This window comes from Pongo pygmaeus, chromosome 1, assembly GCF_028885625.2.
Source record: "Pongo pygmaeus isolate AG05252 chromosome 1, NHGRI_mPonPyg2-v2.0_pri, whole genome shotgun sequence".
Classification (NCBI taxonomy): Eukaryota; Metazoa; Chordata; class Mammalia; order Primates; family Hominidae; genus Pongo; species Pongo pygmaeus.
In genome coordinates, this window is record NC_072373.2 from 116,709,159 (window position 1) to 116,852,575 (window position 143,417).

At 42.5% G+C, this 143,417-nt stretch overlaps 2 protein-coding genes, 1 long non-coding RNA gene and 1 pseudogene across 4 annotated transcripts; 2 read left to right on the forward strand and 2 right to left on the reverse strand.

Moving 5' to 3' along the window:
• Nucleotides 1–56,062: 56,062 nt before the first annotated feature.
• On the reverse strand, nt 56,063–76,497 carry LOC129010012 (uncharacterized). Its single transcript, XR_010123773.1, has 2 exons — nt 75,869–76,497; nt 56,063–64,465 (listed from the first exon to the last, which is right to left on the reverse strand). It is a non-coding gene; the product is annotated as an uncharacterized LOC129010012 (long non-coding RNA).
• SLC16A1 (solute carrier family 16 member 1) lies at nt 76,197–119,741 on the forward strand. Of its 2 annotated transcripts, none has more exons than XM_054443452.2 (5): nt 76,197–76,791; nt 102,726–102,986; nt 110,000–110,143; nt 114,052–114,918; nt 117,928–119,741. In XM_054443452.2, exons 2-5 carry the CDS (start codon nt 102,770–102,772, stop codon nt 118,200–118,202), a joined length of 1,503 nt encoding a protein of 500 aa, XP_054299427.1. In that variant the 5' UTR covers nt 76,197–76,791; nt 102,726–102,769; the 3' UTR covers nt 118,203–119,741. The 2 variants fall into 2 exon arrangements, with proteins under 2 accessions (XP_054299427.1, XP_054299478.1); XM_054443503.2 differs by having other exon boundaries at nt 76,371–77,025.
• LOC129009961 (aflatoxin B1 aldehyde reductase member 3-like) lies at nt 107,609–108,732 on the reverse strand (annotated as a pseudogene).
• Nucleotides 119,742–139,256: 19,515 nt separating the features above from the next.
• LOC129010093 (large ribosomal subunit protein eL39-like) lies at nt 139,257–139,451 on the forward strand. The gene has a single exon (XM_054443894.2). It carries the CDS (start codon nt 139,274–139,276, stop codon nt 139,427–139,429), a length of 156 nt encoding a protein of 51 aa, XP_054299869.1. The 5' UTR covers nt 139,257–139,273; the 3' UTR covers nt 139,430–139,451.
• The last annotated feature ends 3,966 nt before the right edge of the window (nt 139,452–143,417 follow it).

Consider the following 143,417-nt stretch of genomic DNA (forward strand, 5'->3'; position numbering starts at 1 on the left):
CTGCTTTCTGCTTCACAGTTTATAAAGCACTATGAAAGGCAGGAGATCTGCATAATAGGTAGTTCACTGTTCTTATTTTATAAAGTAAAAGCAAACCAACAAAAACAGCCCAGAAAGAAACAGGTGAAGAGAAAGGAGAAGACACTAATATGGCTTAAGCACTCATGTGTCCTAGGCATCTTAGATCCCTCATCCCACTTCCAAAACCTCCCTGGAAGGAAGTGTTATCCCTATTTTATAGAAACGGAAGCTTACAGGCCAAGCAGTGTGTCCAAGGTCACACAGCAACAAAGTGGCAGAGCCAGAAGTTGAAGTACATCCTTTGACCTCTATCTAGTAAATTGAGTGCACCTTCTACAGCCCCACATGAGGAAACCCAATCCCAGAGCGGTAACATGCCCTGCAGAAGGTCACGTAGCTAGTAAATAGCAGGGCTGGAATCTGACTGTAATTCTCATATGAAGCTTGAAGTGGACAGTCTCTGTTTTAACAAGATGTTTTGTTTGCTGGTGGGAAACAGAGCTTATGGAAGAAAATGAAATGTCACGCATAAATTGATCTGTTTAGGTTAGATTTGATAACTTCGGTTGGGGGTATCACTTGCAGGGAGAGGTCCCTGAACTAAAACTCCACAGTACAAAATCACAAAGCGGATGAACAAGTTGGGTAAGAAAAGAAATAAATACTGGAGGCTATGCTGGCCAAAAAACTAAATCTTAAATTTCACTACTCAGCCTTAATTGAGTCTTTAAAGTAACAACTTACTGTTTCAATAAATGACACATGATCATAATACAAAATTTAAAAGATATAACAGATATGATGTGAAAAGTCCCTTTCCTTCCCTCCCTAACCGTTTACCCAGACTGACCATTATAGAGTATCCAGAAATCTTGATTTGGCCTAAATAAAGAGTGTTCTATGTATTGGAAGAGGGTACTCTTTACATAGTGTGATCTGAGAAGTGTGGAAAGATCCAATGCTTTGTAAAAATACATCCCCACTGGCTTGCTTCTACCTTCCCTTTCTACCTAGCAAGAAATTCTGCCAGTGAGAGGTAATCCTTTCTGCTAAACTAAGAGGAGGACATTACTTCCAGAACTACATAGGAAAAGCATAATTTTGCCTAAGGGCCTTTCTGTTCATCAACCTAATCATTATTTTCCCTTGTCTTTTTTTTTTTTTGAGATGGAGTCTCGCTCTGTCACCCAGGCTGGAGTGCAATGGTGCAATCTTGGTTCACGGCAACCTCCACCTCCACGGATCAAGCAATTCTTGTGCCTCAGCCTCCCAAGCAGCTGGGATTACAGGTGCATGCCACCATGCCCGGCTAATTTTTGTATTTTTAGTAGAGACAGGGTTTTACCACGTTGGCCAGGATGGTCTTGAACTCCTGACCTCAGGTGATCCACCCGTCTTGGCCTCCCAAAATGCTAGGATTACAGGCATGAGCCCCGTGCCCAGCCCCCTTGTCATTTTTGTTCTCTCTACTTTCTTCCTGAAAACATACGCCCATCTGGGGAGGCCCTAAGGGACCCTCACTAAGGCTTAACTGATTTCAGGATTTTATTTTATTTATTTATTTTATTTTGAGATGGAGTCTCATTCTTGTTGCCCAGGCTGGAGTGCAAAGGCGCAATCTCAGCTCACTGCAACCTCTGCCTCCAGGGTTCAAGCGATTCTCCTGCCTCAGCCTCTCAAATAGCTGGGATTACAGGCATGTGCCACCACACTCAGCCTTTTTGTTTTGATACGGAGTTTCCCTCTTGTTGCCCAGGCTAGAGTGCAATGGCGTGATCTCGGCTCACTGCAACCTCTGCCTCCCAGGTTCAAGTGATTCTCCTGCCTCAGCTTCCCGAGCAGCTAGGATGACAGGCATGCGCCACCATGCCCAGCAGATTTTTGTATTTTTAGTACAGATGAGGTTTCTTCATGCTGGTCAGGCTGGTCTCGAACTCCCGAACTCAGGTGATCCACCTGCTTTGGCTTCCCAAAGCGCTGGGATTACAGGCATGAGCCACCGCGCCCAGCCCAATTTTGTATTTTTAATAGAGACAGGGTTTCACTATGTTGGTCAGGCTGGTCTCAAACTCCTAACCTCAGGTGATCCACCTACCTGGGCGTGAACCACTGCGCTCGGCCTGATTTCAGGATTTTAAATATAATACATTTCCCCACCAGCCCCACATTTTCCAGAAGAGCTAGCTTAACACAAACTAGATTTTGCTCATGGGTGAAATGTGAAGAATTTTTTTTTTTTTCCAGATGGAGTCTCACTCTGTCGCCCAGGCTGGAGTACAGTGGCACGATCACGGCTCACTGCCACCTCTGCCTCCCAGGTTAAGCAATTCTCCTGCCTCAGCCTTCCGAGTAGCTGGGATTACCAGGTGCACGCCACCATGCCTAAGTTTTTGTATTTTAAGTAGAGACAGGGTTTCACCATGCTGGCCAGGCTGAGCCACCGCACCCAGCCGCTAGTGTCCTATAAATATAACTTTTTGGCCAGGTGCGGTGGCTCATGCCTGTAATCCTAGCACTTTGGGAAGCCGAGGAAGGCAGATCACCTGAGGTCAGGAGTTTGAGACCAGCCTGACCAAGTTGGAGAAACCCTGTCTCTACTAAAAGTACAAAATTAGCCAGGCATGGTGGCACATGCCTGTAATCCCAGGTATTCAGGAGGCTGAGGCAGGAGAATCACTTGAACCCAGCAGATGGAGGTTGTGGTGAGCAGAGATTGCGCCACTGCACTCCAGCCTGGGCAACAAGAACAAAACTCTGTCTCAAAAACAACAACAACAACAAAAACTTTAAAAAAATGTTTACTTTCGGATGGGTAGTGACATTGTGGGTGACTTTTTCTGTCTTTTATCTAGAGCTGTATTAATGTTGCTATACTGTTCATGTAATTTTCTTTAATTATAAAGAGAAGAAAAACCATTCCTTAATAGAGTGGTTTGCAATAACAAACTCAATAGGGAACTCAGTAAAGACTGAGAAGAGGCATTTTAATGTGTCTATTCAGGAGTAGATAATGGCCCTTAATTATATTTCAATAGAGACTAAAACCAAATTATTTGTTATTTGACAGTAAGAGGTGACGATAGCTGTGCAGATAATTTGCTAGAGGAGTTTGCCAAAAAAGAGTAGAAATAGGACAGAATCATTAGAAAGCAGTAAAGTTGAGTAAAGGTTTTGTTCAGTATTAGAAAGATAGACAAAGTAGGTGTGAGCTCTGCCTCCTTAGCTATTTCTGTTGTAAACCTAGCGAAGACCTGCTTAACAGTGGAGAATTGCTAACATCCTGAGAAAACCTCTTCACTTTCTGTTATTTCACTTTTTAAAAAACAAGTAGAGGCAAAGGGTCTTCCTAAATAATGTTCATGAGGGATCAGTGGCAGGGCATTGAGGAGGGGAGGAAGCTGCTTGATTATAAATTTTTTTTTTTTTTTTTTGAGACAGAGTTTCACTCTTGTTGCCCAGGCTGGAGTGCAATGGCATGATCTTGGCTCACCGCAACCTCCGCCTTCCTGGTTCAAGCAGTTCTCCTGCCTCAGCCTCCTGAGTAGCTGGGATTACAGGCACATGCCACCACACCCAGCTAATTTTTGTATTTTTAGTAGAGACAGGGTTTCACCATGTTGGCCAGGCTGGTCTCTATCTCCTGACCTCATGATCCGCCCGCCTCAGCCTCCCAAAGTGCCGGGATTACAGGCGTGAGCCACTGCACCCGGCTGATTATAAATTCTTTACATTTTACCCATGAGCAAAATTTAGTTTGTGTCAAGCTAGCTCTTCCGGAAAATGTAGGGCTTCTGGGGAAACATATCACATTTAAAATTCTGAAATCAGGCCGAGCATGTTGGCTCACACTTGTAATCCCAGCACTTTGGGAGGCCGAGGCCGGTGGATTACTTGAGGTCAGGAATTCGAGACCAGCCTGGCCAACATGGTGAAAACCCTGTCTCAACATGGGAACACTTACCTGTAGTCTCAAGAGGCTGATGCAGGAGTATCCCTTGAGCCTAGGAGGCTGAGGCTACGAATGTGCCACTACACTCCAGCCTGGGCAACAGGGCAAGACCCTGTCTCAAAAAAAAGAAAAGAAAAGAAATGGAACACCATTGAGGTGAGATGGTAAGAGATATTCTGCTACTTTTTTAAAAATTAAAATTTCGGCTAGGTGTGGTGGCTCATGCCTATAATCCCAGTACTTTGGGAGACCAGGAGTTTCAGACCAGCCTGGGTAACATGGAGAGGCACCATCTCTACCAAAAAAAAAAAAAAAAAAAAAAAAAGAAAAAGAAAAAATAAGAAATAAATTTTTAAAAAGTAAAATATCTAGTCCCCAATACTAAAAGATACTGAAAGAAATTGCCAATGTGGTTGCAGACCACAAATGGAAATACTGTTGAAATTATTGACAGTGGGGAAAGGGTCAGAGGGTAAAATGTCTTTGATTTTTTAAGTATGAAAAGGAACTCTTTTAAAGATAGAGATTGACCAAACCTGCTTAGCTTAAGTAGTTGCATATCTAGAGAGTAAGACTGTGGAATAGAGTAGGGTTTTGTTGTTGTTATAAATATTGGTATTACCTTAAAATTACATCCATATAGGCTGGGTGCGGTGGCTCACGCCTGTAATCCTAGCACTTTGGGAGGCTGAGCTGGGTGGATCACCTGAGGTCAGGAATTTGAGACCAGCCTGACCAACATGGTGAAACCCCATCTCTACTAAAAATTCGAAAATTAGCTGGGCGTGGTGGTGGGCACCTGAAATCACAGCTACTCGGGAGGCTGAGGCAGGAGAATCCCTTGAACCAGGAAGGTGGAGGTTGCAATGAGCCAGGATCATGCCACTGTACTCCAGCCTGGGTGGCGGCAAAAGCAAGACTCCATCTCAAAAAAAAAAAAAAATATATATATATATATGTATATATATATATATCTCCATACAATACAATAATCAAACTTTATTTTAAAAAATGTTCTCAGGCTGGGCACGGTGGCTCACACCTGTAATCCCAGCACTTTGGGAGGCCAAGGCGGGTGGATCAGGAGGTCAGGAGTTCGAGACCAGCCTGGCCAACATGGTGAAACCCCCCATCTCTACTAAAAATACAAAAAATTAGCCGGGCCTGGTGGCGGGTGCCTGTAGACCCACCTACTTGGGAGGCTGAGGCAGGAGAACTGCTTGAACCCGGGAGGCGGAGGTTGCAGTGAGCCAAGATCGTGACACTGCACTCTAGCCTGGGCAATAGAGTGAGACTCCGTGAGAGATTTTTTGCATTTTTAGTAGAGACGCGGTGGAGGCTCCACCTTACAAAAAAAAAAAAAAAAAAGTTCCCCATGTGGAAAAAAATTACATTCTGAAAACTAGTAGGAAAATTTTCAATGATCTCTAGAACATTTTGGCATGGATTATCAAAAGATGTTTTAAGAGCATGTAAAGAAATTGACTCTAGGCACTAACATGGGTCCACTACGGGCAAGTTCTTTCATTCAGCAAATATTTGTTGCGCAAATTCTGGGTTACAGTTACTGTGCAAGACACAAGGGATGAAGCAGAAAACAAAACAGGCACATTCCTGCCCCTTGTGGAACTCTGGTGAGGAAGACAAATAATAAAACGTATGGTATAATTACAGCTTGTGATAAGTGCCAAAAAAGAAAACCCAGGGATTTATGTGAGCCCATAATTACAGGAACTAGCTTCACTGGGAGAGGAGGCAGTGCTAGAGAAATCCTCTGTGAGGACACAGTATTTAAACTGCTACCTGAGGGATGAATAGAATTTAGGTGGACAATGCGTGCGGAGTGCTACAGAGAAAATCTGTAAACACCATGTGAAAGAGTCATGAGGCAGGAGTAAGCTTGCCATGCTAGAGGAACAGAGAAAAAGCTGAGGTGGCTGGAACAGTAAACAGGAGGGAGAGTGCAGATAAGCAGGGGCCACATCACACAGGCAGTAACTAATGCTATTTTCTTTTTTAAAATGATTACTGGACAGGTAGATGAAAGAAATAAAAACACTCTGTTGGAGAGAAAACATCATTTCTTTTTTTACCCTTTTTAGGTTCTTAGTTGAGACACTTGAAAACAAGCGTCAGATTAACAAAAGAAAAACAAGTTTATTAACATGCTGTACCCATCAAGTGGGAGAGGCCTCAGTTCAAAAGTATTTATCTCTCCAGGCAGTGGCTTAGGGACCTTGTTTAAATAGTATTTTAACAAAGAACCATGAATTTTTTTTTTTTTTTTTTTTTTTTTGAGACAGAGTCTTGCTCTGTCGCCCAGGCTGGAGTGCAGTGGCATGATCTCGGCTCACTGCAACCTTGCCTCCTGGGTTCATGTGATTCTTGTGCCTCAGCCTCCGGAGTAGCTGGGGTTACAGGCGTGTGCCACCATGCCCGGCTGATTTTTGTATTTTTAGTAGAGACAGGGTAATGCATGTTGGCCAGGCTGGTTTCGAGCTCCTGGCCTCAAGCAATCCACCTGCCTAGGCCTCCCAAAGTGCTGGGATTACAGGCGTGAGCCACCGCACTCGGCCAGAGCCATGAATCTTACCTAGTGCTGAAACAAAGAAGAGTATCTTTAGGCTTCCAAAAGGCAGGAAAATGTGGGAAGGTAAATTAATGGGAAGAGTAAAGTCTGCTCCTGGATCCTCTAGCACCGCTGAGCTGTTTCTGAGTGGATGAAGGCAGAGTTAGGAAGGGCAGCGTGCCCATGTGTTTTTAGCTTTAACTTTAACTAAAATCCCCAGTATTTTAGGGAGAAATATTTTGGTTTCCTTCAACACACTAAATTTGTTTTCTGCAAGGTAACTGATCAAAATGGTTGGGATGAACCAGTTATCACTTCTTTTTTTTTTTTTTTTTTTTGAGACGGAGTCTTGCTCTGTCACCCAGGCTGGAGTGCAGTGGCGCGATCTCGGCTCACTGCAAGCTCCACCTCCTGGGTTCACGCCATTCTCCTGCCTCAGCCTCCCGAGTAGCTGGGACTACAGGCGCCCGCCATCACGCCTGGCTAATTTTTCGTATTTTTAGTAGAGACGGGGTTTCACCATGTTAGCCAGGATGGTCTCGATCTCCTGACCTCGTGATCTGCCTGCCTCGGCCTCCCAAAGTGCTGGGATTACAGGCATGAGCCACCGCGCAGTTATCACTTCTACAACCAAATTATATCCCAAATCCATCCACTTCCCACTTTCTCCTCCCTAGATCAAATCACCACCATCTCCCCTGGGCTACTGCTACTGGTCTTGTTTTCACTTTTACTTCCCACAGTTCATCCTCTATACAGCAGCTAGAGTGATCTAAAATGTAAATCAGGCCATTTGAATTCTTTGCTTAAAAATTCTTCAATGGCAGTGGGCGCGGTGGCTCACGCCTGTAATCCCAGCACTTTGGGAGGCCAAGGCAGGCGGATCACCTGAGGTCAGGAGTTCGGGACCAGCCTGACCAACATGGAGAAACCTGTCTCTACTAAAAATACAAAGTTAGCCGGGCATAGTGGCACATGCCTATAATCTCAGCTACTAGGGAGGCTGAGGCAGGAGAATCACTTGAACCTGGGAGGCGGAGGTTGCAGTGAGCCGAGATCGAGATCGTGCCATTGCACTCCAGCCTGGGCAACAAGAGTGAAACTCTGTCTCAACAAAAAAAAAAAAAAAAAAAAAAAAAAAAAAATTATTCAATGGCTTCCCAGCTTCCCGTTTGTCACAGATGCAGAGGTGGAGTTTGGGATTCAACATGTTATTAAGGTTTAACATCTGTGACAAGGAAGAAGGAGAAATCTGAGTTGGACTGAGGAAGAAATCAGGGATGCAGACCAAAAATAGCCTTGGCCAACCTATCAAGGAGCTCTGAAAAACGAGTATTATCCGTCATAATTGTTAGGTTAAAATAGCTGGGGCTTTATAACCCTGCTCACTTAGTCTCTAGAAGTGGTCTGCTCTAAGAAGGGTATATCCTTAAGCAGTGAGGCTCTCTGTGTCTGGGGCAGCTCCTGAAAGGGCTGTTTGGTGACTACACTCTTCACATCTGGGCATCAAGTCCTTCCTTAAAGGAGGATATGGATGGTACATCTCTTGTCCATCTCACCACTGCATTTAGAATAAAAGGCCTTGCCAGGCACATTGTGTGAGTCTGTAGTCTCAGGTGTTGGGAAGCTGAGGGGTGAGGATTGTTTGAGCTTCAGAGTTCCAGGCTGCAGCGTGCTATGATTGCTCCTGTGAATAGCCACTGTACCCTAGCCCAGGTGACACAGGGAGACCACATCTCTAAAAACATAAGTGAGTAAATAAAAGAATTTTCAAGACCTTACATAATCTAGTTTCTGTCTACCTTTCCTCTACTTGCCTTTGTTCACATTTTGCTCTAGGTACACTGCCCTCCTTGTTTCTTTAAGCCCATCCCTTCCTCAAGGACTTTGTACTTTCTGTTCCCCTTGCCTGGAATGGTATACTCCCTGTCTTCACATGGCTAGTGCCTACTGAAGTTGTGTGCCTTTCTCCTCATTATTCTGTTTAGTGTTGCTCCATTTCACTTTCCTTGTAAAATTATCTGAATTTTTATTTACATCTATCTCATCAACTAGAATGTAAATTTCATGAGAGTCTCGGTGTGGTCTGTTTTTTCCACTTCTCTAACCCCACTCAGTACCTAGAACACAGTGGACCTCCACACATATTTATGGTTCTTTTGCTTTTTTTTTTTTTTGAGGCAGAGTCTCACTCTGTCACCCAGGCTGGAGTGCAGTGGTGTGATCTTGGCTCACTGCAAGCTCCGCCTCCTGGGTTCATGCCATTCTCCTGCCTCAGCCTCCCAAGTAGCTGGGATTACAGGCGACCGCCACCACACCCGGCTAATTTTTTGTATTTTTAGTAGAGACAGGTTTTCACTGTGTTAGCCAGGGTGGTCTCGATCTCCTGACCTCATGATCCGCCCGCCTCAGCCTCCCAAAATGCTGGGATTACAGGCGTGAGCCACGCACCCGGCCTTTTTTTGCTTTTTTTTTTTTTTTTTTTTTGAGATGGAGTCTTGCTCTGTCACCCAGGCTGGGGTGCAGTGGCACGATCTCAGCTCACTGCAACCTCTGCCCCCCATGTTCAAGCAATTTTCCTGCCTCACCCTCCCGAGTAGCTGGGATTACAGCCATGTACCACCACGACCGGCTAATTTTTTTTTGTATTTTTAGTAGAGACAGGGTTTCACCATATTGGCCAGGCTGGTCTCAAATTCCTGAACTTGTGATCTCTCTGTCTCGGCCTCCCAAAGTGCTGGGATTACAGGCATGAGCCACTGTGCCCAGCCTGTTTTTTTTTTTTTTAAAGATGCGATCTTGCTCTGTTGCCCAGGCTGGAATGTGGAGGTGTGATCATAGCTCACTGTAGCCTCAAACTCCTGGGCTCAAGTGATTCTCCTGCCACAGCCTCCCAAATAGCTAAGACTACAGGCATGTACCACAACACCTGGCTAATTTTTAAAATTTTTTGTGGAGATGAGGTCTCACTAGGTTGTCCAGGCTGGTCTCAAACTCCTGGCTTCAAGTGATTCTCCTATCTCGGCCTCTGAAATGCAGAAAGGTACATTGAATGATACTACAGATAGCTACAGTTTTAGCTAACTGAATTTTGTCCAAATAATATTTATTAGTATTAAGGTTAACCTGAAGGGAGATCGCTAGTTGGCTGATACAAGTCTGTCTGGTCCTGTCAAACAGTTAAAAGTCAATGATTTGTATCAGAAATGTTGTGATCATCCAAATTTCTGATGACACAAAGCTGGGAGTATTGATGGCTAAAATATTGGATGACGGGTTTCAGATTCAGAAGGACCTGAAAGTTCATCAACAACAGAATGGACAATGAATTGTGGTATATTATTCAAGCAATAAACTATTGTACAGCAATGAAAGTGAGTGAACTACTGCTATCAGAAACATGAAGAAACTTCACAAAGAAAATGTTGAAAGAAATAAACCAAACACACACAAAAGAGTATAGATTGCATGATGCCACATGTATGCATGTTTCCAATCCAGGCAAAACTATTCAGTGGTGTTAAAAGTCAGGACTGGTTCTCTATAGGAAGGAGGAAGGGGACATGAGTTAGGCTTCTGAAGTGCTGGTAATAACTTTCTTGACCTATGTGGTAGTTATATAAATATGTTTAGTTTGCAAAAATTCATTGATCATTGATGTGTGCACTTAGGATTTGTGCACATTTTATATGTGTATTATGTTAATTAATTTATTATTATTTTTTTGAGATAGAGTTTTGCTCTTATTGCCCAGGCTGGAGTGCCATGGTGTGATCTCAGCTCACTGCAACCTCCACCTCCCAGGTTCAAGTGATTCTTTTGCCTCAGCCTCCCAAGTAGCTGTGATTACAGGCATGCGCCACCACACCCGGCTAATTTTGTATTTTTAGCAGAGACGAGGTTTCACCATGTTGGCCAGGCTGGTCTCGAACTCCTGACCTCAGGTGATCTGCCCGCCTAGGCCTCCCAAAGTGCTGGGATTACAGGCGTAAACCATGGTGCCTGGCCCATTATATGTTAATTTTAAAGTTAAGAGTGAAATAGACTTGGGAGATTATTTAACTAAAAGTTCCTGTGTAGTTCCTGATTTTGAATAAAAGAATTTTAACATTTTGCCAGTTAGTATCACAGTTGCTTTTCATTTAGGGTAAATAGTTTTTATTATGTTGAAGTAGTTTCTTTTGATTTTCTTTCACAGTTTTTATTAGAATGGGTACTGAATACACTATAGCCGGGCGCGGTGGCTCATGCCTGTAATCCCAGCACTTTGGGAGGCCGAGGCGGGCGGATCACGAGGTCAGGAGATGGAGACCATCCTGGCTAACAGGGTGAAACCCCGTCTCTAATAAAAATACAAAAAATTAGCCGGGCGAGGTAGCGGGCGCCTGTAGTCCCAGCTACTCGGGAGGCTGAGGCAGAATGGTGTGAACCCCGGGGGGCAGAGCCTGCAGTGAGCCGAGATCCTGCCACCTCACTCCAGCCTGGGCAACAGCGAAGCTCAGTCTCAAAAAAAAAACAAAAAAAACACTATAACACCTGTTGCTGCAGGGATGGGGGCAAGGGGTATTTTCATGTGCTGCTACTGAAATATGAAGTGTTATAGCCTTTTTGGAAAGCAGTCTGGTAACAGCTATTATTTTAAATATACCCTTTGGCCAGGCGCGGCGGCTCCCGCCTGTAATCTTAGCACTTTGGGAGGCCAAGGAGGGCGGATCACCTGAGGTCAGGAGTTTGAGACCAGCCTGGCCAACATGGTGAAACCCTGTCTCTACTAAAAATACAAAAATTAGCCGGCATGATAGCGCATGCCTGTAATCCTAGCTACTCAGGAGGCTGAGGCAGGAGAATCACTTGAACCTGGGAGGCAGAGGTTGCAGTGAGCCAAGATTGTGCAATTGCACTCCAGCCTTGGGCGATAGAGTGAGACCTGGTCTCAAAAAATAAAATAAAATAAAAAATAAAAAAATATATATATACTGTTTGACCGAGCAATTACAGTCCTGGGAATCTATCCTCTGGAAAAAAACCATTCATTTCAATAAAACTATTGGAGTAAAAACACTATAGGACATATGTACAAGGACATTTGTTGCAGCATTTTAAGTGGCAACACACACACACACACACACACACAAATTATAAATACTATGGATGTCCATCAATAGAGTGATGGTTGTAAACATTATAGTACATTCACATTTTAGCATATCCATGAAAAGGAATGAATTTGTACTCTACCAGTTGACTTAGAGGGATTTTACACACAAAAATGTTTTGAGTAAAAGGCAAAAAAGTAGTCACTTTTTAAATGACAAAAAAAAATGCATTGAATATGTGTGCATTTGTGTTTGTCTATATGTGATTATATGAGCACAGAGAAAAATATTAACAACTAGGCTGATAAATTGATTATGGGGGTGGAGGGGACAGCTGATGGGGTAGTAGATGAGGACAGGGGATGGTAGAGTCAAGGGAGAAAGAAAAAGTAAAATAAGAACCAGAGGATTTTTTGTAATCTCTATATGAGCCGGTAATCTTGTATTACAGGTAAAAAATCAAATGCAGTCTTAGGGGCGTTGATATATTATACTGTCACCAAATCAAAGGACATAATAATCCCAGTGTGCTTTATGCTGTTCACATCAAATCTAGCATATTGTATTAATTTCTGGACACCACACTAAAAACAAAACAAAATAAATAACGCCCTACTTGTTGCTGCCAAATAAATAAATTGTTTTTCTTATAAGAGGAATGGTCAGCCAGGCACGGTGGCTCACACCTTAGGAAGCTGGCTCCAACACTTTGGGAGGCTGGCCAGGCACGATGGCTCCAACACTTTGGGAGGCTGAAGTGGGAGGATCCTTTGAGCCCAGGAGTTTGATAGCAGCCTGGGCAACATAGGGAGACCCCATCTCTAACAGAGAAAAAAAGATTAGCTGGGTATGGTGGCTCGTGCCTGTGGTCCCATCTGCTTGGGAAGCTGAAGTGGGAGGACTACTTGAGCCCAGGAGATCTAGGCTGCAGTGAGCAGTAATCACACCACTGCACTCCAGCCTGGGTGAGGAAGTGAGACCTTGTCTCAAAGAAAAAAAAAAAGAGGAATACTTAAAAATCAGGTAAACCTGGGTTCCAATATTATATCAGCCACTTACTTAGCTGTGCGGCCTTGGGAAATTACTGAATCCCTCTGTGCCCCAGTTTCCTCATCTGTACAATGGGGATAATTATAGTGCCTATCCCTCAGGGTTATCGTAGAGTAATTAAAACAAACCATCTATTTGTTTCCTTTTTTAAAAGGAAGTGGCATCTAGAATAAACTCAATAAAAATGTTCTTCTTCTTCTTCTTCTTATTATTATTTTGAGATGGAGTCTCGCTCTGTTGCCCAGGCTGGAGTGTAGTGGCATGATCTCGGCTCACTGCAACCTCTGCCTCCCGGGTTTAAGAGATTCTCCTGCCTCAGCCTCCCAAGTAGCCGGGACTACAGGCACCCACCACCACGCTTGGCTAATTTTCATATTTTTAGTAGAAACAGGGTTTTGCCTTGTTGGCCAGGGTGGTCTCGAACCCCTGGCCTGGTGATCTGCCCGCCTTGGCTTCCCAAAATGCTGGGATTACAGGTGTGAGCCACCATGCCCGGCCAAATGTTTTCACTATTAAAGTAAATATTTATTGTGAAACTTAGAATTTACATATAAACAAGAAAGTAAAAACATAACCATAATCTTACCTTCTAGAGTTAAACATTAACTTTTGGATGTTCATGCGTTACCCAATGTGATCTGAAAAATCATTATGAGACCTGGTGATAGCTTAATTGGCACAAATTAGCAGCTACCAGTGTGTGAAGGGTTGTCATATGGAAGAGAGGCAGATATATTCTGTGAGGCTCCAGAGAACCACAGGAAGAAGCAAGGGTTATGATGAGAGCTGTCCAGCAATAGATTGAGCTGCCCAACACCATATGGAGCTCCTTGTTATAACAACTGAGTTTTTGGCTTGCAACCATTTGACAAAAAAAATTATGGAAAAGACGTCAAGTTGAATGACCTCTAAAACTCTTCCTAACTCTAACTTTTTTTTTTTAGACAGAATTTCGCCCTATCACCCAGGCTGTAGTGCTGTGGTGTAATCTCGGCTCACCACAACCTCTGCCTCCTAGGTTCAAGCCATTCTCCTGCTTCAGCTTCCTGAGTAGCTGTGACTACAGGCGTGCACCACCACACCTGGCTAATTTTTGTATTTTTAGTAGAGACGGGGTTTCACCACATTGGCCAGGCTGGTCTTGAACTCCTGACCTCAAGTGATTCACTCGCCTGGGCCTTCCAAAGTGCTGGGATTACAGGCGTGAGCCACTGTGCCCGACCATAACTCTAACATTTTATCATCAAGAAATGCTTGCTATATGTATACATACATTAGATTCACAGCCTGCATAAGAGTTTGTGTGATTTCTTACTTAGTAAATACTGAGTGGTAAGGACAATTCCAAATTCATCCCATGAAAGTTAATAGGGAATTCCTAGCAGGTCACAGGTCAGATAGAAAATCTGTCCTTCATGAAACGCTGAGGACGTGCAATTCCAATTAAACCCACTCAATCTGGAGAAAGAAATCAAAGGGAGGGGGTGGGCCTGGAAAGAGTACATCTTATCTTCAGGTACTGTTTGTTTGATTTTTTTAATACTTGGGGTTTGTTTCTGGGAAGAATTCTTGACCTGGCAAAAATTCATAGTAATTACTCAGGGGAAAGGAAAAAGAAGAAACAAACAAACAAAAAATACATTAATGTGGATGGAAAAAAAATCTAAGAACATGGTGTTGGTGGGAGAGAAGACTAAAGGTTTGTGAAAGACCCACCCAAGTGCTTTTGATGTTTGACCAATTATTATCTTATTGTTCTTCCTGCTATAGATACAGCTGCAATTTATGTAACAGGATGTTTAAAAAGATTAAAGAGAATCTGTAGTAGGGTTCTGAGATGATAAGAGTCCCTAGAATATGCATTTATGGACGTTTAGAATATAAGTTCCTGTACATTCTTAGAATAAACCATCTATTTGTTTCCTTTTTTAAAAAAGAAACAAGCAAAATTTGTATTTCAGTATGGCTGCTTCCTTCCAGCAAGTGATATGGAATAACAGACAAAGACAGCAAACAAATAACAGAGCAAAGACAAGTTGGTGGTGGTTCAAACTGTGGCCCATGCTGGTTCTTAATTAGCTTTGAGCTTTGAATCTAAAATGTTTTAACTCTACATTATACACATGTTTGGAATTTATTTGGATTAAACCTGTTCATCAGAAAATGGATTATTCTATGATACAAGCAGGATCATTGTGTGAAATTTATGATTGCAATCACCCAATGTGAAGATGAAAGTTTAAACGTTTTTTTGCTAGAGGAGTTTTCAAAAAAAAAAAAAAAAAGTGTTCTATAGATGTCCCCAACATACAGAGTGACTTACTGGCATTTAAGTCTTTCTGCCATGTGGAGTGCTATCTTAAATGATAAATTGGCACTGGGCACTTGATAAAAGGGCATTGGGGCATATTCTCCAAGTTTCTGGTGTTAGTCATGAATTAATTGCTTGTTAACTTTAATTCTTCTAGCAACCTAGGCTAATATCTACTGCTTACTTGCTCTCTCTCTCTCACTGTATTTCTGTGCATGTGTATGTGTGTAATTTTCTTCTGAACTTGTTTCTGTTTGATAATAAGTTACAGACATGATGCCCCTTTCCTTTAAGCACTTCAGTGTATATTTTCTTTTCTTTGTTTTTTTTGTTTTTTTTTTTTTTTTGAGACAGAGTTTTGCTCTGTCGCCCAGGCAGGAGTGCGGTGGCATGATCTCGACTCACTGCAACCTCTGCCTCCTGGATTCCAGCTATTCTCCTGCCTCAGCCTCCGGGTAGCTGGGACTACATGTGCATGCCGCCATGCCCAGCTAATTTTGAATTTTTAGTAGAGAGAGGGTTTCACCATGTTGGCCAGGCTGGTCTCAAACTCCTGACCTCGTGATCTGCCTGCCTTGGCCTCCCAAAGTGCTGGGATTACAGGAGTGAGCCATCACGCCCTGCCAGTGTATATTTTCTAAAAACAAGGATATTCTCTTTCATAACCACAATTATAAAAGTTAAGAAATCAATATTGATTCAATAATATTTTCTAACCTACAGACCTCATTTGAATTTGCTCAAATGTTCCAATAATGTCCATTATGGTAAAATAAATTCTATATCATACATTGTGTTCACTTGTCAAGTGTCTTTAGTCTCCTTTAATCTGGAATAGAATTTTCCACACTTCGTCTTTCACAACCTTGACATATTTGAGGAGTTACAGGCCAGTTGTTTTGTAGAGTGTCCCCTAACTTGGGTTGTCTGATGTTTCTTCATGATTACATTCAGGTTATGCATTCTTAGCAGGAATAGCACAGAAGTGATGTTGTGATCCCTACATAATATTAGTTGACTTGTTCCATTACTGTTGAAGTTAACTTTGATTACTTGGTTAAGGGGATGTCTACCAGGTTTCTTCACTTTAAAAGGACTATTTTTCCTTTTTTTTTTTTTTTTTTATTTTCCTGAGGCAGAGTCTTGCTCTGTCACCCAGGCAGGAGTGCAGTAGCACGATCTCAGCTCACTGCAACCTCTGCCTCCCGGGTTCAAGCAATTCTCCCACCTCTGCCTCCCAAGTAGCTGGGATTACAGGCGCCCACCATCACACCAGCTAATTTTTTTTGTATTTTTAGTAGAGATGGGGTTTCACTATGTAGGCCAGGCTGGTCTTGAACTCCTGACCTCGTGATCTGCCTACCTCAGCCTCCCAAAGTGCTGGGATTACAGGCATAAGCCTCCGCACCCGGCCTTTACTTTTCCCTTAATAGTTAACAAATATCTTGTGAGGAGATACTCTGAGACTATGTAAATATCCTCTTCCTCCGGCCGGGTGCCATGGCTCATGCCTGTAATCCCAGCACTTTCGAAGGCCAAGGAGGGTGGATCACCTGAGGTCAGGAGTTCGAGACCAGCCTGGCCAACATGGTGAAACACTGTCTCTACTAAAAATACAAAAAAATTAGCTGGGCATGGTGGCAGGCACCTGTAATCTCAGAATCCCAGCTACTCAGGAGCCTGAGGCAGGAGAATCACTTGAACCAGGGAGGCAGAGGTTGCAGTGAGCCGAGATCACGCCACTGCACTCCAGCTTGGCAACAGAGCGAGACTCCATCTAAAAAAAAAAAAAAAAAGGGCAGGGCACGGTGGCTCATGCCTGTAATCCCAGCACTTTGGGAGGCTGAGGCAGGTGGATCACCTGAGCTCAGGAGTTTGAGACCAGCCTGGCCAACATGGTGAAACCAGTGTCTACTAAAAATACAAAAATTAGCCTGGCATGGTTGCAGGCACCTGTAATCCCAGCTACTTGGGAGGCTGAGGCAGGAGAATTGCTTGAACTCTGGAAGCGGAGGTTGCAAGCAGCCAAGATTGTGGCATTGCACTCCAGCCTGGGTTACAAGAGCAAGACTCTGTCTCAAAAAAAAAAAAAAAAAAAAAAAGCCCTGGTTCCTTTAGGGAGAATTGTATTTAGAACAATCTGGGTCCTAGGTGTATTAATTTGTACTGGAGTATCATGGCTTGTAGGCCCTTTCAGAGGACAGACTATCACACCAATACATAAATGCACACATATGCACACACACACACCCAAAAAAGTTTATAAAACTATGTGCTCATGTTGATATTTCCAATTCTGATCCAGCACTGCAGAGTTCATTCTAGCCGTCCCCCTTTCCATATTTGTTTATTTATTTATTTTGAGACGGAGTTTCACTCTTTTCGCCCCGGCTGGAGTGCTATAGCGCAATCTCAGCTCACTGCAACCTCCACCTCCTGGGTTCAAGTGATTCTCCTGCCTCAGCCTCCCAAGTAGTTGGGATTACAGGCGCCTGCCACTGCGCCCAGCTAAGTTTTTGTATTTGTAGTAGAGATGGGGTTTCACCATGTTTCACCATGTTGTCCAGGCTGGTCTCGAACTCCCGACCTCAGGCGATCCGCCTACCTCGGCCTCCCAAAGTGCTGGGATTACAGGTGTGAGCCACTGCGCCCGGCCTCTGTGGAACCACTCTTAACTACTACACCCAACGACCCATAAATGTTCCTTCTTGCCAGGCACAGTGGCTCACACCTGTAATCCCAACACTTTGGGAGGCCGAGATGGGTGGATCATGAGGTCAGGAGTTTGAGACCAGCCTGGCAAACATGGTGAAACCCTACCTCTACTAGGTGGCAGGTGCCTGTAGTCCCAGCTACTTGAGAAGCTGAGGCAGAAGAATCGCTTGAAGTCGGGAGGTGGAGGTTGCAGTGAGCCGAAATTGCACCACTGCACTTCAGCCTGGGCAACAGAGTGAGACTCCATCTCAAAAACATAAAAATAAAAATAAAAATAAAAGCAGAAGGAGAAAAAGGAAACATGTTTATGTATTATAGGGCATTAGGAAAATATCTGTTTTCCTGCTTGCAGGTTTAGATTCAGGTATCTTAAACTCCAATTATTTCAGAGGACAGGCTATACTATATATGGGTGAAGCAATTAGATATAATGGGGAGGAGTAGAGACTGTGGGGGGTGGGGAATGGAAATTGCATGCCCCCTTTTTTTTTTTTTTTTTTTTTTAAGATGGAGTCTTGTTCTTGTCACCCAGGCTTCAGCGCAATGGCGCAATCTAGGCTCACTGCAACCTCTGCCTCCTGGGTTCAAGCAATTCTCCTGCCTCAGCCTCCCAAGTAGCTGGGATTACAGGTGCCTGCCACCATGGCCAGCTAATTTTTGTATTTTTAGTAGAGATGGGGTTTCACCATGTTGGCCAGGCTGGTCTCCAACTCCTGACCTCAAGTGATCCACCCACCTCGGCCTCCCAAAGTGCTGGGATTACAGTCGTGAGTGCTGCACCCATCCGAAATTGCATGCCTCTTCTAAAGACATTAAAAATAATTTTAAGGGCCGGGCGTGGTGGCTCACGCCTGTAATCCAGCATTTTGGGAGGCCGAGGTGGGTGGATCACCTGAGGTCAGGAGTTCGAGACCAGCCTGACCAACATGGAGAAATCTCGTCTGCACTAAGAATACAAAATTAGCCAGGCATGGTGCCACATGCCTGTAATCCCAGCTACTCAGGAGGCTGCGGCAGGAGAATTGCTTGAACCCGGGAGGCAGAGGTTGTGGTGAACCGAGATCGCGCCATTGCACTCCAGCCTGGGCAACAAGAGCAAAACTCTGTCTCAAAAAAAAAAAAAAAAATTTAAAACAGCAGCAACAACAACACACGGTGCTAATCAAAGATGTCTGTGGGCTGAATTCACTTCAAAGGCAGCTCTCATTTGTGAACTTTAGCTTAGATTTTACAATTGTCTTTGTGAATTAACATTTGCCCTTGAAAGGTGTGTTTGCATGTGTGGATCTAGGTCAGTTTGTTCCAACAGTTACTGGCTGGACAATTTTAAGGATAAAGAAGCATATTTGTCACTCACAGTGGTGAGGAAACAAACACTTGGAGGGCCCATGTACCCACCTGGGCTCTTCTGTGGCCTGGAACACCAAAAGCTATGACAAGTTTGCGAGAGTTGTCTGAAGCATTTGGGGTTTTTCTTGACCAAATAACTCAGACTTGGAGAATGAACCACTGGGAAAGGCAAGAGAGAGTTCCCACGATGAGACCTACTCTGTGGGTAATGACTGGAGGTTCCCAAAGGTAGGTGGATGACCACACAGCAGAAGTTAGGAAATGGCAGGACTGTCAGACCTGTGGGTAGGGTAAAAAGATTATAAATTAGGTTTTCTACAAGGCAACCCCCTGGGAAGAAAGTAATATCTTGTTAGCTTTCCTGGAACAATCAGAAAGGTCATTTAGCAAGACCACCATTGATACACTAAAACTTGGATGTACAAAAAATCCGTAACTTGATCAATTAGTATGACTAATCTCATTTTGTTTCCCAACACCTGACTTCCTCTTATGGCGGTAGTTGCAGGGCAAGGGACTCATTTTGCTCACCTCCCTTGTAGAGCCTTTGTGGTAAAAGTTCATTAAGCTAAAACCATAGTGACATGAGAAATTTGAGAGTGGAATATAGACTTTATTCTTAAAGCAGTGAGTCTGTGTGGCCACGAGTCTAAGTTCCTAATGAATGAGATTAAGTGAAAGTATTGATGGGACTTCTAGGAAGACAGCTTAAATAGAGTTCCTACCTATCAAATGCACTATAATTGTGCAACCAGAGCAGACTGTGTTATGTTTAATTTTTCCCTCTTCCTAAAATATTATTTCCTTAAGTTACTTCAACCATTCACTAAGTCTAATAGACTTATACTATCTTATGTGGTGAAGGTGTGGAGAATAAGGGGATAAAGAATTAAAGAAAAATGTGCCTTGCCTCACATTTACTCTTTTGCTACACCCATCACAGGGAATAATATCCTACAAAAGAAAGTGTGTCCAGGAGTTTGGGGCGGTGATCTGCAATTAAGTGAGTGGGGACCCATGATGGAGCAGATGGTTGGGGGAGAGCATATGATGCACCCGGGAACAGCGTGCAATTTCCAAGTACTAGGGTGATAACTCTGAAGGGACATAAACCAATAACCCTCCACCTACACTAGAGTAAGGAAAGAGGCTAATTCTAGCAGTAGTCATGCTAAGTGGTATTCTTTTTTTTTTTTTTTGAGGCAAAGTCTCACTCTCTCGACCAGGCTGGAGTGCAGTGGCACGATCTCGGCTCACTGCAACCTCCGCCTCCCAGGTTCAAGCGATTCTCTTGCCTCAGCCTCCCGAGTAGCTGCAATTACAGGCGTGCGCCACCACGCCCAGCTAATTCTTGTATTTTTAGTAGAAATGGGGTTTCACCATGTTGCCCAGGCTGGTCTGGAACTCCTGACCTCGTGATCTGCCCGCCTTGGCCTTCCAAAGTGTTGAGATTACAGGCATGAGCCACCGTGCCCAGCCCCTTATTCTTTTAGTGTGCATTAAAACCAGATAGGGGATATGACTGTTACTACGTTGGTAAAATGTTATAAGGGGGCTGGGCACGGTGGCTCATGCCTGTAGTCCCAGCACTTTGGGAGGCCAAGACGGGTGGATCATGAGGTCAGGAGAACAAGACCATCCTGGCTAACACAGTGTAACCCCATCTCTACTAAAAATACAAAAAATTAGCCGGATGTGGTGGCGGGTGCCTGTAGTCCCAGCTACTCGGGAGGCTGAGGCAGTTGAATGGCGAGAACCCGGGAGGCAGAGCTTGCAGTGAGCTGAGATCGCCACTGCACTCTAGCTTGGGTGACAGAGCGAGATTCCGTCTCAAAAAATAATAGTAATACAAAATAATTTCAAAAAATGTTATAAGGGGATGGAAGATGACTATTTGCTCTTCAACAGCCTTTCCTTAGCCTACAACAGCTTTGTTTATCATTATTATTATTATTTTTTGAGATGGAGTCTTGCTCTGTCACCCAGGCTGGAGTGCAGTGGCAGGATGTCAGCTCACTACAACCTCTGCCTCCAGGGTTCAAGCCGTTCTCCTGCCTCTGCCTCCCAAGTAGCTGGGATTACAGGTGCATGACACCACACTCAGCTGATTTTTGTATTTTTAGTAGAGACGGGGTTTCACCATGTTGGCCAGGCTGGTCTCGAACTCCTGACCTCAGGTAATCCACCCTCCTCGGCCTCCCAAAGTGCTGAGATTACAGGTGTGAGCCTTCATGCCCAGCCATGCTTATCATTACTGTTAATAGAGCTTATGAGACTATAACTAAAATAATCATAGTTTCCAATTGAAAAATTTTTTAACTTCATGATCTGTGGAATAAAGGACTTATGAGATAAAATATGAAATCTGGACCTTTCCAGATAATTTAGGACATATCATTGCCCCAACCAAAACACATAGGCCAACTCATGGGCATGTCTTAATAATTACCTTTACACTCTTGAAATTGTAATTTTGACCTCCCTTAATTTAGAGGCTCATTAAGGAAGGATTAAGTTTATGTTGCTATCTCTTCAGTAAAGGTTCAAAAGTAAGGTTTAAATCAGAGAATGGGTCAGAATAGCTATATTCTCTTTTTCAGTTCTGGGTGGTTTCTCTTTTTTTTTTTGAGACAGAGTCTCACTCTGTCCCTCAGGCTGGAGTGCAGTGGTGATCTCAGCTCAGCTCATTTCAACCTCCGCCTCCGGGTTCAAGCGATTCTCCTGCCTCAGCCTCCCAAATAGCTGGGATTACAGGCACATGCCACCACACCCAGCTAATTTTTTGTATTTTTAGTAAAGACGGGGTTTCACTGTGTTAGCCAGAATGGTCTCGATCTCCTGACCTCTTGATCTGCCTGCCTTGGCCTCCCAAAGTGCTGGGATTACAGGCATGAACAACTGCGCCCAGCTTCTGGGTGGTTTTTATAGCAATCTGTAGCAAGATAGATACAGAGCTATGGGAGTGGAAAAATTCCTCTTACTTTTTTCCTCTTGCTTTTTATTTTTATTTATTTTTTATTTTATTTTTTTGAAACAGAGCTTCACTCTTGTTGCCCAGGCTGGAGTGCAACGGTGCGATCTCGACTCACTGCAACCTCTGCCTCCCGGGTTCAAACGATTCTCCTGCCTCAGCTTCCCGAGTAGCTGGGATTACAGGTGTGTGCCACCACGCTTGGCTAATTTTTTGTATTTTCAGTAGCGATGGGTTTCACCATGTTGGTCAGGCTGGTCTCAAATTCCTGACCATAGGTGATCCACCCGCCTCTGCCTTCCAAAGTACTGGGAATACAGGTGTGAGCCACCGCACCCAGCCTTCTTTTTTTTTGTTTTTTTGAGAGGGAGTCTCACTCTCTCACCCAGGCTGGAGTGCAATGGCGTGGCCTTAGCTCGCTGTAACCTCCACCTCCCGGGTTCAAGTGATTCTCTCGCCTCAGCCTCCCAAGTAGCTGGGACTACAAGCACATGCCACCATACCCGGCTAATTTTTGTATTTTTAGTAGAGATGGGGTTTCACTATGTTGGCCAGGCTGGTCTCCAACTCCTGACCTCGTGATCTGCCTGCCTCGGCCTCCCAAAGTGCTGGGATTACAGGCATGAGCCACCGCACCCAGCTTCCTTTTGCTTTTTAATCATTATAGATGATTTGGGAGGTTATTTGCCAAGTGAAGACCAGCCTGAAATTTTTTCCCAGTTTTCCTAGACCTAGATGGATGCCCAACTGCTTAACATATTCTCTTCGGTTGGTTCTCCTCATATCAAATATCAACTTGCAAAATATTCTGAGAAGTGAGACAAGCAGTGTCCACGTTCTCCCATGAAGGAGGCTAGCAAAAATAAACTAAGGCCCCCTGCTTTAAGGGTAAAGGTCATATTCCACTCTCCAATGTTTCTATTATTTCAGCCTAGTGAACTTTCACCCACAAAAGACTTTCTTTGAACAGTGTGATCAAAAACAAAAACAAGGTCTTTAATTTTTTTTTTTTTTTTTTTAGATTGTTTACTTACAGCTAAACCTTTAGACAGGAGGCCAACTCTCAGTGGTCACTTTCAAATAGGTTTACTTTGGACTGGTGAGATTTTTAAAAAATCCACAACTTTCAAATAGACATGTGAATGATGCCAGTATTCTTGACTTTATCTGTTTTTCTGAAGTATTTACTCTCTCTAAGGGAACACCTTAGGGGAGTACTATGGATTTGAGAATGATTTTAATGGGGACTCTGTCCCCAAAAAAAGGCCGGGTGCGGTGGCTCACGCCTATACTCCCTGCACTTTGGGAGGCTCAGGCAGGCGGATTGCCTGAGATCAGAGGTCAGAAGTTTGAGACCAGCCTGACCAACATGGAGAAACCTCCCCGTCTTACTAAAAATACAAAATTAGCCAGGCATGATGGCGCATGCCTGTAATCCCAGCTACTCAGGAGGCTGAGGCAGGAGAATCGCTTGAACCCAGGAGGCGGAGGTTGTGATGAGCCGAGATCACACCATTGCACTCCAGCCTGGGCAACAAGAGCGAAACTCCATCTCAAAAAACAAACAAAAAAGGCAAATCTATTTTTTATATTCTTTGATAAACAGCATAGGGAACTATACTTAATGTGTCTCAGGACATTTTAAATCTAGTATGTATACATTTGTTGGCATTTGAAGAGTAAGCTTCAAATATCTACAAATTTCACTCACATGGGAGAGAAAAGTTAATGCCTTCATTTATTCATATGTTGGTTCAAAGAAGGTTTGACAGGCCGGGTGCGGTGGCTCACACCTGTAATCCCAAGCACTTTGGAAGGCTGAGATGGGTGGATCACGAGGTCAGGAGATCCAGACCATCCTGGCTAGCACGGTGAAACCCCGTGCCTACTAAAAATACAAAAATTAGTTGGGCATGATAGCATGCCCGTAATCCCAGCTACTCCGGGGGCTGAGGCAGGAGAATCACTTGAACCTGGGAGGCAGAGATTGCAGTGAGTGGAGATTATGCCACTGCACTCCCGCCTGGGCAACAGAGCAAGACTCTGTCTCAAAAACAAACAAACAAAAAACAAAGAAGGTTTGACTCTCTGCATATCTTTTATGTTTGTCTCAATCATGTCTTAGTGGACCCATTTTATTTAAAATTCCCTCAGCTCAGAGGTAATCAACTCTTTTCAGTTTGCTGGGACATTCCCAATGCTAAAACTGGAATAAGTCCCACACACCAGGAAATCCCTCTGTCTGAGAGTCAAGACTGCAGCTATTTAGTCCAGACAATTAATCCCAACACTTTGAGAGGCCAAGGCGGGTGGATTACGAGGTCAAGAGTTCAAGACCAGCCTGGCCAAGATGGTGAAACCCCATCTCTACTAAAAATACAAAAATTAGCTGGGCCTGGTGGCGGGTGCCTGTACTCCCAGCTACTCAGGAGGCTGAGGCAGAGAATTGCTTGAACCCAGGAGGCGGAGGTTGCAGTGAGCAGAGATCGTGCCACTGCACTCCAGCCTGGGCGACAGAGCGAGACTCCATCTCAAAAAAAAAGAAATCTATCATGTTCCCCAATTTAAAGAAACTTAAAAAAAAAATGTAAAGACAAGGTCTTGCTATGTTGCTCAGGCTGGTTTCAAGGGATCCTCCTACCTTGGCCTCCCAAAGTACTGGGATTAATGGTATGAAGCCACAGTGCCCTGCCAATGCCATCCCTACCAGCAGTATTTTTTTTTTTAATCTTCAAACAACACTTCTTCTCTATTCAACATTTCTCATATTCTTTTATAATTGTCATTACTCTTTTCCGAATACACTTTTATTTGACCGTATTCCTCTTAAATTGTAGTTTCTAGAAATAACCAGCAGAGTAGAGTGGATGCATCCCCTCCTTTGTTCTAGAGTCTATGCTTCCTTTAATTCAGCCTAATATCTTAATATTTTTCTTGGAAGTCATTAACGTCGATTAAGTTCTCATCTACTAAAACTTAGAAGCATTTTTCTCATGTACTTCTGTTAGGCTATATTCCGTATCTTGTACTTGTGCAGTTATTTTTTCTTAGTTTGAAGTGCAGGATCTTACATTTAACTTTGTGAAACTTAGTTTTCAAACTCTCTCTGTTTTTTTAAAATCACCTATTCCCAACTTTGATTCCTAGGTTTGATGAACGCACTTTCTAGGACTTTATTCATGTCAATTACAGAATTATTAAAAGGACAAAGCCTTCTTTGGAAACTTTATGTTTATATTAATCCATTAATTAATTTTTTACTTACAACAATTTAATGCATTTCTGGTTAACCTAATTTACTAATAAAAACTCATATTTCTTTACTTCATCTAATACAAGGCTAATGTGATGGGAAAGTAAAGTCAGCAACAATAGATACTGCTTTGTGATGATAAAGTATTTTGCTACTTCCATCAAAACCATAGACTTGCTTTCTAAGCCACATGTTTTTCCACCAAAGATGGTATTTCCTATTGCTATAATTTGAATGTGTCTCCCAAATTTTATGTATTGCAAACTTTAATCCCCAATGCATATGTTGATTAGAAGTGGGGCCTTTGGGATCTAATCAGGATTAGATAATAGGTAAAGTCATCAGGGTGGGGCCTCCATGATGTGACTGGTGGGTGGCTTTAAAAGAAGACGAAGAGGGCCAGGCGTGGCGGCTCACGCCTGTAATCTCAGCACTTTGGGAGGCAAGGCAGGCGGATTATAAAGTCAGGAATTTCAGGCCGGGCGCGGTGGCTCACGCCCGTAATCCCAGCACTTTGGGAGGCCGAGGCGGGCGGATCACGAGGTCAGGAGATCCATCCTGACTAACACGGTGAAACCTCGCCTCTACTAAAAAATACAAAAAAATCGGCCGGGCGTGGTGGCGGGTGCTTGTGGTCCCAGCTACTCGGGAGGCTGAGGCAGGAAAATGGCGTGAACCCTGGAGGCGGAGTTTGCAGTGAGCCGAGATCGCGCCACTGCACTCCAGCCTGGGCGACAGAGCAAGACTCTGTCTCAAAAAAAAAAAAAAAAAAAAAAAAAAGAATAAGGTCAGGAGTTCCAGACCAGCCTGGCCAATATGGTGAAACCCCATCTCTATTAAAAATACCAAAAAATGGCCGGGCACAGTGGCTCACGCCTGTAATCCCAGCACTTTGGGAGGCCAAGGCGGGCGGATCACCTGAGGTCGAGAGTTTGGGACTAGCCTGACCAACATAGAGAAACCCCGTCTCTACTAAAAATACAAAATTAGCCAGGCACTGTGGCGCATGCCTGTAATCCCAACTACTCGGGAGGCGGAGGCAGGAGAATCGCTTGAACCCAGGAGGCAGAGGTTGCGGTGAGCTGAGATCGCGCCACAGCACTCCAGGCTGGTGACAGAGCGAGACTCCGTCTCAAAAAAAAAAAAATTAGCCGGGCGTTGGTGGTGCATGCCTGTAATCCCAGCTACTCGGGAGGCAGAGGCCGGAGAATTGCTTGAACCCGGGAGGTGGAGGTTGCAATGAGCTGAGATCGCGCCACTGCACTGCAGCCTGGGCGACAGAGTGAGACACTGTCTCAAAAAGATTAAAAAAAAAAAAAAAAAAAAAAAGAAGAGGAAGAGAGGCCTGAGCTGACATGCATGCTCTTGCCCTCTCACCATGTGATTGATGCCCTCCGCCATGCTATGATGCCAAGATGCCTCACTGAATGTTGGCACCATGCTCTTGGATTGCTCAGCCTTCAGACTGTAAAAAATAAACCTCTGTCCTTCATGAATTCTCAAGTCTCAGATATTCAGTTATAGCAACAAAAAATGGACTAAAATATCTATTGTGACTTTCCACCTTATTTACTGTGCTTGTCAATAAGCAAGTTTTGGTTATTAAGAAGATCAGATCTTAAAGAACAAAAATTTGCCCTTGTTAAGGATGTTCAAAAAATATATGAAGGATTTCTCAGGTAATTCCAAAAGAAGAGCTTCAAGTAAACTTAGGAATAAATATATATTCTTCCAAATCTATTCCTTTAAAAGACACAAAACACTTTGGAACTGCAAGTCTGCTGTATTTGTTAAACCATCAGAGACAGTTTAGCCCACTAGTCAAATACCTAAGCTTTGGCCTGGTTCAACTCCTGGTTCTACCACTTGCCAAGTGTTTGACTTTGGGCAAGTTTATCAGTGCTTAGCACAATACCTGACATCTAGTGAGAGCTATAAAAAAGGAATGTGATATTGTAATACATATATTTGGTTTTTAACCCCATTTCTTGACCTGCAACTTCTAAAAAAGCCTTACAGTTTCCACAGTGATGGGTTTTGTATGCTAGTGAGATGACTGGTGGCGAGGGGCTGGTCACCAGAAAGACCAAGGCATAATTAGAGGGGTGGGACTTTCAGCCCCAGCCCCCAGCTTCCAGGGAGGGAAGAGGGGCTGAAAGTTAAGTTGCTCACCAATACCAATGGCCAGAGGTGTAATCAATCATGCTTGCATAATGGAGTTTCCATAAAACCCCCAAAGAACTGAGTTTGGAGAACTTCTAGATAGCTGAACACATGAAGGTTCCCAGAGGGTGGCAAGCCTGGGGAGGGCATGCAAGTTCCGTGTCCTTTCCTGTACCTCCTCCTATGCATCTCTTCATCTCTTCATCTGTATCCTTTATACTATCCTTTTTTTTTTTTTTAGACAAGAGTCTCACTCTGTTGCCCAGGCTGAAGTACAGTGGCGCAATCTCAGCTCACTGCAACCTCTGCCTCCCGGGTTCAAGTGATTCTCCTGCCTCAGTCTCCCAAGTAGCTGGGACTACAGGCATAAGCCACCACGCCTGACTAATTTTGTATTTTTAGTAGAGATGGGGTTTCACCATGTTGGTCTCAAACTGCGGACCTCCAGCGATCCGCCTGCCCCGGCCTCCCGAAGTGCTGGGATTATAGGCTTCAGCCACCGCGCCAGACTATAATATCCTTTATAATAAACCAGTAAGCATAAGTAAATGTTTCCCTGAGTTCTGTGAGCTGTTCTAGTAAATTAATCGAATTCAAGGAGGGGGTCATGGAGTCTCTGATTTATAGCTGATCAGTCAGAAGCAGAGGTAAAACAACCTGTAACTTGCAATTGGCCTCAGAAGTTGGGGGGCAGTCTTAGGAACTGAGGTTTAAATCTGAAAGGCAGTCCTCAACTTGTGGTATCTGAGGCTATCTCCAGGTAGTGTCAGAATTGAATTAAATTACAGGACATCCACATTCAGCTGGTGTCTGTTGCAGAATCGCTTGCCTGCTGGGTTTGTGGGGAAAACCCCCCACAAATTGGTCACAGAACTCTTCTGTGTTGGTTGTTGTGTAAGAGAAGAGGAAAAAACAGTTTGAGTTTTTCTACTCATGGAGAAATTAGTGGTTATTGAGCATCTATTTATGTTAGGCACTACATGAAGTACTTAACATGCTGTTTCATTTTTTCTCTAATGATTCTAAGAAGTAGACATCCTTGTTATCTTCAATTCACAGATGAGAAGATTAAGGCACAGAAATATTGGACAATTTGTTTCAGGTAAAAATGGAAGGATGTACACTAAGTCTCTCTAACTCCAAACCAAAATCCCGAACATAATTTTATCCTGCTATTCCTCGAACACAGATGTAATCTTCACTAGGCCTGATAACTTTAGAAGTCTCAGTAGGAAGGATACAGACAATCAGCCAGTCAGGGAGTTTTTTTTTTTTTTTTTGAGACGGAGTCTTGCTGTCGCCCAGGTTGGAGTGCAGTGGCGCGATCTCGGCTCGCTGCAGGCTCCGTCTCCCAGGTTCACGCCATTCTCCTGCCTCAGCCTCCAGCGTAGCTGGGACTACAGGCGCCCACCACCTCGCCCGGCTAATTTTTTCTATTTTTAGTAGAGACGGGGTTTCACCGTGTTAGCCAGGATGGTCTCGATCTCCTGACCTCGTGATCTGCCCACCTCAGCCTCTCAAAGTGCTGGGATTACAGGCGTGAGCCACCGCGCCCGGCTCAGTCAGGGAGTTTTTATGGACCCCAAAAGTTCCTCTGCGGCATGGTCTTACCTTGGTGATCCACCAGGGTGAGGTTCTGGTCCACAGCCATATAGGCTTAGAAATTCAATCGGCTAACACATAGATTATGGATTTATCTTCCAAAGCAGACTCAAGCTTCCAGAGGCTGGTATTCAAAACCAGAATACCAGTTTATTCATAAAATTTTGAATAGAAATAGAAAAATATAATGGCCAAGGGTCAAAACATTCATGTCCTGTGAGCAGCACTTGGGAAGTCAGATGGTAAGAGTAGGTTGCTTACAGAGTAAACAAGGGCATCTGTTTTATTTAATTTTTTTTTTTTTTTTTTTTTTTTTTGAGACAGGGTCTCACTGTGTCACCCAGGCTAGAGTGCAGTAGTGCAATCTCGGTACACTGCAGCCTCCACCTCCAGGGTTCAAGCAATTCTCCTGCCTCAGTCTCCCAAATAGATGGGACTACAGGTGTGCACCACCACACTCAGCTAATTTTTGTGTTTTTTTCTTTTGGTAGAGATGGGGTTTCACTATGTTGGCCAGGCTGGTCTTGAACTCCTGACCTCAAGTGATCCACTCACCTTGGCTTCCAAAATGCTAGGATTACAGGCATGAGCCACCGTGCCCAGTCTATTTAATAAATATTTACAGGCCATGATAGATTCAAACCCATTCAACTCCAAAGCAGCCACTTCCAGAATGGAACAGGCTAGTGAAACCTCTTACCTACAAACACTTGGATAAACACCAACAGCATTTGCCTCTGTGACACTCTGTCTTCCTAAACTTTTTGTCTTTTTTTGAGACGGAGTTTTTGCTGTTGTTGCCCAGGCTGGAGTGCAATGGCGCGATCTTGGCTCACCGCAACCTCTGCCTCCCGGGTTCAAGCGATTCTTCTGCCTCAGCCTCCCGAATAGCTGGGATAACAGGCATGCACCACCATGCCCAGCTAATTTTGAACTTTTAGTAGAGACGGGGTTTCACCGTGTTACCTGGGCTAGTCTCGAACTCCCAACCTCAGGTGATCTGCCTACCTCAGCCTCCCGAAGTCCTGGGATTACAGGTGTGAGCCTATTTTAAGATTATAATCTTGCCTACCAGGGAGCCATTTTACCTCTTTACTAAGACTTTGAATAACTATACTTTGACCCACTGTGCATTGATCTCAAGGTTAAAATCTGAAAGGGCAACTTTAATTCCATGGTTTCATAGGGAGTCCTCTCACTGAGGCTCCAAAGTATTGATAGCAGTAATAAGAGACAAGATCCCTCTGGTAGAAGCTGCCTTCTTTCTGATGGTTTTGCTGGTTGGCTCTCCAACTTCAGAAACAGAGACTGTCGCCATCAGATTTTTGCCTGTCTACCGAAAACTAAAGGATAACAAACACTGTTTCTGTAGCTACCAAAGAGACAGACTGCTTGGAGAAAGATTTACATAGCTCTGCAGACACCCTGGTGGTGCCAGCTCCATGGGAGTCGGTGCACATGGTGTGAAGCAATTTTTTTTTCCTGGCTTTTTGCCATAGATTCAGGCAGCTACAGCAACAGCAGTGGTTCTTACTCGCATGCAGAGCTTCCAGAATGCTTGGGAGTTTCCTGATGATAAAAACTTGTGAAAGATAAAGGTAGAAGTTCTACTAGGTAGAGCAGCCAAGACTTAAAGGAGGACAGTTGCCCTCAGAACTTTTGGACCCCGGGTAACTGCCGAGCTTAAAGTCAAGGAAAGAATGCTCACTGCCTGCATGTGCGACATGACACCTTGCACAGCAGATCACAGAGAAAGAATAGTATGGACAAACTCCTCTCCTTCTGCATCTTCAAGGTACAGGGAAGAGGAAGAGGGTCCTGGGGGAACAGAGTTTTTCCAGCATTATGGAGCTGCCACACTGGGAAAACATAATGAGAACTGAAGCCCCTGCCTATCAAGGCCAACTCTTTCCAGCTCTTTTCAGCCACATGGAAAGAATCTCAGGTAGACCCAGAGCTCCTGGTACATGGACACAGAACACTGGGTACACTCAATTATACCCACAGCCTTTTCCTAGAGTGTTCTCTAGATGATGCTAGGAGAGAGGGGTAGGGCAGATCAGGGGAGCCAAACTACAGTTACTGATTTTCTTCACTGAAGGCCAACTAGGGTTCTAGACAGCCAAGCTCACTCATGAGGCCCCAAAGTACTGACAGCAGCAATAAGAGACAAGATCCCTCTGGTAGAAGGTGGTGATCAAGGTATTGTGATTTCTTTCCATATCCCACCTCTTTCCAACATTCACATATTAAAGTGAAACCTCTACCAACTCAGTATGAAGACTTGGCCCTGTTATACCTCCAGATTCTTGCAAGAGGTTTGTTTTCTAAACATTTCCCTCTGTGTACACCCCTATTGTCTTAATTGGCCCTACCCACTGAGGTGGATTCCAGATCCTTCTCCTGTATCTTTGGCTTGGCTCAAGCCTCTGGCCCCTCCACTGCAAAGTCTAAAAGCAGGGAGATGGCCAAAATAGGCAGTGAGGGAAGAACAGAAGCATTCCTATTGCATCTGCTCAGTCTCTCAGCAATCCTCTGTCAGGGAACCTCTCAGGGTTACTGCCTGGCTTAGAGTCTCCCTTTCCTCACTGCATAAGAGGAGGGTGAGACACAGAACAAAGTCTCTCAGAGGCTGTCTGCTGCGTGCTGAAAGTCAGCCACTGTTGTTGAATATGGGTGTTCTCCATAGGCTCCATTCTGGATGTAATTCCACAGAGCCGTTTTCTGGGTCTATTTCAGCAAGGGTCTGGATGAGTATTCTTGCAACATGACTCCTTGCCATATCTCTAGTTGTCATTGGCTCTCAGGGGAGTTGCTGTTCACAGTTTTCATAGGTTAACTGCTATTGTTGTTATTATTATTAGCTGGCATGCAGAGTGGCAGACTTCAACAAACCCCGGCAATAGTGACAAGCTACCACTTTAGCAAAGTTTGATTGATTGATTAAAAAAATGTTTTTGAATATTGGCATGTACATGAAACACTTGATGATGTAGATGGAAATAAAGATGAACAAGAAAATGAATTCTCTTCTCCAGGAGGTTACATTCTAATGGAGACATAGGTGCAGACATAAATCATTATAATATAAAGTCCAGATAGAAGGACAGGTCACGGCTGGGTGCGGTGGCTCACGCCTGTAATCCCAGCACTTTGGGAGGCTGAGGCGGGTGGATTACGAGGTTGGGAGATCGAGACCATCCTGGCTAACATGGTGAAACCCCGTCTCTACTAAAAATACAAAAAATGAGCCGGGCTTGGAGGCAGGCGCCTGTAGTCCCAGTTACTCAAGAGGCTGAGGCAGGAGAATGGCATGAACCCAGGAGGCAGAGCTTGCAGTGAGTCGAGATCACGCCACTGTACTCCAGCCTGGACGACAGCGCGAGACTCCGTCTCAAAAAAAAGAAAAGAAGGACAGGTCACAGTTATAATGCTCACACCTGGTAAGTTGAAGGAGAGCATTTTCAGCTAGGAGGCCACCAGGTAGACGTCTGTTGACTTCCTGGGATATCCTGATTCTGTTTTTGCTTAAGAAACCAACATCTGGCCCAGCGCAGTGGCTCGTGCCTGTGCCTGTAATCTCAGCACTTTGGAAGGCTGAGGCGGGCAGATCACTTGAGGCTAGGAGTTCAAGACCAGCCTAGGCAACATGGTGAAACCCCGTCTCTATTAAAAATGCAAAAAAATTAGCCAGGTGTGGTCCGGGCCCCTGTAATCCCAGCTACTCTGGAGGGCTGAGGTAGGAGAATCACTTAAACCTGGGAGGCGGGGTTGCAGTGAGCCGAGATCGCGCCTCTGCACTCCAGCCTGGGCAACAGAGTAAGACTCCATCTCAAAAAAAAAAAAAAAAAAAAAAGCCAACATCGAGGTTAAAAAAGGCAATTGTGGCCAGGCACGGTGGCTGACACCTGTAATCCCAATGCTTTAGGAGGCCGAGGTGGGCAGATCTCTTGAGGTCAGGAGTTCAAGACCAGCCTGGGCAACATGGCGAAACCCTATCTCTACTAAAAATACAACAAAAATTAGCCGGGCATTATGGCGGTCGCCTGTAGTCCCAACTACTCGGGAGGCTGAGGTACAAGAATCGCTTGAACCCGGGAGGCGGTAGCTGCAGTGAGCCGAGATCGTGCCACTGTACTCCAGCCTGGGCAACACAGTGAGACTCTGTCTCAAAAAAAAGAAGAAAAAAAGCCAATTGTAACATGTCAAGCACCATAAAATAAATACTTAGTAATGCCTTATGTGCATATAAGAGGAGTTTGGTATGTTATCATTTTATTTTAAATTGATCTCTTAAATTAGTCAAATAGGTTGACCTGTTAATCACTTCCCTTTTGCTTCTCTTCCCTGCTCCTTAGGGCAACTAACATGAGAACAAACAAAGTTCAGTACCAGGAATAAAGTTGACTCATACTCTTAGGCTTTCTCTCCTTTTAGAACACATTGATTGAAGACTTGGAGTGGGGTGACATTCATTCTCATAGGGAAAAAGATAAAGTCGCCAAAGCAGAAAGGTTAAGAAGGGAGCAGGGAATATGAGGTGAAGAAATAGGAGACAGTGGCTATTGGACTGTCTTTTTTTTTTTTTTGAGACAGTCTCACTCTGTTGCCCAGGCTGGAGTGCAGTGGCATGATCTCAGCTTTCTGCAGCCTCCACCTCCCGGGTTCAAGTGATTCTCCTGCTTCAGCCTCCCCAGTAGCTGGGATTACAGGCGCATGCCACCACGCCCAGCTAATTTTTTCATATATTATTTTTTAGTAGAGAGAGGGTTTCACCATGTTGACCGGACTGAATTAGACTGCTTTTGACAAAGTTTCTTCATCTCAGAAGAAAAGTCTGTTTCGTGAAGATCATATTCCAGGTAGAAAGATGAAGATGAGTAGAAATCACACATATTCTGTCCCAACATCTTAGAGGAAGAGAATAAGTTGTGACAACACAAATAGTATCTTTGTGACCTGGTACCAGTCCATGCTTTCCAAGTCTAGAAAATTTAAAAACAAAATGGATAGAGTACAGGTTCCAATACATAAAATTAGCAGTAAAGAGAGGTGGACTGAGCTGGGCGCGGTGGCTCATACCTGTAATCCCAGCACTTTGGGAGCCCAAGGCAGGCGGATCACCTGAGGTCGGGAGTTTGAGACCAGCTTGACCAATATGGAGAAACCCCATCTCTACTAAAAATACAAAATTAGCTAGGCATGGTGGCGCATGCCTATAGTCCTAGCTACTCAGGAGGCTGAGGCGGGAGAATCATTTGAATCCAAGAGGCAGAGGTTGCGGTGAGTTGAGATTGCATTATTGCACTCTAGCCTGAGCAACAAGAGTGAAACTCTGTCTCAAAAAAAAAAAAAAAAAAAAAAAAAGAGGTGGACTGTTTTCAAGGCAGAAATCTCAATGGTGCCATTGAGTAATTTCAGGTCACGAGATAAATGGCCAGACGCAGTGGCTCACCCCTTTAATCCCAGTACTTTGGGAAGACGAGGTGGCCAGGTCACTTGAGGTCAGGAGTTCAAGACCAGCCTGACCAACATGGGGAAACCCCATCTCTAATAAAAATACAAAAATTAGCCAGGCATGGTGGCGGGTGCCTGTAATCCCAGGTAGTTGGGAGGCTGAGGCAGGAGGATCGATTGAACCTGGGAAGCGGAGTTTGCAGTGAGCCGAGATAACGCCACTGCATTCCACCCTGAGCAACAGAGTGAGACTGTCTCAAAACCACCACCACAACAACAACAAAACAAGAGGGTAGAATTGATGTCTCTCCCTCCAGTGAGTCCTTATAGGCTTTTTTTTTTTTTCCTGTGTCATGCCTTTGTTTCTCTTCTATCTAAATTATCATGTAAGTCTGTATATGCTATTGAAATATTCATGTTTGTCTTCATATAAACTCTTAACTACTTAAGGGCAGCAATCATGTCTTCATACCCTCAGTGGCAACTAGCTCAGTGCCGACTCTTATTAGGTCATTAAGAAATGTCACTGGATTTGATGTTTTAGGAGAATTGGACTTCAAGGGTAAACAGCTGCAAGGTCTGGCAATCCATACGTCTGGCCAAGAATTTCCATGAGGCAAGACAACATTTGGCAATTACAAGAGCATTCCAGTGAAGTGGAGTGTCAGATTTTGCAATAGTTCTGCAAATAAAATAGACTTTCTGGAGCGGCTGGGTTCTTGGAAAAACATGTGTTGATGGCAAAAATTAATCTGGGTCCTCACCTTTATAGAGATCACGGAAGATATAATCTCTGCCAGAGTCAAATAGGAAGAGGTGATATTAATAAATTTTCTGGGCCGGGCGCAGTGGTTCATGCCTATAATCCCAGCACTTTGGGAGGCCGAGGCGGGCAGATCACAAGGTCAGGAGTTCGAGACCAGCCTGGCCAACATGGTGAAACCCCATCTCTATTAAAAATACAAAAATTAGCCAGGCGCGGTGCCACGTGCTTGTAATCCCAGTTACTCAGGAGGCTAAGGCAGGAGAATCACTTGAAGCCAGGAGGCAGATGTTGCAGTGAGCCAAGATCATGCCACTGCACTCCAGCCTGGGCAACAGAGCAAGACTCTGTTTCAAAAAATAAAAAATTAAAAAAAAATGTTCTGGGTTTTACAAGGAATTATGCTAGGTATTATAGTGCAGTTTTTTTGTTTTGTTTTGTTTTGTTTTTGAGACGGAGTCTTACTCTGTTGCCCAGGTTGGAGTGCAGTGGCATAATCTTGGCTCACTGCAACCTCCGCTTCCTGGGTTCAAGCAATTCTCCTGCCTCAGCCTCCCAAGTAGCTGGGACTACAGGTGCATGCCACCACACCTAGCTAATTTTTGTAGTTTTAGTAGAGATGTGGGTTTCACCACGTTAGCCAGGCTGATCTCGAACCCCTGACCTTAGGTGATCCACCTGCCTTGGCTTCCCAAAGTGCTGGGATTGCAGGTGTGAGCCACCATGCCCAGCCTGCAGAATTTTTTTTCTTTTTTGAGACGGAGTCTCGCTCTGTTGCCCAGGCTGGAGTGCAGTGGCGCGATCTGGGCTCACTGTAAGCTCCACCTCCCAGGTTCATGCCATTCTCCTGCCTCAGCCTCCTGAGGATCTGGGACTACAGGAGTCCGCCACCAAGCCCAGCTAATTTTTTTGTATTTTTAGTAGAGACAGGGTTTCACCGTGTTAACCAGGATAGTCTCAATCTTCTGACCTCGTGATCAGCCCGCCTCGGCCTCCGAAAAAGCTGGGATTACAGGCATGAGCCACCACGCCCAGCCCAGAATATTTTTAAAGTAAGATGTGATTACTGTCCTCAAGCTTAAAACCTTAGTGAGAAGTTAATAGAGATGTACATAAAATAATCAGAGAATGATATGAATGTTACATTGAGTTAGAAATTAAACATTACATTACTGTCCTAAGATGGTGGCCATGAGATGGGTCTTGGGACTCCTCAAATTTTTGTAGGTATTTCCCCCCCATCCTTAGGTCATTGAAACATAATAAAGTTTATTGCTTTAACACCTCCCCCACCACTCCACCTTACCACCACCTATTAATAGGTCAAGATAGCATTTCACTTGCCTGGTGCAATAATGTGCCTCATATACCGTCTAGCCTCTGAGCTAGGATCTACAACCCCAACTTATAGATTAAGATTCACTTCATTTCAATAACTCAATTCTTCCAGCTGGAAGATCATGAGGAGACTAGGTCTTTAGTTCAAAGAGTCAGTCTCAGCCCTGCTTAGTGGCTCATGCCTGTAATCCCAGCACTTTGGGAGGTGAGGTGGGAGGACTGCTTGAGGCCAGGAGTTGGAGACCAAAGTGGGTAATAAGGTGAGAACCTGTTTCTACCAATCAATCAATCAATCAATCAATAATAAATAAAAGAAACTGGGTGAGACCCTGTCTCAAAAGAAAAGTCTCAAAGGTAATCAGGACTTTGGGGATGGGAAAAGAGTTCCTGACTTATACTTCCCTAGGACTAAATTTCTTGCCAGTAACTTTTCTGCCTCTGAATAGAGTTACAGACCCCAAAATTATCTTGTCACTGGGATCTCTGGTTTCTGTGGCCGGGGGTTTTGGATGTCAACTTTCTATGCACCTGAATCCTGAATCTGTATAAATTGTCCAATGCATCTTAGATTGTTTTTGGAATTTTTTTTTTTTTTTTTTTGAGACGGAGTCTCACTCTGTCACCCAGGCTGTAGTGCAATAGCGCGATCTTGGCTCACTGCAGCCTCTGCCTCCCAGATTCAAGTGATTCTCCTGCCTCAGCCTCCCGAGTAGCTGGGATTACAAGCGCCTGCCACCACACCTAGCTAATTTTTGTATTTTTAGTAGAGACAGGGTTTCGCCATGTTGCCCAGGCTGGTCTTGAACTCCTAACCTCCAGTGGATCTGCCTGCCTCAGCCTCCTAAAGTGCTGAGATTACAGGTGTGAGCCACTGCGCCCAGCCTATTTTTGGAATTTTTATCATAGTATAAGTAAAAAATTTCTGCCAAGGTCCCAGGGGCTAGTTCTGGCAGAAGAATCACAGGGAAGATTCTACACAGCACACTGGTAGCCTAAGGGTCTCTTATTTCATCATGTGTCTTGCTACAAGGCAACAATGAGTGAGAGGCTGCAGCTTTGTGATGAGCTCATAGTCATCAACTTGTTTGTGATAGGAACAGTAACTAAAGAAGATTTCTGCTTTAAGGTTTAAGGGAATGAAAGGGTTATTTCAGGAAGAAGAAAAAAAAAACAAAAACCCACCACAGAATGGATTAGCTAGCAAGGTGACTATCCAGACATGATATGCCTTAGCATTTACATCAGATCAAATAAGATAATGCCCAAATACCCAGCTCAGTTCCTGGCACTCAACAAATATTAGTTCTCTTTTTTTTTTTTTTTTTTTGAGGCAGAACTCTCAACACTGTCACCCAGGCTGGAGTGCAGCCAGTTCTCTTCCTCTTGTATAGAGATTTTACAGTTTACAAAGTGCTTTTGCATACGTTAAATCCCCCCCACCCAAAACCTTCTGAATCAGATATTTCCCCCAGAGTAGTGACTTCACTTCCTAAAAGTATTGCAAGGCTGAAAGTCAGATACAGGTCTTTAGACACCAAAATGAGTTCTCTTTTCTCCATACCCCAAATCCTTCTATTGCTTTGTCCTAGATTTAAGATTGCAAAGGTTGGATTAGCGTGCTAAGAATGAGATGGAAAAGAAAGAATGATCTGTGAGTTCCTGTGTAGCTGAGGTTATCAGGGCCTTATTATTATATACCTTTATTTGTATTAATAAAATAACAATACCTCATTTTATCTGTCTCAAGAAATATATAGTTATATTGTAATATCTCTGAAATCAAGATGTGTCTTTTTTTTTTGAGACAGTCTTGCTCTGTTGCCTAGGCTGGAGTGCAGTGGCGCGATCTAGGGTCACTGCAACCTCTGCCTCCCAGGTTCAAGTGATTCTCCTGCCTCAGCCTCCCGAGCAGCTGGGATTACAGGTGCCCGCCACGACGCCTGCCTAATTTTTGTATTTTTAGTAGAGACAAGGTTTCACCATGTTGGCCAGGCTTGTCTTGAACTCCTGACCTCGTGATCCACCTGCCTTGACCTCCCAAAGTGCTGGGATTACAGACGTGAGCCACCGCGCCCGGCCAAGATGTGTCTTAAAACTGATGTTTTACAGTTGTTTCTTCTGCTTAGCAGTTCTGCCATAGTTGTCATTGTCTTTTTTTTTTTTTTTTTTTTTTTTTGAGACAGAGTTTCACTCTTGTTGCCCAGGCTGGAGTGCAATTGTGTGATCTCGGCTCACCGCAACCTCTGCCTCCCAGGTTCAAGCAATTCTCCTGCCTCAGCCTCCCGAGTAGCTGGGATTACAGGCATGCACCACCATGCCCGGCTCATTTTGTATTTTTAGTAGAGACAGGGTTTCTCCATGTTGAGGCTGGTCTCGAACTCCTGACCTCAGGTGATCCGCCCTCCTCGGCCGCTCAAAGTGCTAGGATTACAGGCATGAGCCACCGCGCCCGGCCATCATTGTCTATCCATGCCCAAGCTTGATTGATTGTTAATCCTGGTGGCATGACTGGAAAACTGAAACTCAGCCCTTTCAGTTTGTTCATTTAAGTATCATTTAAGCAAGTTATATGAATCCTACTTGTTGCCTGAAAACCTTCCATTGACACCTTCCTGTAAGATCAAGAAAGCATTAGCATCAAAACTTGCAGACTGGATGTCAGAGGCTTGGAAGAAAAACTCAGATAAAAATAGTCTGGCCAGGCACGGTGGCTCATGCCTGTAATCCCAGCACTTTGGGAGGCCAAGGCAGGTGGATCACCTGAGGTCAGGGGTTCGAGACCAGGCTGGCCAACATGGTGAAACTTCATCTCTACTAAAAATACAAAAAAAAAATTAGCTGGGCATGGTGGCAGGCACCTGTAATCCCAGCTGCTTAGGAGGCTGAGGCAGGAGAATTGCTTAAACCCGGGAGGTGGAGGTTGTAGTGAGCCGAGATCACGCCAGTGCACTCCAGCCTTGGTGATGGAGGGAGATTCTGTCTCAAAAACAAACAAAAAAGGTGAAGACCTGAAGACCTGCCTAAGGAATGTTACATTACCAGTGCTCTTGAGGCCACACTTGTAATATTGTATTGAAAAATACAGACATAGGCCGGGCTCGGTGGCTAATGCCTGTAATCCCAGCACTTCGGGAGGCCAACACAAGTGGATCACCTGAGGTCAAGAGTTAGAGACCAGCCTGGCCAACATGGTGAAACCCTGTCTCTACTAAAAACACAAAAAATTAGCCAGGCCTGGTGGCACATGCCTGTAATCCCAGCTACTCAGGAGGCTGAGGCAGGAGAATCACTTGAACCCAGGAGACAGAGGTTGCAGTGAGCTGAGATCACGCCATTGCATTCCAGCCTAGGCAACAAGAGCGAAACTCTGTCTGAAAAAAAAAAAGGAAGAAAATACAGACATTGATGATTCAGAGTCAAAAGTGATTCAGAGACAGACTCTGAATGTGAAGACATTTTGGACTACCTTACCTAAATAGTTTTCATTATATTTTCCTTTTATTAAAGCACAAGTGTGATATGATAAAAATCAATGTTCAGGTTCAATGAGAACAGTCATATTTGTATATATATGCCTCACAATTTATATAGTCAACTCATTTTGATCATTATAATAATGTTGTGACATTAGTAGCAAAATATTATCTCCAATTTTACCTCTAGGAAAAATAAGGCAGATTAAATACTCAACCGTAGAGTCAGGACTCATCCTAATTAAGTCTCATCCTAATTAAATCTTCTAGAATAAGCCTAAAATCCTTCTTTTCCCTCTAAAATTTCAATACTTGTATCCATTTTGGAGCCACTGTTTGTTTCTTTCTTTCTGAGAACCACTGTTTTTATTTTATTTATTTATTTTTTTGAGACTGAGTTTTGCTTTTATCACCCAGGCTGGAGTACAGTGGTGTGATCTTGGCTCACTGCAACCTCCGCCTCCTGGGTTCAAGTGATTCTCCTGCTTCAGCTTCCTGAGTAGCTGGGATTATAGGTGGCCGCCACCACACCCAGCTAATTTTTGTATTTTTAGTAGAGATGGGGTTTCACCATGTTTGCAGGCTGGTCTCGAACTCCTGACCTCAGGTGATCCACCTACCTTGGCCTCCCAAAGTGCTAGGATTACAGGCATGAGCCACCACGCCCGGCCAAGAACCACTGTTTTTAAAAAATTGAGCATATTTGGTGAGATTGATGATAATATAATTCAGAATGCATATTGAACATGACTCCTTTTTAGCAAGGGAAGTCAACTATCAGAATTGTAACAAATTACTATTACACACAGCCTAGTACTTTGCATAGCAAAGTACATAAAAGGTACTAAATAAATAATAGGAGTTGTATTACTCAGGGCAATTAACACTGACTATCCCAGCAGTCAGACCCTAAATCCTCAGTGGTTTAAACAACAAACATTTATATCTCACACATGTCATGTATCTAGCACAGGTTGGCAAGCAGTGAAAGTTCAGTGTTGCTCAACTCCTCACCTTCACTCAGTGCTATGGTTTGAATGTTTGTGTCCCCTCCAAAATTCATGTAGGAACTTAATGCCCAAAGTTATATTAACTATTAAAAGGTGGGACCTTTATGAGGTGGGTAAATCATGAGTGCTCCACCCTCATGAATGGAATTAATGCTTTACAAGGGAGGCTTTACACAGCATTTCTCTCTTTTTACCCTTCCATCCCTTCCACGATGTGAGGACGAGGAGCCATTGGAAGCACAGACATCAGACTAGAACAGACTAGACTAGATATCAGACCTATTGTTGCCTTCATTTTGGAAATCTCAGCCTCCAGAACTGTAAGAAATGCATTTCTATTATTTATACGTTACCCATTCTCAGGGTTTTTTGTTCATTTGTTTTTTGTTTTTTTGAGATAGTCTCGCTTTGTTGCTTAGGCTGGAGTACAGTGGTGCTCACTACAAGCTCCGCCTCCCAGATTCAAGCAGTTCTCCTGCCTCAGCCTTCCGAGTAGTTGGGATTACAGGTGTGTGCCACTATGCCCAGCTAATTTTTTGTATTTTTAGTAGAGACAGGGTTTTGCCATGTTGGCTAGGCTGGTCTCGAACTTCTGACCTCAGGTGATCTACCTGCCTCAGCCTCCCAAAGTGCTAGGATAACAGGCATGAACCACCGTGCCCTTTGGGAGGCCAAGATGGGTGGATAACCTACGGTCAGGAGTTCAAGACCAGCCTGGCCAATATGGTGAAACCCTATCTCTACTAAAGTACAATACTTCCTCAGATGGAAATGAGGAAAATGGTATTAGAAACTGGAGGAAAAGCCATTCTTGTGGCAAATAACTTGACTGAATTGTTTCTATGTCCTAACGTTTTATGAATGGCAGAACTTGTGAGTGATAAACTAGGATATTTGGCAGAATTATCTAAGTAAAGTGTTGAAGGTTCTGCATGGCTTCTTTTGATTGCTTATAGTAAAATGTAAGAAGGGAGAAATGAATTAAAGATAGAACTAAAAGGGAAGCAGAAGATTTGGAAACTTCTCAGCTTGGTGTTAAAGGAAAATCTGAGTCACAAGAGTTTATTTGAGTGAGATGCAATTCATGAGTTGGGGAACACCAGACTAAAAGAAGTTTAGTGTCCCAATGATGAAATGTCAGGTATTTATTGGGAAAATGGAGAAGCAAAATAAATTTGATTGGCTTCCAATTACAAAATTCCTTTTTTTAGGTACTTGTTGGCAAGCCCTTAATCACATAATCGTACTTATCATGGCTGGGGTTAAGTTTTAGTTTTGTCTAGCATGAACCATCAGAAATTACCCAACTTAAGTTTTTGCAGATTAAGCAAGATTTAGGTTATTTTTTATTTTATTATTTTATTTTTTTGAGACGGAGTCTTTCTCTGTTGCCCAGGCTTCAGTGCAGTGGTGCGATCTCAGCTCACTGCAAGCTCCACCTCCTAGGTCACACCATTCTCCTGCCTCAGGCTCCAGAGTAGCTGGGACTACAGGCACCCGCCATGATGCCCAGCTAATTTTTTTGTATTTTTAGTAGAGACGGGGTTTCACCGTGTTAGCCAGGATGGAGATTTAGGTTATTTTTAAGGCCTCTGGTTTTGTCTGCTCAAGAAGTTTTCTGGCCAAGTCTCCATTTTAATTTAAACACTGGCAGGGTTGCAAAGCATATTTCAGAAAGCATACCAAGGATGTGGCCAAGTGGCTATTTGATAAGATTAATAGGGATAGGAAGAAGCCAGATGCTATTCTCAGGACAATGGAAGAATGACCCTGAAGGCATTTCAGAGATCTCTGAGGCGGCTACTCCCATCACAGGCCCAGAGTGCTAGTGCCTTGAGGGAAGAAATGCTTCAAAGGAGGGACCCTGGGGCTCTCAATATTGCCTCAAGTCTGTTCCCTGCATTCAGGTGCAGAACTCCTTGGCTGCCCCAGCTGTGGTTCAAGTGGGCCCAGGTGAGGCTTGGGGTGCTGCTCCAGGAGGCACAAGCAGTAAACTTCAGTGGGATCCTTGTGCTGCCAGCTCTGCAGGCATGCAGAGTGCAACACTTTTGGAGGCATTGCTACTTCCACCTAGATTTCAAAGGCTCTCTCTGGAAGCCTCAGGGCCCAGGCAGAGAGCTGCCAGGGATACTGCAGAGAACCTCCACTAGGCAATGTCGAATGGAGTTGTGGGTTAAGGCCACTGTAGAGAGCCCTGTCAAGGACAGTATCTAGTGGAGCCATGGGGAAGGGTCAGCTCTACTCCCCCAACCCCTGGCAAGACCCAAAACCTAGAGAGCCACCGGTGTGCAGCATCAGTCAGGGAGAGCTGCAGCATGGGCTATGCCCAGTGATGCCATAGGATGCAGCTGTCCAGGGCTTTGGGGGCCCAACCCTCACCCCAGGGTGTCCAGAAGGTGGCACATAGAGTCAAAGATTGTTTTTCTGAAGCTTCAAGATTTGATGTTTGCCTTGCTGGATTTTGGACTTACTTGAGACCTGTTACCCATTTCTTCTTGCCTATTGCTCCCTTTTAGAACGGGAATGTCTGTCCTATGCCTGTACACCATTGTATTTTGGAAGCACATAACTTGATTTCACAGGCTCACAACTGGAGAGGAATTTGCCTCAGGATGAATTGTACCTTGGGTCACATCCAAATCTTATGAAGATGATATTCAGATGAGACTTCAGAGTCAGACTCTAAAGTTGATGCTGGAACAAGTTAAGACTTTTTATGTTATTGGGATGGAATGATTATATTTTGTAAGTAAGAAGGACATATATTTTGGGGGGCCAGGGGTGGAATTCTACGGTTTGTGTCTCCTCCAAAACTCATATTGAAATTTAATCTACAATGAAACACTCTTTAAGAGGTAGGGCCTTCAGAGGGTAGGCCCTGAGGGCTCCACTCTCACAGTGCTTTAGAAGAGGACTTGAGGGGGTGGGTTTGCCCCTTCTGTCTCTTCCTCCATGTAAGGACACAGATTTCAGACCCTCTGAAAAATGCAGCAACAAGGCATTATCTACTAGTGCCTTGATATTGGACTTTGCAGACTCCAGAACTGTGAGAAACGAATTCCTATTATTTGTAAATTATCTAGTCTTAGGTATGTTGTTATAGCAGCACAAAAGGACTATGAGACGCAGTAACCAAAATGACTCAAATTATATCTTGTGGCTGAACCATGTGGAATATTTAACCTCTGGGGTTGTGTGACAGGTAATAACAGGATTGGGGAGCACATTAGCTTATACCTTCCTCAGCCTAAAAATGATACATGTTATTTCCTTGATAGGCCATTAGCTTGCTGTAATCACATGATCCAAACCTAACTGTAAGGGATGCTGGGAAAAGCAGGAGAGCAGTGGAATATTTGATGAGTACTATTTATACAACAGCAGTTCTATAAATATTTCCTTGAGGGCAAGAATCTGTTTTATTTACTGATATTCCCAAACATCTAGAAAAGTGCCTGATATTTAGTGTTCACTAATAATTACTGAATCAATTAATTGATGAATTAATAAATGGCATGTGAAGATGGTATGAATCTATTCTGAAAAGTTGCCAGATAGAATGATATGCAAGTTCAGGTTAATATTTCAGCAACAATTAGTGTTAACAAGAAAAAGGTATTTTGGTAAGAATTTATTTGAAGTTGACTAACATTCTCAAGTGTAGTTACAGATTACATTACATCTTTTTTACAGGAGCTTAACAGTTCTTTAAATTGACTAAAATGTGAGGAAAGACAACAGTTAATTCTAAAAGCCAGTTTGGATTTTTTGTTTCATTTAAAAACAAACAGCCTGTGCCCAGGCGCGGTGGCTCACACTTGTAATCCCAGCACTTTGGGAGGCCAAGGTGGGCAGATTACAAGGTCAGGAGTTCGAGACCAGCCTGGCCAACATGGTGACACCCTATCTCTACTAAAATTACAAAAATTAGCTGGGCATGGTGGCGTGCGCCTGTAGTCCCAGCTCCTCAGGAGGCTGAGGCAGAAGAATCGCTTGAACCCAGGAGGCGGAGGTTGCAGTGAGCCGAGATCACGCCATTGCACTCCAGCCTGGGCCACACAGTGAGACCCTGTCTCAAAAAAGAAAACAAAATGAACAGCCTGCAGTCTGCCTAGAAATGACTGTTTAGGGAGTTGGGAACAGCTTGCCATGGAGAGAAGAATTTAAGATTGTCATAATAGGAAAAGGTAAGGAGTAGTGAGGCAGGGGGAACCATTCAATAAACAGCAGTCCTTTTCACTCTAATAGAAAAACCTGTTCTCAGTTTTACCAGCATATTTAGAAAGGCACAGAGAGTTCAATATTGGAGTTTTCAGAAAGGAAGCTCAAAGTGATTACGAGATGTAATCATTCATCTTTCATTCATCATCCAAATAGGTACAAAGCACAATGCCCAAGATTGTGCTAAGAATTGAGGTGCAAAAGATAGGATTTCTATGCTAATGGAACTTCTAGTCTAATCGGGAAGATAGACATTGAACAACTATTACAATAAGCGTGACATTGGTTGCAAAAAGGGAAGTGCCAGGTGCTATAAAGTGACAGACTGGGGAACTACTGGTTTTGGGCAGTAGAAAAGTAGGATCTGAAACAATCTCAAGAAATTGATGTTTCAACTTAACTCCAAAAGATAAGGAGGATTTATTTGGCAATGGAAAAGTGAGGGGAAGACAACTCCAGCTGGTGGGAATAGCCTGTCCTCACAACCCTACTATGAAGTCACACAGGATTACATGCTTAATTATATAGCTGGAGAAGTTGCAGAAGAAGAAAGTGACTTATTCAAGGGACACTGTTTAACAGGGCACTTAATTAGGACCATAGGCTGCATTCCTAACCTTTTCAGGGCAAGGCACACAATTCTCTTTCTAAGGAAGACTCTTTCCTCACCAAAATAGTAGCTGAGTCAATCACTCCTATAGCCCATCAGGCACATCAACCAAGCATGAGCTATACTGATATAAAAGATACCAATTTATAATCTGTCCCACAGCTTTCAGGATGAGAACTAAAGAGCCCTAAAGGTTTCTCATGTAGGAAGAGGGTGGTGTGTAGTGGCAGAGAGGGAAGCTCCATCAGTGAGAGCCAAGTGCTAAAAGCAGCTGCGTGTGACATTTCCGTCAGCAGTCCTTCCTCCCTCATTGTGTATGAGACACACATCAGATGCTCTGGTTTATGGTTTCAGCTTCAGAGTACATACCCTTTGAGATCCAAGCTCACATATCTCTTCCAGTGGCACGGTGCCTTTTTATTAACTGGCTTTAAAACCCATCTCAGAGTAGTAACTACCCAAATGCTGAGAATATTGGGACCCCTTTCTCCTACCCTCATGGTTTGGAAACTTGTGGACTGGTTGACTCTCAGGCCCTAGGTGCCTGCCTAGTCTCCCTGCTTGCTAGAAAGTGACAAAGCACATGCTACCAAAAAGATTCTGCACAGATGCCAGAATCATGTCAGAACACAAGGTCACATACAGTACTGTCTTCCCCATTTATATCAGCCCAGAGGACAATCTACTCTCTTACCTTTGGAAGACAAAATAGAGGCTAACTTTTGGAGGTCCTAGGTAAGCACCACTTTATTTTTCATTTTCCTTTATTTTTTTGAGACAGAGTCTCACTCTGTCACCCAGGCTGGAGTACAGTGGCACCATCTCTGCAACCTCTACCTCCTGAGTTCAAGTGATTCTCCTGCCTCAGCCTCCCAAGAGTAGCTGGGATTACAGGAGTGGGCCACATGCCTGGTTAATTTTTTTTTTTTTTTTTTTTTTAACCTTCAGGAACAATTTATTCCATTTTCTAGGAGTTACTCTCTGACTTCTGTCTTTCATTTGGCCCTGTAGTAAATGCTGTAATGTTCTGTTCAGGTGAGAACAATCCTAAGAGACAAAAAGGAGACAAATTGCAAATCAGCTTTGCCCTCCAATGGGAAATTTAAGGACAAGTATTGCTGACTCAGAGAAAAAAAATGTCTTTTTGTGCCTTAAGTGCTCATCTCCTCCCTGGTTAATATAATAACTTTTTATAAATATGACTTCAAAAATCCATTAAAGGAAATCTTAGTACCTGTAAAGAATGTAACATATTCTGATATGTGAGATTTCTTTTTTTATTATTATTATTTTACTTTCAGTTCTAGGGTACATGTGCACAACGTGCAGGTTTGTTACATACGTATACATGTGCCATGTTGGTGTGCTGCACCCATTAACCCATCATTTACATTAGGTATTTCTCCTAATGCTATCCCTCCCAATTTTTGTATTTTTAGCAGAGACAGAGTTTCGTCACGATGGCCAGGCTGGTCTCAAACTCCTGGCCTGGCCTCAAGTGATCTGCCTGCCTTGGCCTCCCAAAGTGCCAGGATTACAGGCACAAGACACTGTGGCTGGCCAGCATTTAATTAGGTAGATCAGATTAAGGAGGGTCAAGTTTTTGCCCTTTCATATTGTGTTTACTCCCCCAGGTAAATTAAAGTAGGAAAAATCCATTATTTACAGCTGGGCGTGGTGGCTCACGCCTATAATCCCAACACTTTGGGAGAATTGCTTGAACCCGGGAGGTGGAGGTTGTAGTGAGCTGAGATTGTGCCACTGCACTCCAGCCTGGGCAACAAGAACAAAACTCTGTCTCACAAAAAAAAAAAAAGAAAAATATATTTTTTACAGGGGAGATAGAGGAAAGTCCTTATAGGCTTTTGCTTCTTTGATTTGATAGCACAGATCCTGATTTCACTGAGATGGCAGCAAATGAAAAGATACAGTTGCATACTGACTTGTCTCTAAAACTTTAAAAGTTCCTGATACAGTTCCTCATTTCAAAATGTATTACTTTAGAGATTTCTGTTATGTATTTGTGTGGAAATCTGTTACTTGCTTCCAAAAGTGCTGGGTCATATAATCTCTCAGATTACTTCCCCAAATTATCCCAATACTTCTCAAATTATCTCAATGGTAATGAAAACCATTGGAAAATAAATGTCAGAGTTTTCTTTTCTTTTTTTTTTTTGAGACAGAATCTTGCTCTGTCACCCAGGTTGGAGTGCAGTGGTGTGATCTCACTGCAACTGCCTCACGAGTTCAAGTGATTCTCTTGCCTCGGCCTCCTGAGTAGCTGGGATTACAGGCATGTACGTTGATGCCCAGCTAATTTTTATATTTTTAGTAGAGATGAAGTTTTGCCATGTTGGCCAGGCTGGTCTCTAACGCCTGACTTAAGTGATCCATCCGCCTTGGCCTCCCAAAGCGTTAGGATTACAGGCATGAGCCACCGTGCCCAGCTAGAGTTTTCTTTTCTTTTTCTTGTTTTTTTTGAGATGGAGTCTCACTCTGTCGCCGAGGCTGGAGTGCAATGGCTAGATCTCCGCTCACTGCAAGCTCCGCCTCCCGGGTTCATGCCATTCTCCTGCCTCAGCCTTCCAAGTAGCTGGGACTACAGGCACCTACCACCAAGCCCGGCTAATTTTTTGTATTTTTAGTACAGATGGGGTTTCACCATGTTAGCCAGGATGGTCTCGATCTCCTGACCTCGTGATCCGCCCGCCTCGGCCTCCCAAAGTGCTGGGATTACAGGCGTGAGCCACTGCGCCCGGCCGCCAAGAGTTTTCTTTTTAATAAACAAAATTATAATAATGACAATAATCTGTTCTGAACTAAACGGCAGCAGTGTCTGAACACCAAGGCTGTTTGCTTTATCAATGGGTGGCCACATTTTGTTTTGTGTCAGGAATCTGTTCATAACCAGATATTAGACAGAATTTTGGATTATTTGAATGATGGGTTGGCTCTGGAAGGAGCATGCTAAAGTTGCGTGAGGCTATATAAGGGCTTCTTAGTCCACATTATTTCTCAAACCTCCATAAGTACATATATGTCTGGAGTAATAATGACTATTTCTTAGTTTATGGCAAGGTAACGTCTGGTAAAATCCATTCATTTAGTCTATAAATATTCAAAGAAAACCGACTATATTCATTGTACTGATGAATAAGATATGATTCCTGCCTTATATGTATAATTTCGTAAAGACTATTATATACTAGACTGAACTCCAAGGTCAGGGTTTAGGTCTGTTTCAATTTCCATTTTATATCCAGGGATAGCACAGAATCAGCCTCATGGTAGGAGCTCAATAAATAACTGGTTGAATGGGCCAAGCATGGTGGTTCACACCTGTGATCCCAGCACTTTGGGAGGCCGAGGCAGGTGGGTCACTTAAGGTCAGGAGTTGGAGAACCAGCCTGGCCAACATGATGAAACCCCGTTTCTACTAAATAAATCCAAAAATTAGCCTGGCGTGGTGGTGTTTGCCTGTAATCCCAGGACTCGGGAGGCTGAGGCAGGAGAATCTCTTGAACCTGGGAGGCGGAGGTTGCAGTGAGCCAAGATCGCGCCTTTGCACTCCAGCCTTGGCAACCAGAGTGAAACTCCATCTCAAAAAAAAAATTAGTTTAGTGTCTAAATATATGAACAAAAATGTACATGATGTTAGCTTTGTAACACAAAGATGTATACCATTTTTTGACAATGACATTTTGTTTGTTAATCAAAATTACATCAAAGATTTCTAACATCAGCCATCAATAACCCATATTTTAGCCAGCCTTGTGGGAAGTTAATTTTAATTTTTACTTTCTCTCTTTTTTTTTTTTTTTTTGAGATGGAGTCTGGCTCTGTTGCCTAGGCTGGAGTGCAGTGGCACGATCTCGGCTCACTGCAGCCTCCTCCTCCTGGGTTCAAGCAATTCTCCTGCCTCAACCTCCTGAGTAGCTGGGATTACAGACATGTGTCACCATGCCTGGCTAATTTTTGTATTTTTAGTAGGGACGGGATTTCACCATGTTGGTCAGCTGGACTCAAAGTCCTGACCTCATGATCCACCAGCCTTGGCCTCCCAAATTGCTGGGATTTACAGGCACGAGCCACCGCGCCTGGCCCAATTTTTACTTCTTGTAATCAGACTGTGGCCTTCAGGGAAATTAACACTGGGGAAAAAAGGATGATGTTTGAAAGAAAGGGATATTTAAATCAGCACTATGAAGTTTTATTTAGAGGTTTTATTTAAAACGTGCTATTCTGAAGACAACTACAAAGTGTGTGCATGTTGGGTTTTTTTTATTTTTTTATTTTATTTTATTTTTTTGGCAAATGCCAATTCAAAAATAGGAAGAGGCTGCGGGCAGAGTGGCTCCTGCCTGTAATTCCAATGTTTCAGGAGGCCGAGGCAAGAAGATTGATTGAGGTTACAAGTTCAAGACAAGCCTGGGAAACATAGTGAGTCCCCTTATCTACAAAAAATTTTAAAAATTATCTGGGCATGGTGGCGTCTTCCTGTAGTTCTAGCTCCGCAGAAGGCTGAAGTGGGAGAACTGCTTGAGCCTAGGAGTTTGAGGTTACAGTGGGGTATGATCATGCCACTGCACTCCAGCGTGAGCGACAGAGCGAGACCCTGTCTCCAAAAAAAAAAAAAAGAAAAACCATGTCACCATGCTATTTAAGATATAGCTTTTCTCTTTCTCTTTATCCTAAACATTTTTTATCTCTGTTATCTCTTTTTTCAGAGTTAAAAGAGCTCTACTTGCCAGCTCCTGCATTATACATAAGTAGAAAGGAAGAAAGATGAGCTAAAGATCCTGGATAGTAGAAAATCCAATTGTTATTCTGGATTCTAAACATTACCTGGGTGGCCTTGGATAAACTTGAATCTTTTCATATGTAAAACAAAGGAAGTTGAATTAAATTATTTCTAACCCACCCTCCAGTTGAATATTCTATGATTTCATCTGACAAACCCTCCCTCTTTTCATCCTTGTTGTGTGTGAAATGCTCCATCACTCATCACAGATGCTTAAAATAAAATAGCTCTCTCTCTCTCTAGAATGTCTGCCTTTTTTTCTCCAGATAGTCATGGCACCATGTTGACATTTTAAAAATCCAAAGGAAGAGACAAAGAAGGAAATAAATAACCCCTATAATCCTATCACGAAAGGATTTTGTTATAATCTAATATTGCCTTTGTGTTCATTTTATGCATATTTCTTTAAAAAATAAAATTGTGATCACTTTCTATTTAGTGTTTTGAAATCTGTTTTTCTTTTTGTTTTGAGACAGTGTCTTACTCTGTTGCCTATGCTGGAGTGCAGTGGTGCAATCATGGCACACTGCAGCCTCGACCTCCCCAAGCTCAGGTGACTCCCTATATCCCAAGTAGCTGGGAATACAGGCATGCACTAGCATGCCTGGCTAATTTTTGCATTTTTGTAGAGAAGGTTTCACCATGTTGCCCAGACTGGTCTTGAATTCCTGGGATCAAGCAATCTGCCTGTCTCAGCCTCCCAAAGTGCTGGGATTATAAGCGTGAGCCACTGTACCCAGGTGAAATCTTTATTTAACAATACATTGTAAACATTTCCCCATATTCACTTAAGGTATGACTGTTTTTCATGACTATATTTGTAATCCATTATTTGAAAATATTCCTTATTTACTTATATATTGTTTGCCATCTAGGTTATTTATACTCTTTATTATAAACAACACTGCAGTAAACAAACTTATATAAAAATATCTGATTATTTCCCAAGGATAAATTCTCATAGCTAAAATTAGTCCGACTAACCATGTATGAGTGCTGGTTTCCAGAAAACCTTGAGATGATGAGTTTTATAATTTAAAGAAATTGCTTTGGGAGGCTGAGGTGGGCAGATCACCTGAGGTCAGGAGTTTGAGACCAGCCTGACCAATATGGAGAAACCCCGCCTCTACTAAAAATACAAAATTAGCCGGGCATGGTGATGCATGCCTGTAAATCCCAACTACTCAGGAGGCTGAGTCAGGAGAATCACTTGAACCCAGGAGGCGGAGTTTGCAGTAAGCTGAGATGGCATCATTGCACTCCAGTCTGGGCAACAAGAGCAAAACTCCATCTCAAAAAAAAAAAAAGTGAAATTGTTGCCAGTATATCATGTGAAAAACCCATGAGGTACTGCGTTTTATAATTTAGAGAAACCCTTGTCAATATGCATGTTCAGGCCAGACACAGTGGCTCACACCTGTAATCCCAGCACTTTGGGAGGCCAAGGTGGGTAGATCACCCTGGCCAACATGGTGAAACCCTGTCTGTGCTAAAAATACAAAAAATTAGCTAGGCATGATGGCAGTTGCCTATAATCCCAGCTACTTGGGAGGCTGAGGCAGGAGAATTGCTTGAACCCAGCAGGTGGAGGTTGCAGTGAGCCTATATCTCACCACTGCATTCCAGCCTGGGCGACAGAGCAAAATTCAATCTCAAAAAACAAACAAACAAATATGCACGTTTGATATTATTGAACATTTCTTTGTATTTTGTTTTGATCATGTGGATTTTCTTTTTGTTGTCATTAAATGTCTATTCCTTTCCTTTGCCCACTTTTCCAATTCTTCCCCACTTTTCTTTTTGAGACACCTCAAATGCCTCATTATTTCTGATGAAATGCATTTCACAAGGTACCCTGCAGACTGAGGGAGATTCAAAATTCTTTTTGAAAAGCAAAATCAGGCTGGGCGCAGTGGCTCATGCTTGTAATCCCAGCACTTTGGGAGGCCGAGGCTGGTGGATCACCTGAGGTCGGGAGTTCAAGACCAGCCTGACCAACATGGATAAATCCCATCTCTAATAAAAATACAAAATTAGCCAGGCATGGTGACACTTGCCTGTAATCCCAGCTACTCAGGAGGCTGAGGGAAGAGAATCACTTGAACCCGGGAGGCGGAGATTGCGGTGAGGCAAGTTCGCTCCATTGTACTCCAGCCTGGGCAACGAGAGTGAAACTCCTTCTAAAAAAAAAAAAAAGAAAAAAAAAAGAAAAGCAAAATTACCAGGCACAGTTGCTCACGCCTGTAATCCCAGAACTTTGGGAGGCTGAGGCAGGTGGATCACTTGAGGTCAGGAGTTCGAGACCAGCCTGGCCAACATGGTGAAACCCCACCTCTACTAAAAATACAAAAAAATTAGCCAGGCGTGATGACGCATGCCTGTAGTCCCAGCTACTTGGGAGGCCAAGGCAGGAGAATCACTGGAACCCAGGAGGCAGAGGTTGCAGTGAGCTGAGATCGTGCCACTGCACTCCAGCCTGGGTGACAGAGTGAGACTCCATCTCAAAAAAAGAAAAGCAAAATCACCATAATTATGGTCCCAAACCAAAACTTTAACTAATGTCCTTTCATTGACAATTTTCTTCTGGCCTGTACATGAGTAGTTTTATGATTTTGTTTTGCTTTTCAAATCTAAAAACTACCAGTAAATCATTTTAGGGCTCTCTTCTTGAGCATCTTGTCTTTGTCTGTTTGTGTTGCTATAAAGAAATACCTGAAGTTGTATAATTTATAAAGAAATGAGGTTTATTGGCCAGGTGTGGTGGCTTATGCCAGTAATCCCAGCACTTTGGGAGGCTGAGGTGGGCGAATCATGAGGTCCAGAGATCGAGACCATCCTGGCCAACATGGTGAAACCCCGTCTCTACTGAAAATACAAAAAATTAGCCGGGCGTGGTGGCACGTGCCTGCAATCCCAGCTACTCAGGAGGCTGAGGCAGGAGAATTGCTTGAACCTGGGAGACGGAGGTTGCAGTGAGATGAGATGGCGCCACTGCACTCCAGCCTGGCGACAGAGCAAGACTCTGTCTCAAAAAAAAAAAAAAAAAAGAAAAAGAAAAGAAAAAAAAGGAAAATAGGTTTATTTGGCTCACAATTCTGCAGGTTGTACAAGAAGCACGTTACCAACATCTGCTTCTGGTGAAGGCCTCAGGCTGCTTCATAGTGAAAGGTGTAGAGCAGCCTGAGTGTGCAGAAATCACATGGAGAGCAGGGAGGAGGTGCCAGGCTCTTTTTAACAAGCCAGCTCTGAAGGAACTAATAGAGTAAAAATCTACTCAGTATCATAAGGACAGCACCAAGCCATTCATGAGAGATCCACCCCTATGACCTAAACACCTCCCATTAGGCCCTGCCTTTACATATAGGGTCAAATTTCAACATGAGGTTTGGGAGGATAAACAACGAAACTACAGCACGCCTTTTCCATCAATAATTTCACAATTTTTTTTTTTTTAATTTTTTAGATGGAATCTTGCTCTGTTGCTCAGGCCGGAGTGCAGTGGCATGATCTAAGCTCATTGCAACCTCCGCTTCCCCAGTTCCAGCTATTCTCCTGCCTCAGCCTCCCGAGTAGCTGGGATTACAGGTGCGTGCCACCACGCCCAGCTAATTTTTGTTTTTTGTTTGTTTTTTGAGACGGAGTCTTACTCTGTCGCCCAGGCTGGAGCGCAGTGGTGCGATCTCCGCTCACTGCTACCTCTACCACCCAGGTTCAAGTGATTCTCTTGCCTCAGCCTCCTGAGTAGCTGGGATTACAGGCGCGCACCACCGCGCCCGGCTAATTTTTGTATTTTTAGTAGAGACAGGTTTTCACTATGTTGGTCAGGCTGGTCTTGAACTCCTGACCTCGTGATCTGCCTGCCTTGGTCTCCCAAAGTGCTGGGATTACAGGCATGAGCACCACGCCTGGTCCAATTTTTGTATTTTTAGTAGAGACAAGGTTTTGCCATGTTGGCCAGGATCGTCTCTATCTCTGGACCTCGTGATCCGCCCACCTAGGCCTCCCAAAGTGCTTGGATTACAGGCGTGAGCCATCAGGCCCCGCTTTTTTTTTTTTTTTTTTTGAGACAAAGTCTTGCTCTTGTTGTCCAGGCTGGAGTGCAATGGCGTGATCTTGGCTCACCACAACCTCTGCCTCCTGGGTTCAAGCGATTCCCCTGCCTCAGCCTCCTGAGTAGCTGGGATTACAGGCGTGTGCCACCACGCCCGGCTAATTTTGTATTTTTAGTAGAGACGGGGTTTCTCCATGTTGGTCAGGCTGGTCTTGAACTGCTGACCTCAGGTGATCTGCCCGCCTTGGCCTCTCAAAGTGCTGGAATTACAGGCATGAGCCAACATGCCCAGCCAATAAAATATTTTTAATAAAAGATTAATACTTGGTTAATTTATTCATTGAAACATTAACAAACCTTAAACATCAGTAGAATTGGAAGAACATTAGCACATTGACAGTATTCCTTTTTTTTTGAGACGGAGTCTCACTCTGTTGCCCAGGCTGGAGTGCAGTGGCACAATCTCGGCTCAAGGCAACCTCTACCTCCTGGGTTCAAGCAATTCTTCTGCCTCAGCCTCCCAAATAGCTGAGATTACAGGCGCCTGCCACCACGTGTGGCTAATTTTTTTGTGTGTATTTTTAGTAGAGACAGTGTTTCACCATGTTGGCCAGGCTGGTCTTGAACTCCTGACCTCAAGTGATTTGCCTGCCTCGGTCTCATAAAGTGCTGGGTTTACAGGCATGAGCAACTGTGCCTGGCCAATATTATATTTTTAAATGTAAAACTACTAGGATTTGAATATCAAAACTGTGGTGGCAGAAAAAAGCATTTACATTCACTTGCATATCCCTAGAATTGGACTCATCAGATAACATTGGCTTACTAGCTAGGTAAGTAAAAGGTAAATACTTTGGAAGTGGCTACCTTCATTAGAACTTTTTAGCCCTTAGAAGAAAAACCAATCCAGAAAAACTGGAAACCTACATAACCCCCTTGCTGGGCTCTGACTTACTGGCTAAGCAGGTTATTGTTGATAGTTGACCATTCAAAAGAACAACTTGTAACATGTTAGCCATGTGTTAAATAACAATGCACATCTTCACATAATTTATTGCCCCTTTACCTTGTTTTGAGACTTTATTCTTTTCTAAGCCTGTATTTATTATAACTCTCTTTTAATTTTTTTTTTTTTTTTTGAGACAGAGTCTTACTCTGTTGCCCAGGCTGGAGTGCAGTGATCCAATCTCAGCTCACTGCAACATCTGCCTCCCGGGTTCAAGCGATTCTTCTGCCTCAGCCTCCTGAGTAGCTGGGATTACAGGCACACGCCACCATGCCCAGCTCATTTTTGTATTTTTAGTAGAGATGGGGTTTTACCATGTTGGTCAGGCTGGCCTCAAACTCCTGACCTTGTGATCTGCCCACTTGACCTCCCAAAGTACTGGGATTACAGGTGTGAGCCACCATGCCCGGCCTAATTGTTCTTTTTCTTGTTTTTTGTTTGAGGAGGTGAGATGAATGGCGGGGAACTGGGGTGCAAGATTTCCTTTTCATTGTATATTATACCTTTTGAATTTTGTCCCATGTAAAGGAATAATTTAAAAATAGAATTACAAAAATCTTACTAATTAGTAGTCCAATGTTGGATAAGATTGGAGTAACTGCACTGCACATAGTAGGTATTCAATAAAGATGGAATGAATGAATAAATGAATAGATGGATGAATTAAGTGAAATGACGAATAAGTGTCTTAAATCTATATTTTGATTACTAAAGCTTTCTGGAACTGTGAAATTTCATAACTGTATGAGACTTAATGTCTTTTTTTTTCTTTGAGATGGAGTCTCACTGTAGACGGGGTTTCACCATGTTGCCCAGACTGGTCTCGAACTCCTGACCTTGTGATTCGCCCACCTCGGCCTCCTAAAGTGCTGGGATTACAGGCGTGACCCACTGCACCTGGCTTAAATGTCTTTTTAAGAACAGAAATAGGTCTGAATTGGGAGAAAAAAACTATTGTCACTTTGTTAGATTTCTAAGTTTAAGCCATTAGTCTTTATTACATCATAAAGGATGAAGAAATATATTTTTATATAGGCCTACATTTGCTGAGGAGGCTAGTCCTGATCAATATTTTTCTGAAAGATGGTGAAAGGTAGAGCAGACTTCAAGTCAACATTTTTATTGCCTCTCCTACTTCAGTGAAGCTAACATCAAGGGCTTATACTAAGTGCAAAGTTACCTCTGGTTTTGTTTACTGGTCTATGTCCTAAGACAGGCAATGCAGCTACCTATTGTATATTCACATCAAGTCTTGGGGACTAGCATGGTTCTAAAATGTTGACAACTTCCTGGAGACAAACTGATAAAGAGAAAACACTGGAATTCTAGTTATTTTTGTTGGGAAGGTGAAGGCTGAGTTGTGGAATTTATTGCAGCATAGATTCTTAAGAGTTTTGCTAGATAAATAAAGACAACCAGATAAAAGTGGTTTTAGATTGAGCAACTCGATGTAAAATGCTTACAACAGTGCCTGGAACAGAGTATGTGCTTTAAATGTTAGCTACTATTTATTATCATCATTATTATACTGACACTCACCATTTTATACCAACAAATAATTTAACAGCCATACATATACATCTATACAAATCAATCTGTATGATACTGAGAGAAGAAATAGCTCTTTTTGTAGGAAATTTATAGTGATACATTTTGAAGAATGAAAGACAGAAAGTTAAATTGTTTCAGAAAAAAATACTCCATTTCTTTGAGGAAATGTTCTTTGCTAGTTCGGTTGGAGCTCTGCATCAAACGTTGAGAAAAGTTTATGGTCTATGGTTTTCCAAACAAGTTAAAAACAGAAATAACAATACCTAAGATAACAAACAGGCACCAATTATACAGTAATAATTTATTGCTTTTCAACAATTCTGGTGTGATAAAATTTAACTGAACCAAACTCCCCACATATTTTGAATGTGAGAATCGAGCTTCCCAGGGAAGTCAGATACTTGAGACAGGGCCTATAAAGTATCCTCCTTTTTAATTTTTTTTCCAGATGAAGGTAGAATGCCAAGAGAGGATGAGAAAAACAAATAACCAGCTGCCTACAGACCTCCCTTCATAGGAATGGCCTTTGCCTTCATCTATGTGTGTCTCCATTTCTGAATGCCTTATTTCTGGATACCTTCCAGTCTATAAAAACAAAGGGAGGATAGATAAAAAAGAACTGTACTACACTTGTACTGGACAATCAAGAGGTGAAAAACGTTCTTTAGTGAGTTAAAATTGTTTTGCAATCTCTTTGAAAGAAGTAGGCAAAAATCTTGAAAAAGTCCAAATTCTTAGTAGAGATTGTCTTAGAAAGGTTAACTATTCACGTTGGCAGGAAGTAATACCCAAACATTAACACAAAATTTAAACTTATCTCCAATATGTAGATAGAAAAATCTATCCACGGGGCATTAGGCCTTTCTTATTTACCTTAAAATATACTGTTTCCCTCCTTCCTCCTAGCATTCTCTCCTAGGAAAATGTTCTATAGCTTTTGCATTCTTTTTTTTTTTTTTAAGAGACAAGGTCTTGCTACATTGCCCAGGCTGGTCTTGAACTCCTGTCCTCAAGGGATCCTCCCACCTGAACTTTTTTTTTCAGACAGAGTCTCGCTCTGTCGTCCAGGCTGGAGTAGTGTCACGATCTTGGCTCAATGCAACCTCCACCTCCTGGGCTCAAGCGATTCTCCTTCCTCAGCCACCGAAGTAGCTGGGATTAAAGGCGCCTGCCACCACACCCAGCTAATTTTTGTATTTTTAGTACAGACAGGGTTTCACTATGTTGGCCAGGCTGGTCTTAAACTCCTAACCTCAAGTCATTTGCCTGCCTTGGCCTCCCAAGGTGCTGGGATTACAGGTGTGAGCCACCACCCCCAGCCCTGAATTCTTTTTTTGTTTGTTTTCTTGAGATAAGGTCTTGCTCTGTTGCCCAGTCTGGAGTGCAGTGGTGTGATCAAAGCTCAGTGTAACCTCAAACACATGAGCCCAAATGACTCTCCTGCCTCAGCCTCCCAAGTAGCTAGGACTATAGAAGTGTGCCACCATGCCCTGCTAATTTTTAATTTTTTTGTAGAGACAGGGTCTTGCCACTTTGCCCAGGTTGGTCTCAAACTCCTTGGCTCAAAAGATTTCCTGCTTTGTGAATCACTGAGCAGACCCCAGCATGCATTCTTCTAATTTTTTTTTAATTTATTCTTTCTTATTTTTTAAGTTTAAAGGAATGTTAAATTCCACAGATTCTTTTTTTTTTTTTTTTTTTGGAGACGGAGTCTTACTCTGTTGCCCAGGCTGGAAGGCAGTGGTGAGATCTCGGCTCACTGCAATCTCCACCTCGCAGGTTCAAGACATTCTCCTGCCTCAGCCTCCTGAGTAGCTGGGATTATAGGCACCCACCACCTGGCCCAGCTAATTTTTGTATTTTAGTAGAGATGGGGTTTCATCATGTTGGCCAGGCTGGTCTTGAACTCCTGCCTCAGCCAGCATGCATTCTTAATAGTAGACAACACATTAGGAGTTTGGAATGCCTGAATGTTTATCTATTAAAAAAATTTTTTTTTGAGACAGGGTCTTGTTCTATCACCCAGGCTGGAGTGCAGTGGCATGATCATAGCTCATTGCAGCCTCAACCTCCTGAGATCAAGCAATCTTCCCATCTGGGCCTCCCAAAGCTGATACTACAAGTGTGTGACACTACATGCAGCTAATTGCTTTTTTTTTTTTTTTTTTTAAAGAAACGGGGTCTGGCTATGTTGGCCAGACTAGTCTCAAACTCCAAGGCTTAAGCAATCATCCTGCCTTGGCCTCCCAAAGCGCTGAGACTACAGGCATGAGCCACTGCTCCTGGTTGAAATACTTTAATTTTAAAGTACAAAGATTGCATACATTTTTGCTTGAGGTTCTTAGTGCTTCAAGAGATCCACCAAAATCCTAGAGGAATCCTTTCCATGAATTGGTAAAGCTTGTGAATATGTAATGTTAAAAAGACATGAGATGTAGGTATTCCAGACAAGGTAGAGCAAGATAAAGATTTTAACTTACAAGCCAATTATTTTTTTTTTTTTCCCTAAGAGACAGTCTCGCTCTGTCACCCAGGCTGGAGTGCAGTGGCACCATCTCAGCTCACTGCGAGCTCTGCCTCCTAGGTTCAAGCGATTCTCCTGCCTCAGCCTCCTGAGTAGCTGGGACTATAGGCGTGCACCACAACGCCCAGCTAATTTTTGTATTTTTAGTAAGGATGGGGTTTTACTATGTTGGCCAGGCTGGTTTTGAACTCCTGATCTCAGGTGGATCCGCCTGCCTTGGCCTCCCAGAGTGCTGGGATTACAGGCATGAGCCACCGTACCCAGCTGCCAATGATTTTTCCAAAATAATTATGCATCCCTGGGAAGCAAATAGGAAATGAAACATTTTGTATATAATTTGGATTTGTAGGTGGCCTTTCTAAGTAATTTATTAGAAGGTAAACAATAATTATGTAGAAAGAACCTGGTTGGTAAATATAATAATTATGAAACCTTATTAATTTTTTTTTTTTGAGACAGGGTCTCACTATGTCACTCAGGCTGGAGTGCAGTGGCGCGATCTCCGCTCACTGCAAGCTCCGCCTCCCAGGTTCACGCCATTCTCCTGCCTCAGCCTCCTGAGTAGCTGGGACTACAGGCGCCTGCCACCACGCCTGGCGAATTTTTTTTGTATTTTTAGTAGAGACGGGGTTTCACCATGTTAGCCAGCATGGTCTTGATCTCTTGACCTCGTGATCCATCCGCCTCGGCCTCCCAAAGTGCTGGGATTACAGGCATGAGCCACCGTGCCCAGCAGAAACCTTACTAATTTACATTCATTAGCAGGAAAGCTGAATTAAAAAGAGGTCTGAATCATATAGTAGAATTACTAAAACTGCTCCCCCTTAATCTACCTGCCTCTCCTCCATCTCCATGTTACTCTGTACACAGTTTACCAAGTGGAAGGAAGAAGTGCTTTTTTTTTTTAAAATTTATTTATTGTTTTTGAGATGGAGTCTCGCTCTGTCACCCAGGCTAGAGTGCAGTGGCACGATCTCGGCTCACTGCAACCTCTGCCTCCCTGGTTCAAACGATTCTCCTGCCTCAGCCCCCCAAGTAGCTGGGACTGCAGGCGCACTACCACACCTGGCTAATTTTTTTGTATTTTTAGTAGAGATTGGGTTTCACCATGTTGGCCATGCTTGTCTCGAACTCCTGACCTCAAGTGACCCGCCCACCTCAGCCTCCCAAAGAGCTGGGATTATAGGCGTGAGCCACCACGCCTGGCCAAGAAGTGCTTTATATGAAGAAGAAACAGCCTGTACAAAGGTTCAGCGTTGGGACTATGAAACAGTTCTGCATTTTCCTGCCTCATCATCCTCCTCATCCCCATCTTTTCCTATAATGTCAAGATTTTGAACAAAATAAATGAATCAAAATAATCCAGCACTTAAGAACAGAAGCTAGGAATTAAGTAGACCTAGATTTAAATATCAGTTTTATAGTACTTATAAACTACAAATTACCCAATTTTGACTAAGCATAATTTAGTGATATCCCTATAAGTTCTGGCAGATGGAATAAGATTACCCTAGGTTCTTGGTGAAGGCCTTTGTTCAGAAGCATGGTTCCAGTGACTGAGAATTCCCCCACTAACTCCTGTAGTCCAGACTTCCCTCATTCCACTGGATTCTGTTAAATGGTCTTGGTAGCCTGAATTATGCACTCCACGTTATGGTTAAAGCATACTTGGGCTGTGTGTGTTTCATTCATGATATGGTCTTCCCTGGGTTGATCAAATGAGTAACTAGTGAAACAAATGAAATACATATGATAGAGTTAGAAAGCTCCCAGGTTGACTATCTTTGAATTGGAAATAGGAGCAAAATCCCATTATCTAGCCCATCTGAGCCTAATGGGAACATGAGATGAAGGCCATAGCTAATCCTCTGCTTGGATGGTCACACTGATATGTTACCCATTTGCAATATGGTTTTGTGTTTCTCACTGACCTCTTGTGTGGCATGTAACATCTCCAGATTCTAGCTCCTGCTGTGACTACATTAAATGTACATGTGACAAGGTAATGAGCTATGTGTGCAGGGGGAAATGGGGTAGTGGTGAAAACAATGGCTGCAAGCAGAATGGTGTATTCTGAGCTTGTTGAGTTACTATGCTTTTGGTTTTGGGGTAACTGAGTAGACTAGCTGTCCTGGTAGGTAGCATAGAACAAAGAGTGTTCCTCGGCCAGGCACAGTGGCTCACACTTGTAATCCCAGCACTTTGGGAGGCCGAGGCGGGCAGATAACCTGAGGTCAGGTGTTCGAGACCAGCCTGGCCAACATGGTGAAACTTCGTCTCTACTAAAAATATAAAAATTAGCCAGGCGTGTTGGCAGGTGCCTATAATCCCAGCTACTGGGGAGGCTGAGGCAGGAGACTCACTTGAACCTGAGAGGCAGAGGTTGCGGTGAACCAAGATCCCAAGATCACACCATTACACTCCAGCCTGGTGACAAGAGTGAGACTTTGTCTCAAAAAAAAAAAAGGAACAGAGAGTATTCCTACAAGATTTCCAGTTTCTTTCTTGCTATTAAATTAGAGGTGGTAAACAGTAAGAGGTATATGTATATCTCTAAGACTTTAAAGAGGACTCTCCCAAAGCAGTATAAAACTAAAGCCCTCAGACTGAGGCCATGAATTTAAGACACTAGAGAAAAAAGAACTTGTCCATTTAGTGGTGCAGTGTGGGGCTGAAGGCTGTTTAGTGCAAAGGATGAAGTGAGCCATTTCAGCCACTGTGGCCAGTGACAAAAATGGAACCATGGGTCTTGGATAGGGGGAAATTATGAGGTTGTACGGAAATCCACCAGGTCTCTTAAACTCAAATCCTCATCTGCCAAAAGTAACAACGAAAGGAGTGTCTCCAAACAGGGATGGGACTGCCAAAATGACTCTCATTCTGATATTCAACTTTTCCTTGGGGATCTTTCATAAATCACCCTTGGCACCGGGAGGAAGCATTCTGCTTTCTACCTTTTTTTTTTGAGACGGAGTCTTACCCTGTCGTTGGACTGCAGTCATGCGATCTCAACTCACTGCAACCTCTGCCTCTGGGGTTCAAGCGATTCTCCTGCCTCAGCCTCCCAAGTAGCTGCGATTACAGGTGCCTGCCACCATGCCCGACTAATTTTTGTTTTTTTTTTTTTAGCAGAGATGGGGTTTCACATGTTGGCCAGGCTAGTCTCAAACTCTTGATCTCAAGTGATCCACCGAACTCAGCCTCCTGGGATTACAGGCGTGAGCCACCACACCCGGCTCTACCTATTTCTTTGTTTTTGAGATGGAGAATTTCACTCTTGTTGCCCAGGATGGAGTGCAATGGCACGATCTGGGCTCACCACAACCTCTGCCTTCTGGGTTCAAGTGATTCTCCTGCCTCAGCCTCCCAAGTAGCTGGGATTACAGGCCTGTGCCACCATGCCTGGCTAATTTTGTATTTTTAGTAGAGACGCGGTTTCTCCATGTTGGTCAGGCTAGTCTTGAACTCCAGACCTCAGGTGATCCGCCCGCCTCGGCCTCCCAAAGTGCTGGGATTACAGGCGTGAACCACCGTGCCCGGCTGGCTCTACCTATTTCTTAAATACTGCAGCAGAGACTATGCTGAAACAGACTGGTCTGCTGGCTGCCATGTTTATTTTGCCCCACCCCACATCTGCCTGCCTAGTCCTTCTTTTCCTTTTTTTGTTTTTTGAGACAGAGTCTTGCTCTGTCGCCCAGGCTGGAGTGCCGTGGGGCAATCTCGGCTCTCTGCAAGCTCCGCCTCCCGGGTTAACGCCATTCTCCTGCCTCAGCCTCCAGAGTAGCTCGGACTACAGGTGCCCACCACCACGCCCAGCTAATTTTTTCTATTTTTTAGTAGAGACGGGGTTTCACCGTGTTAGCCAGGATGGTCTCAATCTCCTGACCTTGTGATCTGCCCACTGCAGCCTCCCAAAGTGCTGGGATTACAGGCGTGAGCCACCGTGCCCAGGCGCCTAGTCCTTATTTTCTAACGCCCACACAATTTTTTGTTGTTGTTGGTTCATCCTTTATATTAATTAAAAATAAAGTTAGGAGTTTTAAGAATTCTATTTTTCTTCTGAATTAATGAATAATGTATTATGTAGAAATGTCAAGCAAGTTTGGGCTGTTATTAGTGCTGTATAGGGTACTGCTTCATGCAGTACATTGTAAATGCTTGAATTTGGATGCCTAGAAGGGTGTAGCACTCCTTTTCCCCCATACTGCTTACCATTTCTTGTTGACTTATACTGGGCTAATTAACTTTTTCTTGGTCTTTAAATGCTTCTCAGTTTGAATCCTTGATTTAGATTAAACTTGATTGACGGAAGTTCAGGAACAGACTTACAAAATATGAGTGTTTACTTTCATTTTTGGTTCTCCTGGAGTAGGCAGCTCTGTGACAGAAGCTATTTCCCCTGATCTGTGAGAAGGGCCTTCAACAATTCTTAACTCTTCCAAGTTCAGATGTAAAAAGGCATATCCAGAAGTGCCACCTTCCATCTGTTCCATGTTCCAAGTTTTTCTGGTGAGGATTCTCTTTTTCTTTGAATGACTGATAATGAGAACACCTACTATATAGAGAGAAACCTTTATACCCTACCCACAGGGTATGGCCTTATTCCATGACTGCAAAAAAAAAAAAAAAAAAAATCTTATCAGAGCGCAGTAATAGGTATAACATCTGAACCCATGATTTGTGCAAAAGGTAAGACGGAGGGTAGGGAGGAAGGCTTCACTCTAATATGCAGCTCAGAAATAGGTTTGGTAGCTACTGGACCTCACCTTGGCACAAGTGTCACAGGTATTGTGTGGTGCAGGGATTCATGGCAGATTTGGGGTTCTCAGAGGTCACCACAAATTGAATTGTATGCTTTATTTAAGCCTCATCTTGCTCACCAGTGAAGGTCCAGGTAGAACACCCAGGTCTGGATCCCCAGGCAGATGGATACACAAAGCCAGTCACTGTGATGTTAGAGGCCTCCTTCGCTGCATGCACCCCTCGGCTGAATCACAGCAGGCTTGATGTGCAGCTGTCCAATAATTCCAACTATCTGCTGCTGCTTTGGGTGAGGGCTATAAAGTCCAGATTCTCACACTGAATGATCTTATAGCATGGAATATGGGCACCAGGACACCCAGAACTTCCTAGAAATAGGTGACCTTAAAATTAAGCTGTTAGTTGGCTGGGCATGGTGACTCACACCTGTAATTCCAGCACTTTGGGAGGCTGAGGTGGGTGGATCACCTGAGGTCAGAAGTTCAAGACTAGCCTGGCCAACATGGTGAAATCTCGTCTCTACTAAACATACAAAAATCAGCCTGGTGTGGTGGCACGCGCCTGTAATCCCAGCTAATTTGGAGGCTGACACAGGAGAACTGCTTGAACCCAGGGGGCGGAGATTGCAGTGAGCCGAGATTACGCCACTTCACTCCAGCCTGGGTGAAAGAGTGAAACTCCATCTCAAAAAATAAATAAATAAATAGATAAGCTGCTAACAAAACCATCTCCCATCATCTTTGTCCCCAACTTAGCTGACTAGAGACTGATAACTACCCCAAATTCAGATAAGCAGGGGGTAGTTCTCTGTGGTGAATCTCTGGTTTCAAAGGCACCTTTCATGGCACATGCTTTCATAATGGTTGTTTTGCTCTACTAACATAAAAGGAACCCAAAACAGGGTTTTTCTAAGTCAAGATGGCCTTAAATTCTATGGATTAGTCTCCTATGGTATTAATAGCTACAAATGACAATTTTTACTTGTGTATTTTTGGTGAAAACTAAATGATGACTACTTTTTTTTTTGTCAGGCAGAGTCTTGCTCTGTTGACAAGGCTGGAGCGCGATGGTGCGGTCTCAGCTCACTGTAAACCTTCACCTCCCAGGTTCAAGCCATTCTCCTGCCTCAGCCTCCCAAGTATCTGGGACTACAGGTGCCTGCCACCACATCTGGCTAATTTTTGTATTTTTAGTAGAGACAGGGTTTCACTATGTTGGCCAGGCTGGTCCCAAACTCCTGATCTCGTGATCCATCCGCCTTGGCCTCCCAAAGTGCTGGGATTACAGGTGTGAGCTAACATGCCCGGCCATGATGACTACTTTCTTTTTTTTTTTTTTTTTTGTTAGCTCATTTCTTTTTTATTTTATACATTTTAAAATTGTTTATTTCTAAGTGAAAATTGTATTTATGGCATACAACATAATGTTTTAAAAAAATAATTTAAAATTTTCCTTTTTTAAAAAATATATTTTTATATATTAAAGGGGTATAAGTGCAGCTTTCTTATATGCATATATTGTGTAGTGGTGAAGTCTGAATATTCTCAATTAGTAACTTTTTCCTTTATAAGCAGGTATTTACTTGTTATTTTTTAAGTTGTATCTTGAACTGTAACTTTTAAAAAGTAAATTGTGATTTTTGCCAATTTATTTTATTTTATTTATTATTATTATTATACTTTAAGTTTTAGGGTACATGTGCACAATGTTCAGGTTAGTTACATATGTATACATGTGCCATGCTGGTGTGCTGCACCCATTAACTTGTCATTTAGCATTAGGTATATCTCCTAAAGCTATCCCTCCCACCTCCCCCCACCCCACAACAGTCCCCAGAATGTGATGTTCCCCTTCCTGTGTTCATGTGTTCTCACTGTTCAATTCCCACCTATGAGTGAGAATATGCGGTGTTTGGTTTTTTGTTCTTGCGATAGTTTACTGAGAATGATGATTTTCAATTTCATCCATGTCCCTACAAAGGACATGAACTCATCATTTTTTATGGCTGCATAGTATTCCATGGTGTATATGTGCCACATTTTCTTAATCCAGCATGATGACTACTTTCTGATGACTTGAGATAATACTGATTACGTGACCTTGGGGAAGCTACTCAATCTCTCTGTATCTGTATATGTCTGTAAAATGGGGATTGTAACAGTTCCTAGTTTATAGCATTTTTGTGAGGAATTAATGAGTGTTACTACATCTAAAGTGCTTACAGCAATGCTTGGCATATGGTAAGTATCCCAGAAATCTTGGCTATCATCAATTTATTATTGTTATTACTGAACTCCCCATCCCATTTGCCTAAAATACTTTACTAGAGATGGAAGGAAGAAAGGAAGGGAGGGAGGAAAAGAGGGAGGTGGGGAAGCTACTCAGGGTTAGGACTTTTACTAGCTAGGGGTCAAGGAAGAAAACAGGTCTGGCAAATACATAGGACCATCTCTAGAAAGAATGCTTCCTAGAAAAGATCCTAAATGTAGGTTACAAAGAGCACAGGTCAAAACTATCCCCCTGGGCTAGCAAAAACAAGGAACAAGAGTCAAGCCTCATCAGACCAGAGTGGGAATTAGGATGACATAGATTGAGCCTCAGGTAATCTGGTTGAAAACAAATTTAATTTGGCTGGGTGCGGTGGCTCACGCCTGTAATCCCAGCACTTTGGGAGGCCAAGGCGGGAGGATCACGAGGTCAGGAAATCGAGCCCATCCTAGCTAGCACGGTGAAACTCCGTCTCTATGTGGTGGTGGGTGCCTGTAGTCCCAGCTACTCCGGAGGCTGAGGCAGGAGAATGGTGTGAACCCGGGAGGCGGAGCTTGCAGTGAGCCGAGATCGTGCCACTGCACTCCAGCCTGGGCGACAGAGCAAGACTCCATCTCAAAAAAAAAAAAAGGAAAACAAATTGATTTTGAAGATAAACAGGTCAAAAAGGAATATTCTCAGCTGCTTGTTTTCCATATGGATTGTTTTGCCACCTTTAAAGTTTTAAAGCAGTACTGTCAGATTATCATAATATTTTAGGTATGTTTCAAACTTTTGTGCTTTTTAATCTAAATTAATTCTTAGATGATTATTAAGAAGCAACGTAAATGTTTCATATTATCAAGCCATTGCAAATATATATATATATATTTTGAGACAAAGGCTCGCTGTCGCCCAGGCTGGAATGCAGTGGTGCCATCTCGGCTCACTACAACCTCTGCCTCCCGGGTTCAAATGATTCTCTGCCTCAGCCTCCTGAGTAGCTGGGATTACAGGCATGCGCTACCATGCCCAGCTAATTTTTGTATTTTTAGTAGAGATGGGGTTTCACCACGTTGGCCAGGCTGGTCTCGAACTCCCGACCTCGTGATCCACCTGCTTTAGCCTCCCAAAGTGCTGGGATTACAGGCGTGAGCCGCCATGCCCAGCCTGCAAATATTTAAAAAGTAGTAAATAGCGGCCAGGCGTGGTGGCTCATGCCTATAATCCCAGCAATTTGGGAGGCCGAGGCGGGTGGATCTAAGGTCAGGAGTTCAAGAACAACCTGGCCAATATGGTGAAACCCCATCTCTACTAAAAATACAAAAATCAGTCGGGCATGGTGGCGTGCCCCTGTAAGCTAGCTACTTGGGAGGCTGAGGCAGGAGAATCGCTTGAACCTGGGAGGCCGAGGTTGCAGTGAGCCGAGATCGCGCCACTGCACTCCAGCCTAGGAGACAGAGTGAGATTCCATCTCAGTGGAAAAAAACAATACGTAGCAATATGATTCCTTAAGAAACATATATATATGTGTGTGTGTATGTCTGTGTGTGCACAAAAAAATTCTCAAAGGCCCAAAGAAGCAATAAGGCAAATCCCTGGCCACCAGAATAACTAAACATACAAAAAACCAGCAGTTGGAAACAATAATTTTTGACTTATTTGTCATGTTGAAGACATTTTTATTGCAAACATTTTGTTTTCTAGCAAACTATTTTGACTGCGTCATGTCATGTCAGTAGAGTGCCAGAGAAGTAACTGATTAGGATACTAAAGTGGTGCAGGCTGGTAAGATAAGTGATAGGTCAAAACAGAGCAAGGAGAGCTGAAGAGAAATGGGGGAGGTCAGGGAGGAGCTTAGAGTGCCTCTCACGCATACCGAGTTAGTCGTTCTTTAAATAATGGCAAAATTCATCCTAGATCGACATAGGCCTTTGAAAGCAGGAGGACTACACCTGACATATAACCTGAAATTAGATGATGATATTCTGAATGAGAGGGCTCTCAACTTTAAATAAAGAATGTCTTTAGGATTGGCATTATCTTCTTTACTCCAGGTATTTGCTTAGCAAACCTTTTTTCAAACATGGTTCAAAAGCAAATCACATTTTCCATATTCCCTATTAAAGTATTATATATTATGGGGGGCGGGCAGTGTTCTTAATGACAAAATATTGTGTTTAAAAAGGATCCTTTCCTAAAAGAAATCAGGAAGATAATTCCATTTACAATAGCTACACAAAAATAAGATATTTAAGAATAAACTTAACCAAGGAGGTTAAAGATCTCTAAACTGAAAAACTATAAAACCTTGATGAAAGAATGAATGGAAAGACGTTTCATGTTCATGGGAGAATTAGTATTGTTAAAACACCCATACTACCCAAAGTGATCTACAAACTAAATATAATCTCTATCAAATACCTATAATATATTTCACAGAAATAAAAAAAGACAGCCAGGCACGGTGATTCACTCTGTAATTCCAGCACTTTGGGAGGCAGAGGAGGGCGGATCACCTGAGATCGGGAGTTTGAGACCAGCCTGATCAACATGGAGAAACCCCGTCTCTACTAAAAATACAAAATTACCCAGGCGTGGTGGCGCATGCCTGTAATCCCAGCTACTAGGGAGGGTGAGGCAGGAGAATCGCTTGAACCCGGGAGGCGGAGGCTGCGGTGAGCCGAGATTGCACCATTGCGCTCCAGCCAGGGCAACAAGAGCAAAACTCCATCTCAAAAAAAAAGACAATCATTAAATTCATATGGAACCACAAAAGACTCAAATAGGCAAATCAATCCTGAGCAAAAATAACAAAGCTGAGGCATCACAGTACTTGATTGCAAAATGTACTACAAGGCTATAGTAACCAAAACAGCATGGTATTGGCATAAACACAAACACAGAGACCAATGAAACAGAATAAAGAACCCAGAAATAAATTCATGCCTCTATGGCCAACTGTTTTTCAACAAAGGTGCCAAGAACACGCACTGGGAAAAAGACAGTTTCTTCAATAAATGGTGCTGGGAAAATTAGAAAGTCACATGCAGAAGACTAAGACTAGACCCTGTCTCCACCATATACATAAATCAACTCAAAATGGATTAAAGACTTAAATATAAAGCTTGAAACTATGAAATTACTAAAAGAAAACATAAGGGAAATGCTTTGCACAACCGGGTTGGGCAAGGGTTTTTAAAAAGAGATCTCAAAGCACAGACAACAAAAGCAAAAAATAGACCAATGGGATTACATCAAACTGAAAAGCTTTTGTACATAAAAAGGAAACAAGTAACAAAATGAAGAGACAATCTACAGAATGGGAGAAAATATAAGCAAACTATACATCTCACAAGGAGTTAATATCTGAAGAATATATAAATAACTTAATTTAACAATGAAAAACAAGTTATCTTGATTTAAAAGTGGGCAAAAGACCTTAATAGGCATTTCTCAAAAGAAGACTTACAAATGGCCAACAGGTACATGAAAAAATGCTCAACATCACTAATCATCAGGCAAATGCAAATCAAAATCACAATGAGATATCATCTCACTCTAGTTAGAATGGCTATTAACAGACAGGCTGCGTGGTGGCTCATGCCTGTAATCCCAGCACTTTGGGAGGCTGAGGCAGGTGGATCACTTGAGGTCAGGAATTCAAGGCCAGCCTGGCCAACATAGTGAAACCCTGACTCTACTAAAAATACAAAAATTAGTCAGGTATGGTGGCACATGCCTATAGTCCCAGCTACTCGGGATGCTGAGGCAGGAGAATTGCTTGAACCCATGAAGCAGAGGTTGCAATGAGCCGAGACTGCACCACTGCACTCCAGCCTGAGTGACACAGTGAGACTCTGTCTCTGTCTTAAAAAACAAAACAAAACAAAACAAAACAAAAAAACAAGTGTTGGCAAGGATGTGGAGAAAAGACAACACTCACACATTTTTGGTGGAATTACAAATTAGCACAGCAGCTATAGAAGACAGTCTTTAATCCATTTTGAATTGATTTGTGTATATGGTGGAGACAGGGTCTAGTCTTATTCTTCTGCATGTGACTTTCCAATTTTCCCAGCACCGTTTATTTAAGAGACTATCTTTTCCCCAATGTGTGGTCTTGGCACCTTTGTTGAAAATTTTTTCCTCAAAAAATTAAAAATAGAACTATTGTATGAGCCAGGAGTCCCACTAGTGGCTATATATTCAAATGAAATGAAATCAGTTACATTGAAGTGGTATCTGCCCTCCTATGTTTACTGCAGCACTATTTACAATAACCAAGATATGGAATCAACCCAAACATCTAAGAGTGAATGAATGAATAAAGAATATGTGAGGCCAGGCACGGTGGCTCATGCCTGTAATCCCAGCACTTTGGGAGACCGAGGTGGGTGGGTCACTTGAGGTCAGGAGTTCGAGACCAGCCTGAGTAATATGGTGAAACCCCGTCTCTACTAAAAATACAAAAATTAGCCAGGCGTGGTGGCAGGCGCCTGTAATCCCAGCTACTTGGGAGGCTGAGGCAGAAGAATCGCTTGAACTTGGGAGGCGGAGGTTGCAGTGAGCTGATATTGCACCACTGCACTCCAGCCTGAGGGACAGAGCGAGACTCAGTCTCAAAAAAAAAAAAAAAAAAAAAGAAAAAGAAAAAGAAAAAAAAGAGAAAATGTGGTATATATGGATAACAGAATATTATACAGCTGTAAAAAAGCATGAAATCTTGCCATTTGTGAAATACGGTTAAACCCGGAGGACATTATGTTAAGTGAAATAAGCCACACACAGAAAGATAAATACTATATGATCTGTGGAATCTAATTTTTTTTAAAGGAAGAGTTTATATCCTAGAAGCAGAGAGAACAGTGCTGAGACTAGAAAGGGGAGAGGGGAAAGGAGGATAGGGAGAGGTTGGTCAACAGGTACAAAGTGACAATTAGATTGGAAGAATAAGTTCTGGTGTTTCATTGCACAGTAGGGTTGCTGTTAACAATAAGGTATTGTATATTACAAAATAGCATGAAGTGAGAGATATGCTAAGTACCCTGATTTGATCAGTATACAACATTTGTATGTATGGAAACACCAAAACTGTAACCTACAATATGTACAATTACGATGTGTCAATTAAAAAAAGAATCCTTTCCTGTATTGTTTATTGTTCCTAAAATGGGCAAAATAGCACCTTCCTATTTACTACATCACAGAAATGGTGAAGTAACTGAAAGAATGTAAGTTAAGTAGGTGAATTCCAGAGAACACACTGTAATTTCATCTTTCTTCTTTCAGATAACGCAATAGAGCAACTTACTCAGCTTAAAGAGTACCTATATCATAATTTTTGAAGTTTGCATTTGCATTTCTTATTGCATCACTAACTTCCGAAGTTACAACTCTTAGCTTGAAATTTTCCCAAGATTTGCTCACTTAACCAGCTTGCAAACAACAGTCCGGCATTTTTCTGAGGCAGATTATCATAGCAGCATCCAGTCTATCAACCTTTAAAACAGAAAGGTGAATCCTAAGAATTTTGTGATAAAGCTAAAAGCCAGTAGAGAGTACCAGGCCTTCTCTGGTTCTGATGTAATGATTCTGAAAGACCCCCATGACAAAATATTTTATCTTAAACGTACTTGTTCTTTATATTAAAGAAACTGGAGTTTCTGATCATGCCAATCATTAGATGGGAGGCCTCAGACAAGTCTTTTAGCGTCCCTGGGCCTTAATTTCCATTTCTGTAAAAAGTCAGGAGTGCCTTAGATGATCTCCAATTTCCTCTCCACTCTGATTTCTCATCCTATGCTCCCTAGTTCATTTCTTCAATGTTGTGTGCCTCAAATCAGGAAAAAAACCCGGCAGAAGAGCAAGGATTTTACCTGTATTATTTTATTATTTTCACCAGCTCACCCACCCACCCTGTTTCTATTTTTCCAGGTAACAGCCTTGGAGTTGCTTTTAATTTTTCCCTTTTATATGCTTTAGACAAATCATGACATTAATTCATAAATACAGAACACTTTCCAAGTTTTACCAATGACTTCTGAAGATACTATCTCATTTGATTAACACAACAGTTCAGGCTAGTAGGTATTATTTTTAATTTATCTGGCGAGGAAACTAAAGCCCAGGGAAGTTGAGTGAATTAATTGCCCAGAATAACACAGATAGCAGTTATGGGACCAGATCTTTTTTTTTTTCTTTTTGCGCTCTGTCACCCAGGCTGGAGTGCAGTGGCACGATCTCGGCTTACTGCAACCTCTGCCTTCTGGGTTCAAGCGATTCTCCAACCTCAGCCTCCTAAGTAACTGGGATTACAGGTGCGTGCGCACTACCACGCCAGGCTAATTTTTGTATTTTTAGTAGAGACGGGGTTTCACCATGTTGGTCAGGTTGGTCTCAAACTCCTGACCCCGTGATCCGCCCGCCACAGCCTCCCAAAGTGCTGGGTTACAGGCATAAGCCACTGCGCCTGGCCTATTTATTTATTTATTTATTTATTGAGATGGAGTTTTGCTCTTGTTGACCAGGCTGGAGTGCAATGGCATGATTTCAGCTCACCACAACCTCCACCTCCCAGGATTACAGACATGCGCCACCACGCCCGGCTAATTTTGTATTTTCAGTAGAGACAGGGTTTCTCCATGTTGCTCAGGCTGGTCTCAAACTCCCGACCTCAGGTGATCCGCCTGCCTCAGCCTCCCAAAGTTCTGGGATTACAGGCGTGAGCCACCGTGCCTGGCCTAGGCCTATTTTTTTTTTTTTTTTCCATTTTTTAGTAGAGACAGGGTTTGGCCATTTTGGCCAGGATGATCTGGAACTCCTGACCTCAGGTGATCCACCCACTTCAGCCTCCCAGAGTACTGAGATTACAGGTGTGAACCACTGTGCCCGGCTGGGACCAGGTCTTCTGATTCCAAAGTCTTCACAACACTAAAATCTATTAAAGCAGATCCAGGTTTTGTAGGGCCTGAGGTGTCTATAATTTTGATGACTATCCATCTTCAAAGATAGGAGTACAAAACTGCAATACAACACAAAGTATGATCCTGTTGAACATACTGTTAGGGCCCCTCTCAGAGCCTCCTTAGGGTCTATTCAAGGGAAGGGCGTCTAGGGTTAATCTTTAGGGTTAGGTTTCATGTAATGTTTTCTATATGCTAGACACTGCAAAATAAATACTATTTTTTTTTTTTTTTTTTTTTTTTTTTGAGACGGAGTCTCACTCTGTTGCCTAGGCTGGACAGGCTGGAGTGTAGTGGCACCATCTCGGCTCACTGCAACCTCCACCTCCCAGGTTCAAGTGATTCTTCTGCCTCAGCCTCCCGAGTAGCTGGGACTACAGGCGCATGCTACCACACCCGGCTACTTTTTGTATTTTTAGTAGAGACAGGGTTTCACCATATTAGCCAGGCTGGTCTCGAACTCCTGACCTCGTGATCCGCCCGCCTCAGCATCCCAAAGTGCTGGGATTACAGGCATGAGCCACTGCACCCGGACCTTTTCTTTTCTTTTTTTTTTGAGGTGGAATCTCACTCTGTTGCCCAGGCTGGAGTGCGATGATGAGATCTTGGCTCACTGCAATCCCTGCATCATGGGTTCAAACAATTCTCCTGTCTCAACTTCCTGAGTAGCTGGTACTATGCACTACGCACGGCTAACTTTTGTATTTTTAGTATTGGTAGGGTTTCACCATGTTGGTCAGGCTGGTCTCAAAATCCTGGCCTCAAGTGATCCGCCCACCTCGGCCTCCCAAAGTGCTGGGATTACAGGCTTGAGCCACCACCCCGGCCTGAAATAAATACTAGTGTTATTATCATAATAACCCTGAGGTAGGTATTATCCTTGTTTTACAGAGTTGGGAGTGAGGCTTGGAAAGGTAAAATGACTTGCCTGAGGACACACAGCAGGTAAGTGCAAGAATCAAATTTGGAACTCAACAGATCTGGCTCTCAGGTCTATAGTGTGAATCTACCACCCTATGGGGCTCTATAAGCCTTCTTTTGAGGTTTCCTGGGATTCATCTTATTTAACCACTTCTCACTACATTCCATAGAACAGGCCCTTATAAATTTACTTCTGAACCAGACTCAGGATCGTGTCTCTCTAACTTAATTCTCCTTACCATCTACCCGAATGCTGCTGCCACCCTAGCACTGCTCTTATAAGTCCTAGCTGCCCCAATAACCCGAAATGCCTTCCCTTTCTCCGTGTTTATCAAATGTCAAAAGCAATTACTGTATTACTCACTAGTAGTACTTGGCCGTGGATGCAATACTGTCTTCTAATATACTGAACTGTTATTGGAAAGCACATGGGACCTCTCAGGACCTGATCCTCCAATCTCTACTCTTCTTCAATCTCAGGTTCTTCATTTGCAAAACAGAAACCATAAGGCCTACCTCCCAGGGTTGCTGTGAGAATTGAGGGGGAGGGTAAGTGAGGGGGTGAGTCCTGGAATGGAGGAAGACACGAGGGGAAGGGCAGGGTCCTGGCAAGCAGCAAGTGCTCAACAGATGTTGGTTAATTTGTGCCTAAGTCTCCCCCAAAAACTTGCAAGCTCTTTGAAGGCAGGGGCCTTGCCTCATACTTCTTAGGTATTTCTCAAAAGTCCTGGACATCAAAGACACTGCATGGTTATTTGATCACTTCAACACACATACGTTGGTTATGCGGTCACAGCGGCTATTATGTTAAAAACAGGCTCTGGAGTGTGATTTCAAATGCTGGCCGCTGACGAGCTGGGCCGTCTGGAAAGTTACTTCACCTCTCTGAGCCTCGGGTCCCTTATTTACAAAACGTTCATGGCAGTGCCCACTTCACAGGGCTGTGAGGATTACAGAGGATAATCCGGGCGAGGCGCATCAGCCCCAGCGCCGCCTGCCACAATTCTAACCGGCCCCACATATGCATCGTCCATAAGCGTCTGGCCCCTGCATTCTCGCTTTTCCACGTGGCCGACGTGCACACCCCAACCCACTGGGCCAGTCTCCCCACCCTCTTACCTGCTCTTCTTTCCCGACTCGTCTTTAATACCCATCAGGCGCCAACCGCCGCGGGCCTGGCTCTGTGGTGGCAAGTTGCATGGGTTCTCCTATCAGGACCTCCGAATGAGTCTACGAGGTCGGTTCTATTACTGTCGCCACTTCAGAGGGAGGAAACAGGCCCGGAGGGTTGGGGAACTTCCCGAGGTCACTGAACTGGTGTCAGGCCCAGATTGGAATCCAAACACATCCCAGCCCATGCCTGGCTCTACAGCGCCGGCCCCCAGCGTCTTCCCGGGTGCCAGCGGCACCCGCATCCATTCAAATGCTGCCCAGTCCCCGTTCCTCAGTCGCTTCCCGCTACTCCGCACGCACATCTCCCCCCACCCGTCAGGGTCAGGCCTCTCGGTGACTTTTCCTTTTTCTCTGGCAGAAACTGAGGGGTGAGATCGACGTTTGTGTCCCGAACGAGGGCAGGTTGCCTAGAGCTCGTCAGACAGGGACCCAGGGGAGAGTCTGACAGGGCGCGGTAGCTCCGCACGGCTCAGCACCGGCGCAGCGCGCGGGTCGGACTGGGACGCCGGTCACGTGGCGGGGAGGGGGCGCCGGCGCGCGCGGGCGAGCTAGAGGGCGCGCGCGGCTGAAAGCGTGTGGAGGCGCGGGCTGCAGTTCGGATGTCTGTGTGGCGGGGAGGGGGCGGCGGCCGGGAGAGACGACTCCGCCCCCTGTGCGCATGCTCGGGCCCCGGCGGGTTATAAGGCAGCCTCGCCGGCCGGGCCAGACAAAGTGGTGAGCTGCGACGAGACGGGCCAGCTGTGTGGGTACTGGAACAAGCAAACCAGGCAGCGAGCGAAGGACGGGAGCCGGACCCTGGGCCTCGTGGAACTCCAGCCTGCGCCACCACGTCACGCATACGCTCGGCGCTGCGATCCGCGCATATAACGGTTAGTTGGGTAACAGCCGGTGGCACGCGGCGCGGACCCCACGGTGCCCTCGCTGCCATGGGGGGTCGGAGGGGACCTCCGGGGTTGGGATACTTTGTCTCCGGCGGAGGGAGGCGGCCCAGCAGAGGGCATCGTGGTCACAGGCAGCCGCGTGGCCTCGGACTGCAGTGCTGGTGAAGGAGACCTTGAGGCGCTGGGGACAGCGCCTCTCTCAGCCGAGCCGCGGGCCCCGTGGTAAGATGCCGGTCCCTGGCCTGGCCGAGGAGTTGGGTCGTGGAGCCGGGTGACGTTGGGGAAGTCCCTTCCCCTCTAAGTCTTCAATAGGCTCCTCGAGAGATGCTTTGATCTGGAAAAGGGACAACATGAGGCTGCTGCATGTGGTACCTCCAGACTCTCCTGGCCGCTTCTGCCCCAAGGGAAGGGACTCGGGGCAGAAGTTATTTATGATTCGTGACATTGTCCGCCCCAACCTTCTTGGCCCGCGGATCCTTGCCCCACCTGGTGACTTGCGAGAGTGATGCGGACAGCCGCATTCCCCACAGCCAAGGCGTGACTGCAGGGTTCGAGTAGACTTTGCGGAGGGGATGGGGCAGCCCGCAGACTCCTGGGAGTGGTGCTGACGGGGGCTCTTTGTCATTCAACCTGTGGCTGCCAGCGTCCGCCGCAGCGCCCTTCTACTCATGGACTTAAGGCGGCCCTGTTGAGAGAAATCTGGAGGATAGCGTTACACTTGGTCCGATGCAAGTTTTTTGTTCCAAGTGCGTCTTTTTTTTTTTTTTCCAGCATGCGTTTTAACATTTTATTACTTTGTCATGACATATTTGATGGAACAAGCGGTTGCCAAAACTAGTTTGTAATTAATCTAAACCAGGAGACAAACTTGTTACTACTTTAGTCTTTCCTTGGGTTTCCAGTGGCTGATTAGAAACCGGGCTGCTACTGATAACAGTAAAATGTTTACACGCTACTTTATTTACTGTAACTTACTATAATTTGTTTTGAATTTTTTTTTCAAAAATTACTCTGGTTTCAACAATTTTTTTATCTCAACCACCAGCCCAGTGAGGTGATGCAAAGACTATGTATCTTCAGTTTTTCAGTTAGGTATTAAATAGTACCCATAAATTCAAGTCTTACACCCTGGGGCACGACTTTGCCTTCAGATTGCCATAGAAATGACCAACAATTCAAGATATTTAGCACTTAAAACACGTAGTAAGATTTATTATTTACACAGAAGTTGAATATATTTCAGTAATTCATTTTGGGCTTAGGTAGATGCTGTTGTTTCATCAGATTGCAGTTACCCTTGTTAAATATGCAAGTTAATGATCTGAGGAGCATTTTGTAAGATTTTTACAGCTGAATAGATTTGAAGGTTTAATTGTAAGCTTAACGGGATAGACTGTAATGTCCTTAAACAGATTAAAAAGGAAAAAAGTCATATCACTATAGGATGAAAGCAAATGATTAGTGTTTCACTAGTTTACATCTTTTAGCCTTTAAATATTAGGGCATATATTAGCCCTGGAAAGGATCCTAATGACCAGCTGATCAGGATCCCTTGTTTTACACATAAGGAAACTGAGGCTGGAGGGATTAAGTGATCTATACTAATCTTAGGTCTGAAAACTTGTTATGGTTTGGTGGGAACTATGTGTGTCATTGGACTCATTTTTGTTAGATTGGCACTCCTGAGCTTTCTTTAGATTGTAAATTTGGATACAAATTATCTCAGCCTGAAAATAGATTTCTCAACTCCTTATGTTCTGCATTCCCATCGTGTTTTCAATTCACTTTATAATGCTCACTCCTATGCAAGATTAAGATCTCTGTGTAAATGCCTACATAGCTGTCTTGTTTTTGTTGCAGTTGAGGACTAGGAAGATGGAACTTGGGTATGAGGAAAACAGTCCAGATTGTTGTGAATTTTATATGTTCAGCAATTAGTTATTGGCTACCAGGCACCATGAGAGACTTAGGATTCAGCAGTGAACAAATTTTACCACTTGCCCTCCTAGTGTTATAGTCTAGCTGGAAAACAGGTAAATATATAATTGCCACAGCAAATATTCTTTACAAACAAGTAGGTACTGTTATAATAGGGTAAGTACAGGTTCCTGTAGGAACAAATACTATATTGTGTAGGTGTGAGAAGACACCCAACTTAGTATAGAAGCAATTTGGCTAGACCTCTCTGAGGAAATACTGTTTAACCTGAGACTTGAAGGATGAAAGAGCTAGCCAGGCAAGGGAGTGATGATGGGTGGAAAGAACACTCCAGACATGAACACTGAAGCTACACTCAAGAGTACAGGGTGTAATGCAAGAGCTGAAAGAATTTTACCAAAGCTAAAGCATAAAAAAGTCAAAGAGAATGGGAAGAGATAGAAGTTGAAGAGATACAGTATGAGAAAATGGAGGGCCTTGTAAGCCATTTTAAGGAATCAAGGAGGGTAAAAAAATTAAAGGGATTTTTAAGGGATAAAGGAGGGTAAAAAAATTTTAAAGGAGCCCTCTTGTCTTGAAGCTGATTGAAAGCAGTTTAAGGATTTTCAAGCTGGGTGCGGTCGCTCACGCCTGTAATCCCAACACTTTGGGAGGCCGAGGCGGGTGGATCACTTGAGGTCAGGAGTTCAAGACCAGCCTGGCCAACATGGTGAAACCCTGTCTCTATTAAAAATACAAAAAATTAGCCAGGCGTGGTGGCATGCTTCTGTAATCCCAGCTACTTGGGAGGCTGATACAGGAGAACCGCTTGAACCCAGGAGGTGGAGGCTGCAATGAAAACTGAGATCACACCACTGCACTTCAGCTCAGCTCAGGCGACAGAGCAAGAATCTGTTTCACAAAAAAAAAAAAAAAAAAAAAAAAGATTTTCAGTGGGGCTGGGGATAACCTGATTGGATTTTGTGTTTTAGGAACATCACTTTGGATGCAATATGGAGAACAGGCTGAAAGGAGGCTGTTGGAGTGGTGTGAGACCACAGTGATGGATAAGACAGGATTTGGTAGAGAAACAGACAGGATTTGGTGGAGACCAGATGTGGGAGACTGGGAAAGTCAAAGATGTTAAGGATATAACCCACGTTTCTGGCTTGAACAAATACGAGTTTATTAGGTGGTATTTGTTTGTCTCCATTTAACCAATAGGGACACTAAGAAGTTGCATTACTAGACCAGGGCTGCTCAGCTTGTAAGGCTTGGAGACAAAATTCAAACTGTTGTTTTCAGTTTTTGTTGGCAACCCCTGAGAATGTTGTTTTTCTTTTTTCCCTTTTGAACAGTTAAGTATGGAAAATTTCAAAACACCAAGAGTTGAGCACATGATTTATCTCTTCCCCTATCTACTTTCCCCAGACCCTACTGGATTACTGTGAAGCAAATTCTACAAATGATTTCATTTGTTTTATTTCAATATAGATATCTGAAAGGTAACTCTCGAGAAAGTCATAACCACAATGCCATTACCCTACCTTTAAAAATTAACATCACCAAATATCCAGTCAGTATTCAAATATTCCTCAGTTGTTTTTAAATAATTGGTTGGTTTGATTTGGGGTCCAAACAAGGTAACATATTACATTTGTTTGGGATGTCTCTTAAACTTTTTCATCTATAGGTTCCCTCATCTTAATTATTTTCCTCGTAATGTATTTTCCTTGTAAGGTTGATGTAAATGTCATTGTGGTTTTTGCCATTACTTTCAATGGCAATTTAAAAACCACAATTCTGTTTGCACCAACCTAATATTTGTTGAAGGAACCAGGCCATTTTTCCTCCAGTTTCTCTCATCCTGGATGTTGATGAATATGTCCCTCAGGTATAGATTTAACATGTCCTAGTTTAATATGTCCCTCTATCCTTTGTATTTCTTGTAAATCGGTAGCTAGATTGAAGACTGAACAAATTTAGTTCAGGTTTGATTTCCGAGTGGGAGTGTGGGGGGAGAGGACAAGTATGATTCCTAGATATTGGTGTATACTTCCTTCAGGAGGCATATATTTGGTTATCCCTCTTTGTATTACATTAATAGCCTGTTTTAATTATTTCACTAGTGGTTTGCAAGTGGAAATAATTATACCTTTAATTCTACCATTTATTTTTAATTTAACTAGAATACCTCTATAAAGAGAAGTACAATTTGAATAGGAAGGACAAGTTAAAGTTTATGTTTTAATACAATATGGTATGTTATTGAGACACTGTCTTTTTCTGGAAATGTATTTAAATGTATCGAGGTATATCCTCTTAAAAGGCCACTATTTTAAGTTGTAAAAGTGTTTTTAGCACTTGATATTAACATTTCAAATGGCTTTTAGTATTTAGAATATTTAAAATTTTTGTCCTTAAATTTATGGCATTTCTTTTGGTCTTTCGTGCTCTTTCTTGGAGGACTTTGCTGTTCATACAGCTTTTAGGGAATACCAGTAGAATCACTACTAAATCCAAATCTTTAGCTATAAAAGGATTCCAGATTGTAAGTTCCTCAAGGACAGGGGTTGAACCTTCTTATTGATGATCTGCTTTTCCAGTTGCTTCTTGGGCATTTTGAACTTAATATGTCACTTGAAGCTCATTATCTCTGCCTGTTCTCAACTTTCCTTCATCCTCCAAACCTAGTTTTTTTCTTCTGATTCTACCATTCTTGAAGGTAGCTGGGCTTAAAACCTCTGAATCATCTTAATATTTCTCCTAGTAGGCCCCCCTGCCCTACCACATGCAGTTGGTGCCAATCCCTTGTCCCTTTTGTTATTTCTTGTCCAACCCCCCACTTCTCATTTGTAATACTGCTACCTAGTTTATATATTTTTCTCTTTGCAGGAAGGGTTATAGGAGGTTTTTACAATGAATGGAAGGACTAGTTTAGGTGGCATGTTTGGTTCCTAGTGTCGTCCTGAGAAGAGATTAAAATGCAATGACAATCTTTTTTTTTAAGATAGAATGTATAGAATTTATACATTCTAAATTTATAAATTATAATTTTATAAATCTATAAATTATACATTTATAAATTTATAAATTCACTCTGTCGCCCAGGCTGGAGTACAGTGAAACCATCATGGTTCACTGCAGCCTGTAACTCCTGGGCTCAAGTAGAGCCACCTCAGCCTCTTGAGTAGCTAGGACTACAGGCATGGGCCATAATGCTCAGCTAATTTATTTAAACATTATTTTAGTGATACGGTCTCACTCTGTTGCCCAGGCTGTCCTCAAACTCCTGGCCCCAAGCCATCCTCCTGCCTTGGCATCCCAAAGTGCTGGGATTACAGGTGTGAGCTACCCCACTTGTCCAGCAATAACAATTTTCTGGGATCACAGTATGCATAGTGATAAGAAGGGTTCACATCCACCACACCAGTGAGGCAGCTGCATGGGCTGAGCCATTGAAGGCTGTCACTGACCATTTGTCCTGCAGAAAAAGATCCAACTCTGTTGGTTATCTACACTATCATGTTGCTAATCACAACTCATGATATCGTTGAATCTGACTTAATTACAATGACAGCCTTTGTATAGGAGAATTTCCTCAAAATCTACTGATATTATAAGCTATATATTTGATCATTGATTGAAAAATATGTCCTCCCTCTGATTTTGCTCTTCCTACACAAACCTTTTGAAGATTATTGAATGAATGAAAGTCTATACACTGCTGTGGTGTGTTAGATTATTTTGGAGAGTAACAGGGCCTTTGTAATTTGTCTTATTGAGTTTTGGGAACCAAAACTTATGTTTTTACTTTATTGACCTGCTCTTCTGTTCCCGTATGAAAGGTTTTTATCCTGGGGTCTGCATATTGATCCCCTAAGGTCTATTGAATTCGAGGGGTCTGTGAACTTGCTTTGGGGAAAAATATTACATCTTTTCATTAACCTATAACTAAAACTTGGAATTTCATTCAAATATGAATGTAGGCAACAAACCATGGTTGTATTAGCAGTACCTGTGACTTTGTCACCAGTAGAAATCATGTACTTCATACCATAATGCAGCTGTTATAGCTATCTTGAAATTGTTTAAGCTTATCACTACCTCAAAATTACTGTGATTATTAGACCCACTGCTGGATCTTATTTTATTTTTAAAAAGCACATTGTTAATTCCAATTAAAGTATTTTGACAGTTCTATCTTTGCATTTTATTTTATGCATTTAAAAACATTATTCTGTCTGGGCACGTGGCTCACACCTGTAATCCCAGCACTTGGGAGGCTGAGGTGGGTGGATCACTTGAGCCCAGGAGTTCAAGAGCAGACTGGGCAGCATGGTGAAACCCTGTCTCTATTTGTTTAAGAAAAATAAATAAAATTATATTAAAAAAGAAAACATTCTGACAAGGGTTCCATAAGTTTTACCAAATGGCCAAAGGAATCCCCGGCACCAGAGTCTAAGGACCCCTGCTCCTAACTTCTTTACTTCTATTCCAAGGTTAGAATGAAGTTAGCCAGAACCTAGGAAGCAACACAGCACACAGATGCTGATGTCACAGGATTCTACAGAACCATGATGCCATTTCTTGGTTATTGACTTGATTTTATTTACTAATCATCATAAATTCTGACTTCACAAATGAGAGGGAACAAAATGTTTGTGTATATGCTAAGACAGAATAAAATGATTTTCACAAATTAAGGCATAATAATTTTCCTTTGAGGCCGGGCGTGGTGGCTCACGCCTGTAATCCCAGCACTTTGGGAGGCCGAGGCGAGTGGATCACCTGAGGTCGAGAGTTCGAGACCAGCTTGACCAACATGGAGAAACCCTGTCTCTACTAAAAATACAAAATTAGCTCGGCATGGTGATGCATGCCTGTAATCCCAGCTACTTGGGAGGCTGAGGCAGGAGAATCGCTTGAACCTGAGAGGCGGAGGTTGCAGTGAGCCGAGATTGCGCCACTGCACTCCAGCCTTGGCAACAAGAGCGAAACTCCGTCTCGAAAAATAAAAATAAAAATAATTTTCCTTTGTATTCAAGAAGTATATGTTTATGTTTCCAAAGGAGTTCTATCTTAAGTGCCATAAGTTAAATGAAACATTGGGTGTCTTCACAGACTTGGGGGATTTTCTTGTTCTGTTTTGGGTGTGTTCACATCCTTAAATGTACTTAAAATTGCTTCATACCTTCAAAAGCTTCAACAGCTTTTAAAATTGTCTTCAACAGCTCACTATTAGTGCAGGCCTTTATTTTGCTCATTTGGAAAAATCTTTAAAGAGGTTGATGAACCTAAAGTTTGAAATACCGGCCCTGGAAATTAGAAATGCACATCCTTACTTCAGTCTATTGTGTTGTATGATGCTGTTGTTAGTATTTACTCTTTTACCTAGAAAACTTGATGGAGTAGAAGGAAGGATAGTGGTTTAAAAATTACTGTAGTTTCCAGGGAAAATAAAACACTCATGGGCCGGGAGCAGTGGCTCACGCCTGTAATCCCAGCACTTTGGGAGTCCGAGGCAGGCGGATCACAAGGTCAGGAGATTGAGACTATCCTGGCTAACACGGTGAAACCCCGTCTCTGCTACTAAAAATACAAATATTTTACTACTAAAAATACAAAAAATTAACGGGGCATGGTCGTGGGCACCTGTAGTCCCAGCTACTCGGGAGGCTGAGGCAGGAGAATGGCGTGAACCCGGGAGGCGGAGCTTGCAGTGAATGGAGATCACGCCACTGCACTCCAGCCTGGGCAACAGAGTGAGACTCCGTCTCAAAAATAAAATAAAATAAAATAAAACACTTATTTGAAAATTGTATATTGGCTGGCGCCGTGGGCCACGCCCATAATCCCAGCACTTTGGGAGGCCCAGGCAGGCAGATCACCTGAGGTCAGGAGTTCGAGACCAGCCTGGCCAACATGATGAAACCCTGCCTCTACAAAAATACAAAAATCAGCTGGGCATGATGGCGGGTGCCTGTAATCCCAGCTACTTTGGAGGCTGAGGCAGGAGAACTGCTTGAACCCAGGAGACGGAGGTTGCAGTGAGCCCAGATCGCGCCATTGCACTCCAGCATGGGCAACTGAGCAAGACTGTCTCAAAAAAAAAAAAAATTGTATATTTTAGGCTAGACTCCATCTCAAAAAAAAATGTATTGTATATTTCTAATAAAATAACTGACAATTATCTTAATGGCAGCATAGTCTAAGATTTATATTGTTAGCAATTAAAAAGGCTATTTAATGGTGCTGTTTTGAGGTAATAATGCTGACTTTGATACATCTTTAATGTCTGCAAATATCTTCCCAAAAAGCTTTGCAAGTAAACATTTGAGAACAGTATACTCTGGTTTCTCTTCAGATCACATGAATTTTTCTCTTTTTTGTTCCCCCCCCCACCGCAAGACGGAGTTTCGCTCTCATTGCCCAAACTGGAATACAATGGCATGATGTTGGCTCACTTGCAACCTCCGCCTCCTGGATTCAAGCGATTCTCTTGCCTTAGCCTCCCAAGTAGCTGGGATTATAGGTGCATGCCACCACGCCTGGCTAATTTTTTGTATTTTTAGTAGAGATGGGGTTTCACCATGTTGGCCAAGCTGGTCTCCTGACCTCAGGTGATCCGCCCACCTCGGCCTCCCAAAGTGCTGGGATTATAAGCGTGAGCCACCGCGCCCAGCAAATTTTTCTCCTTTTACTAAAGATTTCCATGGAGAGAATGGTGAATCATGTTTTAGTGCCAAACAGTACTGAATTTTAATACTCTTTTGTGAGATTTGCCTGTTACGGTGAAGCAAACAAGAAAACAAAACAACTTAGATCTTTATTGGAGATAATGGGGGAAGTCAAAGATAGCATCATAATGAAGTTCAGACTTACTCAAGGAATTTTTAAACAGTTACTGTTATATACAAGAAGTTATTAGAAAGTTATTAGAAGGGATTAGAGATGTAAATACATATTTAAAATATGGTTTAAAAACGTTTAGAATGAGACTAAAACTTTAAAATGAAATGTTATATTACTCTGTTGTCTCTAGTCCTCAAAGATTTTGTTAATGTAAAACTAAGTAAAATGTTAATTATTTCTGTGAGTGAATAGTTCAATTTAGCTCTTTGCAAGAAAAGGAAAAGCTTTCTCTGTTGTTTATCTTTTTCTTAATGAATTATAATCCACTTATTCTCCCTATTTGGCATCTGATACTGGAAGTGAAGTAGATTATAATAGAAATACCGTCTATTATTAATGTATTCAAATACTCATTTACATTCAAAGTAACATAAGTGATATAATCCTGACAACTCACTTATTTGTAACTGTAATCCAGCCAGTACATTTCTTCTTCAAATTCTAGAACAGGGTAGGTTATGTGTTAATAAATTTAAATGGCCCACTTAGACATCGATTTGTTGAATATATTTTGGGTTGCTGTAGAAAATAGAACACATACCATTATTTATTCCAGAATATAATTTAGAATTCTGCCAAGCAAAACCTACTATTGATGGACATAACCCCCAACTTTCTTTTCTCCATGACATCTCATGTCGTTTTATAAAATGTGAAATGGGTCTATATTTGGAAACTCCTGGCCAACCAAGAAATAAATTAATATGTGAAAGGGACATAGGACTCTCAACTTAGGTAGTAGCCAGTTTTTCAGTCTGTGAGAAGAAGGCAAAAATGAAGCATTAAAAAAGGCAAAATTTGCTGGTGTAATAATAGCTCAGAAAACAAGATTGATTAATTCTTTGGGCCAAAAGTTGTACTCTATGATTTTTTTAGTCTTTAAAAAACAAAACAGCTGGGCGCGGTGGCTCACGCCTATAATCCCAGCACTTTGGGAGGCTGAGTTGGATGGATCACCTGAGGTCAGGAGTTCAAGATCAGCCTGACCAACATGGCGAAACCCCTTTCTACTAAAAATACAAAAAATAGCTGGGCGTGGTGGTGCATGCCTGTAATCCCAGCTACTTGGGAGGCTGAGGCAGGAGAATTGCTTAAGCCCGAGGGGCGGAGGTTGCAGTGAGCTGAGAGTGCCACTGCACTACAGCCTGGGCGACAGAGCAAGACACCCTCTCAAGAAAAACAAACAAACAAAACAAAACAAAAACTTTTCTGCTTCTTTGACTGTAGAGAGCACTAGATCCAGAAAGCATTACATCACTGAGAGGTTTTTTTTCTGGTTTCATATTTTTCCCTACTTCTCAAAAACTGGGAAAATTAGATTACTTGAAGTTCATCTAATGCTAATATTTGGATAACATATAGGGATTTTCACTTGAACCCAGAGGCGGAGATTGAGGTGAGCCAAGATCGCGCCACTGCACTCCAGCCTGGGTGACAGAGAGAGACTCCGTCTCAAAAAAAAAAAAAAAAAAAAAGAGGCTGGGTGCAGTGGCTCAGGTTTGTAATCCCAGCACTTTGGGAGGCCAAGATGGGCAGATCATTTGAGGTCAGGAGTTTGAGACCAGCCTAGCCAACACGGTGAAACCCCATGTCTACTAAAAATACAAAAAGTAGCCAGGCGTGGTGGCGCACACCTGTAATCCCAGCTACTCGTGGGGCTTGGGTATGAGAATGGCTTGAACCTGGGATGCAGGGGTTGCAGTGAGCCAAGACTGCACCACTGCACTCCAACCTCAGCGATAGAGCGAGACTCCATCAAAAAAAAAGGAAGTTTCTGATATTAATGGAAAATGTCTATTAAGCAGCATATACATACATATTCCATATTTATGTTTATTCATATGCATGACTGTCATAAAAGGAAGTCAGGATTTGCATCAAAATATAAATAACTTTGAATGAGGATGGTAGAATGACAGGTAAATTTTATTTTCTATTCACACATATCTTTTAATTTTTCTATAACACTCATGTATAACTTGTCATGTTTTATAACTACTACTTTGTGGGGCTTTGTTTTTCGTTTTTTGAGACAGGGTTTCACTCTGTTGCCCAGGCTGGGGTCCAGTGGCGTGATCTTGGCTCATGCAATTTCCACCTCCTGGGCTCAAGTGATCCTCAGCCTCCCATGTAGCTGGGACCACAAGCGTGTGCCCCCACTGCTGTCTAATTTTTTGTATTTTTTGTAGAGACAGGGTTTTGCCATATGGCCAAGGCTGGTCTTGAACTCCCGGACTCAGGTGATCCTCCTGCCTCTGCCTCCCAAAGTGCTGGGATTACAGGTGTGAGCCATAATACCTGGCCATATTTTCTTTACTATCAGGTAATACATGTTCATTGGAACAAGTCAGTCAACGTAGTTATATGGAAAGAGCATATTATCTCCCCTTCTCAACCTCCAGCAATATGACATTTTAAGTATGCTTATTAGAACATATTTATTTAATTAATTTGTTTACCTATTTACTTTCTTTCTTTCCCAGAATCTAAGTTCCATGAGGGCAGGGATTATGTCTGTCTCTTTTTCTCTTTTACTGCCTTTACTGTAGGCACTCAGATTTGTTGAATGAATGGCCAAAAACTTTGGTGTATATCCTGATATACTTTTTAAAAATGATAATACAATTGTATGATGTGTAATTTTTAAAATATTAGTTTGCAATCTTTTTTTTCTTTTTTTTTTTTTTGAGATGGAGTCTCACACTGTCACCCAGGCTAGAGTGCAGTGGTGTGATCTCGGCTCACCACAACCTCCGCCTCCTGGGTTCAAGTGATTCTCCTGCCTCAGCCTCCTGAGAAGCTGGGATTACAGGCGCCTGCCACCATGCCCGGCTAATTTTTGTACTTTTAGTAGAGACGAGGTTTTGCCATGTTGGCCAGGCTGGTCTCAAACTCCTGACCTCAGGTGATCCACCCGCCTCGACCTCCCAAAGTGCTGGGATTACAGGCGTGAGCCACTGCGCCCAGCCGGTTTGCAATTTTAATTGCAAAAACAATACGATGAAGTTTGATAATTTAGGACATTGATATTTGATCTTCTTTGGCTATTATCCTAAAATGTTGCCCTTCTACAAATCTTTCTTTGTTAGCTAACAAAGTGTATACCCCATTCTTCCTTTCCGCTCACTGCAGTCTCTGCCTTCCAGGTTCAAGAGAGACTCCTGAGTAGCTGGGACTCCGGGCGCACGCCACCATGCCCGGCTAATCTGTGGTATTTTTAGTAGACACTGGAAAATGCCTGTTTTCAATTTAAAATGAATGGGTCACTATCTTTTGAAAAAAGTTGTACTGGTGTGGGTACTTATCCCAAAAGTAAGTGATCCATTTTATACACCCCCCACCTTTCTTATATAATAGCCTCATTCTCCCTAAATAAAATCATGCTTATTTGGTTGAACAAATGATGTAAGTCATTTTCTTACAAGGAGAATTGAGTGTTTGCTACTAGATTCAGATTATTTAACATAACATTGGCTGAGATTGACAAAAGAGGATTAAATAAGTAAATATACACACACAAGTGTGTGCATATATGTATATATATGTTCATTACCTTTAAGTTTGCATGTTAGTTTGCCCATTTACAAATATGTTCAGCTTCATCAGTTCTCTATACTACTTTAATCCTCCTCATATCTAAAACAACTACTGTACAAGAGGATTAGGATTGGGGTCACAATAGTAGCATCATAGGGTATTGTAGAGTATTAAAGTCAAGTCAAATTAATTGGAATTATATATCAACATATGCCCAGTAAAACAGAAATACAAATGAAGATTGATTCTTACTCAGGCATATTGTATCTTAATTAAATTTAGTTGAAGTTGCAAATAGAAAGCCAACATTTTCCATTTATTTATTTTTCATTGAAATAGCTTGACTGGCTTTGTTCATGATATAGCAAAAGTAGCTCTTAATGCTAGTTAGCAGAAACGTTGATTGCCAGGAAGCTGTCTAGGAAAACTTAAACCCATTTCACCTAACAAGCCAGAAATATTTATAATACATGTTATTTGGTAGTTAAATCCCATTCTCTGGAAATTTCTTAAGGCTGGTTCTTTATGTCCACATGCCTTCATGTTACTTGAACTTTGTTTATGCCTTTTCAAAAAATTTCAGCATTGAAGCTTTGCTCAGCTGACTCAGTTGGACTAATATTTAGCAAAGATTCTTCACCAAAAGTCATTTACAAGATAGAAAAGTGTCATACTGGCCTGGCACAGTGGCTCACGCCTGTAATCCCAGCATTTTGGGAGGCTGAGGTAGGTGGATCACCTGAGGTCAGGAGTTTGAGACCAGCCTGGCCATCGTGGTAAAACCCTGTCTGTACTAAAATTAAAAAATTAGCCGGGCATGGTGGCACGCGCCTGTAATCCTAGCTACTTGGGAGGCTGGGGCAGAATTGCTTGAACCCAGAAGGTGGAGGTTGCAGTGAGCCAAGATCGCGCCATTGTACTCTAGCCTGGGCAACCAAGAGCGAAACTCCATCTCAAAAAAAAAAGGGGGTCATACTTGAACTGCAGTGGACAGAGAGAGGTGTCAGAAAGGCTGGAAATTAAGAGATATTGTTTATGCTGGAGAAACCCTCCTCTCAACCTCCTTCTGTCTTACTTTAGGTGGTGAAAGGGCCCTGAGATCTTACACTCTCCATTTCATCACGTATCACAAATTTAGCACATGCTATATTTACTTGAAACAAAACAGGGCTTTTCTAGATCACAGTAGAGATGAGGACAGTTACAAATGTTAGCTTTCATATGTTTTATGGTCCTATAGACTCCTGACAAGTGTGCATTGTGAGCTTTCTTGTTAGAAAAAACTTTGGACAAATTTCTGGTTTGGAGAATGCTCTCCAAGAATACGTATGGTATTTAGGACTACAAGAAGATGTGGGCCAGGCGCGGTGGCTGACGCCTGTAATCCCAGCACTTTGGGAGGCCAAGGCGGGCGGATCACCTTAGGTCAGGAGTTTGAGACCAGCCTGGCCAACATGGAGAAACCCCGTCTCTACTAAAAATATAAAAATTAGCCAGGCGTGGTGACGGCACGCCTGTAATCCCAGCTACTTAGGAGGCTGAGGCAGGAGAATCGCTTGAACCCAGGAGGCGGAGGTTGCAGTGAGCCAAGATCGTACCATCGCACTCCAGCCTGGGCAGCAAGAGCGAAACTCTGTCTCAAAAAGAAAGTGTGAAGAGGTCTATAGGGGATAAACTTGATAAGCCAAAGAACTCTTTTTTTATACTACATCATTATTTATTTATTTATTCAACTTTTATTTTAGATTCTGGGGTACATGTGCAGGTTTTTTACAAAGGTATATTGCATGATGGTAAGGTTTGGAGTACAATTGAACCCATCACCCAGGAAGTAAGCATAGAACCCAATAGGTAGTTTTTCAACCCTTTGCCCCTCTTCCTTTCTCCCCCGTCTTGTATTCCCCAGTATCTATTGTTCCCATCTTTATGTCCATGTGTACCCGATGTTTAGCCCACACTTATGTGAGAAAAGTATTTGGTTTACTGTGTTAGTTTGCTTAGGATAATGGCCAACATCTTCATGTTGTTGCAAAGGACATGATTTTGTCTAAAGAACTCGTAAAGGAAAGTGAATTATTCTATAATAGAATGTTCTATAATAGAATTTTTGCGTGTTCTTTTTTAACTGACTAAAAATAGTAAATTTGACATCCTTGATCAAAATTATTTTAATAAGTAAGAAGTATGTACATACTTTTTATCAAAGTATAAAATATATATTATTTAAATAGAGCCTAAATGATGTACAGTGAAAAATAGTGTATTCTGCACCATCTGTGACCATCCTTTCCAGTATACATATATATCAGCTTTTTTCTATAATTAATACATCCCTATTATACATCAGAATTTACTGTAGTGCTGAAAAAAACATTGTCTAACCTGATTCTGATTCAGTTGAATGCACTAAGATGATATGCAGTCTGAATAAACCATTAGGTGTCAATTTAGTCACTTTTGTGATCAAATTGAATTAATGATTTAAAAAAAACAACCATTCTCAAAGTGTGGTTTTTTTGGACCCTTCAAGGACCTCAAGACTCTCAAGATTGAGGTCTTTAGATTTCACTTAAACTAATCATCATGAAACTATCAGCCGGGCAGTGACTGATGCCTGTAATCCCAGCACTTTGGGAGGCTGAGGCCGGCGGATCACTTGAGCCCAGCCCAGGAGTTCAAGACCAGCCTGGGAAACATGGCAAAACTTCATCTCTACAAAACATATAAAAATTAGCTAGGCATGGTGTCTCACACCTGTAATCTCAGCTACTCGTGAGACTAAGGTGGGAGGATCACTTGAGCCCAGGAGCTACAGTGAGGCACTGCACCACTGCACTCCAGCCTGGGTGACAGAGCAAGACACTGTCTTTAAAAAAAAAAAAAAAAAAATCACCCATCAGGTTTTGGTGTAGTATCAAAAAGGAAGATCTTCAATTATCTGAAAATGCTATTAAAATACTCCCTTTTCCAAATACATTTCTTCTTAAGGTTGCCTTGGAACAAAAACTTTGAGATTTGTTGTCATTTTGTGCCAGGGGGTGGGCAAGGGCGGGGAGTGGAGTTTTTATTTAGAATGATGAAAGAAATAATACATAACTCATTTTAAAAAGCTGACAAATGCAGGGCACGGTGGCTAACGCCTGTAATCCCAACACTTTGGGAGGCCGAGGTGGGTGGATCACCTGAGGTCAGGAGTTCAAGACCAGCCTGGCTAGTATGGTGAAACCCCTTCCTACTAATAATACAAAACTTAGCCCGGCATGGTGGCACACGCTTGTAATCCCAGCTACTCAGGAGGCTGAAGCAGGAGAATCACTTGAACCTGGGAGGCAGAGGTTGCAGTGAGCCGAGATCATGCCATTGCACTCCAGCCTAGGCGACAAGAGTAATTATATGTATTTTCCACATTTTCTTAATCTGTTCCTCCGTAGATGGACATTTAGGTTGCTTCCATGTCTTGGCTATTGTGAAAAATGCTGCAAAGAACATGGGAGTGTGCAGGTAATCTCTTTGAGATCCAGATTTCAGTTCCTTTGGATACATACCCAGAAGTATGACTGCTAGATAAAATGGTAATTGTATTTTTAATTTTTTGAAGAATCTTCATATTGTTTTCCATAACAGCTACACCAGTTTATATTCCCTTTAACAGTGTACATGGGTTTCCTTTTCTCCACATCCTTACCAACTCTTATTCTTTGGAGATCTGCTATCTTAAAAAAGAAATATGTTGGCTGGGCACGGTGGCTCACGCCTGTAATCACAGCACTTTGGGAGACCGAGGCAGGTGGATTACGAGGTCAGGAGTTCGAGACCAGCCTGGCCAACATGGTAAAACCCCGTCTCTACTAAAAGTTAAAAAAAAACTGGGCATGGTGGCGTGTGCCTGTAATCCCAGCTACTGAGGAGGCTGAGGCAGGAGAACCCGGATGGCGGAGGTTGCAGGGAGCCGAGATCGCGCCATTGCACTCCAGCCTGGGCAACACGGCAAGACTCCATCTCAAAAAAAAAAAAAAAAAAAAAAGATAATAAAAAAAAGAAATGCTTTCTATTTATTGGTAGAGTGTTCTATGTAAATAATTTTAAACTGGAAATTATTAACTAAAATACTGATTTTTTTAGGGATTATAAATATGAATTAAAAGCAAGGTCTAAAATCAATTATCATAAACAGAATTCTGAAAGATAGGCCTAAAATCCTTCTTTAAGCATTCGAGTTAGCAAGTTGTTAATTTCTCTTATAAGCATAATATATTTAACTTCTTGTAATTTGGATAGGATTTTCCCAGAATGGCAGGGTGGTAGGTAAAGAGAGTTGAAAGTTTGCAGAGACAGGTTTATATTTTTTAAGATTCTTTATATGCAGTTTGATCAAAATTATGCATTTCATAATTGCTGAGTGTTTGGCTAGCCAGATCCAGTAGTTATATTCCTTCTTTGACTAGCGCTTTCTGCTTGATTTTTTCATTGTTTTGGTTTCCTCAATGTATTCGGTTTCAAAGTGGAAAAGAAACAAAAGTGAGGTTTCCTAGACTTTGAATCTTGGGAGTTAACTTGGGACAGGTGGTTCTGTAAACCATGAAGCTGGATTAGGGCTAGTTACAGAGAGCAACAGGTTATCTACTTTAGCAGCAATAGCTTCAGGAAATCAGCCTTTCTGGATTTGAATGTTTCCATGTGTTTGAAACCTAAAACTAGTTTACACTTATTAACAGATTATTTTAAAGTTATTGGTTTTAGATACTTTCTGCTTCTTTTAGATTCACAAACTGGTCGTTGTCATTTTAGGAAAAGACAGTGGCTTCGTTTTAAATGTTGATGAGGAAAGTGTACAGAACATCATGAATACTATTTTCAAGGCTTTTGTAGCTGTTCTCTTTGGGAGTGGGGCAAGACATGGCAGGTACGGAGCACAGCTTCGGCTTTCCAGATTAGTTTACTAGCACAATTCATGAGAGTTACGAGAAAAAAATATCAAAATCTAGAAGGTGATTGCCAAGAAAAGTTAGGGTTATTGTTTTCTATCATCCTTTACAAGATGAATTGATGAAGAATTTTTCTCATTACCCTATGACTTTGTTTTTTAGTCTCCCCATCACTCTTGGGCAGTAATAGCTAAACTGATAGGAAAGCTACTGTGCACATTGTAAGGATTAAAATCTTAAACTTTAGTCCCTTTTAGCCTCTGGGCTTTAGCATACAAAGAATGCATGTGCTCTGTTTTCTCAAGGGAACTCTGAGTACTCTGCAAGGGGGCCTGCCCTCATAATTTACTTTTTGAATGAGCCCTTCTGTCTATAGCTGAGATTTGCCAGTTAAAAAAGGAAATAATATGCTTAGATAATATTAACTGACTTTTTTTTTTCTCAGTTATGTACCATCAGTATTTATAAGTTAACAGGGATAGCCATTTGTCAGGTGGTGGCAGAATTGTGTTCAATCTGTGTGTGGTTTTTTGAAGTGTTCTGTTTTTCATAATGATTTTGCATGCTCTTATTTCTTATACTTTCTTATTTCCTTTTAAATTTTTCTAAAGTTTCTTGAGGCTTTAAATCTAATTTTGGCACTATGGAATAAGGTATTAACTTGATGAGGCAAGCTTTAGTGACTAAAAATTGTAACTGCCTTAATTGGGACAAATCATAGCTGGCAGCTAAACTCAAAGTTTAATCACGTCCAGCACGTATTAGCTGTTCCAGTCAGAGCTTGATGTGTTAAACAGCCCTACTGTCTGTGTGTGGGTGTTCTATGTGTGTAAATATTCTGAGATGAATTAATCTTTTTAGTGGTTCTTTGAAATTTTTTAAGTGTTCTCTTTTTTCATACTTAGAAGAAGAAAAAACTCATAAAATCAATGCCTGCAGCAGTTTTATTTAACATCATTTTAGAATTCAGGCTGTTTCTGTTAGCAGAGCTGACCTGTTAAATAGCTTTTAATCATATTCATTCCAGTAGAAATTTTAGGAAACCTTAACTTGTAAATATTTTTATCTCACCCAAATCCTAGGTAGATGAAATGCCCTAGGACAAAGACCTTCAATTTTTAAACTGGGTTATATTTTTGAGGGAATTATTCTGCACATCCTCGATTGAGAGATAACCTTAGCTAAAAATTACCTCTTGAGAATGGATGCCTGATCTCTACTTTTTCTTTTCCAACTTGAATTATCCAAAAGCCTTTTACTCCTACTACGAAAGAGAGGTGTATCTCTTATTCATCCCATTTCTTATGGTGGTTCACTGTCCTAAGCAATAAAAATCTCAAAGGAAGGGAAAATTCCAGAATGCATAGTCCTAGAGAGAGTCCCATGATAGAAATCCAAAAAGGGGTTAGGTCGGAAATATTGGAGAATATTGAAAAATTATTTCATTTGGACAACAAACTCCTGCCTTCTCCTTTTTTTTTTCTTTTTTTTTTTTGAGACGAGTCTTGCTGTGTCACCTAGACTGAGCAACCTCTGTCTCCCAGAGTCAAGCAATTCTCCTGCCTCAGCCTCCCAAGTAGCTGGGATTACAGGCGCCTGCCGCCATGCCCAGCTAATTTTTGTATTTTTAGTAGAGATGGGGTTTCATCATTTTGACCAGGCAGGTCTCGAACTCCTGTCCTCAAGTGATCCACCCGCCTTGGCCTCCCAAAGTATTGGGATTACAGGCATGAGCCACTGCCCCCGGCTGCCTTCTCTATTTTCTAAGTTAGAATTATTATTATAAAAATGAGATAGTTATCACAGAGATGTGTATCAACACATTTATTTCAATTAAAATGAAGTGTGCTTTTGTTTAATAGAAATCTCTTTTACTTGATTGGTTTGAAAATGAGGACTGGCCAGCTATTTCCTGTAAGTTACATCACCTTAATCTTTAGTTACATCACCTTAATCTTTAGTGCCAAACACAGTGAAAGTACAGAAGAAACCATCCAGAATGAAGTTCAGAGAAACAAAGGAGTGAGTGATAACATGACAACATAGAAGGGAGAGTAAGAGAATAGATAGCATGGGAAAGTCCAACCCATATCCAGTTGGAGTCTCAGAAAAGTGAAAAGAGAGAATGGGGGAGAAGCAATATTTGAAGACATAATAGGTGAGAATTTTTCAAAATTGTCAGGAAGACTGTTTTGTCAGTATGAATATTTGTTAGCTGAGTCATCTGTATTTTCTAAATAGTTGTCTTCTAAGATTTTTCTCTTTATCTTGTTTTCTCAGACTGAGGGTTTATATTGTTCATCAAGTCTATAATATCCTTAGTCATTAACCTTTAGTCATTTACCCAGACAGTTGCCTCTTCTCCATTCTCTATTCTCTTTTTCCAAAGTCCCATTAGATAAATGTCAGATCCTCCCATTCTAAAACCTTTCTTTCATAGCTTCAGAATGACACTCTCCCCTGAATTCTGACTAATCTCTTCAAACCTATTCTTAAGGTTTACTGACTCTGTATATAGCTACGTCCAATCTTCTAGTTAACCTGTTATTAATTTCATTGACTTTTTTTTTTTTTGAAACGGAGTCTTGCTCTGTCACCAGGCTGGAGTGCAGTAGTGCAATCTCAGCTCACTGCAACGTCTGCCTCCCAGATTCAAGCGATTCTCCTGCCTCAGCCTCCCAAGTAGCTGGAATTACAGGCATGTGCCACCATGCCTGGCTAATTTTTGTATTTTTAGTAGAGATGGGGTTTCACCATGTTGGCCAGGCTGTTCTCGAACTCCTGACCTCAGGTGATCCACCCTCCTCGGCCTCCCAAAGTGCTGGGATTACAGGCATGAGCCACCATGCCCGGCCAACTTTACTTTCCATTTCTAGTTCTATTTCAAATCAATTAATCTTCTTCTATGGATCTTTTTTAGAGAAAGGCATAATTTTAGAGAAAGACACAACTTTCTCTAATGTTTTAAATGCCTTGTTTTATGTCTTTAGTCATTTAAATATTCATATTCCTATGCCTATAGTTCCTGAGTGTCTAATCCAACTGTGTTGGATTGGCATTGCATTTACTCACGGTTAATTGGTTCTTGATGCATTCACAATTGTGAGCTTATGTTTGGCAGGCCTTTGTTTGTGGGAAATCTTTGCTAGCAAAATCAAATACAGTGTATCTCTGGAAGAACAACAAAGATATTCTACAGATAATCCCCTGCCAAGCATGAACTCACACTGGCCTGAGTTGTGAATTCTCAGAAGAATCTTCTGTCCTCCTCTTGTCTCCTTTTCTTTATCCTCATCTTTGTCTTCTTCCTCTTTCTTTTAACCGTCTAGATAACCAAGACAAAGAAGTTTGCCTGCCCTTTCCTTTTGCTTCTGTATTGTCTCCCTGTGCCACAGAACAAATTTTATTCCCCTTGTCACTGTCCTTGGACTTTTTTTTTGTTTTGATCAGCTTTATTGAGGTATAATTAACATAATAAAATTTACTAACTTGAATGTATACTTTGATGAGTAACTGTCACCATCATGATAATAAAGTATTTCCATTACCCTAAAAGTTATCTCATACCGCTTTGCAGTCAGTCTCCTCTCCCCAACCCCTGATGGCCACTGATCTGTTTTCTATCCCTTATCTAAAATGCTTGGGATGAAATGTGTTTTGGATTTCAGATTTTTTCAGGTTTTGGAATATTTGCAGTTACTTAAGCAGTTGAACATCCCTAATCCAAAAATCCAAAATTTGAAATGTTCCAATGAGCATTTTCTTTGAGTATCATGCTGGTGTTCAGAAAGTTTCAGATTTTGGGTTTCATATTTTCAGATTAGAGAAATGCTCAACCTGTGCTAGAATTTTGCCTTTTCTAGAATTTAATATAAATGTGACCATATAGAATACAATCTTTTGTCTAGCTTTTTTTTCCTGCTTGACAGAATGCTTTTACAATTCATCCATGTTATTGCATGCATCAGTAGTTCCTTTTTATTGCTGAGTAGTATTCTATTATATGGCTGTATCATTGTTTATCCATTCATTTGTTGATGGACATTGGGTTGTTTTCAGTTTTTGGCTATTATGCATCAAGCTGCTAGAGAATTTTTATATAAATCCTGGGTGATACCTGAGGCTGTAATGGCTGGCTCATATGTTAAATGTATCTATAACTTTACAAGGAACTGCCAAAATGTGTTCCAAGGGACTGTAACATCAGCAATATGAGAGTTCCATTGGCTTCATAACCCCACAAAGTCGTGGAATTATCTGTCTTATTTTTAGTAGGTATGTATTAGATTGTGATTTTAATTTGCATTTTTAAATAACCAACAACATTCAGCATCTTTACGTGTGCTTGTTTATCATTCATGTATCTTTGGTGAAGCATCTGTTCAGATCTTTTGCTTTTTTTTAACTTGGGTGATTTGCCTTTTTGCTATCGTTGTGCAAGTTATTTTTATGTTCTGGGTATGTCTTTTGTTGGGTATATTATTTTGCATATATTTTGAAGTCTAATTTTAAAACTTTTTTTTTTCTTTTTGAGACGCAGTCTCGCTCTGTCAGCCATGCTGGAGAGCAGTGGCGTGATCTCAGCTCGCTGCAACCTCCGCTTCCCGGGTTCAAGTGAGCGATTCTCTTGCCTCAGCCTCCCGAGTAGCTGGGACTACAGGCACGCGCCACCACACCCAGCTAATTTTTGTATTTTTAGTAGAGACTCCTCAAACTCCTGACCTCGTGATCCGCCCGCCTCAGCCTCCCAAAGTGCTGGATTACAGGCGTGAGCCACCGTGCCCGGCCAATTTTTTTTATAGTTGTTTCTTTATGTTCCTTCAGAAATCTTTGCTTGATTTAAATATTGAGTCTTTCAGTCCGAGAGGATAGGTTATCTATTTTAACTTCTCAGTATTATAGTTTGCAGTGTACATATCTCATACATCTTTTGTGAGATTTATTTCTATATAGTTTAACATTTACAATAGCATTTAAAAATGTTTTCATATTTGGATTGTTCATTGTCAGTATATAGAAATACAACTGATTTCTGTGTATTGATGTTGTATCCTAAGACCTAGTCAAATTCACTTATTTGATGTTCCTTAGGGTTTTCTTTATACATATCTGTCATCTGAATAAAAACAACTTTACTTATTATTTATTTTTTAGAGACAGGCCTTTTTTTTTTTTTTTTTTTTTTTTGAGACGGAGTCTCCCCTTGTCACCCAGGCTGGAGTGCAATGGCGCGATCTCGGCTCACTGCAACCTCTGCCTCCTGGGTTCAAGCGATTCTCCTGCTTCAGCTTCCCAAGTAGCTGGCACATACCACCATGCCTGGCTAATTTTTTGTATCTTTAGTAGAGACGGGGTTTCACCATGTTGGCCAGGCTGGTTTTGGATGCCTTACCTGGTGATCCGCCCACCTCAGCCTCCCAAAGTGCTGGGATTACAGGTGTGAGCCACTGCGCCCGGCCGAGATAAGGTCTTGCTCTGGAGTGCAGCAGCATGATCATAGGTCACTGTCTAACCTCAAACTCCTGGGCTCAAGTGATCCTCCCACCTCAGCTTCCCAAGTAGCTAGGACTACAGATGTGCACCACCACACCCAATTTTTAAACTATTTATTTAGAGGTAGGGTCTCACTGTGTTGTCCAGGCTGTTCTTGAATTTTTGTCCTCAAATGATTCTCCCACACTGGTCTTCCAAAGCGTTGGGATTATAAGTGTGAGCCACCGCACCTGGCCTATTTTATTTCTTCTTTTCCATTCTTTATGCCTTTTGTTTCTTTTTCTTGCCTGCATGCACTGGCTAGAACCTATAGTAGAATGTTGTGTATAAGTGGTGAGTATATCCTTGCTTTTCAGGAAACTTCCTGTATGGAGCTATTTTCATCATACTCCCGCAACATCCAGTGTCCTAAATTGTATTTGAAGTGTTCATAGGGGTTGGAAGGAACAGTGTTTTGGAGTTGAGTACTAATATTATGAAGAAGTGTTTGTGTTATAGACTAAAGAACATGGTAGTCAAGAGTGAACTTGTCATCTCTGACCTGTGTTCATTGCTGTAATATAGTCTGAGTGGAAGTACTTTGAAATGGACCTGCTAACATACAGGATAAGTTGTAATATAGGGTGGAAGCTGGCTTAAAGTGAAGGAGACCTTCATGAGAAAACAGGTAACCTACCACCAAACACGCTCACTCCCACCCGCCCCTTATTAAAATCTTATTAGAAAATGTAACAGAAGGTTACATTTTCTAACCATGCTATTTATTATTCACTAGTACTAAGTGAATTCAAGACAAAGGGGTTATCTTTGATTTAAAACTACTCTTTTTTTTTTTTTTTTTGAGACAGAGTATTACTCTGTCGCCCAGACTGGAGTGCAATGGCGTGATCCTGGCTCACTGCAACCTCCACTTTCCCAGTTTCAAGGATTCTCCTGTCTGAACCTCCCTAGTAGTTGGGACTACAGTCGCACGCCACCATGCCTGACTAATTTTTGCATTTTTAGTAGAAATGGGGTTTCACCATACTGGTAAGGTTGGTCTCGAACTCCTGATCTCAGGTGATCCACCCACCTCTGCCTCCCAAAGAGCTGGGATTACAGGCGTGAGCCACTGCACCTGGCCTAAAACTACCATCTTTTGACATCATATATATATTTATGATTTTAACTGTATTGGCTAGCTGTTGGTTTAGGAGTTTCTTGTCATATAATGGGGAAAAATACCTTGAATCAAAGCTATTAGATAAAAGGAAACTTTTCTGAGATCGTTCCCCAGCCTGTTAAGTGAAAATTTTCGGTGTTCAGAATTATCTTATTTTTTTGTAAATTGCTACATATCTAGTGAGTCAGGCACCCACTTCCTAGTATGTTAAGTCACCCATAAATAAGAGAATGTGAAAAGAAAGTATGGAAGAATATGTTTTGGAAAAGGTAAAAGACTTATAAAAGCTATATTAAAACCTATAGCATTGGGGCTGGGTGTGGTAGCTCATGCGTGTAATCCCAGCACTTTGGGAGGCCAAGGTGGGTGGATCACCTGAGGTCAGGAGTTCAAGACCAGCCTGGCCAACATGGCCAAACCCCGTCTCTATTAAAAATACAAAAATCAGTCAGAGGTGATTGCGTGTGCCTGTAGTCCCAGCTACTCAGGAGGCTGAGGCAGGAGAACTGCCTGGGAGGCAGAGGTTGTAGTGAGCCAAGATCTCACCATTGCACTCCAGCATGGGCGACAGAGTTGAGACTCTGTCTCAAAAAAAAAAAAAAATCTAAAGTGTTTGTAGGTTATGTATTATGTGTTATCTTAGGTTAATCAGATAAGTCAAATGGGGCATTTGGTTATCTATAGTAATTTAAGGAATTATGATGTTAACTGCTTTATTGAAAGGGGTTTATTTCAATTATGATTTCTTAAGTGGTGAGAAGCTATTTTCCTTTAAGCTGCAAAAAAATATGGGTAATACTATGACTCTAAAACTTTTTCTGATAATGTCTTTAAAAGAAGATAATGTCTATTGGAAAAGTAACATTAAAAGAAATTTATTTACTCGAGAGCTAGGTGTAAAGTTCTGAAGGAGAAAAACACTTTTTTTTCCCTCTTACACAGTCAACACTCAGCACATCACAAAACACTCTGTAACCAGATGTGTGGGGTTTTCTTTCCCCCACATATACCAAGCAATTGTAGGAGACACCAACTGGGTGTCCTGTAATTCAATTCAATTTTGACTTCAACTACCTGGAGTTAGATCACAGGTTAAGGGCTCAGTTGCACAAGACTGGGGCCCTTGCTTCACACGCCAATCATACGTAAATAGTAGGTTGTCACCTGTACTTGTGACTCACCAGCTATAAATTGGGTTACCACTACCCTCTTCTTGGGTTTGATTAATTTGCTAGGAAGGCTCACAGAACTCAGGGAAACGCTTACTAATGTTTGCTGATTTATTTATAAAGGATACTTTAAAGGATACATATGAAAGCCAGATGAAGAAGTACATAGGGCAAAGTCTGGAAGGGTCCCCAAGTACAGGAGCCTTTTCCCCCGTGGAATTGGGGTATGCTATTCTCCCTGCACAGGATGCAATGACCGACCCGGAATCTCATCAGGTCTCTTGTTTACCAATTTATTTATGTATTTATTGAGACAGGATCTTGCTCTTTCACCCAGGCTGCAGTGCAGTGGCACAATCACAGCTCACTGCAGCCACTACCTCCCAGGTTCAAGTGATCCTCCCACCTCAGCCTCCCAAGTAACTGGGACCACAGACACACACCACCATGTCTGGCTAATTTTTTAATTTTTTTGTAAAGTTGGGGTCTACTTATGTTGCCCAGGGTGGTCTCAAACTCCTGGGTACAAGTGATCCTCCTGCCCCAGCCTCTTGAGTAGCTGGGACTATAGGCATGCTCTACCATACCCAGCTAATTTTTTAAAAATTTTCTTAGACACAGGATCTGTGTTGCCCAGGCTGTCTTGAACTGCTGGCCTCAAATGATCCTCCTGCCTCAACCTCCCAAGTAGCTGGGATTACTAATAGGCATGATCCACCACGCCTGGCTATATTTCTTATTTCGCAAAAGAGTTTTATAGGTGTGCCTTATATTGACATACTATTTTAATTTTATATCTTTCAGATATTTGGATTTGACCTGCATTTTGGAATTTATCTATACTTAAAATGCCACCAGCAGTTGGAGGTCCAGTTGGATACACCCCCCCAGATGGAGGCTGGGGCTGGGCAGTGGTAATTGGAGCTTTCATTTCCATCGGCTTCTCTTATGCATTTCCCAAATCAATTACTGTCTTCTTCAAAGAGATTGAAGGTATATTCCATGCCACCACCAGCGAAGTGTCATGGATATCCTCCATAATGTTGGCTGTCATGTATGGTGGAGGTAAGTACCCATTAAGGCCTGCTCTTTTAATTTTCATGAAGCAGCCAGAGTGTCTGTATTAGGTAACTTTAAAAAGAAAAAAAGTCTTATTCAGTGAGATGTTTTGAAATGTTATTTCTTAAAGTTTGGTGTTTAGAGTCACATTTTTCATTCCTGATAACAATAGCAACTCTTGCTATATAGTATACTGTAGTATTTCAAAACAGAAATGAGAAAATTGTGAGGGACCTTGATTTGCTCCAGCTGATGTATCATTGAGCTTAAAAGACTGTTATAAAAATGATGTATGCACAACTGGTTTTTTTTGTTGTTCCCTGCTAGACTCTTGAAATGTAAACATAAATATAGATTTTTAAAAATTGATGTTGAGAGGATTAAAATAAATCAGACTAGCCTGAATGGCATGGTTCAAAGTCTCAGGTAAAATCTTTATATGATGTTAGAATTAACTGAAAAAACCTCCTCCGTATAACTTGCAATGTTACGAATCCTAAAAGTATTTCAGCTGCACCCTAAACTTAAATTTTACCATTTATTTCTCTTTTTTTTTTTTGGCATATTGTAAAGGAAATGTAGGAAGTAAGTTGCTCACTTAACATCATCTAAAATACTGTTTCTAGCCAATGTAATGATTCTGGGTTTCAACTATAAATAACGTAGCCTTAGGCTGCTAAGGTGGTGCCAGATTCAACCAATATCTGTCAAGTTCTATGAATATATTCAGCACTGGGCTAGGTGTTGTGAGTGACAGAAAACACTGATCCCTTCCTTTGAGAAGTTTATAATCCTTTTGAGACAATAATATATGATTGTGAAATAGGAATAAGCAGTTGAAGTCATAATTTCATTAAGCCTGTAATTAAATCGTCCAGAAGAAACAACTGGCTGCCATGGAGAGAGAGAAACTGGGTGACTGGGAAGAGGAGTAGGAAGACTTATGTTTCCACTGTTTATCTTTTTGTGCCTTTTACATTTTGAACATAGGCCTATTTTGTCTATCAAATTAAAGAACCTAAGTGCTGAATCGTAGTGTTTTTTTTTTAATAAGTTCAGAGAAATCAAGATGGACTTTGGGCATTAGTTTCTGAGAGCCAATAATTTTGCAGGCTTTGAACTCCATTCTGCCAGGATTTTAATCAGGTTTTGACTATGATGGCTTGAAGAAATTGGTATAAACATTACCCAGAGGTACTCCAGGTGTTCAGTGTGTTCTTAAGTTGACTACAAACCAGAAGTTTACATGTTGCTATTCTGTGCTAACAAAGAGCTAGAAAGCTACTTGTGTTTTGCATCAAAAGTAAGTGATGTCAGTTTTATTAATTGCACATGACACTTTCCTTTGGGGAAACAGTTCCTTCTTTGTCCTTACTCAATTAGTGAGATAACTAGCACATTTTTTTGAGTTTGTATTATAATAGGCCTATAAACCGTACCCCTTTCTATTTTTAATGATAGCTAATTAGGCCCATCCTTCCTGAAATAACACTAAAAGACAAAATGCCTATCATGAACCTTGTTGCAGAATTTTTACTAAATGGGTTGTTTTGTTTGGTTTGGTTTCTAAATAGTATATCCCCTAATAGTTTTCATCACTTTTACAACTGTGATAATCCTTTAACTTGTTCATTTGAACCACAATCTGAACACTAATACGTTTTGAGATATGGTTGGTTTTGTTTTATTTTTTAGTGCTTTGGGTCAGAGATATACAGTGATGGTTGTTAAAGTATATTTTGTGGGGAGGAGATCTTACCTGCCTACTTTTGGTTTGTTTATTTGTTTTTCCTTTTTTTTTTAAACATGAAAGTATAAATTTACATATTATCAGTTCCACAAGGGTCACCTTAACACTTGTGGTTTGGAATTTTAAATATTTCAAAAACTTTAACTTCTACAGTATTAACTTCTACCTCAGAGTCAACAGTGTGGTGATATTGATCTTTGTTTTGTGGGATTTTTTTTTCTTTTTTTTTGACACAGAGTCTCACTATTGACCAGGAGTACAGTGGCATGATCATGTCTTCCTGCAGCCTCAGCCACCTAGGCTCAAACCATCCTCCTGCCTCAGCCTCCCCAGTAGCAGGTGGCCCTACTACTATGCTCAGCTAATTTTTTATTTTTGTTAAGTAGAGATGGGGTCTCACTCTATGGCCCAAGCTGATCCTTTTTTATTTTTTTTTAAGTTTTTTATTATTTATTTATTTATTTATTTTGAGATATGGTTTCTCTCTCTGTCACTCAGGCTGGAGTGCAGTGGCACGATCACCACTAACTGTAGCCTTAGCCTCCCTGGGCTCAGGCGATCGATCCTCCCCCTTCACCCTGCCAAGTAGCTAGGACTACAGGCTTGCACCACCACGCTTGGCTAATTTTTGTATTTTTTGTAGAGATGGGTTGTCGCAATGTTGCCCAGGCTGGTCTTGAACTCCTAGGCTCAAACAATCTGCCCACCTTGGCCTCCCAAAGTGCTGGGATTACAGGCATGAGCCATCATGCCTAGCCTGGTATTTATCTTTGTAATTCTGACTGTACAAAGTCTTATGACTACAGTGGCATGATCTCTGCTCACTGCAACTTCTGCCTCCTGGGTTCAAGCAATTCTCCTGCCTCAGCCTCCTGAATAGCTGGGACTGCAGGCGTGTACCACTACGCCCAGCTAGTTTTTGTATTTTTAGTAGGGATGGTGTTGGCCAGGCTGGTCTTGAACTCTCCTGACCTCAGGTAATCCACCTGCCTCAGCCTCCCAAAGTGCTGGGATTACAGGCGTGAGCCACTGCGCCTGGCAAAGGCAGCCAGTTCTTGATGTAGCACCTTAGAGAGACTTGGTCCTATGAAATACATGAATAATCAAAAGCTTTAATTCCTTCTTAACATGCTTATCTTATGTATATATACATATATAACATCTATATCTATACGGATGGAGATGGAAAGAAAGCACCTTCTGTCTGTGTCATGTGAAAGCATAAATAAGCATGTGCAACAGTGTCATGATCACTGCCAGTGTTTATTGAGGACCAACTAAACCCCTCACATATATTAGTTAATTTTTTATTCTTTCAACAATCCTATAAGGTAGTTTAATAATAACCTCTGAGAAACAAAGACAAGAATATGGTGGAACCAAAACTTAAAATAGGGTGCCCTGGGGCTACAGCCTATCCTTTTAATATTAGTATACTGTACCGCAACTCTGAATAGTAAAACTAGACTTTAAGTAACTGAAGTATTTTTCATAGTATTTATGGAAATAGAATATCCAATATGTGATCATTAGTATATTCTGAATAGATGTACATTCAATATGTGTTTTTAGAAATAGACTCTATGTTTGGATAAGACTTTCTTGTAATTAAGATTTTGAAATTTGGAAAAGGCAAATTACAGATTATACCTATTTATAGCAAGTAAGAAGAGAAGGCCAGGCACGGTGGCTCACACCTATAATCCCAGCACTTTGGGAGGCCTAGGTAGGTGGATCACTTGAGTCCGGGATTACAAGACCAACCTGGGCAACATGGTAAAACCCTGTCTCTACAAAAAATACAAAAATTAGCCCGGCATGGTGGCATGCACCTGAAGTCCCAGCTACTTGGGAGGCTGGGCAGGCAGATTGAATGAGCCCCGGAGGTCGAGGCTGCAGTGAACCCTTATAGTACCACTGCGTTCCAGCCTGGGTGACAGAACGACACCTTGTCTCAAATTAAAAAAAAAAGGCCACTTGACATTTGATTCCTCTTTTCAAAAACTGATACATAGGTTAGGCATGGTGACTTACAGCTATAATCCCAGCACTTTTGGAGGCAGTGGCGGCAGTATCACTTGAGCCTAGGAGGTTGGGTCTGCAGTGAGCTGTGATTGAGCCACTACACTCCAGCCACAGAGGGAGACTGGTTGCAAAAAACTGATACATGAAATGCATAAAATATTTTCTTGTTTCTTATAATGCTTTTCATTTGGTTCCTTTTCTCACATACAAGAAATGCTGATTTTTATATGCATGTAGTTAGCTGAGGAAATGTAGTCTGGTTTTCTTGGATAATACTATTTTCTATTCTCTTGAGTTGTTACACCCAAGTTGTGTTGACTGTTATCTGATTTAATCTTATCCTGCAAGCATTTTTTTCACAATCGTACTACCATGAAACTTAATAATATAGGCATGGAACCAAGTAATTCTGAAGGATATATTTGGGTGGGTTTTTTTTGTTTTTTGTTTTTTGAGACAGAACCTCACTCTGTTGCCCAGGCATGATCTCATCTCACTGCAACTTCTGCCTCCCAGGTTCAAGTGATTCTTCGCCTCAGCCTCCCGAGTAGCTGGGACTACAGGCATGCACCACCACACCTGGCCCCTGAAAGATATATTTGGTTTAGTACCTGAATTTGGATGTAACTAAGAACTTTTTCTTTTTTAATCAAGATTACCTAACTGCAACACTACTTAAACTTGGAAAAAATGATCATGCATTTTAGACTTTTTTCTTTTTTTTGTTGTTGTTTTTGTTTGTTTGTTTGTTTTCTTTATAAATGACCCAGTCTCAGGTATTCTTTTATAGCAGTGCAAACAGACTAACACACGGCACCCTAGGAGGTTTCATTCTTCATTTGGTGGTGACTCTACTGTTAGGTTTTTGTCCAAATACTTCCATCCCTAAGAATTTACTGAGGCAGTTCTAAATTAAAGAAAGTGTGAGAAACAAAAGAGGTTACAGAAGAGCCTTGGGGGACCTGAGAAATGATGGGCCTAGCGGAAGTAGTTGGGACATTCGTGAACAACCAAATGCCAGGCTTGATTAAAGGCGTCCACAACATCTGGCTCCAGGGGCCCTTCCTCTGCCGCTGCCAAGTTCTGCTCCAACTGCTCCAGGCTGGACATGCCCAGTATGACTGCGTCCCTGTGGGCACCCTGCAGCTGTGAGTGGTGGTACATCTACCGGAGGGCAGCCAAGGTCATGCTGGGGGCGCTGGCACCATACGCGGCCTGCAGGGCCTTCTCCACCAGGGCAGTGCCATCGACGTGGTGCTTCTTCCAGAAGTGATTCCTGTAGATCTCTGCCCATTGAGTCCCAAAGAAGCGGCCCATGGGCTGTTTCCCATCCTTGTCCTCATACTTGTACTTGCCAGTCAGCAGGCCCCCAGCCAGAGGGTTGAAGGCATAGAACCTCAGTCCAAAGTGCCTGAGGCAGGGGAAGAGCTCTGTTTCCACCTGCTGGGTGGTGGCATTGTACATGCCCTGGTACACAGTGGGCAGGATCCAGCCGTTGTTCTTGCAGAGGGTACAGATCTTGGCCACTTCCCAGGCGGCATAGTTGGAGAGGCCAAGATCCAGGAACTTGCCCTCCTGGTGCAGCTGGTGGCAGGCATGCAGTGTCTCTTCCACCGAGGTGCTGTGGTCTGGCATGAGCAGGTAGAAGAGGTCCACTCAGGGACACTGCAGCCACTTCAGTGATGTCTCCAGCTGGAATTGGAGACTGTCAGGTTTCAGGGAGTTCCCAAACAATGGATTGACCTTGGTATCAATTTTCACTCTGGAGTCGCTGCCTCCCAGCCCGAGCCCCAGGCCACCCAGGATGGTCTCGGACTGGCCGTCGCTGTACACGAAGGCCATGTCTATCTCGGTGTGGCCGCGCTCCAGGAAGGCGCGGGTGACTGCGGCGCTGGTGGGCGCGTCCATGCGGTGCCCCATCTCCATGGCACCCAACACCGTGGAGGGCCGGGACATGACGGCGGCAACGGGAGACTGCGACAGCCCGGGAGCGGCGCGCAGCGGTTGGAAGCGGCGTGGCTTTAGGGACTGCTGTTTGTTTGTTTTTGAGACGGAGTTTCACTCTTGTTGCCCAGGCTGGAGGGCAATGGCTCAATCTCGGCTCACCACAACCTCCGCCTCCTGGATTCAAATGATTCTTCTGCCTCAGCCTCCTGAGTAGCTGGGATTACAGGCATGCACCACTACTCCTGGCTAATTTTGTATTTTTAGTAGTGATGAGGTTTCTCCATGTCGGTCAGGCTGGTCTCGAACTCCTGACCTCAGGTGATCCACCCACCTTGGCCTCCCAAAGTGCTGGGATTACAGTCATGAGCCACCGCGCCCACCCTGTCTTTCAGGAGGCTGAGGCAAGAGAATGGCATGAACCCGGGAGGCGGAGCTTGCAGTAAGCGAGATCGGGCCACTGCACTCCAGCCTGGGCGACAGAGTGAGACTCCGTCTCAAAAAAAAAGATACCACCACAAACCACATTTATGATAATATACAAGTACTCTAAAATCTAGATGCATTTATATGTCTCCTATCACTGTGTGTGTCTGAAATTTAAAACAGAACATACTTTCTACTAACATGTTTTTGTTTTGTTGTTTGTTTTTTGAGACAGAGTCTCACTCTATTGCCCAGGCTAGAGTGCAAGTGGTGCAATCTTGGCTCACTGCAACCTCCACCTCCCAGGTTCAAGCCATTCTCCTGCCTCAGCCTCCGGAGTAGCTGGGATTACAGGCACATGCCACCACGCCTGGCTAATTTTTGTATTTTTAGTCGAGACGGGGTTTCACCATGTTGGCCAGGCTGGTCTTGAACTCCTGGCCTCAGGTGATCCACCTAACCCAGCCTCCCAAAGTGCTGGGATTACAGGTGTGAGCTACTGCGCCCAGCCACTTTCTACATGTATGTTAATCATATCCTAGATACATCAAGAACCTTGTGAACATCCATTACCAAGGTGTTTTCAGCCTGCCCTGCCATAAGAGAGAAAGATTAAGGATACCTTCAGGTCTTTTGTATTTTAGTAAAATTCCATCCAGTATTTTTAGATTTAGAACCTGCACAATTAATTATGTTTTCTAACATCTTTATTTTAGTACACATGTGACTCAGAAGTAATTATAGAAAACAATATTCTTATCATTGCTGCTTGTTTATTTTGGAGGATTTGTCATTCATTGTCCTTCATACTTGTGTAGATGTGAGGGAGCAGTTTCCTTTATATTAGTATATTACATTTTTGGTTATCTTTTAGGTCCTATCAGCAGTATCCTGGTGAATAAATATGGAAGTCGTATAGTCATGATTATTGGTGGCTGCTTGTCAGGCTGTGGCTTGATTGCAGCTTCTTTCTGCAACACCGTACAGCAACTATACTTCTGTATTGGAGTCATTGGAGGTGAGTTACTACTGATTCATTTGGAAGCATTAGTTTATTGCTGGCTATTTTGTATTTACCTGCATTCATCTTTCAGATCTCTGGAGTGAAATTCTTTTCTTATAGAAATGACTTGATTATCATTTTGAAGAACTACAGATAAAAGTACTAGAAAAGCAAACTTTTAAAGAAATTGCCATTATATAATGGATATTTATTGTTTGTTGAATGAGTGAATGAATTGAAAGGATGATTGCATTACTTGTCCTAAGAATAGACAGTAGTGGTAGATACAATGTGTGCAGCAACTTGGTGCGAGAGTGGCTATTTGATAGAATGTCCACATAACATTTCTGAGGGGTAGAGGATACGCTTGATAATTCCTCCCCCATTTTAAAAATCACTAAATTAAGATAATGAACTGTTGATGAGCATAATGAATAAAAGTTACCCATAACCTCACAATCCAAAGAATATCATTAACATTTCTATGTATATCCTTCCATGTGTTTTTCTATGCACAGATACACCTTTTTTTAGAGCAAAAAAGGATCAAATTATGTATAATATTTTATAACCAGTTTTTTTTTGTCAGTATTAAGTTGAAAGTCCTTTGTGAACATGAATATATTCTTCGTATAAATTTGTAGAAAGGGAACTGCTGTGTGTTTGTTTTAACATATGTATGCTAAATTGTCTTCCAAAAAAGTTATACTCACTTATTGTCCCACCACAATATATCAGAGATTTCCTAGATTATCCCTTTTGTCAACAATGGGATATTGTCTTTTTTTAAAAAAAAAAATTGCCAGTTTAACAGGTGAGAACAGTATCTCTTGGTTTTAATCCTTATTTTCTTTTTTTTTTTTTGAGACGGAGTCTCGCTCTGTCTCCCAGGCTGGAGTGCAGTGGCGCGATCTCAGCTCACTGCCAGCTCCGCCTCCTGGATTCACGTCATTCTCCTGCCTCAGCCTCTGAGTACCTGGAACTGCAGGTGCCCACCGCCACGCCTGGCTAATTTTTTGTATTTTTTTTAGTAGAGACAGGGTTTCATCATGTTAGCCAGTATAGTCTTGATCTCCTGACCTTGTGATCTGCCTGCCTCGGCCTCCCAAAGTGCTGGGATTACAGGCGTGAATCACCTTGCTCGGCCTTCTGATGTTGAATTTTGTTAAAAAGTATTTTTAAAATTCAATCTTTTCCAATGTTTTCCCCTTATTAAACATATAAATTTTTATGTATTCAAAAAGTATTTTATGGTTTCCATCTTGTATAGCATCCTGAGAAAGTTGTTTTCTACTCCAAGATTATGAAAAAATTTGTCCACTTCTGTTTAGTGCACTTTAGTTTTTGTATTTTAAAAATCTGGTTTTGTTGTTTTGTTTTGTTTTGTTTTTTTGAGACACAGTTTCACTCTCACTGCCAGGCTAGACTGCTGTGGCGTGATCTCGGCTCACTGCAATCTCCGCCTCCTGGGTTCAAGCGATTCTCCTGCCTCAGCCTCCCAAGTAGCCGGGATTACAGGCGCCACTACCACATCCAGCTAATTTTTGTATTTTTAGTAGAGACGGGGTTTCACGATGTTGGCCAGGCTGGTCTCAAACTCCTGACCTCATGGTCCGCCCGCCTCTGCCTCCCAAAGTGCTGGGATTACGGGCGTGAGCCACTGCACCTGGCCAATTTTTGCGTTTTTAATAGAGACGGGGTTTCACCATGTTGGCCAGACTGGTCTCAAACTCCTGACCTCAGGTGATCCACCTGCCTCGGCCTCCCAACATGCAGGAATTACAGGCATGAGCCACCACGCCCAGCTACATTTAAAAATTCCAAATGGATGAAAACATCTGACATAAGATGAGAAAAAAGAAATATAACTCTATGTGTTCCCACATCTTTAATCAGTTGGTTATTTGCTCTTTTATTAATTTATTTATGAAATATTTATTGAGCAACAACTGTATGTGTGTTAGGAACCATTTTAGGTGCTGTAGAGAGAGCAACAAGTCAGGCAGTACACTCTTTAATAGGAGGAGACAAACAGTACAACTCATAAATATATTAATAAATAAGAAAAATATCAGGTAGTGATAAATGCTATATAAAGCCTTTAACTGAGTGTTGTGACAGGGAAGAACTGGGCAAGCAATGAAGGTAAGGGCTCACTGAAGAATCAACTTTAAGTAGAGACCTGCATAACAACAGGGAACCAGATTTGTGAAAATGTAAGGGATCATAGACCGTAGAGCTTATTAACAAATGTAAGAATGGTTTGCTATGAGGTCAGGGAGGAAGTTCTTTGAATATTTACTTTTGCTAGCACTATTTATTGAATAATTTCTCTCTATTGATTTAAAATGCTACTTTATCTTACATTAAATGTTTCTATATATTTCAACTCTGTTCCTGGACTTTCTGTAGTGTTTCTGCACTTTTACTGATGAATTTTTACCGATTCCTGAAACAGGGCCACACTGCTCTAATGATTGTAGCTTTTGTAAAGCCATTTAAATAATTTGTTCTGGTTGGTCCCACTTTTTCCTCTGCACCATCAAAAATTTCCTAGTAGCTCTGTATTTGTTCTTTAAGTATCCTTTAGAATCATTTACCTTAATTTGAAAGTAAAATTCACTGACATTTTCATTGGATTGCATTAAATTAGTACGTTCAGGCTGAGCTCGGTGGCTCACACCTGTAATCCCAGCACTTTGGGAGGCCGAGGCGGGTGGATCACAAGGTCAGGAGATCGAGACCATCCTGGCTAATATGGTGAAACCCCGTCTCTACTAAAAACACACAAAAAAAATTAGCCAGGCGTGGTGGCGGGCGCCTGTAGTCCCAGCTACTCGGGAGGCTGAGCCAGGAGAATGGCGTGAACCCAGGAGGTGGAGGTTGCAGTGAGCCGAGATCGCACCACTGCACTCCAGCCTGGGTGACAGAGCAAGACTCTGTCTCAAAAAAAAAAAAAATTAGTACATTCATTTGAGGAGTCTTGACATCTTAACAGTGTTGTGTTTTATTTTCCCAAAACTTTGTGTGTATTTTAAATTCTCTGGTCTCTCAGGAAAGTTTCACAATTGGAGCCTTAGGAATTGCCTGTTTTTAAGTTTTGGTGCTATAGTGGAAGGGATCATTTTGTACTATATGTTATTTCTTTCGTTTTTGTTTTTGAGACAGGTTCTTTCTCTGCAGCCCAGGCTGGAGTGCAGTTATGTGATCATAGCTCACTGTAGCCTCAAACTTCTAGGCTCAAGTGATACTCCAGCTTTAGCCACCCAAGTAGCTAGGATTACAGGCACACACTACCATACCCAACTAATTTTCGAATTACTTTTTGTAGAGACAGGTCTTGCTATGTTGCCCAGGGTGGTCTTGAACTCCTGGCCTTAATCAGTCCTGCCGCCTTGGCTTCCCAAAGCACTGGGATTATAGACATGAGCCACTGCACCTGGCCTTATGCATTTTCTAGTGTAAATTTGTTTTATCTCTACTGTCGACTTAATGATCTTATATGGTTATAGTAATCCTTCCGGTGATTTTGTTAGATTAGACAAAATAGACAGTTATTCACCTTCAAATAATAAAAACAACAATAATAAAAATAACATGTATTAAGTGCTTACTACATGTTGGGCACTGGGTACTAAGTGCTTAACAAGTCTTTTCTTCCTCACAACAGTGCCCTGTGCCCGTTTTACATATTAGGAAGCAGTCATAGGAGGGTATACATGTCTGAGATTATGCAACCAGTAAGCACTGATACTGAGATTTGAACCCATGTCTGTTTTAGAACTCATACTTTAAACCACTACATAACATGTCCTCTAATAATGAGGATTTATATCCTATTCCTTCCATTATTTATACCTCTTATCATTTATTTATTTATTTATTTATTTATTTATTTATTTATTTATTTTTCGTCTTCACAGGTCTTGGGCTTGCCTTCAACTTGAATCCAGCTCTGACCATGATTGGCAAGTATTTCTACAAGAGGCGACCACTGGCCAACGGACTGGCCATGGCAGGCAGCCCTGTGTTCCTCTGTACTCTGGCCCCCCTCAATCAGGTTTTCTTCGGTATCTTTGGATGGAGAGGAAGCTTTCTAATTCTTGGGGGCTTGCTACTAAACTGCTGTGTCGCTGGAGCCCTCATGCGACCAATCGGGCCCAAGCCAACCAAGGCAGGGAAAGATAAGTCTAAAGCATCCCTTGAGAAAGCTGGAAAATCTGGTGTAAAAAAAGATCTGCATGATGCAAATACAGATCTAATTGGAAGACACCCTAAACAGGAGAAACGATCAGTCTTCCAAACAATTAATCAGTTCCTGGACTTAACCCTATTCACCCACAGAGGCTTTTTGCTGTACCTCTCTGGAAATGTGATCATGTTTTTTGGACTCTTTGCACCTTTGGTGTTTCTTAGTAGTTATGGGAAGAGTCAGCATTATTCTAGTGAGAAGTCTGCCTTCCTTCTTTCCATTCTGGCTTTTGTTGACATGGTAGCCAGACCATCTATGGGACTTGTAGCCAACACAAAGCCAATAAGACCTCGAATTCAGTATTTCTTTGCGGCTTCCGTTGTTGCAAACGGAGTGTGTCATATGCTAGCACCTTTATCCACTACCTATGTTGGATTCTGTGTCTATGCGGGATTCTTTGGATTTGCCTTTGGGTGGCTCAGCTCCGTATTGTTTGAAACATTGATGGACCTTGTTGGACCCCAGAGGTTCTCCAGCGCTGTGGGATTGGTGACCATTGTGGAATGCTGTCCTGTCCTCCTGGGGCCACCACTTTTAGGTATAGTATATCTCCCTACTAATGTGGGTCTGTTACAAAACAAGCATGTAAGATGGGAATGCTGACAGAAAGCAAACATTAGTGAGCTATTTGGGTAAGAACAAATCTTTCTCATTTATGTACCCTTGATGCTGGGACAATGCTTGGCACAGCATAATCGCTCAAATATAGAATCTAATTAAATGGAACCATCAAGGCAAAAGGGGGATCAAATATTGTTATAAATGTCAGTGTTTTTTCTTTTTTTTGAGATGGAGTCTTGCCCTGTTGCCCAGGCTGGAGTGCAGTGACACCATCTCAGCTCACTGCAACCTCCGCCTCCCAGGTTCAAGCAATTCCCGTGCCTCAGCCTCCCGGTAGCTGAGATTACAGGTGCATGCCATCATGCCCAGCCAATTTTTATATTTTTAATAGAGACGGGGTTTCACCATGTTGGCCAGGCTGGTCTCTAACTCCTGACCTCAAACGATCCGCTTGTCTCGGCCTCCCAAAGTGCTGGGTAACAGGTGTGAGCCACTGCGCCTGGCCTAAAATGTGTTTTTTTCTGATCGCAAAACTCATGTGCTTAGTGAAGAAAAGTATGTAGAAAAACAACCCAATCTTTAAAGCGCTAGTGATTATTTCATTTTAAAAATGAAGTATATTTCACATAAATTTTGTTTGTTTGTTTGTTTTTAAGACGGAGTCTTGGTCTTGTTGCCCAGGCTGGAGTGCAATGGCGCGATCTCGGCTTACTGCAACCTCTGCCTCCTGGGTTCAAGCGATTCTCCTGCCTCAGCCTCCCGAGTAGCTGAGATTACAGGCGCTCACCACCATGCCCAGCTAATTTTTGTATTTTTAGTAAAGATGGTTTCACCATGTTGGCCAGGCTGGTCTCAAACTCCTAACCTCAGGTGGTCCACCCGCGTTGGCCTCCCAAAGTGCTGGGATTACAGGCATGAGCCACCGTGTCTGGCCCATAAATTTTTTAAAAACACACAAAAAGCAAAAAAAAGAAAAAAAAAGTTTATTTTAGTAGCAGTAGTATAATAATAGCTACCATGTAAGCTCACAGTGTACCAGAGACTGTCCTTATCATTCTGTATCTCCTGTTGTATCTCACAAGTCCATATGAGGTAGGACCATTTTAGTCCCCATTTTGTAAGTGAACAGAGGCTTCAAAAGGTGAAATAACTTGGCTAAAATAATACGGCTAGTAAATTAATTATAACTTGGGAACTGTTCTGAAGGTTATTGAATACTTTATCTTTCAAATTAATAGCTCAATAGATAACACGTAGTGAAAAAATAATTTGACCCTCCTTCTGGATGTGACTCACACTTTAGGAATTTTGATTTGGAGAGTGAGTGAGTATATGACAGAAGATCCATAGCTGCCTTTTGAGATCACTGTCTTCTTCCATCTCATACCCAGTGAGTTACTAAGTTCTATGAGTTTTTATGCTCTAAATCTTTGTCTCATCTGCCCATTTTTCTCCATCACAACTACTACCCTTATCCAAAGCTCCTGTCTCCTGTTTGGGCTGCTCCTAACTGTAACCTCCTAACTGGTCTACCTGTATCAGTTCTAGCTGTTCTTCAGTCTCCTTGAAGTCTCCAGTTCGGAACTCTTCAAGATTTCTTAAAACTCCAGTTGCTTCCCATTACTTTCAGGGTGAAAAGCAAATTCCCTAATGTGGCTTGCAAGGCACTGCATGGGCTGGCCCCAGCTGTCCCTCCAGCCTCATTTCTACCACTGGCCTCCTGCTCTCTGTGCCCCAGCAACCTGGCCCTTCCTTCCCCTCACACACCATGCTCTCTCCTACCATTGTGCCTTTGCACTACAGTTCTCTGCCTGGATCTAATTCCCATCTCCTTTCACCTAGATAATTCCTATCCGGCAAATCCCAGCTTAGTTGACACTTAAAGGAAAGCTTTCTTGACCCCACTTCTTTCAAACTCTCCTGGTAATACTTGTCACAGTTTGTGTAGTTACTTGATTAACATCTCTTGTCCACTGAACTGTGGATGTTAAATCCTCTGTTCACCCTCATCCTCAGGGCTTAGCTGAGCCAGTGATATGATAAAGGCTCAATAAATATTGTTGAATGAATGATGCCCTCAGTTAGAAAGCCATATGGAATCATATTTAAATTGGTTGTATTAAGTCCTGTTTAAGCATAGAGTAGAATTTTCCCAGAGATACCAGTTCAATGAGATGCTAATAAATTTTACAGTAATGAAAGTTACATGACCAAAATAAAATTTGGAAACATCAAGTTAAATAAGGGTTCTTTACTACCAGACCTCACAAAGCCTTTATGAGAAAATAATATGCCATTTACCAATTCATTTGACTTTTGAAGCATTAAAGCAGTATCCTTGTAGCACATGCTTAAGGGTGCAGACTTCCGAGTCAGACTTTCTAGGTTTAAAGCCAAGTCATTTCACTTTATTAGTTTTGTGACCATGGACAAATTAGCTAACATCTCTGTAATTTAGTTTTTAAATCTGTCCAGTGAGGATGATAATAGAATCTGCCTGTTATAAAGATTAAGCACTTAGAATGGGTGTAAGATATTGCTTTTAAATTTTTAGCACTGGACAAGCGTTTATAGGAATACTCTTTGGGAAATGCTGAGAGAGAAAGAGCATTGGCCTGGGTAAATGGGACAGCACTATGGCCTTGGACAAGACTCCCAAGCCTCTTTTAGCAACACTTATTTCTATAGTGTATTAAGAGAATTGATTCCAGGTGATCACTACGTCTCTTCCATTTCCAGTTTGCCAAGAGTTAACTATTTTCAAGTTACTAAAAATAACAGAATATGCAAAGGCCACTTAAAATCCATGAGGCATTATAAACAGAGGATCAGCTAACTTTCAGCAATTCCTTATACTAATTCATCATTTTGGGACTCTAAAGATTGGATTGACATCTTTCTGAATGGATCCTTAGGCTTTGCTTGGGGAAAAAAAAAACTGTTTACTCTTAGAAACATAACTGTTTGTGTTGTTTTACATATTTAGGTCGGCTTAATGACATGTATGGAGACTACAAATACACATACTGGGCATGTGGCGTCGTCCTAATTATTTCAGGTATCTATCTCTTCATTGGCATGGGCATCAATTATCGACTTTTGGCAAAAGAACAGAAAGCAAACGAGCAGAAAAAGGAAAATAAAGAGGAAGAGACCAGTATAGATGTTGCTGGGAAGCCAGAGGAATTTACCAAAGCAGCAGAATCTCCGGACCAGAAAGACACAGAAGGAGGGCCCAAGGAGGAGGAAAGTCCAGTCTGAATCCATGGGGCTGAAGGGTAAATTGAGCAGTTCATGACCCAAGATATCTGAAAATATTCTACTGGCCTGTAATCTACCAGTGGTGCTCAGTGCAAATAGTAGACATTTGTGTGGAAATCTTACCAGTTGTTCATTGATGGGATTTTTGTTTGACTCCTTACCAATAGCCTGAATTTGAGGAGGGAATGGTTGGTAGCAAAGGATGGGGGAAAGAAGTAGGTTTGGTTTTGTTTTGTTTTGTTTTAATCTTAGCTTTTAATAATGTCATAAAGATTATAATATGTGCCTTAAGTTTTAGTCTTTAGAACTCTAGAGAGCCTTAACTTCTTAAACCATTTTTGCTGAATTCATCTATTTCGAGTGTTGTGTTAAAAGGAAAAATAACAACTAACTTGTTTGAGGCAAATCTACAATTTAAAATTAATCTTGCTTCATTGTTACATGTAATATATTTCAGACATTTTCATTGGAAGATTTATGAACAGAAATATTGGTTGAAAGTTAGAGGTTTTACAAAATGCTGACAAAAATACTTTCCTAGCATCAGTAGATTTCTGGCATGTGTTTCTGCTAGCTATATATTTAGGAAATTCAAAGCATAAAACTTTGGCAACATCTTGGCTGTTTTAGACACAGTGTACTTGTCAACCCCTCTCAGGTACCTTTTCTTGGGATGCTTATTAGAAGCCAAGTAAAGTGCTTAAGGTTTGTTTTCATTAAATTAGCTATTTTTGCTCCCCTGTTCAAAGATGCATTTTGAGTGTTTATAGATCACTGCCCTTTTTGAAATCACCTGGTATTATTTTTCTCACTGGAAAAGTTAGTATTAAAATCTACAAAACTACATATTTGTGCCTTCTTGGTAAATACAACACATCTAATTAAATGTAGACAGATATTTCAAACATCAGCTGAATTCACTTAAGTTTTTCCAAAACCTCGGTTAAACTGTGAAGCTGTTGGAATTTTTTTTTACTGGAATTTTTCCCCTTTGATTCACAGTGGTCCCATTTATATCTGCTTCTAGCTTAGTGCTGTGTGTGAGATATGTGTGTGTTTGGTGTTTTTGTTTTTTTGTTTTGTTTTTTTTTTAATGTTTGCAAATTAAAAAGGGCCAGAAAAATTTGGCACCAAGCAAATGAATAAAGATAGGATTGGGAAATAAGTTGCTAAGTGTGCTTAGTTTTAATAAGTAATTGCTTCTCTTTTTTCAGAGAAGGCCTTACAGAAAATTGTGCTTAGAATTGTTGGATGCATTTTTACTCTCCACACAAACCTAAAAATTTTGTGACCTCTTTCACTTACCTGAAAAGTAGATAAATGGATTCAGTATAAGGATAAGGAGGGAAGGTGGACCAGAATGAAAACTGTAAATATTTTTTTAACCTAATATCACTTAAATCGAGGCAGAAAGATACAGACATTCAATGAATTATATTCAGTGCATTTAAAATACCACTGTAATTGACAGAGTAAAAGTATAGCTACAAAACCTTGTATAAGAGGCTGACTTTTCCAAATAAACATTTTTTAAGAAAATATTTCTTCTTCCAAATGTCTATTTTCTTGAGGAAAATATTGCTGTGTCTTCATTTTCATTACCAGGTTTCATTTTGGGCCTTGCTAAATTGATTGAATTAAATCCTCCAGCTTATGAACCTTGATATTTGTGTATATGATTTATTTTCATTTGAATTTCTCCTTTCCTCTTCTTTGCTGTAAGGCAAGGAGGAGGGGAATTTTAAAACCATCTTATTTGAACTGAGAGCATCCAGAGCAGTTAACCTTAAGGAAACAATGAAAAACTCCCTTTGTATGCCTGGGCATCATGGCAGATAGAGGAAGAGTGTTAGAGGAGAAAACTGCTGCTGAGAGTATTGGCAGGCTTGGCTTCAGTTTGGACTCCGTAATTTTCTTTGGACCCAAGTCTATAACCTCTGTGTACCTCTTCTTTCTTACCTTCTATAAAAATGAGGATTACTGTTGGTGAGGGAATAAGGAATGTAAGTAAAGGAAATCTGAAAAATAAAAGTAAAGCAAGTATAAATAACTTTTTCCTCATCTTTATTGTTGAAGTCATATCCACACAGCACTCTCTGTTTAATCTCTGTTCAATAGTTGAATCTTGTTAGTGGAGTGAGGGTTTTGTGATGCAGATTAACCACCACTTATCAGAAGGGTTCTGAAGTTGCTGTATTCAGAAGCAAAAGTTAGTACCACATGCTGGGCACAGTGGCTCAGGCCTGTAATCCCAACACTTTGGGAGGCTGAGGTGGGCAGATCACTTGAGGTCAGGAGTTCGAGACCAGCCCGACCAACATGGTGAAACCTCAGCTCTACTAAAAATACAAAAATCAGCCGGGTGTGGTGGTGGACACCTGTAGTCCCAGCTACTCGGGAGGCTGAGGCAGGAGAATTGCTTGAACCCAGGAGGTGGAGGTTTCAGTGAGCTGAGATCACGCCACTGCACTCCAGCCTGGCAACAGAGCAAGACTCCGTCTCAAAAAAAAAAAAAAAAAAAAAAAAATACTGGATACAGTGTAAACATAACTCATATACAATGAGAAACTAAAAAAAGATGTGTGACTTGCTTTATTGCCATGGTCTTGAACTGCACCTATAGTATCTTTAAGGTATGCCTGTAACTGGGTCAAAGCTGGAACTAAATGTTTTATTACCCATACAACCCTGACATTTTCCCGCTGAAGATATAGGCTTAAGGGATTTATTCAGAATCAATTTTGGTAACAGAGCCAACACTAAAGCTCAACATAGGCCTACTCTGAGTCTCTCCTTATTAACAATCAGCTTATCATCTCTGTGATGCAGGTCAACACTGGAAAAAAGCAACTGGGCTTTCTGATCTAGTCTGTTGTCCTTTACTCCATTTGAAGATTGACTGCATTTGAAGTTTTATTTCAGTTAACATGGTTTCAGTGGCTGCTTTGGGAAATAGATGTATGCATAAAGCACCTGCTTATCTTTTCTTCTTCTCTTTAACACAGAGAGAATATAGACAGTTCTTAGGTAGTTGCAGTGCCTGAAAAGGCATGGGACTGTTCAAGGGTACACACTCTGAAACAGACTCCTAAGTCAAAGCAGGAAAAGCATTCAAGAAACTGACAGGTTGAACAATTGCAGATCATGGTAACATAAATCATATTACCCTGTTATACCCAAATCTATAAACTGTCTTAACTAGCCAACATGAATGCATAGTTTGTACAAAACTGTGTATTGTATTAAGGAAAGGATGATGGTAAAATAAAAAGAAAAAATGGTTAAAAACCATTTAATATTTCCATATGAACAAATGGCTTATTGTATTAAATCTCAGATGGATAAACTGGATGTTGGTTGCATGTTTGTATGAAAAAACTAAATGTCTGGTTTTACCCTCCCTAGGAAATGGTTCACAGTATAAGTCTAATCATCAGCGCAGGTATGCCCCTCACCACCATCCCCTCACACATACTTTTGCTTAGAAAGATGAGGAAAGGTTAACAGTAAAGCCTACCAAAGTGCTGGGATTACAGGCATGAGCCACCGTGCCCCGCCATCATGGTGTGTTTTAATAATCAAGTCAGGCACTGCTTAGAAGACGTGAAGAAAGAGGTTAATGATAGACTTTTGTAACTGTGAACATTCTTTCAGTACATGATGGGAAATGACAACTCAAGTTTGCCTGGCTTGCCTAGATGTGAGCAATTGAGCCAAGTTGCTTCAGACTTTAAAAGAATCTGGGCGGGGAGGGGTGGCAGTTTACATACATCATTACCTGAAATGTGTTCCAGCTTTAGGGTTTTAGATTCAGTCCCTCTTTTTTCCTCCATTCAGTCTGGGTCATTGTGGCAAAGTCATTCAAATGTAAGCAGTTGGAAGCTGTAGAGCATAGAGTATCTTTCTCGTCAGCTGAAGAGCATCAGTATTATTTACTTTGTTTTTACTCTGACTTGCCCAGAGGAGATGTATAGCAAAAGGAATCACATCCTACTGGTTGGTTAACAAGGGAGGCTGCCTGGGTTCAAATTGAGGATCAGACAAATTACTTAGCCTCCCTAAGCATCAGGGTTTTTTCTAATAAAAGGTGTTAATAATAATTAGTACTCACCCCTAGGGTTGTCAAGAAGGTTAATAAGTGTATGCACTTGACTATTTAAAAAGTTCATGCTTAGGGGTAAAAAGGTTATGAGAATTCCTGAAGTGGACTCTTACTTGCAGAGGATGGTTTTGGAGTGACTCTTAAGAATATTAGCTAAACAATTAAATTCTCCTTTTTGATCAGCTTCTTTTAGTCTTCCCAATGTATTGGTCTTTTTTTGGTAAATGAAGGGATGAAACCAACACTTCACCAAATGGTTCATATATACTGGCTTTTCACGTAAGATGGATTTGAATATCAAACTCCTTAGTCTTTCTACTCTAATACCACACTCCCTCCATAGGGAAAAGATGCTGTACTTGTAGCAGATAAACTTTTTTCCCCTCAATAACTAATGATTCTATAAGAGAAGAAAAACTAGTAAATAATCTTGGCTAAAGTTCTTTATCCCTAGCAATGTATTTAAATGCAAATGGAAAAGTTGATGAAATATCTATTTTCCCTACTACATCATGACAGTTTAAATAATTACTGATTGGTGGCTGAGTAAACTGGTATAACATTTTGGGAAGGCAATATTGTAAGATGTATCAAGCATGAGGAACTCGTTTTTTCCTAAAAATTTCAGATTTTGAAATTTGTCCAAGAAAGTTTTTGCCTGTCTTTGAAATTATCAATTTCTTTGAAAAATTCTTACGTTGGGTATCAGTGGTTTTTTTGTTTTTTGGTTTTGTTGTTTTGTTTTGTTTTTGAGACAGGGTCTCACTCTGTTGCCCAGGCTGGAATGAGGTGGCACTATCAGTCACTGCTCACTGCAGCCTTAACCTTTCAGGGTCAAGCAATCCACCCACTTCAGCCTCCCAAGTAGCTGGGATTAACTATAACTTTTTTGTGTGTGTGAGATGGTGTCTTGCTCTGTCACCCAGGCTGAAGTGCAGTGGCACAATCTCGGCTCTGCCTCCCAGGTTCAAGCAATTGTCCTTTCTCAGCCTCCTAAGTACCTGGGATTACAGGCACATGCCACCACGCCCAGCTAATTTTTGTATTTTTTTGGTAGAGAAAGGATTTCACCATGTTGGCCAGGCTGATCTCGAACTCCTGACCTCATAACTATAACTTTCATAGAGACTGGATCTTACTGTGTTGCTTAGGCTGGTCGCCGACTCTTGAGTTCAAGCAATCCTCCTGCCTGGGCCTCCCAAAGTGTTGGGATTGCAGACATGAGCCACTGCACCTGGCTTCAATAAGTAGTTAGATGGATATGGTTATGAAGTCCCTTTGATACAAAAACGGCATAATATTAAGTGAAAAAACACAAACTAGACCTGATGTGGTGGCTCACGCCTATAATTCCAGCTCTTTGGGAGGCCAAGGCAGGCAGATCACCTGAGGTCGGGAATTCGAGACCAGCCTGACCAACATGGAGAAACCCTGTCTCTATAAAAATACAAAATTAGCCGGGTGTGGTGGCGCATGCCTGTAATCCCAGCTACTCAGAGGGCTAGGGCAGGAGAATCGCTTGAACCTGGGAGGTGGAGGTTGTGGTAAGCTGAGATTGTGCCATTGCACTCCAGCCTGGGCAACAAGAGTGAAACTCTGTCTCGAAAAAAAAAAGAAACTAGTATGATGTGTGTAGATATATATGCCTAATACATACATACACAAGCACAGGGAAAAAGAAAATGCACATATATACCAATCATAATTTTGTTAGTGTGGTAAAATTAGGTGACTGTTTTCTATGTTTTTTCCATATTCAGAATTTTCTTAATATGATGGTTACTTTTATACTAAAAGAATACAACGTAGCATATACTACTGGTTTACAGAAAGAAAAAACTATGCATGTGATCTAGAAGAGTTCTAGCAAGAGACACGTGATTCCTAAGAAAATCAAGCTAATGGTTATCATAAGCACATTACTTTTTCTGCTTCTCCAAGAGTTGCATTCTGGTGAAAGAGAGGTGAGTGTGACATGGAACTCAAGAGCACAATAGTCTTGCATCACTATTTTGCTGGTGCTGGACCAAAGCTGTGAAGTGTAGAGTCCACAGGCCACCTGTGCTGGCCACCTGTGCCTTCTTCTTGCAGGCAGTGCTCTTGGAGACAGCATTCCTGTGGTTCCTTTCTAATCATCATTCAGCTGCAAGTATTTACCTCAGGAAGCCAGAGTGTTCAGCTCTCAGCCACTCACCCACATCACAGTGTTGTGTTGTTCTTGAGCATTATCTTACTGAGATCAGCATCAGAAAAAAGAAAATACAAGGCCAGGCATGGTGGCTCATGTCTGTAATCCCAGCACTTTGGGAGGCCAAGGTGGGCAGATCACCCAAGATCCGGAGTTCGAGACCAGCCTGACCAACATGCAGAAACCCCATCTCTACTAAAAATACAAAATTAGTTGGGCATGGTGGCGCATGCCTATAATCCCAGCTACTAGGGAGGCTGAGGCAGGAGAATCGCTTGAACCCAGGAGGCGGAGGTTGTGGTGAGATCACGCCACTGCACTCCAGCCTGGGCAACAAGAGTGAAACTGCATCGCAAAAAAAGAAAAATATAGTGATAGCACAAAAAGAGGTGGAATTTGCTTGTCCACATGGCTATCATTTGTTCATTCCACCAACAGATATTTATTGGACACTTAGTATATCTCAGGCATTGTTCCAGGCTTTGAGAATCCAGCAGTGAATAAAACACAATAATATGTTTTCACAAGTATCTTACATTCTAGTAGGGAAAAATAGATGATGAACAGTAAGTTATTAAGAAAACAGTAGTTTTCAGAAGAGAGCAATGGATATAAAATCAGCCTTCATTCATTCACCCAAACTGTTTTTTGTAGCATCTTTTATGTTTTGTGCCTGGCTCCATTAGCTGGATAGAGGGCATAAAGCAGTGAACAAAATATAGTTCCTAGCACCCACAGCTTCTAGTGTAGTGGGGAAGATACGTAGTAACTTCTGTGGTGTGGTAACACATGGCAAAACCTAATCCAATCTTGGGAGAGCATAAAAAGATCAAAAATTATGTTTTTGAGCAAGTTAATCTATCTGATCTTTGATAAACGTGATAAAATTATTTTAAGGATTATGTATGAAAGTACACAGCACACCACTGAGCACATAGTAACATTAATATATTAAGTGCATAGTCATTGTAAAAATCTGAATCTCCTTGAACATTCTGCAATGCAGTGTAGCAAGTATCAGGTCGTCAACCAGAACAACAATGAATAAAGAACAGCTAGTGATTGTATAGCTCATCCAATTTTACAAAGGCCTTTCAAATATATTCTATCATCTGATCCTGCAAAATCCTAGGGAAGTGAGTATAATTAAAGATACCGACTCTTTATCTGGGCCTTCATCTTGGCGGTTCATCCTCCCCTGCTGTCAGGGAGCACAAAGCAGGACTGCAGACAGCTTAACTGCTAGAGCTGAAGGTTGTGCTGGATGGAAGCTTTGGAATCATACAAGAATGCAAGAGACCAAATCCTGGGTGAACCTGACGGGGAATAATGGCTAAACCAATCCCTGAGTTATGCACCAAAATGTGTAAAATGGTTTCTGTCCCCACAAATTTACAATCTGATTCTGTCCCTTGGCTTCGAAATGCATAATGTGATGTTTTTTTCACTTGTGGATTTCCTTTCCTAATATGCTTTACTGATTCCAGAATTAAAACTTTGCATTTCCTGAGCTTACTCTGGCCAGATCCCAAGAGGAAGTGGCCAGAAGCCATTAAGAGGGCCAGGAGGGGAACTGGACCGGGATTAAAAGTCACCTGGTGTGCTGACAATCTGTATGTGCGTAATTGTCAACAGAAGGTTTATAATGGTTGTAGTCTTTGTGATTTATCTTTCTTTTCCTTTCTCAACACCCTTTTTTTTCTTCCCCCCTTCTAACCACCTTGAGGCCAAAAAAAAAAAAAAGCCTGGGTACTTTGGTCAGGCTCTATTTGTATATGCTTTTTAGAATGGGTGTCGTACAAACTTGGTATCACCACTTTTCGCTTTAAATGTCAAGTACTATCTCCGTTCTTACATGCTAACAATGAGTAACCAGGCCTGCAGTAGGTTTTCTGAGCTTGGCACTTTGAGGGGGCTCTCCCTGTGCACCAGCCCCTCCTTCCCACCCTTTCCTACCCCCGACATACCACAGTTGCCAAATCCTGTAGATTCAGCTAGTTTACTGTTTCTCCTTTCCATCCCCTCCTCTTCGTTTTTCTTGCTACTGGCTTAGTTTCCAACAACTTCCCTCTTTTCTCACTCACCACTTCGGATCGAGCCTCAACGGTGCTGCCAAAATAATTTTTCTAAAAGGGCCAAATCTCTCAGTGCTTTGTTTTGTTTTGTTTTAACAACAATTTTTAAAAAGCCTATACCTCTTTTATAACTACAAACAAAAGCAATAAAGTTAAAAATAATAAAACTCAATCTAATCATGTCTTTTTTTTTCTGCTTAAAATACTGTAGTTTGAGGATAAAGTCCAAACTCCTTGGCTTCTGGCCTCACAGAGCTCTCCGTGATTTCCTTCCTCCGTGAAGGAAACTCCTGAAGTTTCCTTCAGCCTTATCTCTTACCACTCCTCGGCCCACACCCTGCTCTCCAGGCCAACTGCATTTCTTAGGGCTGACCTGTACCTGGAAGCCCCGCCCTTCTTTCCCCTCTGCACCAACACCTTATCCTCTGAAATTTGGAAGCCTTACCTGATCCCACAATTTCATTTCAATTGCCCTCTTGACTGAAGTGCAGTTACAGTGCAAGTCTTTCAAATCTCAGATAGGCCACTTACTAGCTCTGGGTCCTTAGGAAAGTTACTTAATCTCTAGGCCTTGGTTTCCATGTCTGTAAAATGGAACTAATAATAGAACTTAACTTACAGGGTCGCCATGATGATTAAATCTATAAAACCCTTAGTGCCTGACACGGAATAAATGCTCACTGTGTATTAATTTTGCTTTCTCTTTCACAGATACCACTATTAAAGAATAGTTTTCAAAATGATAAAAGCATAACACACAGAGAATGAACATACATTTATTTAAATCATGAATTAAGGAGGAAACCAGTAGGATTTTATAACTGTTTAAAATGGAATTTTACTTATAAAACTGCCTTTGCAAAATTAAAACTGAGACAGCAAAAGAGATCTAACTTAACAGACTCCATCTTGCTTCTAACCTCCAAGCTGTCCTTGTTCATTCCTGGGTATAGGCCAAACTAACTTTGGGAGAAACTTAGTTTATAGTTTAAACAAAGACAGCTCTTTCCCAAAGCAGATCTCCTTTTTGCCTGGGGACTAGATTGCCTTTGTAGGACTAACATTAGCCACAAGATTAGAAATTGTGGTTTAGGAGTCATGCAGCTGGAGGCTACAAGATTCTGACCCTTCCTAAACTGCTCCTAAGATCAGTGCTTGAGATATTTTGCAGACTCGGCACTTGATGGATCATCTAGCACCACCCAATCGAAAAACTGGCTCAACTGATCTTGTAGCCCCCACCCAGGAAGTGACTCAGTGCAAGAAGACAGTTCCGACTCCCTACGATTTCATCTCTGACAAATCAGCACTCCTGCCTCACTGGCTTTCCCCCACCCACCAAGTTAAAAATTCTGCTCCCTGAATACTTGGGGAGACTGATTTGAGTAATAATAAAACTCTGGTCTGCAGCACAGCTGGCTCTGCGTAAATTACTCTTTCTCTATTGCAATTCCCCTGTCTTGATGAATGCTCTGTCTAGGCAGCGGGCAAGGTGAACCCCTTGGGCGGTTTGTTCTGTACTGGACAAAATGTATTTATTTGCATTGCCATGAACAGAGTTGTTTGCATCCTGCATCCAGCTCTAGACAGAAAACATCTACACCATCATCAGGCCTCCCCATTAACTTTCATTTCTACAGAGTTGTAAAACAGTCCAGCACTTTTGTAGCGTAGAATTGGATAACCTGGAACTCTAAATAACACACATCATTCCATTGAAAGACACCCAGTCATTATTTGCCCATTTAAAAGTCTTTCACAATTTTTCCTAGCACTGCAGTGCATTGTACATGTTAGTTTGCTCTTCTAAATCCCTACCAAACTGTGAACTTCTTGAGATGAGAGGGAACCACACACAAAGTGAGACATACCATATGATTTTAGGGCCTGGGGAAGCTTCTGCAGGAAGTGGCATTTCAACCAGGTAGGGAAAGATAATGCTGCATTTCTCCTGGAGAAAAGCATCCAGAGAAAGCTATGTAGGAACCATGGTAGAACTGACAGCCAAGCATTGTTAAACACAGACTGTGTGCCAGGCCCTGGGCTAGGTTAAGATAAAAAGCTGAATAAAGCCTGGTCTCTATTTTTAAGAAGCTTTAAATCTGTTGGTGGCATGAAAAGGAAATCAGTGCTTACCACATAGCATGATAAGGACCCTAAAAGTCCACAGGCCAAATTTCGGAGACTCAAGTGAACAAAGGCAGAGTGTTTCCCAAGCCCAAGTCTGATGAAGGGCAGAAAACAGAGGAGATCCCAGTGGGTCTGTGGGCTACTGAATAGGAAAAGCAAATTATTTTTCTCTATACTCACACTCAACATAGAATACTCCTGTGATCAAATGTGTAGGGGATTTTTCTCCACATCAAGCAATTCTCCAATTTTCTGCAGACACCGAGAGTCTTACAACTAAACTCAATTCTGATACTATCTACCTAGGTATAGTGTCAGATCACACAGATTAAGGACTCCGTTCCAGGCCGGGCGTGGTGGCTCATGCCTGTAATCCCGGCACTTTGGAAGGCCAAGGTGGGTGGATCATCTGAGCTCAGGAGTTACAGACCAGCCTGGGCAACATGGTGAAACCCCATCTCTACTAAAAATACAAAAAATTAGTTGGGCATGGTGGCGCACGCCTGTAATCTCAAATACTTGGGAGGCTGAGGCAGGAGAGTTGCTTGAACCCAGGAGTTGGAGGTTGCAGTGAGCCAAGATTGCGCCACTCCACTCAAGCCTGGGTGACAAAGTGAGACCCTGTCTCAAAAAAAAAAAAGACTCAGTTCCACATGTTCACACTCCAACTGCAAATAGTAGACCTTCATGTTACTCACAACTTCTGTCCAACTTAGCTACAAATTAGAGGTTTGACAAATTAGACCCTTTCTTGGGTTCAATCACTTGCTAGAGTGGCTCACAGAATTAAGGGAAATGCTTTACTTACATTTACCCATTTATTATAAAGGTGTAAAATAAAACGTATGGGAAGCCATTGTTTTGGACTGAGCTCCTGCACTAGGCCCCAACAAAACAAATTAAAATGGAGTCACTTATGCTAAGTGTCATGCAATCAAGTTGAAACTTTACGGAAGCAAGAAAATTCCCCATTAGACCAATTTTTCCTAAAAACAGAAGATTCATAGCAACCAGTCAGAAGAGGCCCAGTCAGCCTGAAGTCTCCTTTAACCCTTACAAGGAAAGTAACCTGAAGTAACCTGATGTTAACAATCTGCTTTTGGTATTGTTTCCTCACTCCTGCTCTAGCTATCTTATAAAAACAAACTGTTAGGCTGAGCACGGTGGCTCACACCTGTAATCCCAGCATTTTAGGAAGCCGAGGCGGGCAGATCATGAGTCAAGAGATTGAGAGACCATCCTGGCCAACATGGTGAAACCCCATCTCTACTAAAAATACAAAAATCAGTTGGGCATGGTGGCACGTGCCTGTAATCCCAGCTACTCAGGAGGCTGAGGCAGGAGAATCGCTTGAATCCGGGAAGTGGAGGTTGCAGTGAGCCAAGATCACACCACTAACATTCCAGCCTGGCGACAGAGCAAGACTCCATCTCAAAAAAAAAAAACAAAAAACTGGTTAGCCATCCTAGCAGAGCACTTACCTATTTTTAGATGAGATGCTGTTTGATTTATGAATTGCTAATAAAAACCAACTCGATCTTTAGACTACATTTATTGAAATTTCCTAACAGTTCTGGTGACCATGAAAGGACTTGAAGAAGACTGCTGGTGACCCTGAGGCCATTGAAGGATGCAGATAAGGTGCTCCTTACTCCTTTAGAGTCCCCTGTCTTCCTCACAGTGCTCCCAATGTCAAGAGTAAGTTCCTACCAGGGCCAGTTCTTTGTATTTGAGCTCCTGATAATTTTGGCTTTTGGGTGCCAAGGGTTGTGTTGTGGCAGAGTAAATGATCTTTGGGACTTTTGGTGATTGTTGCATCGCTACCAAAGAATCACACTTTTAAAGGTAACTGACAGTGATTGCAGCAAGTGGCAGTTACTGCAGGGGGTGTTAGACACTATTTTTCAGAAATTCACAGGGATTTGGTTTCTCTCCTCTTTGTTTCTTTTTCTTGCACACTAAGGTAGGGAAAGATCATTGGCTATGTTGGCTAAGGAATCTTGGCGCCAAACCACAACTTAATTGACAGGTATGGGAAGGGCACCCAAAAGCTGTTAGACCACCTATCACCTAAATATGTAACTACTGAAAGGATAAGCTGGCCAGGCATGGTGGCTCTCATCTGTAATCCCAGCACTTCGGGAGGGCAATGTGGGCGAATCACCTGAGGTCAGGAGTTGGAGACCAGCCTGACCAACATGGAGAAACCCCGTCTCTACTAAAAATACAAAATTAGCTGGGTGTGGTGGCGCATGCCTGTAATCCCAGCTACTTGGGAGGCTGAGGCAGGAGAATCCCTTGAACCCAGGAGGCAGACGTTGTGGTGAGCCGAGATCGCGCCATTGCACTCCATCCTGAGCAACAAGAGCAAAACTCAGTCTCAAAAAAAAAAAAAAGAAAGAAAGAAAGAAAAAGAAATGATAAGGTTTAGTTTGACCCTAGGTTACCCACGAGCCTTAAGAAAATTTCCTTGCAAAAAGAAACACTGAAAACATCACATGACCCAACCTCTTGACATTTCCCTCTTAGGCTTTTATCTCAGCTCTCATATTGAGAAAATAGGCATCTCATCTGAGAAACCCAATATGCTAAACAACTGAGGACTCCACCTTCCAGTATGCCTGCATTTTACTTTTTATTTTTATTTTATTTATTTATTTTTTTGAGAGGAGTCTTGCTCTGTCACTTAGGCTGGAGTGTAATGGCGCAATCTCAGTTCACGGCAACCTCCGCCTCCTGGGTTCAAGCGATTCTCCTGCTTCAGCCTCCCGAGTAGCTGGGATTACAGGAATTTGCCACCATGCCTGGCTAATTTTGTATTTTTAGTAGAGACGGGGTTTCTCCATGTTGGTCAGGCTGGTCTTGAACTCTCGACCTCAGGTGATCTGCCTGCCTCAACCTCCCAAAGTGCTGGGATTACAGGCGTGAGCCACATGCCTGGCGCCTGCCTTTTTATGTACAAAAATTTTCATCTTGGAAGCTGTAAATTCTAACAAAAACGGTGATTTTTTTTTTTTTTTTTTTTTTTTTTTTTTTGCAGAGTCTCATTCTGTCACCCAAGCTGGAGTGCAGTAGCATGATAATGGCTCACTGCAGCCTTGACTTCCAAGACTTAAGTGATTCCTCCCACCTCAGCCTTTTGAGTAGCTAGGACCACAAGTGCACATCACCACACTTGGCTAATTTAAAAATATTTTTGTAGAGATGGAGTCCCACTGCATTGCTCAGGCTGGTCTCGAACTCCTGGGCTCAAGCAATCCTCCTGCCTCAGCCTCCCAAAGTGCTGGGATTATAGGCATGAACAACTGCGTCTGGCCAAAAAGTGGTGAAATTTTATCAAAGACAATTTAGAATTACAGGGGACATTATAGAGAACATTCCAGATGGACAAGATTATCCATCTAAGAAGCACATTTGAAAGTAAGGGCTCTCAAATTAGACAAACAGATGAGATGCCTATTTTCGATACACAGAAGCCTCTAACCAGATTTTAGGCTTCAAAAAATTGCTTCTCTAAAGGTCTCCTTTAAAAAGGCAAATGAAAACCTTTAAGCAACAAACCGATAAGAAAAATCGAATCTGCTAACGTGTTTACTTAGTTACCATCCCACCCTGATGGTTTAAAAGAAAGCCAGAAAAACTGTTTATAAAAGTTAAGCCCTCTAGTCAATCAAGTTTGCTTCTTTAACCACCTTTATGCCCTAGTCAACTTATTAAGCTCAGAGCTATGTATGCTGAGTCCAGACACAGAAAATGCTTTGTCTGCCCTATTTGTCAATGAGCTCCACCCTGAACTCAATAATCTGGTTAAAAGCAAAAGCTAAACTGGAAAGTTCCTAACTAAATTAGTAAACTCAACATTTCAGGATCTTTGTTAAGAAGCTTGGTTTTTCTTTTTAAAAAAGGAGGAGAAACTATTTGGAAACTGGCAACCAAAAAATATTGTCTTTTCCACAAATTTTATTTTTAAAATATGCTTTAGCCATGTGAGCAAGTAGCCTTAACTTGTCCAATTTTTGTCAGAAGCACAATTTGAATAAAAATATAAGTGGAGATAAGCCAATTTTATTACTGATTCGTGACTAAAATTTTAGAATAAAAGCTATAAGATCTTTGTATCCATCTTAATGTATATTTAGGTATGTGTGATTTATATATTTGATATTTTTTCTCCCTCCAGATGGTATTACTAAACTAATTTATAAAATCCCCTAAAGGAGTTCTATTCAAACTTGAGTTGAGTTAAATGAGCACTAATATAAATGAAATATTCCTAAAACTCTCAGAAATTTAGGAAATAGCCCAACTGCCTTTCAATTCATATGATATGGGATAATCTTTGGTAAGTAAAGCTAGTTTTTAAATGGTTGATAAAATAAAAATGAAACTGTTTTAAGAACTGTTTTTGCCTAGATGTCCTAGCAAACAGGTTTACATTGTCTCTGATACATATTTAAGACCATAAGACTATAAATTCAACCTATAAGTGAAATGCACTGTAAAAATAATGGCTCGATGCAGGTCAATCATGAAAAGTAAATTTTTTTAAAAAATACAAGGAAGAATCATGTTTTTCAGTTTCTTTGCTTCTGTGATATTTTTAATACTTTTCTATTTGTCAACAACCATAAAATAACTTCAGATAATAGCCAGCACGGCCTGGCTCAGTGGCTCATGCCTGTAATCCCAGCACTGTGGGAGGCTGAGGTGGGTGGATCACCTGAGGTCAGGAGTTCAAGACCAGCCTGGCAAACATGGTGAAACCCTGTCTCTACTAAAAATACAAAAATTAGCTTGAACTTGGGAGCGGAGGCTGCAATGAGCCAACATAGTACCACTGTACTCCATCTTGGGTGAAGTGGTTTCCTGTCCAGATCCTGACTGACAGTAGGTTTGAGGGCACAGGCCAAGGGAAGCAGTACCACAGGCTGTGCTTCTGATCCAGCAAGGTGCCCATTGCCGCTCCCAATGGGGCTAGAAACTCACCATTCTTTCTGCGCAGCTAAGTGCCTAGGTTCATCCTAATCGAGCTAAACACTAGTTGCTGGGTTCCACAGTTCTCTTCTGTGACCCACGGCTTCTAATAGAGCTGTAACACTCACTACATGGCCCAAGGTTCCATTCCTTGGAATCTGGGAGGCAAAGAACTTCAGGTCAGAGAAGAAAAGGCTTGCCACCATCTTGGGAGCTCTTAAGAACAAGGACCCACCAGTAACACACCCACTTTGGCCTCCCAAACTGCTGGGATTACAGGCATGAGCCACCGCACTTAGCCCACAGGTTGTTTTAGAATGAAGAAATTGATAAAGGCAAAAACTGAATAGACAGAAAGTTGAAAAGAGCAAGAGAGCAAAAGTGAGAATCTGATGTGTCAAATCAGCTGAAATTGAATGAATTTATTCTAGGAGTGTGTCCGAAATTGGTGGGTTCTTGGTCTCACTGACTTCAAGAATGAAGCCACGGACCCTCATGGTGAGTGTTACAGTTCTTAAAGATCGTGTGTCTGGAGTTTGTTCCTTCTGATGTTCAGATGTGTTCAGAGTTTCTTCCTTCTGGTGGGTTCATGGTCTCGCTGGCTTCAGGAGTGAAGCTGCAGACCTTCGCGGTGAGTGTAACAGCTCATAAAGGCAGTGCAGACCATAAGAGTGAGCAGCAGCAAGATTTATTGCAAACAGCAAAAGTACAAAGCTTCCACAGTGCAGAAGGTGACCCAAGCAGGTAGCCACTGCTGGTTCAGGCAGCCTGCTTTTATTCCCTTATCTGGCCCCACCCACATCCTGCTGATTGGTCCATTTTACAGAGAGCTGATTGGTCCGTTTTGACAGGGTGCTGATTGGTGCGTTTACAATCCCTGAGCTGTAGACACAGAGTGCTGATTGGTGTATTTACAATCCTCTAGCTAGACGTAAAAGTTCTCCAAGTCCCCACTAGATTAGCTAGACACAGAGCACTGATTGGTGCGTTTACAAACCTTGAGCTAGACACAGGGTGCAGAGTGCGTTTACAAACCTTGAGCTAGACACAGAGTGCTGATTGGTGCATTTACAAACCTTGAGCTAGACACAGCGTGCTGATTGGTGCATTTACAATCCTTTAGCTAGACATAAAAGTTCTCCAAGTCCCCACCAGATTAGGTAGATACAGAGTGCTGATTGGTGCGTTTACAATTCTTGAGCTAGACACAGAGCACTGACTGGTGCATTTACAATCATTTATCTAGACACGAAAGTTCTCCAAGTCCCCACCAGATTAGCTAGATACAGAGTGCTGACTGGTGCATCCACAAACCCTGAGATAGACACAGACTGCTGACTGGTGCATATACAATCCTCCTGCTAGACATAAAAGTTCTCCAGCTGGCTTCGCCTAGTGGATCCCTTTGCCAGGGCCTCAGGCAGAGCTGCCCACCAGTCCTGCACCACGCGCCTGCACTCCTCAGCCCTTGGGCTGTCGACGGGAAGGGGCACCACAGCGCAGCGGCGCAGGTCCCGAGCCCTGCCCCTCAAGGAGGTGGCTGAGACCCGGCAAGAATTCGAGGCAGCGTGGGCAGGCTGGCAGTGCTGGGGGACCTGGCGCCCCCTCCACAGCTGCTTGCCTGGGTGCTAAGCCCCTCACTGCTGGGGGCCGGCGGGCCAGTCTGAGTGCAGGGCCCGCCGAGCCCACACCCACCCAGAACTCGCACTGGCCAGTGAGCGCCACGCGCAGCCCGGGTTCCTGCCTGTGCCTCTCCCTCCACACCTCCCCGCAAGCAGAGGGAGCCGGCTCCAGCCTCGGCCAGCTCAGACAGGGGCTCCCACAGTGCGGCAGCGGGCTGAAAGGCTCCTCAAGCGTGGCCAGAGTGGGCGCTGAGGCTGAGGAGGTGCCAAGAGCCAGCGAGGACTGCCAGCATGCTGTCACCTCTCGGGAGCTTTTAAAAATAAATCTTAATGTCAAAGTTACACTGATGCAAAACTAGAATTTGATCTTTTTTTTGAGACCATCTCACTCTGTCACCCAGGCTGGAGTGCAGTGGTGTGAACACGGCTCATTGCAGTCTGGACTTCCTGGGCTCACGTGATCCTCCCACCTCAGCCCCCAAAGTAGCTGAGACTACAGGCACGTGCCACCATGCTAAAACTGCCCTTTGCAAAATTACGACTGAGACAGTGAAAGAGATCTAACTAACCAACTCCATCTTGCTTCCAATCTTTAAGCTGTTGTTGTTCCTTCGTGGGCATAGGCTAAACTAACTTTGGAAGGAACGTATAGTTTACAGTTTAAAACAAAACAGCCCTTTCTCAAAACAAACCTCTTTCTTGCCTGGGACTAGACTGCCCTTGTAGGACTAACAAGTTAGCCACAAGATTAGAAATTATGGCTTAGGAGTCATGCAGCTGGAGGCTACAAGATTCTGACCTTCCCTAAACTGCTCCTAAGATCAGTGCTTGAGATATTTTGCAGACCCTGCACTTGACCGATAAATCGTTACCACCGAACAGATAAACTGGCTCAACTGATCTTGCAGCCCCCATCCAGAAAATGCCTCTCAGCACAAGAGGACAGCTTCAACTTCCGACGATTTCAGCTGTGACTCAACCAATCAACACTCTCAACTCACTGGCCTTCCCCCAGCCACCAAATTATCCTTAAAAACTCTGATCACCAAATGCTCCAGGAGACTGATTTGAATAATAATAAAATTCCAGCCTCCAGCACAGCTGCCTCTGCATGAATTACTCTTTCTCTATTGCAATTCCGCTGTTTTGATAAATTAGCTATATCTAAGCAGCCAGCAAGGTGAACCCATCAGGCCATTAAAATGCCTGCCTAATTTTTGTATTTTTTGTAGAGACGAGGTTTTGCCAAGTTTGCCTGGCTGGTCTGGAACCCCTGAGCTCTGGCGATCTGCCACCCAGGGTCTTCCAAAGTGCTACGATTACAGTACCACCACACCCAGACAAATTTGGCCTTTTCTTTTAAAACAGTAGGGTTTCCTTGGAGCAGATAAGAGACTGAAAGGGATTATCTTTTAAGTGATCTGTGTGAGGGGGAAAAAAAGCTTCTGTGTTTTATCAAGAAAATTTCATGTGCTTCATGTTGTCTTGTATTAGGTCTTTTTTTTTTTTTTTTTTTTTTTAATTGGAGATGGAGTTTCACTCTTGTTGCCCAGGCTGGAGTGCAATGGTGCAATCTCAGCTCACTGCAACCTCCGCCTCCCAGGTTCAAGCAATTCTCCTGCCTCAGCTGCCTGAGTAGCTGGGATTACAGGCATGCACCACCTCTCCTGGCTAATTTTCTATTGGTAGTAGAGATGGGGTTTCTCCATGTTGGTCAGGCTGGTCTTGAACTCCGGACCTCAGGTGATCTGCCCACCTTGGCCTCCCAAAGTGCTGGGATTACAGTCGTGAGCTACCGTGCCTGGCCTGTGTTAGGTCTTTTGATTATTTAAGAACTTAGTCTTCTCAATATTAAAACTGCTAATGTTTTTTAAAACTGTAATTTTCTGTACTTGCCTTTGAAATGTTTAGTCACTTTGGCATTTCTTCGTAATTATCTGTGATCCTGTTAAATCAAGTGTTGTTTTGATTTTTTTTTTTTTGAGACAGAATCTCGCTGTTGCCCAGACTGGAGTGCAGTGGCATGATCTCGGCTCATTGCAACCTCTGCCTCCCAGGTTCAAGCGATTCTCCCACCTCAGCTGGGACTACAGGTGCACACCAACATGCTTGGCTAATTTTTTGTATTTTAGTAGAGATGCGGTTTCACCATGTTGCCCAGTCTGGTCTCAAAGTGCTGAGCTCAGGCAACCTGCCCACCTTGGCCTCCCAAAGTACTAGGACTACAGCTGTGAACCACCGTGCCTGGCCTAAATCAAGTGTTTTAAACCTTTGATATTTTCAACAAACTTCGCAAAATCAAATTCTAAATTTTTTTTTCTTTTGTTTTTGATATGGCGTCTCACTCTGTTGCCCAGGTTGGAGTGCAGTGCCATGATCTCAGCTCACTGCAACCTCCACCTCCTGGGTTCAAGTGATTCTCCTGCCTCAGCCTTCCGAGTAGCTGGGATTACAGGCACACAGCACCATGCCCAGCTAATTTTTGTATTTTTAGTAGACAATGGAGTTTCTCCATGTTGGCCAGGCTGGTCTTGAACTTCTGAGCTCAGTCAATCAGCCCGCCTAGGCCTCCCAAAGTTCTGGGATTACAGGCATGAGCCACTGTGCCTGGCTAAATTGTTTTTTTCTTCACTTTAACTTTGGGATTTTCCAGACAGGTTTCTTGAATGTATCAAAATAATTTGTATAAAAAGAGAGATATTAAACTGATTAGGCTTATTTTAGATGTTAAATTATATGAGGAGCATTGTCAAATGATAAATGCTGCTAAAACCTTATATTTGTTATTGATATGAGTATTCCAGAAATTATATGAAATTTCTAAAAATCTAATATGTCCTCATATAATAGTATCAGTCATAATTTTGATTATTATGTTAAAATGTTGCATGTCACATAAATAATGAAATTTCTTTTTCTTTTCTTTCCTCTTTTTTCAGACAGCATTTCGCTCTTGTTGCCCAGGCTGGAGTGCAAAGGTGTGATCTCGGCTCACCGCAACCTCCGCCTCCCAGATTCAAGTGATTCTCTTGCCTCGGCCTCCTGAGTAGCTGAGATTACAGGTACCTGCCACCACGCCCAGCTAATTTTGTATTTTTAGTAGAGACGGGGTTTCTCCATGTTAATCAGGCTGGTCTTGAACTCCTGAACTCAGGTGATCCGCCACCTTGGCCTCCCAAAGTGCTGGGATTACAGGCGTGAGCCACCATGCCCAGCCAATAATGAATTTTCTATGTCAATTGTATTATAATAAACTCACATCAGATTTTTAACGATGGCCATTTTAAGTTTTGTTATCCTGAGACAGTTAACTATTTTACTCTGACACTTTCCTGAAAGCTTTTGTAAACAACTATAATCCTAAAATGTTTCATCTTCAAAGAGATTCATGGGAAGGACTCTGACAAGTATAGGTTTCTGATATCTATTAGATTATACCATTGGAGTGGGTAAGAATTTCCAGAACTCTAAGGAAATTGATGGGTTCATGAAACTGCTAACCCAACACTAGGCAGGACAAGAATTAATTACATGAGACTGAATAAACTGACAAGGATAATGTTTGTGCCTTTTTGTTTAAAACACTTCTGGTTCTTTAATATTTGTTTTCCAAGCCGGGCACAGTAACTCATGCCTGTAATCTCAGTACTTTGGGAGGCGGAGGGGGATGTATCACCTGAGGTCAGGACTTCTGAGACCAGCCTGACGAACATGGTGAAACCCCGTCTCTACTAAAAACACAACAATTAGCTGAGCATGGTTGTGGGCACCTGTAAATCCCAGCTACTTGGGAGGCTGAGGTAGGAGAATCGCTTGAACCTGGGAGGTGGAGGTTGCAGTGAGCCGAGATTATGCTAATGCACTCCAGCCTGGGTGACAGAGCAAGACTCTGTCTCAAAAAAAAAAAAAAAAATGAATAAAATAGAATACTCTCTTCCTTTCTCCGCCATTGTGGTTTGTGCTTGACTCCGCTTCTCACCATGTCTTCTCACAAGACCTTCAGGATTAAGCTATTCCTGGCCAAGAAACAAAAGCAAAATCGTCCCATTCCCCAGTGGATTCGGATGAAAACTGGTAATAAAATCAGGTACAACTCCAAAAGGAGACATTGGAGAAGAACCAAGCTGGGTCTATAAGGAATTGCACATGAGACAGCACACATATTGATGCTATCTGAAGGTACAATCACATTACGATTATTAAGCTGAAAATGTCACCACTATCTAGAGAGTTCGACATGTTTTCCTCTCTGAATCTGTTATGAACGTGTTGGTTGACTGGGTTCAGTAATAAATATGAGGCCTTTCATTTCAAATAAATAAATAAAATAAAATAAATTTGTTTTCTTGATTTAAGATTTTTTTCTTTTTTCTTAAGCTATCTGTAGCTTATAGAAATTTGGTAAAGTATACTTTTGTGAACAAAAATTATAACATTTACTTTTTTCTCCCTACCTGATCCCTCCAGAGTTATGAAACTATTAGTGAGTATCCTTATTTTTATGACAATATAATTGTTTGCATAAGTTCAATAAGAACCTGTTTTCCTGTAGCAAACATAATGGAAACACTGGTTAAATTAACCAAGGCTTTAACTGGAATGTTATATTTTGAGATATGACTAGGCAGCTTTAAGGAACTAAGGTTGGCATTACGGAGCCAATAAAGCACCCCTTGGAACAAAACTGGCCTGGCTTAAAAAGGTTTCTAGTCAGCCGGGCGCAGTGGCTCATGCCTGTAATCCCAGCACTTTGGGAGGCCAAGGTCGGTGGGATCACCTGAGGCAAAACCCCATCTGTCCTAAAAACACAAAAATTAGCCGGGCGTGATGGCGCACACCTGTAATCCCAGCTACTCAGGAGGCTGAGGCAGGAGAGTCACTTGAACCCAGGAGGCGGAGGTTGCAGTGAGCCAAGATTGCGCCACTGTAGTCCAGCTGGGTAAGAGAATGAGAATCTGCCTCAAAAAAAAAAAAAAAAAAAAGGTTTCTAGTCTTAGAGCCCTGCAAGTCGAAGCTGGAAGACTTGATACAGGCTTCAGAGAAATTATCATAACAGCTTCTATATGAACAACCTTCATGCCTGTTGCTATATGAACTACTCAGAAAGTTCACTGGAACACCTGGTGCAAACTGCGAACCAGGAAAATCTGTCAGACTGTCACTGCCTGACCCCTTTCCAAATGAAAATGCTTTGAGAACATGTGGAGGTTAAAGCAACTCCATCTTGGATGCTAATTTGCCACTTTGACTTCTGATTAACCCCAGTTATGGGTATGTCACTGAGATTTCTACTTTGTCTACTGTTAGCAGGCAGTAGGCTGCCAGAAGGCTCTCTGTGCCTCCTCCCACATCGGGCACGCAGCAACACATATTCCCAGAGGCAGCAAGTATGGTGGGTGCTGGGGTCAGAAAGCCCTGGGTTCAAAGCCTGGTTCTACCACTGACTGGCTGTGAGGCTCTGGGAAGATTACTTAACTCCTCTGGGCCTTAGTTTCTTCCCTGTAAAATGAGGATAATAATTGTATGAGTCTGGCCAGACGCGGTGGCTCACGCCTGTAATCCCAGCACTTTGGGAGGCCAAGGTGGATGGATCACGAGGTCAGGAGATTGAGCCCACCCTGGCCAACATGGTGAAACCCCTGTCTCTACTAAAAATACAAAAATTAGCCGGGCATGGTGGTGTGTGCCTGTAGTCCCAGCTACTCAGTAGGCTGAGGCAGGAGAATCACTTGAACCCAGGAGGCGGAGGCTGCAGTGAGCCGAGATCGTGCCACTGCACTCCAGCCTGGGTGACAGAGTAAGACTCTGTATCAAAAAAAAAAAAAAAAAAAAAAAAATTGTATGAGTCAGCAGAGTTCAGTGCAGGACACAGGAACCACTGGAGGTACTTTGAGCAGAAAGTGATTTGAGACAAAGGTTGGGTGATTACAGGGTGGTTGGAGTGTCTGGATGGGGAGAGGAGAGGGAGTAAGGCTGAGTCCAGAGGGTCTGCCACCTATGCCTGAGTAGGAAGCAAGGTATGGCACCTGGAGATTGCTATTGGCACTGCAGAGTTCTGGGTTACACTGGCATGGCTGTGGTCCAGGGAGCAGATGGGGCCTTCACGGCTGTTGCCACCAACTGTCCCCGTATTCCCCGCAGGTGGTAACTGGACACTGGATGCTGCTGCAGGAAAAAGTGTGCATCTGTATGGCCCTGCTTGCCAGAAAGAACCAGCCAAAGCAGCAGGAAGACGGACTCTGCCTCTTCCACCTTCCAAATCTCATGTGAGGGCCTAAATGTTGGATCCCCGTATGTACCCATTGCTCTCGAAGAAGTCAGGCTGGGAAATGCGGTTTTCACCTATCTGCCTCCAAAGGACAGGAGATCGGTGGGAATGGATCCTAGGTGCTACGCAGCCACATGAGTACTAAGCACACTATAACTGACAGCATCCTGAATGGTCCCCACCACATGATAGTGCCTGCTGAATAAATGTGGGCTATGGTTGATATTATAGCCATTATTGCTACATGCCTGCCATATGGCTGCACTGTGCTAGGCCCTAGGAGATATCACGGCAAACAAGATGGATTCCTATCCTGTAGAAATGTATGGACTCAAGAGGGAGCATAAAGTCAATTGGTGAATGAAAAAAAAAAAAGTTCTTCATAAAAGCCGGGAGAGCATAGGGAGCTGTGGGAGCCTGGGGGGGTGGGCACCCAGGCCCAATCTTGGATGGCAAAGGTGGAGAGGTCAGTGGATGGAGGCTTTCCAGTAGAAGGGAAGTATAGTATGATGCTTGAAGGACAAATAGAAATTGACCAAATTAAGCAGACGGAAACAAGGGGTATGTGTACCAATGCTCATTCTACCTTAAGGGGGCATACATATACACAAAGCCCTGAATGATGGAGGGAGCATGGCATTTGCCAGGCCAGGAGTAGACAGTTTGGTCTGACCAGTGCATAGAGGGATGGTGAGGGTGGTGGGTAAAAGATGCAGCTGGAGAGGAAAGCAGGGACAGGGGTCAGAGGTCTCAGGGGGCATTGTGTGTCATTTTAAAGAATTTGATTTAGGCCGAGCTCGGTGGCTCATGCTTGTAATCCCAGCACTTTGGGAGGCCGAGGCGGGTGGATCACAAGGTCAGGATTTCGAGACCAGCCTGGCCAACATGGTTAAACCTCGTCTTTACTGAAAATACAAAAATTGGCTGGGCATGGTGGCAGGCACCTGTAGTGCCATCTACTCAGGAGGCTGAGGCAGAAGAATCTCTTGAACCCAGGAGGTGGAGGTTGCAATGAGCCAAGATCATGCCACTGCATTCCAGCCTGGGTGACAGAGTGAGACTCCTTCTTAAAAAAAAAAAAGGGCTCTTGGCTCACTGCAACCTCCCAAAGTGCTGGGATTACAGGCGTGAGCCACCACGCCCAGCCCATAGTGGTCTTTTTTAACAAAAGAAAAAATTTGAGCTTTAGTGTGTAGGCAATAGGGAGCCATAGAAGGTTTTTTGTTTGTTTGTTTGTTTTTTGAGACAGAGTCTCTCTCTGTTACCCAGGCTGGCGTGCAATGGTGCCATCTTGGCTCACTGCGACCTCTGCCTCCCGGGTTCAAGCTATTCTCCTGCCTCAGCCTCCCACGTAGCTGGGACTACAGGCATGTGCCACCACACCTAAAAATACTAAACATTTTTGTATTTTTAGTAGAGATGGAGTTTCACAATGTTGGCCAGGCTGGTCCGGAACTCCTGACATTAAGTGATCCGCCCGCCTTGGCCTCCCAAAGTGCTGGCATTACAGGCGTGAGCCACCATGCCTGGCCCATAGAAGGTATTTAAGCAGGGAGAAGGATCATCATTTTGGTTTCAGAAATATCACTTTGATGGGGTTTGCGCAACAGTCTGTAAGAGGGCAGGACTGCAGGCAAGAATTTCATTTATAATTCAGCCTTCTGGGCTGGAAATAATAATGCCCTAGAGAAGGACTGGAAATAGGCAGAGCCAATTCCAGGTAGTTTAGGAGGAGGCTGAGCAGGTCGGGTGTGGGGGTGGAGGCAGGGAGGAACCTGAGTGGCTGCCAGGTTTCGGCAGTGGGCTCACCCAATAGGGCAGGGCCTTCATCGGCTCCTGGCACTTGATACTGGGGC

Coding starts and splice junctions, on each gene's coding strand:
- SLC16A1 (XM_054443452.2), top strand. CDS start 102,770: ATGCCACCAGCAGTTGGAGGTCCAGTTGGATACACCCCCCCAGATGGA. Junction 102,987..109,999: donor GGCTGTCATGTATGGTGGAG/GTAAGTACCCAT, acceptor GTTATCTTTTAG/GTCCTATCAGCAGTATCCTG. Junction 110,144..114,051: donor CTGTATTGGAGTCATTGGAG/GTGAGTTACTAC, acceptor TCGTCTTCACAG/GTCTTGGGCTTGCCTTCAAC.
- LOC129010093 (XM_054443894.2), top strand. CDS start 139,274: ATGTCTTCTCACAAGACCTTCAGGATTAAGCTATTCCTGGCCAAGAAA.